The following is a 120,000-nucleotide window of genomic DNA, read 5'->3' as shown; positions in this document are numbered from 1 at the left end:
TTCTTTTTGAACAGTGTTGAGAGGCTTACACCTCTTATTATGTGCCCATTACTCAGCTTCTCCAGTTTGGGAAAGATCCTGGTGTCAAAAGCAGTTTCTTTTTCATCATTGTGTGAAATTTTTGTTAAGTAGAGTTAATTTCACGCATTTACATGTTTTATTATTATAATTTTTAGCTGAGTACTTTGTTATAATTGGGTAAAAGTATCTTACGGGCGGGAAAAGTTAATTGAATTTGAGTTTCTTTCTGAATATATGTAGGATTTACATATTTATAACTCGCAAATATTTGAAAATGGTTGCACGTTAACAATTTCCAGTATATTATTCATTTGAACTAGAAAAATATAATAATAAAAGTAATATAAATTGATAATTTATGATAAATTGTTAAAAGGTTAACGTGATAAACAGATACACTATAAAAGATAAAAGACAAAATAAATAACCTAAGTGTAAGTAAAAAAAAAAGATAAGAGAGACAACTGATAAATTAAATATGACATAACTTCTTCAGTGCCTTGAAGAAAACAAACTCAGAATGGTCATAAAGACAACTCAGTTCTTCCATAATATAGAATCTCCTTTACCTGTTGATTGTAACGAGTGAGATTGTGAGTCTTTACCTGTTGATTGCAATGAGTGAGATTGTGAGTCTTTACCAGTTGATTGCAACGAGTGAGATTGTGAGTCTTTACCTGTTGATTGCAACGAGTGAGATTGTGAGTCTTTACCTGTTGATTGCAACGAGTGAAATTGCGAGTCTTTACCTGTTGATTTGTGAGTCTCAGCCTGCCACTGAAGCAATATATATTGCATACACAGTGAGTAATGATACTATCGAGACTGCATCAATGTAAAAATCCGTAGTAGGGCTTGATAAGGATTCGAACCTATGCGAATTCGAACCTGAGAGCAACCTGGAATTCTACTGTACCTTTGATTGTCTGTGGCGTATGTGTGTAGGACTATTCACTTCACTAAGTCAGGAGACAGTGGTATGTTGGCCAGACCACACACTAGAAGGTGAAGGGACGACGACGTTTCGGTCCGTCCTGGCCCATTCTCAAGTCTACTTGAGAATGATCCAGGACGGACCGAAACGTCGTCGTCCCTTTACTTTCTAGTGTGTAGTTTAGTCAATATACTTCAGCCACGTTATTGTGACTCCTCGCCTGGAGACAGTGATGGTCTGAGACTACCACTGTCTATATATTGTATTTACAGAGTCCACCAGATATAGAACTTCAAGTTCTATAGCTGAGCAGAAGGACCAGAGGAAGTGATCGCTTCATAGCCTAACTACAACCAATTTGTTGTGTATCAATCCTTCTGAGAGTCACTAGGAAATATACAGTGCCAGGCACCGTGCCTGGAATGTTGAAACCTTCCCCTTCCTTAAGAGATGGAAACAATTTTTTGGGTCATTAAACGTTTCATATATTTAACTCCTTCTCTGACTACTTGCTTGACAACCTGAGCTGAATAAATTACAGATGTTTAACATTCACTGTGAGGGAACAAACTAAATATTCATGTTAGTGTGTGAGTGTGGGCGAGGCTGCAGGAGTGTTAAGTCATGCACTGACGTAAGTCATAAGCAGAGGCAGATTTCTGACTTGTGTTTTAAGAGCAGCAGACGACGAGACTCGTGGGGGGTGACAGAGTCCTTCCCACGGTGACGCTGAGTTAAAAGCCGGTGTCAGAGTGTGATTTGGGAAGACAGGGTGATTAGACGGCAGGACAGGGTGATTAGAGGTCAGGATGGGGTGATTAGAGGTCAGGGAAGGATGATTATGAGTCAGGATGTGGTGATTAGAGGGCAGGTAGCCACCTCCTCACAGATAGTTTGATTAAAAGTCTCAGTAGTTGCGTTTTGAGTCTAATTTGTGACGAGAACATTAGGTGCGAAAGAGCTAGCACTCCGACAACTACAGTAGAGGTGATTGGTTCCTGTTTCGACGAGTGAAGAGCGACGTACGGAATGGGAGCAGTAGATTGAATGATTGATGAAGATTCAGCGACCACAAGAGATGGCACGGGCATGACTAACCCGTAAGTGGTAAAATGTTTAGAGTGAATAAGGTCTTTGGTGGTACAGCATCTTGAAGTATCTCCTTCAAGATGTTGCTAGTGTCTACAGATTCTGTTCCTTCAAAATACTCAGGAGGAGACAATAGTGGGAGCCTAAAGCAGGGTGAGAATAGGGTTGTGCCTCTATTGTATCTTGCATAGGACGTTTGTTTGTGATAATAGAGTACTCTATTAGGGTACTCAGCTCTAGTGCCAGTTCAGGCTTAGATCTAAACATTTCAAGAAAGTTCTTATTTTGGACTATGCATACTTCCTCGTCATTTTCTGAGTATGCATACTTCCTTGTCGTTTTCTGAGTACGCATACTTCCTTGTCGTTTTCTGAGTACGCATACTTCCTTGTCGTTTTCTGAGTACGCATACTTCCTTGTCGTTTTCTGAGTACGCATACTTCCTTGTCGCTTTCTGAGTACGCATACTTCCTTGTCATTTTCTGAGTACGCATACTTTCTTGTCGTTTTCTGAGTACGCATACTTCCTTGTCGCTTTCTGAGTACGCATACTTCCTTGTCATTTTCTGAGTACGCATACTTCCTTGCCGTTTTCTGAGTACGCATACTTCCTTGTCATTTCTGAGTACGCATACTTCCTTGTCATTTTCTGAGCACGCATACTTCTTTGTCCTTTTCAGAGTATTCTTTGCTTTGGAGTAACCCCATTAGCTGGTCGCTCACGCGCACCTTCCTCCTGACGTGGCTACGGAGGAGCTAAGGCTCGTCTTTGCCTTTGGAACAGAGTTTGGATGCTGTTATTCTCATGTTGATTCTCCACCACAGAAATATTAATTTTCGAACCTTGCAATGTCAACTAAAAGTCTGTCACCTTTACTGTTGTAGGGAGCTGTCTCCTCCCCTTTATTTTGCACCTCTAAGTGGATGTTTATCTTACTATTCCTATCCTTAAACTTTGCATAGAGTTCTACTCTATTGCAAGTTATTTTTAGGGTCACTTACGAAGTGTGTTAATATTAAGAATGATGAATTAGATCAGTTTGAAGACGATGAGCCACAATAACGTGGCTGAAGATATGATGATCAAATTACACGTCAGAAGATGAGGAGACGACGACGACGTTTCGGTCCGTCCTGGACCATTATCAAGTCCACTTGATATTGGTCTTCTCTGTAATGATTCGTCGCGTAAGTTTAACATCGTCTGAAAATATTGATATCAAGGAGACAATTTTCTATGTCAGGTTCTGTGTGCAATTGTGTGTGTTTGTGTCTTTGAGTGTGTGGCAAAGTGTGTGAGAGACATTGAATTGGGAGACAGTGGGAGAGTGTATGGAAGAGAGTGCAAGGGGTGTATGTGTGTAGGTGAGTGTGTGTGTGTGTGTGTGAATGTTTCTGGGAGACAGTGTGTGGGAGAGAATGTGTATGTATTCATCGAATTAACCCATGTGTGTGTGTGTATATATATATGACTGCGTTCTGAGGAGCAGTATAAATACTGACTATCCAGCCTGTCCTATCATCAAGTGGATGCTGATGACACAATGCGCTGAAATAAACAGTTTGGCGACAATGTTATACAGTTCTTGAACAAAAGGTTTTAGATGGCGCCAGACTGGTGTAAGGATGGCGCCAGACTGGTGTAAGGATGGCGCCAGACTGGTGTAAGGATGGCACCAGACTGGTGTAAGGATGGCACCAGACTGGTGCCAGAGGTATTAGACTGGTGCCAGAGGTATTAGACTGGTGCCAGAGGTATTAGACTGGTGCCAGAGGTATTAGACTGGTGCCAGAGGTATTAGACTGGTGCCAGAGGTATTAGACTGGTGTGATGGTGGTGTTAAACAGGAACTATGAAGATATGTGGCAATTGAAGGCGAGTAGTTACATAGATGGAGTTAGAACATTTAATCAAAGGCATTATGAGCAAGATTTTGGGAGATTAGAACAGAATAATTACATAGACAAACTCAGGGAGTTAACTAAACAAGGATCCAGCATGCAGTTAGGATGATGTATAAACGGTGCCTAGAGTCATTAGGGAACAAACGCAGCAAGTAGTTAAGGCAAATTCAAGGATACATTTACAACCATTGATCTTCTTCTTGAGGCTATCTTGAGAGGATTTCGGGGCTTTTTAGTGTCCCCTCGGCCAGGTCCTCGACCAGGCCTCCACCCCCAGGAAGCAGCCCGTGACAGCTGACTAACACCCAGGTACCTATTTTACTGCTAGGTAACAGGAGCATAGGGTGAAAGAAACTCTGCCCATTGTTTCTCGCCGGCGCCTGGGATCGAACCCAGGACCACAGGATCACAAGCCCAGCGTGCTGTCCGTTCGGCCGACCGGCTCCCAGAGAGCTGATGGCCAAAGAGCAGGTAGAAAATTGGTTCCGAAACGAAACTTGACATCATCTTGTGCGGAGAAATATGGAAATGGGTGCTGGATATAATGGGAGGAAAAATATACACAATTATAATAGGATTTTCAAAAGACTCGGAAGGTATTGAGTGCGAGGAGAGTCAATACTCTCATCTGGGAAGACCTGAACCAGGGAGAGTGGTCGCCGGCACCCTCTTCCTAATTACGGGAAGGAAGCTACTGTCTCACTCCTTGCTCCTTCCTCTTCCACCTCTGACTGTGGCCCCTTAGTTCCCCTCCATCCCTCCCTCCCTCCCATCCACCCTCTCTCTCTCTCTCTTCCTCCCTCCTTCCCTCCCACACAGAGGCCCTTCACCCCTCCGTGCCTGTTCCTCCTCCCCCAACACTGCTTCTCTCCCATGACCTCTACATGCCGGCTCGACGGAAGAGAAAGGAAGGGAGAGAACATAATATATTCAAGTTGTTCTAATGTTTGGACCTTAACCTCGGGTTTGGAACCCTTAACTGGAATTTATTTGGCGGATTGTGGTATGAGGCGAGGAGGAGGTGGCGAAGAAAAGCGTGTGTCAGAGATAAGATAAAAACAGTCACAAAGTAATAATCAAAGATAATCACTTAGTCACGCCATGAACTCCGCTCCTGGGCCCCACCACCAGCCTGGCCTCCTAAGGTTCCCCAACGTCAAGAAACTATCATACTAAAGTGCCCCCTTATCATAATCTACCAGAGGACCTAAAACAGAAAACGGGACAGTATGTCAATTTCGTGAGCCGCTGCCATTTTCTAGTACGATGGTTTTTGACCATAGGTAGAGTATACGTCAAAATACAAGGTTCCATTAGGTGGAAGCACCTTAGGTGTTTACCTAATTACGAACTCACCTGAGGAGTCTTTTATCCCGCTCTTCACATTTTCTAAACATCTATTTACTACTCAATACAATCCTCTAATCCTACTATTTACTACTCTATTTACTAACATTTCACATGATCAATTAGATTGTGTAGCAGGTATGTTACCCCACACCAAGAGGCAGCACCTACACCAAGAGGCAGCACCTACACCAAGAGGCAGCACCCACACCAAGAGGCAGCACCCACACCAAGAGGCAGCACCCACAACAAGAGGCAGCACCCACAACAAGAGGCAGCACCCACAACAAGAGGCAGCACACACAACAAGAGGCAGCACCCACAACAAGAGGCAGCACCCACAACAAGAGGCAGCACCCACAACAAGAGGCAGCACCCACAACAAGAGGCAGCACCCACAACAAGAGGCAGCACCCACAACAAGAGGCAGCACCCACACCAAGAGGCAGCACCCACAACAAGAGGCAGCACCCACACCAAGAGGCAGCACCCACAACAAGAGGCAGCACCCACAACAAGAGGCAGCACCCACAACAAGAGGCAGCACCCACAACAAGAGGCAGCACCTACAACAAGAGGCAGCACCCACAACAAGAGGCAGCACCTACAACAAGAGGCAGCACCCACAACAAGAGGCAGCACCCACAACAAGAGGCAGCACCCACAACAAGAGGCAGCACCCACAACAAGAGGCAGCACCCACAACAAGAGGCAGCACCCACAACAAGAGGCAGCACCTACAACAAGAGGCAGCACCCACAACAAGAGGCAGCACCCACAACAAGAGGCAGCACCCACAACAAGAGGCAGCACCCACAACAAGAGGCAGCACCCACAACAAGAGGCAGCACCTACAACAAGAGGCAGCACCCACAACAAGAGGCAGCACCCACAACAAGAGGCAGCACCCACAACAAGAGGCAGCACCCACAACAAGAGTTCCAGTGAACGTTATCCAGTCTCCTAACCATTCGACCCCACGAAAGAAGGGTCGAATGAGTCGAAGTCAAAGTCGAATCAACCTTGACTTCAGTGGAAGGGAAATCAATTTAGATCAACAATCTCTTAAACTAGTTAAAAATGGTAAACAAGAATTAAGATAAAAGAAACCATTAAATAACTTGCTAAACAATTAGTAAGTTGTTAAAAATGTTTAATAAACTTAAATCACACACATGTCCTAAGAGCCATACGAGGTATTTCCCAGGGTGCTTAAAGAATGAATAGAAGAGCTTAGTGAACCCCTGTCTTGCATTTTAATAAATCGTTAGAGTCCTGGAGGGTTTCATATGTGGTGCCACTTTTAAAGATAAAAATATAGAACAACAATAAATCATGAGATCTTGAGACCTGCCAAAAGAAGCGAAGAGTTAAGGGTAAATGAGAAGAATGTTAAAATATTTATAAATATATCTAAAATGTTGTTGAAAATGTTGACAAATACTATGTTAACGCACAGGAAGAAGAAACAAGACCAATCCATTGGACTTGAGACAATCATCTTCTGTGATTGAGAGGTCTTAACACACTACAACATATGATGACTAACAGATCTCTAACCCTGTCCATGCAGGACAGAAGACAATGTATTCATGTTGGTTAGCATTGTAAATCTATGGCTACATCCGTGACAAAAAACAAATTTAACAAACTTACTGTAACTTGAGATTAACTAATCATAGATACTAATAGAACCTGGTGAGAACCCTCACAAATCATTTCAATACACAATATCACATATATTCAATACATAATATCACATATATTCAATACATAATATCACATATATTCAATACATAATATCACATATATTCAATACATAATATCACATATATTCAATACTTACTATCACATATATTCAATACACAATAAGATCACACAGTAATCTTCAATACACAACTGGGGACAGAGGTTTATGCCGGATAGCTGGAATGAAAGATACGATATGTCAATATATCAATAAAAGGAGGGGATATAGAGACATCCCCAGAGATATATAAAAGGTGGGAATATAGAATAAAACATCCCCCCATACAACCCACTGCCACTTGAAAGCATAACATAGTGCAAGAGTGAAACACCCACAGAATACTCGAAACAAACCCTCAACACGGGTTCAAAGAAGGAAAATGTTACTTGACAAACGTGGACTTTGCTAAACAGCATTTGACATTCCTTTCTTACTGTAAGCTGACGATGCCCGAGTGACGAGGAGATATTAGACGGGTGAGGACTGCAAGAGGCCCCAGTAAGGCTTACATATGTATCAAAAGCGTACTGGGCTTCAGCCCCAAAATACAATGTCATTATGATGGGGAACAGATGTAAGAATAGCCAGAAAGAAGAAGGTCAGGAGGTAAACATCATTGAACTTTACACAGGATTCACCATAAATACTCACACCAGCAGCGCTCACTAAGCCGACAGGACTCAGAACAGCGCTCAGGGTAAGGCTTTCAGAGCGCCTCTCACAGCTTAAGCCCGACCAGTGCTGGATCGCGCGCTACCAGCATCAATACACACGAAATGGAAAAGTATTAAGACTGCAGAGGATTGCTTCAAGATTTCTCTGGTAGTGAGAGAAGCGATCTGTTGTGATCTATACTGAGGTAGCGGAAGGTAATGTCACTTGAAGGAAAGATGAGGGGGGTACATGATCCAGGCTTACAAAGTACTCAAAGACAGCGATATGGGAAAGGACCTATCAGGGGAAAGAGCCAAGCCATTACGACTATATAGCCCTTGGATCAGGGGTCAGGATAAGGATTTGGGATGGAACGAGGGGGAAGGAATAGTGCCTAACAACTTCGATGGTCGGGGGATTGAACGCCGACCTGCATGAAGCCAGACCGTCGCTCTACCCTCCACCCCCAAGTGGCAATGGAAATATAGAAAGAATGTTTAGGTTGAGTAACCGAAACATTATTCCAGCTTCCAAGAGTAGACTTCTAGTACTTACTAGATCCAGGTCCTTAGGTCCAGGTACTTAGGTCCAGGTCCTGGACCAGGTACTTAGGTCCAGGTCCTGGACCAGGTACTTAGGTCCAGGTCCTTAGGTCCAGGTCCTGGACCAGGTACTTAGGTCCAGGTCCTTAGGTCCAGGTCCTGGGCCAGGTACTTAGGTCCAGGTCCTTAGGTCCAGGTCCTGGACAAGGTACTTAGGTCCAGGTCCTTAGGTCCAGGTCCTGGACCAGGTACTTAGGTCCAGGTCCTTAGGTCCAGGTCCTGGACCAGGTACTTAGGTCCAGGTCCTGGACCAGGTACTTAGGTCCAGGTCCTGGACCAGGTACTTAGGTCCAGGTACTTAGGTCCAGGTACTTAGGTCCAGGTCCTGGACCAAGTACTGAACCAGATTAGACTGCTGGTAAAACAACTCTGTGAGTAAATGATCTCTGGAAATAAATAAAGAGACGAACAGAAAACGCATAAATAAAGGACAGATAAAACTGTTAAAGAACTGTTTCGTACGTTTAAGAACTTCCCTGTTCCCTTTCTTTTCTTTTCAAATTAGTCTGTAGCCCCCCCCCCCCTCCCCCCCCCCCGTCCCATCCCAAACCCTTATCCTGACCCCTTCCAAGCTCTATATAGTCGTAATGGCTTGGTGCTTCCCCCATAATAGTTCCCTTCTCTTCTTTTTGTTTAATTCCAGCACATAATTTTCATTAAAATTTAAATTGCAACTCTTACGGATTATCCATATTTGTTTGTGTTTGTTCCATAGTCAAACCCATCACTAGAGTTATGAAAATAACAGTTTGTTCAACTTTGAACCAAAGTTTCATGATTCATGAAATTTTGGTTCATGATTCAGATAGTTATCAAAGGATTAGGAACCCATATGCAGACGAGGAGTCACAATAACGTGGCTGAAAAATGTTGACCAAACCACACACTAGAAAGTGAAGAGACGACGACGTTTCGGTCCGTCGTGGACCATTCTCAAGTCGAATTTGATAATGAATCTACTTGAGAATGGTCCTGGACAGACCGAAACGTCGTCGTCTATTCACTTTCTATTGTGATTTTGTCAACAAAGGATTAGGAATATGTTTACATTTAAAAGACATAAACAAAAATAACTAAGATTCGCTGTGTTAAATAATTGAATGTCATAATACCCCCTAGAACACGATCCTGCAACGGTTTTACACCCATCTCCCTAACCACTGCTGCATGTTACACATCGTAGTGAAGCAATGATGCCCAACTCTCCCACCTTGCCCGGGATTCGAACTAAGGTCCTTTTGCTTACGAGAGACGTGTAGAAATACACAAACGCCCTCATGAGAACTCTTCTCGAACCAGACATTAAGTCAACAGCAACTTGCTCAACTTTTCATTCAACTTCTTCTTGTCCAACAAATATATTTTCTCGAGCCCAAACTGACGGAAATTGAATGAACCTTTTTTTGTGTGTCATTCGTATGACATTATCACGCATAAGACCTTGCTGGTTCCTCTGTTGGTACCTTGCTTTCTCTTCTCCTATGTTGATGTTGGCATGCTTTCTCTTCTTCTATGTTGATGTTGGCATGCTTTCTCTTCTCCTATGTTGATGTTGGCAAGGTTTCTCTTCTCCTATGTTGATGTTGGCAAGGTTTCTCGTCTTCTATGTTAATGTTAGGCATGCTTTCTCTTCTCCTATGTTGATGTTGGCAAGGTTTCTCTTCTCCTATGTTGATGTTGGCATGCTTTCTCTTCTCCTATGTTGATGTTGGCAAGGTTTCTCTTCTCCTATGTTGATGTTGGCAAGGTTTCTCTTCTCCTATGTTGATGTTGGCATGCTTTCTCTTCTTCTATGTTGATGTTGGCATGCTTTCTCTTCTTCTATGTTGATGTTGGCATGCTTTCTCTTCTTCTATGTTGATGTTGGCATGCTTTCTCTTCTTCTATGTTGATGTTAGCATGCTTTCTCTTCCCCCATGTTGATGTTAGCATGCTTTCTCTTCCCCCATGTTGATGTTAGCATGCTTTCTCTTGTCTCATGTTACTAATGGGAGAAGAGAAGTCTCTGCCCTTCACTGGTCAATAGTAACACGCTCTAAGGGTCAATGTAAACATTAGCTCTATTCTCACTGATCAATACTAGCGTGTCGTCTGCCATATATATAGGTTCCCGCGACAATATTTCTTCCCATTCTTAATTCCATTTGTTCGTTCCTTCCCCATTCAGCCTGAAACAATGTGCACAACAGCTTTGTCTATGGACAAAACTGACCATAGACAAAACTCTCCTTCATAGAGTTTGGTCTATGGACAAAACTGACTGGAAAAAATATAATTTTCTTTTTGTTATTGCCACAGAAAAATATATTTAATTTTGGAAGAGAGTTTGTGTGTTCAGAGGGGGGGGGAGGAGGGATAGAGGTGGGGGTTGGTAGGGATGGGGGATTGGTGGGAGTTGAGATGGGGATGGGTAGGGATGGGGAGGGGGGGCAGGTGAAGGGGAGTTAAGAGCAAGATAAAGGGAAGGGGGTGAAGTAACATATAAGAATATCAATCTTCCATTGATGCTACTTGACCCCCTTACCTCTTCTGTTTATTACCATTCTTTCCTCTTCTCGTTCTCTCTATGTCTATAAACTTGGCTTTATAAAACCAATTTATATCTGTCAGTCTCTATCTTCCTGGTTATTTCATTACTCAATCTCTATTTCTTCTTTTCTCGCTAATTTTCACTGTTAATCATTTATGTTAAAGGCTTTACTACAGAAGGATATCAAGCAAGATAGCTGGAGTGTGGCGAATGACTGGGAAGCTAAGAAGGGACCTAATTGTGGATCCTGAGACCCTCCCATGAATGTCGGAAAGCAGAATATTACAATAAAGATGAAAAGGGAAGATATTTGTTGTAAGGGTTAGCAAGTGAGCTATGTGGATAGTCCTTTCTGCTACAGGCCCGCAAGAAGTAGTAGTTAGAAATATGTTTTCTGGGGCCAAGGTGGGCAGATATGGTGGATAGAATGAGCAATATTCTGTCAGGTGATGAGATTGAACCCATCGTCTGCCTCTCAATAGGTAGAAACAATATTTGCCAAGGTAGAAGTGAGTTGCTGGATCACTATACAGCAACACTGAGGGAAGGCCAGGCTCACGTCCCGTGTTCAACAAGGACTTATAACTGGCTGTGAGTGCATGTCGGAAGATATCGTTGCAAAACAACAACTTGAAAAAGTTACTGTTTTTGAATAAAAGTAACAAAATAAAATACCAAATAATAGTTATTTTTAACGACTAAACCAATAAATAAAAAATACAACCTGAAACTCATATAAAACTGACACACATCAGAGTAGACTTCATACGAACCTACACAAACTAGCCTTCAGATCCTAATACAAAACTAACCTAGCGATCAGTCCTTCAATTGGAGTCTAATTACTATAACTATAACTAAACTAATTACTATAACCATTAACTAAACAACACCAAGGACATGACGAGTGCCAGAGCAACAAAGAGCAACAACATACCTACAACAACAAAGATAGAGAGAAGAAAATAAGACGAAGGAGAATAGGCAAAACAGCCGAGATCACACCGAAGAAGACATCAAGAGGAAACCAATAAGGAACTCAAAAGGATAAACAGGAAGACCAGAGAACACAAGAGGAAGCAGGAAACGCATCAACCATCACATACTCAGGGAACACACTCAGGCAACACTCTCAGGCAACACACTCAGGCAACACTCTCAGGCAACACTCTCAGGTAACACACTCAGACAACACACACTCTAAGGCAACACTCTCAGGCAACACTCTCAGGCAACACACTCAGACAACACACTCAGACAACACACTCAGACAACACACTCAGACAACACACTCAGACAACACTCTCAGGCAACACTCTCAGGTAACACACTCAGACAACACACACTCTAAGGCAACACACTCAGACAACACACTCAGACAACACACTCAGACAACACACTCAGGCAACACACTCAGACAACACACTCAGACAACACACTCAGACAACACACTCAGGCAACACACTCAGACAACACACAACACACTCAGTCAACACACAACACACTCAGACAACACACACACAACACACTCAGACAACACACTCAGACAGCACACTCAGTCAACACACACAACACACTCAGACAACACACTCAGACAACACACTCAACACACTCAGACAACACACTCAGACAACACACACACAACACACTCAGACAACACACTCAGGCAACACACTCAACACACTCAGACAACACACACACAACACACTCAGACAACACACTCAGGCAACACACTCAACACACTCAGACAACACACTCAGACAACACACTCAGGCAACACACTCAGACAACACACTCAGACAACACACTCAGACAACACACTCAGTGTTACGGACCCGGATTCAGCGTCCGAGCCTGGAGCAGTGACAAACACGCCATCTGTGGGTCAGCTCCCGAAACCCCCGCCAAACGAACGACGACACCTAGTGAGGACAGCGTGTACTGGCCTCGAGGACCAGTTTCCAGTCTGGTTCAGCGCTCAACACCGCCGCTCCTGACCTCTGGTGAGGTGGTGCTCCGACGCCAGCGCCATCTATGGAGTGGATATGTCGGGCGTTTGTATCTGAGCCTGTGAGTGTGGTGTATTAGTGTCCCAGTTATTGATGACGTGTCTGTTTACAGAGTCGACCTGGGACCACTGTGTTGAAGGTGGAGTCAGTCTACCCGAGGCAGCCAGTCTCCATACCTTGAACTTTGCTGCAGCTGTTGTGACGTCGTCCCCCCGGAAGAACACTGTGGTGTGTTAAGCCTGCCAGTGGAGTGGCAGTGGAAGGATTTACCCGGGACCGACGGTCGGAGACGATAATCCACTGGGGTATTGAGGACAGGAGGGTGATTGGTGATATCACACGAGACTCCTGTCTAGGGCGTACCCCTTATATCGTTCGTGGAGTGGCCGTACCAGCCTTGGTGGCTCAGTACCTGCCAGCAGACCTGCTGGACGTGTGGTTGACGGCCTCCACGACGGTGCCCCCAGTGGACCTGTGTTGTGGCTGACCTGTGGCCAGGGTAGGCTCGGCGTTCTCCGAGGACACGTCTTGAGGCCACGAAGAAAGCACCGCGGACTCAGCACCTAGCTTCACAATCAAGAGTCTTCAGCAGAAGACTAGATTGTGCACGATCCCCTTGTTAAGTGTTAATACCCCTCCCCCTTGTGTACTCTTTTATTCTACATATTTAAACGGTGATGGTGAACATTATATTATATTAAGTTTCTTAGCTGTCTTTCCCTACTCCCTTTAAGTTACTTGCGTCACGGATCTCATCCCTTGATAGCCACTACTGGCTTGGGAACGGATACCTATATCTTTCTCTAACAACATCAGAGTGAGAACCCCGTTGCGTCCCGAGAGGGCCGTAACACTCAGACAACACACTCAGACAACACACTCAGACAACACACACACACAACACACTCAGACAACACACTCAGACAACACACACACAACATACTCAGACAACACACTCAGGCAACACACTCAGAGAAACACAGATAAAAACGGCACAACAACTTCATGAGCTGCACCAGTGAAATGGTTAGTGCATAAAACACTCACCCAAAAAACCGCTTTTAATGGCCTAACAGGAAAAGTTGCAATATTAACTGTACCTGTGGCGGCATCATTTTCCCCAGCTCTACACCACCACAACTGAAGTCCAAAGAACACTGTCAAATACAGCACTATGGCCAACATTTCAGGAACCAAAACTGTCCGGAACGACTGTAAAATAAAATGACCAACAATTCTGCTCTATCACTGAAGTCAGCGATATCCTAAAGAGCTCTGCACTATCACTGAAGTCAGGAACATCACCAACAGTGTTTTGTACCATCACTGAAGTCAGGAACATCACCAACAGTGTTTTGTATCATCACTGAAGTCAGGAACATCACCAACAGTGTTTTGTATCATCACTGAAGTCAGGAACATCACCGACAGTGTTTTGTATCATCACTGAAGTCAGGAACATCACCAACAGTGTTTTGTACCATCACTGAAGTCAGGAACATCACCAACAGTGTTTTGTACCATCACTGAAGTCAGGAACATCACCAACAGTGTTTTGTACCATCACTGAAGTCAGGAACATCACCAACAGTTATGCACCATCACTGAAGTCAGGAACATCACCAACAGTTATGCGCCATCACTGAAGTCAGCAACATCACCAACAGTTATATACCATCACTGAAGTCAGCAACATCACCAACAGTTATGCGCCATCACTGAAGTCAGCAACAATCATATATTGGACTTACATATAAATTACACAGAAAATAGCTTTCTCCATTTGCTTGTCATATATATTTTACAGTGTAAATTGTTATATAATAATAGGTATTTACATAGCCATACCAAGTACCACATGACTTGATAATGGACCGAAACGTCTCAAATTCTTTGATTTTCTGATGTGTAGGATAAACGTCTACTTCTCAACCCTTTTTTATGTTTCATTTACAACATTATTATAACTCAGACCATTCGTCAGACCAATTTACAAATGTATTTAACTCGGCTTGTAGATTTTTGGGTCTATATTGGTGCCCCTATGTTGCTTCTCAGTTTAGTAGCATTGAAACGGTATTAACTTAAAAAATAAACTGGACCCAAAACTAACCCCTGAGGCACTCCACTGCAAATTGGCCAGGAGGAGGTAATTTTAGAAATTTAAAGGGAGACAATGAATGTTTTAGTTGATATGTTGAATATTATGTATTTTGAATAACGTATGCAAGTTATGTTATAGGCATATATGCAAATGTATTTGCATATATGCAAACCAACACCAGACACCAACACTGCCTCAGCAGACACCAACACTGCCAGCACCAACACTGCCAACACCAGACCAACGCTGCCAACACCAGACACCAACACTGCCAACACCAACACTGCCAACACCAGACCAACACTACCAACACCAGACACCAACACTGCCTCAGCAGACACCAACACTGCCAGCACCAACACTGCCAACACCAGACCAACACTGCCAACACCAGACACCAACACTGCCAACACCAGACCAACACTGCCAACACCAGACCAACACTACCAACACCAGACACCAACACTGCCAACACCAACACTGCCAACACCAACACTGCCATCACCAGACACCAACAATGCCAACACCAGACACCAACACTCCCAACACCAGACACCAACACTGCCAACACCAACACTGCCAACACTACCTTCACCACCACCAACACAGCCAACACCAACACTGCCAACACCAGACACCAACACTCCCAACACCAGACACCAACACTCCCAACACCAGACCAACACTACCAACACCAGACACCAACACTGCCAACACCAACACTGCCAACACCAGACACCAACACTCCCAACACCAGACACCAACACTCCCAACACCAGACACCAACACTCCCAACACCAGACACCAACACTGCCAACACCAACACTGCCAACACCAGACACCAACACCACCAACACTACCACCACCACCACCAACACAGCCAAGAGCACACGGAGCAGCAGTTCAGGAGACTGCCTCTCACCAGGGTAATAGATGTATGTCAGTGAATATGTAATTTAGCCAACAACAAAGACAGCTGATGCCAGTCTTGCTCCTCTTTGGTCGCTACAAAGTGGAAATTAATTATTAAAACTAAAGCAACAAGGACTATATATATATATATATATATATATATATATATATATATATATATATATATATATATATATATATATATATATATATATATATATATATATATATATATATATATATATATATATATATATATATTATATATAATATATATATCAACAATTTTATATTAATAAAACTATCCATACCACAATAGTTTTAGTTTGAACACGACCAGCCAATTGGGTAGCAACTAGGTCCCAAATTACTGCCTGTTAAACAGGGGCGGGGAGAGTCAAAGATTTGTACCCAGTCAATCCTTCTTGGGTTAGGATCCTATACGTTCTTAATTGCACCTTTTTTTTTGTTAATTGTGGTAGTTTGTGTTCTTGAACCAGGGGAAGTTAGAGGTATGCAAACTATGCGCGGACGACGACGACAAGATATTTAGATAGAGCCTACAGGAGAGAGCCTAAATATTGAATAGAGCCTACAAGGATAGATCCTATATATTGTATAGCACCTACAGGATAGATCCTATATATTGTATAGAGCCTACAAGGATAGATCTTATATATTGTATAGAGCCTACAGGATAGATCCTGTATATTGTATCGAGCCTACAGGATAGATCCTATATAATGTATAGAGCCTACAGGATAGATCCTATATATTGTATAGTGCCTACAGGATAGATCCTATATATTGTATCGAACCTACAGGATAGATCCTATATATTGTATCGAGCCTATAGGATAGATCCTATATATCATATAGCGCCTACAGGATAGAGCCCATATATCGTATAGAGCCTACAGGATTTAAACCGGTAAATTGATGTTATTATTGGATTGATCGAGGCCAAACAGGAGAACAATACAGGAATAACAATGTTCTCAAACACAATACACAAACCTAATTGATAAATTGAATTACTCAACTACAAAGCGTACAAGATAAAATAACATATAAGCAATGAACAAGTAAACAGTCCTGAACAGGTGATGAACAGCTGATGAACAGCTGATGAACAGCTGGAAGATTACGTGATGTTTACAATACAAAATGTAAGTCTGCCACTATAAATATAGTGGCAGACAAAATAGAGCTGCCACTGTAAATGCATAGTGGCAGCTCTATTGTAAACAACAATAGAGCTGCCACTATAGGTAGGCTTCAATGGCCCTATTTACACGGGGAATTATGAGCCGCCTCTACGATGGTTCACGCATATAACTTTACGAATTACGCATGCGGCATGCGTGCTACGCAGTCTGAATAATATCCACCTAGTTAGCGAGAGGGAGAGAGAGAGAGCAGGGTAATGATGATTGTATAAACTAGCGAGAGGGAGAGAGAGAGCAGAGCGAGGAAAATTATATTAAGGGTGTCTTAAAGTACTTCTATCTTCTATCTTTATTAAGATAAAGTGCCCGAACCTAACCTAACCGAGGAGCCACGACTAGAAAACGGGACATCACGTCCATTTTTTCGAGACTCTGTGGTTTGTAGTACAGAGTTGTTTTACGTTAAGGGGATTTGTACGTCAAAATACGTCGTGCTATTCTAGGGGACAGGTTGCATGGTCACCTATAATGTAATGACGTCAAGTATTATTAAGTGTGGTGATGTCAAGTCAGGTGTAGTGAGGAGCAGTTGTGTGAAGAGCTGTAGTGCTAAGTATGGTAGTGTAAAGTGCAGTTGTGAGTCATAAAAGTTACCAAAACGGGATTCCAATCACCTGGGGCCAGATTCACGAAAGCACTTAAGCAAGCACTTACGAACCTGTACATCTTTTCTCAATCTTTGGCGGCTTTGTTTACAATTATTAAACAGTTAATGAGCTCCGAAGCACCAGGAGGCTGTTTACAACAATAACAACAGTTGAATGGGAAGTTTTCATGACTTGTAAACAGTTTAATAAATGTAACCAAAGCCGTCAAAGATTGAGGAAACATGTACACGTTCGTAAGTGCTTGCGTAACTGCTTCGTGAATCTGGCTCCTGGGTTCTAGGAGGCTCGAACCGGGTACCCCACACGAGTGAGGCTGACTCTATATCGACAGACCTATTGGTCGATAGAGCAAATAAATTAGTACATTAATAGAGTACAAATAGTATAACTAGTACAAATAGAGTTAAGTACATCCTGCAGGTTATCTTAACTACCACGCTCAGGCGTCTCAGTAATCTCCCGAAGAACAATATAAAACAGGTACTAATTGCTGTCTAAATCAAAAATAATTCTGTGTTAGGCAGAGACGAATTGATACATACTTGAGCACGTCAGACAGCGTCCATACCTGTCTCTCTACACTTAAGAATCTGTTAGAGTAAATAGGTACTCACGAATTTATATATATATATATATATATATATATATATATATATATATATATATACATATATATATATATATATATATATATATATATATATATATATATATATATACATATATATGCAATTGACGATCACAAAACACTGATCATTTTATGCGGAAAATCCACAGAGAAATATGAAAGAAAGTGAACGTTTCGGCCTGTTAAAGCCTTAGTCTGGTGTTGACAAGGCTTTAACAGGCCGAAACGTTCACTTTCTTACATATTTCTAAGTGGATTTTCCGCATATATATATATATATATATATATATATATATATATATATATATATATATATATATATATATATATATATGAGAAAATTATCATCATTAACACCCCAATTTCTGGCTCTTAAGAGTTCCATGTCTTATCAATTGTCCTGAATTGAACAAAATGATGAACACTGGTAGTCCTTCTGTACACTCTCATTGAGCATTCACACTAGATAAACAGATAAGAACTAACGACAACTTGTAATAGCGTCATGTCAACTGTGCTATCTCAACCGACATTCCACCACTGTAGCATCAGTTGTGGATTGCAAGAATAGCAAGAATAGCTTGATCATAGCAAGAATGTCCTCTCATCTTTGCCATCTCGCTTTACATTACATAATAACATGGACAAATAGGCAATAATGTTCTGGGATAATTATATTGACCATTTTTCGCGCCTTCGAAGCTTTCTCTAACTCTCTCCATCACCCATGGTTCCTTCTAGCTCTCTCCGTCAACCATGGTTCCTTCTAGCTCTCTCCATCAACCATGGTTCCCTCTCTCTCCATCAACCATGGTTCCCTCTCTCTCCATCAACCATGGTTCCCTCTCTCTCCATCAACCATGGTTCCCTCTAACTCTCTCCATCAACCATGGTTCCCTCTAACTCTCTCCATCAACCATGGTTCCCTCTAACTCTCTCCATCAACCATGGCTCCATCTAACTCTCTCTGGTAACTCCGGAAACTTTCCCCAAATTCTGAACTTCTCCGAGCTGGGTCCCCCTGTTGCACCCTCTTGTCAGCTCTCAAGAGAATTTAATATTTTCAGATTCAATATTTTCTAATATTCACCGGAGTAGTGAATGGTGTCGACATTCCCTCGCCTTCGTGGGCATTTTCTAAGCACTCTTCCAGGGCTGCCTACATCGTGGCAATTGATTAAGACGAAGAAACTCATTAATCCATTACAGAATGAAGAATTTTTGAAGAGTATTCGTGTATCATCGGCACGGCTTCCACGTTCGGTAAAAATCGATTCGTAAAGAATATTTACCTGTACCATAGACTTTATCCAAGGCTGTTTGTGACATAAGGGAAAGTCATGGTGATACACACAGGTTCAAACTTCACCCTATTACAGTTTTCAGGATAACTTTTAACTCGAAAATATAACTATGGTCTTGACGAGCTCGGTGCAACAGTAACTTTTCACTCCTCAAACACCGGATCAGCAGAAGTGATGTTGGATTCTTCCTGTCTTCGTTTCTTGAGGGAATCTAAACACAAGTTAATCGGATTCCTGGAGGTTTGTGTTATCCAATTCGGTTAAGATAGGATACTGGAGGCTTAGTGTCGGAAGCGCATTCTCGTCATGGGGAAACAGGATTCTGCCTGGAGCTACACACATGCATAAGCTGGAGTCAGCATTGAAGCATAAAGCATTGTATTGAACCATTTAAATTACAGGTGTTTATTGAATGCTTAATCGCGAATTGCTTGCATCACTCCTATCGTACTTTTACAAAATCCTGTTGTTCTGGGGATTTTTTCTGTCTCAGCGACGCTATGGTCGCTAAGGCCTCCAGTGAAGGCCACACACTCGATTTCAATTTTCATTATCAGTTCTAACTTGCGTCTTAATCTGCTTCGTCGATCTCATGGCTTACGACACCTCCAAGTTACAATTAGACTCCTACACCTTGGTCACCGTGCGATCCTCATGGGTCCTGGCATCAATTCAACCATAACACAAATCAACTTGGGAATTGTCATCTTGCTTCGGCATTGAGTCAATGAATTTTACACAGTTGTGTCTCTCGTTGTTATCGCTTCCTTGTCTCTCCTGTGGAGCATAGCCGATTAAAGATCAGAGTATCCATAAGATCAATTCTCAAAATCTTCTAGACACACAGGAGGGGACAGTCAGGATACAGTCATACTACTTCCTCTCCTGTCAAGTACGATGGCACAAAGTTGCACAATGGCAGGTCAATTCTGGAAGTGTTGTTGTGGACCCCCAACAAATTTGCCAGTATATGATCTTCCTCTTCTTGGGACCAGCTTCTGTAGGAACCAGCTTTAGTCTGTCCTCTTGTCACGTAAGACGGGGTACCTGGTCCTTCCGCTGGCTACAAATACTGTATCATCAGTGCTGTAAGCTGCACAGCCTGTGTTTAAATGAGTGTAGTCTTCATTGGCACTTCAGCCTCCTACTCGATAAGTTTTCCAGCTTCAGCCACTGCCAAGTTTACCTCCCACTTCGGTGTTTTGCAATCCCGGCAATACTGCAAACGTTTCTAGTCTAACGAAGCAAAACATTTGTTGAGAAAATCTTTGGAGTGCAGTTCCTCTCAGGACGGCTGAATTAAACTCTCGTCTGGACCCGGATTCACGATGCCATTACGCAAGCACTTACGAACCTGTACGTCTGTTCTCAATCTTTGGCGGCTTTGTTTACAATTATTAAACAGTTAATGTTCATCTGTCGTGAACTGCATCAAAAACAAAAGAGTTACTGGGATCATTATGCTGGGGCCAGATTCACGAAGCAGTTACGCAAGTACTTACGAACGTGTACATATTTTCTCAATCATTGACGGCTTTGGTTACATTTATCAAACAGTTTAGTTACAAGCATGAAAACTTGCCAATCAACTGTTGTCATTGTTATAAACAGCCTCCTGGTGCTTCGGAGCTCATTAACTGTTTAATAATTGTAAACAAAGCCGCCAAAGATTGAGAACAGACGTACAGATTCGTAAGTGCTTGCGTAACTGTTTCGTGAATCTGATCCCTGGCTATTAGTATCACACACACACACACACTTCACCTGTCCCGGGAGTGTGCTTGTGAGACATCTGCGTGACAGGTGTCAATCCCACCTGTCTCCCTGGAGGATTACAAACACCCACCTGTGAAGGAGTGCAGGTCCACGAATACCGGAATGCACTCATTACATAATCACGGCGTCCTATTACACAACTCTAATCAAATCAATCCCTCACCGACCTAATCCCCCACCCCTCAGATGCTAAACGCAATTGAGTGATGACAGAGAGCTAATTGATTATACAACACACACACTCATTACCACGTGAACTTGATCGCTCATTGCCCACCAAACTCACAACTCTCGAACTCGTCAGAATTCATTGAGATGAATGATGACTAAGTCATCATTAGGTAGATGAGCACTAGTACATATGAACAGGTTTTTATGGATTACTGTGAAAGATCCAACAATGGGAGAAATAGCAGTAGATGTCATGGAGGAGTTGGATGAAATAGAGGATGTTAAAGAGGAGTGAATGGACTTGACCGGCAGCTAGAAGCAACAGTCTCTTTGATCAAGTTATCACAAGTCATGCCACGCCGTACAGGTTCACTCAGTCTTCATCATTCACTCAAAATGTATGAGGATTTACTCTTGAACTCTAGCCAGGTGTGCTGTGAGATCCCCACTGGTTCTAAATGTACTGTGACATCACCACTGGTTCTAAATGTACTGTGACATCACCACTGGTTCTAACTGTACTGTGACATCACCACTGGTTCTAACTGTGCTGTGACATCACCACTGGTTCTAAATGTACTGTGACATCACCACTGGTTCTAACTGTGCTGTGACATCACCACTGGTTCTAACTGTACTGTGACATCACCACTGGTTCTAACTGTGCTGTGACATCACCACTGGTTCTAAATGTACTGTGACATCACCACTGGTTCTAACTCTGCTGTGACATCACCACTGGTTCTAACTGTAATGTGACATCACCACTGGTTCTAACTGTACTGTGACATCTCCACTGGTTCTAACTGTACTGTGACATCTCCACTGGTTCTAACTGTACTGTGACATCTCCACTGGTTCTAAATGTACTGTGACATCACCACTGGTTCTAAATGTACTGTGACATCTCCACTGGTTCTAAATGTACTGTGACATCACCACTGGTTCTAAATGTACTGTGACATCTCCACTGGTTCTAAATGTACTGTGACATCACCACTGGTTCTAACTGTACTGTGACATCACCACTGGTTCTAACCGTGCTGTGACATCACCACTGGTTCTAAATGTACTGTGACATCTCCACTGGTTCTAAATGTACTGTGACATCTCCACTGGTTCTAAATGTACTGTGACATCACCACTGGTTCTAAATGTACTGTAACATCACCACTGGTTCTAAATGTACTGTAACATCACCACTGGTTCTAACCGTGCTGTGACATCACCACTGGTTCTAACCGTGCTGTGACATCACCACTGGTTCTAACCGTACTGTAACATCACCACTGGTTCTAACCGTGCTGTGACATCACCACTGGTTCTAACTGTACTGTAACATCACCACTGGTTCTAACCGTGCTGTGACATCACCACTGGTTCTAACTGTACTGTAACATCACCACTGGTTCTAACCGTGCTGTGACATCACCACTGGTTCTAACTGTACTGTAACATCACCACTGGTTCTAACCGTGCTGTGACATCACCACTGGTTCTAACCGTGCTGTGACATCACCACTGGTTCTAACTGTACTGTAACATCACCACTGGTTCTAACCGTGCTGTGACATCACCACTGGTTCTAACCGTGCTGTGACATCACCACTGGTTCTAACTGTACTGTAACATCACCACTGGTTCTAACCGTGCTGTGACATCACCACTGGTTCTAACCGTGCTGTGACATCACCACTGGTTCTAACTGTACTGTAACATCCCCACTGGTTCTAACCGTGCTGTGACATCACCACTGGTTCTAACTGTACTGTGACATCCCCACTGGTTCTAACCGTGCTGTGACATCACCACTGTCAACACTTGACTGCCAACACACAACTGACGTCCTTGACAACAATGAGATGGTTGTCAGTGAGAGTATTCTTGAAAGTCATCAAGTGTGATCTCATTATTATCTCACGGCAGCTTCATCTCAGTGTCTGTTTGTCACTAAGATAAGGAGATAATGGTAATACTTGTCTCTCTTCCGTTCCCTAACACTATGCTGCCTTCTTCTTGAGGTTATCTTGAGATGATTTCGGGGTTTAGCGTCTTCGCGGCCCGGTCCTCGACCAGGCCTCCTTTTTGTTAAACCCCCCTCCCCCTAGGAAGCAGCCCGTAGCAGCTGTCTAACTCCCAGGTACCTATTTACTGCTAGGTGAATAGGGGCATCATGGGTGAAAGAAACTCTGTCCATTTGTTTCCGCCTCCACCGGGGATCGAACCCGGAACCTTAGGACTACGAAACCGATGCGCTGTCCACTCAGCCGTCAGGCTCCAGGCCACAAATATGTAAACATTGACAGGCATCTACTACATCATGAATGAAGACTGGAGGAATAACTCCACCAAAAGTTTACCTACACAATATTTCATGCTGACGAGTCAACAATTCGAGTCTGTACTACTGCCCAACATACAGATAACGGAGAGAACTATCAGGGGAAAAGGGTTGTTGTTGTTATAGATTCAGCTCCTCGGAACACGTTCCAAGTAGCACGGGTTATGGTGATCCCGTAGTGGACTTACCTGGCACAGGAGCGGTGCCGGGGAAAGCGCCAAGCCATTACGACTATATAGCACTGGGAAGGGGTCAGGATAAGGATTTGGGATGGGACAGGGGGGGATGGAATAGTGCCCAACCACTTGAACGGTTGGGGATACTAACATAGTTTTTTCTTTTCCTGACTCATCAATATACAATGTTTTGAGGAATGGGAGAAAAAATGAATGATCAGAGGATGCTGGAACACGGTGCAGCTGCATCCACTAACACCCATAACAATAATCCACAAACCACAAACTTAAAACAACACTTCTAGGAAGGAAGTCCAACCACTTGGACTGGACGGTAGAGCGACGGTCTCCCTTCATGCAGGTCGGCGTTTAATCCCCGACCGTCCACAAGTGGTTGGGTACCATTCCTTCCCTCCGTCCCATCCCAAACCCTTATCCTGACCCCTTCCAAGTGCTATATAGTCGTAATGGCTTGGTGCTTTCCCCTTGATAGTTCCCTTCCCTTCTAGGAAGGAAAATCACCTCAAACACCAACAACACACTCACTAAGCGGAAGTAATCAACTGATTCGTAATCACGCAAATTCCCATTGAGTTATTTATACAATAACGAATATCTGTATAAATTTTGAGCGATAACGCAAATGTTATCCTTCACAATGTGCCCGCCGGCCGCCCAAGCCAAGACATCAGGCTCCTGGAATACTCCACTCTGGTTAAAAATATTGGTCTACACAGGTGGGCTGTTATTTTCATGGAGAAAGATTGCTTCGGCCGGAGTATCCCTGCCGAGGAAGACACACTCGTATGAGTATAAACTACCACTAAAAACAGCTACTTAATGCAGACGAGGAGTCACAATAACGTGGCTGAAATATGTTGACCAAACCACACACTAGAAGGTGAAGGGACGACGACGTTTCGATCCGTCCTGGACCATTCTCAAGTCGATTGTGAGAATGGTCTAATCACAGTCGACTTGAGAATGGTCCAGGACAGACCGAAACGTCGTCGTCCGTTCACTTTCTAGTGTGTGGTCTGGTCAACAGCTACTTTATCATCTCCAGTGCTACTTGTCGCGAGGTTAAATCACTCGTCTTTTTTCCCTCTAAATATAATAATAAGCAAAAAATATCTTCCAAAAGAGCTGGAGATTTTGCGCCTGCCTCTAGGAAGTCTTTTTTACTCGCGGCAAGTCGACGTAAAACACAAGGTGAGGCATATTTATATCCTCTTGAGAACCAGGAATCAAACGCTTCAAGGTGCCTCACTTCAGGTAATATATATCGCGGAATTACAAGGGAACCCCAAACGTAGTACCAACAGAAACTGTGGTGTTCCACCGTACAGTTACTAAAGGCATTAATGTTAGCCCTGACCACATATACCAGTAATCATTCAGTTGTAAACATCTCTCAACCTGATCATAATTCTCTGGATCCAAACATTCCAACATTTTGTCATGACTCTCGGCCATTCCAATGACTTGTTAACACTGAATATCAACTAATTCCAGTACCAGTAGATGGTACAACTGATCCTTTATATGGCTATACTTGTATGTATGTATGTATGAAAACTCTTGACCCCCGAAGGATTCGAACCCAGACAGCCAGGCCTCCATGCCTCTTGGCGTGGACAGTTCCATAACCAGTCGGTCACACTGACTGTACAACCACATTGACAGTAAGTACAACTGACTGTCTTAACCCTACACTTCGGGGGATCAAGAGATTTCTGATGCATGTTGGCTTGGGGACCATTCAAGCCTCCCTCCCTCCCTGCCTCTTTTTCCCTACCTGTCTACCTGCCTTTCCCTATCTCCCTGCCTCTCCTTATCTCCCTGCCTCCCTCCCCCCCCCTCGCTACCTATCCCCTCCCTATCCCTCGCGTCCCTCCCCATGTGTCTAACCCCAGATTGTTCCCTGTTTTATGAAATTATTAAAAACGCATCGGGCGGAATTTTGGGCAACAGAAACAAAGGTTTCCCGCTTTTGCAGTTATTGGAGAAATGTTTCCCAATATTTAAAGTCTAAACGATTCCAAAATGTGTTCAGACGTGAAGTTCAAAAGTTCTATCCTGGGCTCTGTAATTACACCTATACCTCGAAAAAGGCTTAAAGTATATCTATATATATACACAAGCTTCCTGTGGTGAGTATATCCCACAAAGTATATACACACCTGGAAAGTTATGAGTTGCATGAGTGGTTTGTTCGGTGTTAATTTATGAGTAGGACTTAATTATATTCGCAGCTGAAGTTTTGAGTGATACTTGACAATTATTTAATCATGGGAAGTTGGGAGTAGCACTTGACAAGGAGAAAATTATTTTTTTGCGTGACAAATGCCTGACGAAAATTTTAATTTACCACACTCTCTAATGTATTCCGGTGAACACTGATGTATTCTGGTGAACACTGATGTATTCCGGTGAACACTGATGTATTCCGGTGAACACTGATGTATTCCGGTGAACACTGATGTATTCTGGTGAACACTGATGTATTCCGGTGAACACTGATGTATTCTGGTGAACACTGATGTATTCCGGTGAACACTGATGTATTCTGGGTTTTATATAAGAATGTTTTTTTGTTGAAAAATAATGTTTAAGGCCTTAGCGCCGACAAAAGCCATTAACATTATCTGGAAGTCATTATATAACCAAGATGTTATTAATAGCCAGGAGATCATTAGCAAAGTCCCGAGACCACTAACGAAGTCACGAGACCACTAACGAAGTCACGAGACCACTAACGAAGTCACGAGACCACTAACGAAGTCACGAGACCACTAACGAAGTCACGAGACCACTAACGAAGTCACGAGACCACTAACGAAGTCACGAGACCACTAACGAAGTCACGAGACCACTAACGAAGTCACGAGACCACTATCGAAGTCACGAGACCACTAACGAAGTCACGAGACCACTAACGAAGTCACGAGACCACTAACGAAGTCACGAGACCACTAACGAAGTCACGAGACCGCTAACGAACTCACGAGACCGCTAACGAAGTCACGAGACCACTAACGAAGTCACGAGACCACTAACGAAGTCACGAGACCACTAACGAAGTCACGAGACCGCTAACGAAGTCACGAGACCACTAACGAAGTCACGAGACCACTAACGAAGTCACGAGACCACTAACGAAGTCACGAGACCACTAACGAAGTCACGAGACCACTAACGAAGTCACGAGACCACTGACGAAGTCACGAGACCACTAACGAAGTCACGAGACCACTGACGAAGTCACGAGACCACTAACGAAGTCACGAGACCGCTAACGAAGTCACGAGACCACTAACGAAGTCACGAGACCGCTAACGAAGTCACGAGACCACTAACGAAGTCACGAGACCACTAACGAAGTCACGAGACCACTAACGAAGTCACGAGACCACTAACGAAGTCACGAGACCACTAACGAAGTCACGAGACCACTGACGAAGTCACGAGACCACTAACGAAGTCGCGAGACCTTTCTCAGTTATAACTTTCATATTCCACCATAGTGTTAAGACGCTGAGGGATATTCCGGAAGAGTAGGGAAAAAGCGCCAAGCCATTACGACTACATAGCACTGGAAAGGGGTCAGGATAAGGATTTGGGATGGGACGGGGGGGGGAAAGGAATGGTGCCAAACCACTTGTGGACGGTCGGGGGATTGAACGCCGACCTGCATGAAGCGAGACGGGACGCTCCGGAAGCAGCAAGACATTAACATATCGTGATTCACCGCCCAATACGTTATTGTTATTGCTCGTGGTTATTGAGCTGTTATTTCCAGGTGGTGATGACAGAACGACCTGATTGTTTGCACCCCCTTTGAGCGTCTGTCCACACGTCTGTCTGTTTGTGGCTCTGTCTATCTGTGGCTCTGTCTGTCTGTGGCTCTGTGTATCTGTGGCTCTGTCTATCTGTGGCTCTGGCTATCTGTGGCTCTGTCTATCTGTGGCTCTGTCTATCTGTGGCTCTGTCTATCTGTGGCTCTGTCTATCTGTGGCTCTGTCTATCTGTGGCTCTGTCTATCTGTGGCTCTGGCTATCTGTGGCTCTGGCTATCTGTGGCTCTGGCTATCTGTGGCTCTGTCTATCTGTGGCTCTGTCTGTCTGTGGCTCTGTCTATCTGTGGCTCTGGCTATCTATGGCTCTGGCTATCTGTGGCTCTGGCTATCTGTGGCTCTGGCTATCTGTGGCTCTGTGTATCTTTGGCTCTGGCTATCTGTGGCTCTGTCTATCTGTGGCTCTGTCTATCTGTGGCTCTGTCTATCTGTGGCTCTGTCTATCTGTGGCTCTGTCTATCTGTGGCTCTGTCTATCTGTGGCTCTGGCTATCTGTGGCTCTGTCTATCTGTGGCTCTGTCTATCTGTGGCTCTGTCTATCTGTGGCTCTGTCTATCTGTGGCTCTGTGTATCTGTGGCTCTGGCTATCTGTGGCTCTGGCTATCTGTGGCTCTGGCTATCTGTGGCTCTGTCTATCTGTGGCTCTGGCTATCTGTGGCTCTGGCTATCTGTGGCTCTGTCTATCTGTGGCTCTGTCTATCTGTGGCTCTGTCTATCTGTGGCTCTGGCTATCTGTGGCTCTGGCTATCTATGGCTCTGTCTATCTGTGGCTCTGTCTATCTGTGGCTCTGGCTATCTGTGGCTCTGGCTATCTGTGGCTCTGGCTATCTGTGGCTCTGGCTATCTGTGGCTCTGTCTATCTGTGGCTCTGGCTATCTGTGGCTCTGGCTATCTGTGGCTCTGGCTATCTGTGGCTCTGGCTATCTGTGGCTCTGGCTATCTATGGCTCTGGCTATCTGTGGCTCTGTCTATCTGTGGCTCTGGCTATCTGTGGCTCTGGCTATCTGTGGCTCTGGCTATCTGTGGCTCTGGCTATCTGTGGCTCTGGCTATCTATGGCTCTGGCTATCTGTGGCTCTGTCTATCTGTGGCTCTGGCTATCTGTGGCTCTGTCTATCTGTGGCTCTGTCTATCTATGGCTCTGGCTATCTGTGGCTCTGTCTGTCTGTGGCTCTGGCTATCTGTGGCTCTGTCTATCTGTGGCTCTGTCTATCTGTGGCTCTGGCTATCTATGGCTCTGGCTATCTGTGGCTCTGGCTATCTGTGGCTCTGGCTATCTGTGGCTCTGGCTATCTGTGGCTCTGGCTATCTGTGGCTCTGGCTATCTGTGGCACTGGCTATCTGTGGCTCTGGCTATCTGTGGCTCTGGCTATCTGTGGCTCTGTCTATCTGTGGCTCTGTCTATCTGTGGCTCTGGCTATCTATGGCTCTGGCTATCTATGGCTCTGGCTATCTGTGGCTCTGGCTATCTGTGGCTCTGGCTATCTGTGGCTCTGGCTATCTGTGGCTCTGGCTATCTGTGGCTCTGGCTATCTGTGGCTCTGGCTATCTGTGGCTCTGTCTATCTGTGGCTCTGGCTATCTGTGGCTCTGGCTATCTGTGGCTCTGGCTATCTGTGGCTCTGGCTATCTGTGGCTCTGGCTATCTGTGGCTCTGGCTATCTGTGGCACTGTCTGCTTCTCTCTTTGTAGAACATTTTCCGGTAGTGGAGAAAGGTCAATAGTCTCGTCTCCTAACAGAAATGTTTCACTTTGATGTGAAACAAGTACACATTGGGTACGTTCGTGTTACTGTACGAATCAGAGGTGAAGATGGAGTGTTTCCGTTTCTAGATGTTTGAGAGGGAGTGATGGTCGTATGGTAGGAACACCCCTGTTCTCGCACTTGCTTATAGTCAATATTGGCTTATTTAATAAGTGCATATGTGACATACTAATTGATTCTCGCACTTGCTTATAGTCAAAATTGGCTTATTTAATAAGTGCATATGTGACATACTAATTGTGAATATTTTAGTTTACCTTGAAAAGCTTCATAGAAAACACCGACCTCACCTAACCTTCTTAGTATGCTAAGATAAGTATCTTATTGCTTTTTAATTACTATTATTACTTAACCTATACCGTTGAAACCTTTGTTGTTCTAAAGGGGAAACACCTTTTATGTACACATAATGACGCGAAATTCTGTGTATTAGCGGTGCATATGTGTTCTGTGTGCTAGTAGAGGTATAGTGTTCAGTGTGTTAGTAGAGGTATAGTGTCCTGTGTGTTAGTAGAGGTACAGTGTTCTGTGTGCTAATAGAGGTGTAGTGTTCTGTGTGCTAGTAGAGGTACAGTGTTCTGTGTGCTAGTAGAGGTATAGTGTTCTGTGTGTTAGTAGAGGTATAGTGTTCTGTGTGCTAGTAGAGGTATAGTGTTCTGTGTGTTAGTAGAGGTATAGTGTTCTGTGTGTTAGTAGAGGTATAGTGTTCTGTGTGCTAGTAGAGGTACAGTGTTCTGTGTGCTAATAGAGGTGTAGTGTTCTGTGTGCTAGTAGAGGTATAGTGTTCTGTGTGCTAGTTGATGTATAGTGTTCTGTGTGCTAGTAGAGGTACAGTGTTCTGTGTGCTAGTAGAGGTATAGTGTTCTGTGTGCTAGTAGAGGTGTAGTGTTCTGTGTGCTAGTAGAGGTATAGTGTTCTGTGTGCTAGTTGATGTATAGTGTTCTGTGTGCTAGTTGAGGTGTAGTGTTCTGTGTGCTAGTAGAGGTATAGTGTTCTGTGTGCTAGTAGAGGTATAGTGTTCTGTGTGCTAGTAGAGGTACAGTGTTCTGTGTGCTAATAGAGGTATAGTGTTCTGTGTGCTAATAGAGGTATAGTGTTCTGTGTGCTAGTAGAGTTGTAGTGTTCTGTGTACTAGTAGAAGCAACTACTAGTACCTAGTGCTACTAGTACCCTGTACTAGTAGCCCGTTGGTGATGTCTCCTGAAACTTCGAGCGAGACCATGCAGGGCACTTCAGCTGCCATGTTGATGTCACCTGATACTTCTACGAAGACTTTCCGTATATGTTTCATCTGACATCACCAAAGGGACGTATAGTGACCAACAACATACGTCTACGAAGACTTTCTGTATGTGTTTCATCTATCACCAAAGGGACGTATAGTGACCAACAACATCACTATAGGTCACAACATTCCCGATGGTGATAGCCATCCCCCCAAAAAAATATCCCGTCAAGAATGATGACATGAATTTCAACTAGATCTGTCTCTATTTGGTAAATTTACACTTAGCGTGATGAATTCCTCGGTCTGGCATAGCCCCACCTGGGCCATACTCATCATGAAGATGAATATGAACTTCACAACAGACACGGAAAATACATTCTGCCGATGATAAACGGAGGAAATTATCGCGGGCGACCTGGATATTTTGTTTTTTTCTCTCGTGCAGTGAGCAGAGACGAGATCAGACGTCACAGAATTCAGCTTTAAGCTCTGAGAGAGAGAGAGGGAGGAGGGAGAGAGAGAGAGGTGTGTGTCAGAGACCCACTGGAACCCAGGTAAAGCTGATGTTCTGGAGCTTTTTTGTACGTATATATGTGTGTATATATGTATTATGTATATGTTGTGATCGTGTGTAAGGTATATGGCCTCTGACATAACAGTATAGCTACCGTATACGGTTATACGGGAGATATCCAAGTATCTAATTTACTTGACTTGAGTTGATGTGCTCATCTCAGTTGACCTGTTGACCTCAGTTGACCTGTCGACGTCAGTTGACCTGTTGACCTCAGCTGACCTGTCGAGGTCAGTTGGCCTATTGACCTCAGTTGACCTGTCGACGTCAGTTGACCTATTGACCTCAGTTGACCTGTCGACCTCAGTTGACCTGTCGACCTCAGTTGACCTGTCGACCTCAGTTGACCTGTCGACCTCAGTTGACCTGTCGACCTCAGTTGACCTGTCGACCTCAGTTGACCTGTCGACCTCAGTTGGCCTGTCGACCTCAGTTGACCTGTCGACCTCAGTTGACCTGTCGACCTCAGTTGACCTGTCGACCTCAGTTGACCTGTTGACCTCAGTTCATCTGTTGGCCTAAGTTGACCTCAGTTGACCTATAGTGACCTCTACCAAGACGTCTACACTCAGCCTGATGTTCCGTGATGTGTTGTCGAGCGTGAAGATCAAAGCGGCTTTCAAACTCGGCCATATTTTGAAGGCTCAATGTGGATACAACGCTCTCTTTGGACTCTTTCTCTTCCCTCTTTCCTTCCTGCTATTCTCACCCGCTACATTTCTATCCTTGTTATCTTCGTCCGTCTTGGTTTTTTCTTGTGTTTCGCTTATCATCACATTTTATCTTCTTCTCGTCATTATGTAGTTATAGTTCATCTTCCTTTTGGTGGATTGGCGAAAGTGTTGATCTGTGGTGACCTGTGGTCATCTGTGGTGATCCTGTGTTGATCTGTTGTGACCCTGTGGTGACCTGTGGTGATCTGTGGTGATCTGTGGTGACCTGTGGTGATCCTGTGGTGACCTGTAGTGACCTGTGTTGATCTGTGGTGATCTGTAGTGACCTGTGTTGATCTGTGGTGATCCTGTGTTGATCTGTTGTGACCCTGTGGTGACCTGTGGTGATCTGTGGTGATCTGTGGTGACCTGTGGTGACCTGTGTGCTTAACACGACAGCCCAGAAGCTAGGTCCAGGTTAATCTTCTGATTACTTGCCTTGTTGTACCTGTGGTGGATCTTTTACCTCCTGGTTCTCTGCCTCTTTCCTCCTGCCTGCCTCTTCCTCCTCCTCCTCGTGACCTTTGTGTTGACCTCTTGCCCTCATCCCCTGCCTTCGTCCACCTTCCCTCAACCTCATCCTTCACTTCCTGTGTACTTGTATATCCTGCCCTTCTACTATAGATCCTCCTTCTGCTCATCCCCCTGACCTCTTTCTGTTCTCTTCTCCTGATCTCCTCTTCTGCTTTCATTCTCTTATTCTGTCCTCTTGCTTTCTTCCTGTCTTCTCTGCTCTTCTCCTACGTTCCTCCTACTCTCCAACTTTATCTCTGCGACCCCTGTCTCGTGAATTTGTACCATACCTGTACCATACCTGTATCATACCTGTACCGCAGAGGTCGACCTCTGACACTCAATTAAGTAACCATAGGAACCAATCCTCCAAAAATTATAGTACTTATGTACCAACTACTGGTACAATATGCACAAATGTGCATGTTGTACCAAAGAAAGAGTTCCCGTTTTGTACTGTTGGAACACAAAGAGGTCATAATGAACATTGGAACAGTAACTGTACTGCTAACCCTAACAGTTTCCTACTCCGGTTATGATAACTCTTCCTTTCCATTGGTTTAATCATGCCCAAATCCAACTTAAAATATCACCCCCCATTACCGTGTGCATCTATTATTTTAATCTTTCATGTGGCACTGAATCAAAAGCTTCGCTAAGGTCAAGGTACACAACGTCACAATCCCTTTCCACTTTCAACTGCCTCAATTATGCTGGAATTAGAATGATAACAAATTTGTTGAACATGAACCGCCCTTAGTAAAACCCTGTTATTTGTTCAGTGTTAATCGACTTGTCAGCCGTGTATGTATCTGCTGTACTCCAGGACTCGACCTGTCACCCATGAAGGTACAGCTGTACCCCAGGACTCAACCTGTCACCCATGTATGTACCGCTGTACTCCAGGACTCGACCTATCACCCATGAAGGTACAGCTGTACCCCAGGACTCAACCTGTCACCCATGTAGGTACAGCTGTACTCCAGGACTCGACCTATCACCCATGAAGGTACAGCTGTACCCCAGGACTCGACCTATCACCCATGACGGTACAGCTGTACCCCAGGACTCGACCTATCACCCATGAAGGTACAGCTGTACCCCAGGACTCGACCTATCACCCATGTAGGTACAGCTGTACCCCAGGACTCGACCTATCACCCATGTAGGTACAGCTGTACCCCAGGACCCCTCCTGCGATTCCATCTCTTTTTCAACACATAAAATAAACATTGTCTAATACCAATCAATTTGATGACTCAATTCCTGTCACAGGAAAATCCCATAATATGTAAATGCAGAAGTTTAACATTTTCCTCAATAGTTTGGAGCCAATTAAGTTTCCTACAACCCGGGACAACATATTCTGCTCGATAGTGCATGTAGAAGAGTTGACATGAGCGAGAAACTCTCAAGTGAGGAATGCAAGGAGGATGATTGGTTCAAATGCAGTGCTCTAAATGATGAAAAAAATAGAGTATTGGGCCAATCTGAATTTGCAACGTTTTAAAATTGTGTAAATGTACAAACTTAAGATAAATTCAAATGTATGAGATGGAAATTTGCAAAATAACTTTACATGAGTTAACGTTTTTATAAATAAATATATTAAGGCATGTATATATATTATGTATAAAAAATATAATAAGGCATTAAATATATTATTTCTTAATGAAATACACACAATATACATGATACATACAAAGACGTGTGCAACACATTGATTGCTTCTTACAGAAACATCTTCTTAATGTTATCTTGAAGACACAGTGAATATGCTCTCAATTTTTAGTATATAAAAAAGCAAAGTAATGGGATATATATAATTGTTGTTTATCGTCTTAAATCGTCAAACTGACGATGCTCAAGATGGTTCTTGTCAGAGGTTGTCTCGCCACCTGGACAACCCACCGGCATCTTGTCCCGAGGCATCTCGTAGGAAAATATCCCATTGGTCTTCACTGTAAACACAACACTTCTTAATTTTCCCCAGTGCTATATAGTCGTAACGGCTTGGCGCTTTCCCCCCTGATAATTCCCTTCTACTGTTAATTTTCACTGGCGTACTTGCAATGTTTTGGCCGTTAATTAATACAGTGCAACATTGCAAGGTAATGGAACACAACTCCGTCTCTCAGCATCTGGAAAATGACAGCAGAGCACAAGAGGAAATCACAATAGCATAATATATGATCAAATCTTTGGATCAGAACGATTCCATCGGCCTCTCATACATAAATATATCACGCTATTGTGTATTTGACAGAAGCGTTTGGTGAAGAACTTCATTTTTCAGCACCACAGTGCAAGCGGGTTATAGGGAAAAATACTGGGTTGGGTATCAGCCAACTTTATCTTTATCCGGTATCTTTAAACTCCTTGTATTTTCGGTCGGACTTCAGATTGGGTTGCTTTTTAAGGACATCGTGGTCCAGTGGGTAATGCGTGAGTCTGGAGTGACCCCAAGAACGCTGGTTCGATTCCACTGTCGTACACCAAATATTTTCTTCTGAAAGAACTCTTTATTCCGGGGAAGGTGACTGTATGTCGCGCTCTGAAGGATTGTTACTCCTCCTGAGAATTAGATTCTGCATCACATCCATTTAATGTGTGAATAACGTCTGTGACTTGGTCTTATCAACATGTCATGAACAGCTTTGTATGCAACTTTAGGCAACGTTGACCAGACCACACACTAGAAGGTGAAGGGACGACGACGTTTCGGTCCGTCCTGGACCATTCTCGATTCACAATCGACTTGAGAATGATCCAGGACGGACCGAAACGTCGTCGTCCCTTCACCTTCTAGTGTGTGGTCTGGTCAACATTCTTCAGCCACGTTATTGTGACTCATCGCCTGCAACCTTTGTTTGCACCCTTAAAGACACAACGAACACAGATGATCAACAAGAGTGTGATGAAACAAGGGAAATGATGTTGATAAAGTAACTAAACAGCTCATAACAGAGTGATAAAGAAAATGTAATCTTATTTTTATTTATTGGCAATAAAGAGAAAAATAACTGTAAAAGGCAGTGAACATTTTGTAAAATGCCGAAATGGGAAAAGGTGAGCAAATTCAGGTTTGGCTGTATTGATCCCTGGCGCAGGATTTCACGAGATCTTCTGTGCGAGAACAACAACATTGTGTCTGTTGACCAGACCACACACTAGAAAGTGAAGGGACGACGACGTTTCGGTCCGTCCTGGACCATTCTCAAGTCGTGTGTGAAAGATGCAACTTGATAAACGTCCAGGATGGACCGAAACGTCGTCGTCATCTCCTCATCATCTAGTGTATGGTTTAGTCATCATATCTTCAGCCATGTTATTGTGACTCATCATCTTCAACATTGGTTCTCAATCGTGATTAAATACTGAGCTGCATTGGGTGTTATTTTAGGTATGACAATTATCACAGATCACGACAAAGTTCAACAGAGTTGGCAAATGCTTATCTTTAAGGCTTCCAACAGTTGCCCTACTTCAAGTGGAGAGAGTTTCTCAAAAGTGATGTTGGAAGTGCCAAACATAACTAAGGCGTCATCACACTTTGTCCTCAGTGTGCTGAGTAGCTGAGCTGGAAGCCACATTAAAATTTACAGTGTTGTCTGGTCCATGTGAAAGCTAAATATATACCATTCCTACCATTAATAACTGATGGAGAGTATTTTAGTTCACTTAATAAACTGGTTATGAAAGAGGTTTCATTTAATTATAAAATTTTGTACTTTAGAGGTGGAAAAAGCAAGAGCTCAACAAACCCTTGACATTACTTGTAACATTTTATCGCGTGATGTGTGCTAGCCAAAGAAAGGTAAACAACGAAGCTTGTTTTGATTGGTCGAGGGCTGAATGATCCACCAATCAGCCACACGTCTAATGACTGATAAGAGACTATCTGTCTAGCTGCGGAGTGAGGAGCTCACTCGATGTCCAGCTCTCTCAAGGAGAAGACATCGAAGTCAGTGTCCTTCATCCTCAGGCTCTGATTAGCTCATCACCTGAACCTATCAGACGACGGGTTCTTTAAGATCCACTTACAACCAACAGACTCGTCGTGGGGATTTAAATATAGAATCATTTTTTTTCATTCTAGCGCTTGAAATTATGCATCTTCAGTCCTCCTCAATACGTAATTACTGTGTGAAAATAGACCATGTATTACATCTTTCGACAGGAATAATTAAGAAAATAGTAAATCATTAAACAGCATTTAAGTAGAATTATTGTGATTCGTTAAAGTATCACATTTAGTATCATAAATATAAATTAAAGTATCATATATATATATATATATATATATATATATATATATATATATATATATATATATATATATATATATATATATATATATATACACACTAGGGATGTAGCACTGTAGTAGCAACTACTACTACAGTTACTTTAGTAGTAGCAACAATTACTACGACTATTTACTACCTCCTACTACTAGTAACAGTACCACAATATACTAGTTAGCTTGTTGTTTAATGAGCTAACTAGTATATCGTGCTACTGTTACTAAAAGTAGGTAGTAAATTGTAGTAATTGTTGTAGCAATGCAGTAGCAGTTGTTCTAGTAATTATATAGTTGTAGTTTTAGTAGTTGAACTTGTAGTAGTTGTAGAATAAGTGGTTGTTGTAACTGTAGCAATGACTGTAGGAGGAAAAACTCAAGCTGCAGGTTACAGGCTGCGGCCTGTCCAAGCCTGCAGGACCCCACATGTATTAATATTAGTCAAATAGCTCCAGCTTTCAGTTGAGTAGGAATGTTGCACAAACTCTTCTACTGCCAAATCTACTGCAACACTTACAAAACGGTTGATTAATCTACATCACCTACCGGTAAATGTTGGGTTTTCCTGCTTGATAATCGGGGGGTTATTGAGACATTTCCAAACTCCAATCAATATGTAATTGGGCAATTAAATTACAGATAGGAAAGGAATCAATTGGTGGTTCCAGGAGAGGGTGTCTTGGGGGCGGGGTAGACAATGGTCTGGGCTATATAGGATCATCACGCGGTGTTTACAGAAGTCAAAGTGTATGTGGTGGTGAAGTCAAGGTTTCAGTGACGACGCAGACTGTGACGTCGCAGGAAGGGACGACGCCGGCTGTGACGTCGTAGGAAGGGACGACGCAGACTGTGACGTCGTAGGAAGGGACGATGCAGGCTGTGACGTCGTAGGAAGGGACGACGCAAGCTGTGACGACGTAGGAAGGGACGACGCAGGCTGTGACGTCGTAGGAAGGGACGACGCCGGCTGTGACGTCGTAGGAAGGGACGACGCAGGCTGTGACGTCGTAGGAAGAGACGACGCAGGCTGTGACGTCGTAGGAAGGGATGACGCAGGCTGTGAAGACGTAGGAAGGGACGACGCAGGCTGTGACGACGTAGGAAGGGACGACGCAGGCTGTGACGTCGTAGGAATGGACGACGCAGGCTGTGACGACGCCGGCTGTGACGTCGTAGAAAGGGACGACGCAGGCTGTGACGTCGTAGGAAGGGACGACGCAGGCTGTGACGTCGTAGGAAGGGACGACGCAGGCTGTGACGACGTAAGCTGTGACGTCGTAGGAAGGGACGACGCAGGCTGTGACGTCGTAGGAAGGGACGACGCAGGCTGTGACGTCGTAGGAAGGGAAGACGCAGGCTGTGACGTCGTAGGAAGGGACGACGCAGGCTGTGACGACGTAGGAAGGGACGACGCAGGCTGTGACGTCGTAGGAAGGGACGACGCAGGCTGTGACGTCGTAGGAAGGGACGACGCAGGCTGTGACGTCGTAGGAAGAGACGACGCAGGCTCTGACGTCGTAGGAAGGGACGGCGCAGGCTGTGACGTCGTAGGAATGGACGACGCAGGCTGTGACGACGCAGGCTGTGACGACGTAGGAAGGGACGACGCAGGCTGTGACGTCGTAGGAATGGACGACGCAGGCTGTGACGACGTAGGAAGGGACGACGCAGGCTGTGACGTCGTAGGAAGGGACGGCGCAGGCTGTGACGTCGTAGGAAGGGACGATGCAGGTAGTAACGACGTAGGAATACGTGCGTCGGACGACCCGTGGCTACACCAGTGACTTGAGTCGAATCCCCACTACGAATATTCTTCAACGACTAGTAAACGACTAGTTAACCACTAATCCAACGACGCGTTCCCGACTAACGACCCTTAGCGGGTCTCCATTCACTACTGACGAATGATTATTGATCCAAAGCGGGTCTATACTATCCCTATGAATTATTGACCCTTGGCAGGGGTCGTACGACCACTGATGAATAACGTCTGACTACTGGCAGTTCTCAGTCATTAACGAATGACTGACCCTTGAAAGGGATTGAACTATCATTCTCCGGTGACATATGGTGTCTCATTTAATTGTTAAATGTCATCACAATTTACATTTATCATTCCAATTTATATTTTAAACCCATTTTTTTGGTGCTTTTCGGAGTAAAATATATAATAACGAAGTCGTTACGCTAACTTACGAGATGCGAAACTCTATCTTTGTCCAGTTGCCAGTTAGTAAATATTAGGATTTACCGCCATCTATTGGTGGGATTAGTAACTCGCTGTTCCCGGAAGATAACTTTCCCCACGGGAGTTTCATTAGTAGTGGTTATAGTAGGTGTTGTAGTAGTAGTTGTTGTATTAATTGTTGTAGTAGTAGTTGTTGTATTAATTGTTGTAGTTATAGTAGTAGTTATAGCAGTAGTTGTTGTAGTTGTAGCAAATGTATATGAGCTAGGATTCAAGGGCTGGATGTGAGCTGGGATAATATCCCTTTGTAGTGTAACGTCTGCCAGGCTTCCAGCTGCAGTTTACAGCTCCTGTAAAGTTGCTCTAGCTCTTGGACTTCTAAACTCAGGCATAAAGCGACACCGATTTCAGATGAGATGTTGTTAGTTTTCGATAACAAAGATGTCACCATAGTCCGAAGCCACAAACAGGGACGCAAGTGGAGAGGAAAGACAGATAGGGACGCAAGTGAGGAGGAACGACAGGGACGCAAGGAAGCAGAAAAGAAAGAGTGCACATGTCTAAGACGCAGCTGATAACTCCGTGAGATCGAGTGCTGGTGACTGGAAGAATCGGCAGCTCGAGCAGAATACCCAACAGAGTTTAAAGCTGCCGAGAGAGTAAGAGGACAGAGATGAGGAGCAAGACTTGGAGAGAGAGAGAAAAAGCAGTTCAGCTTGCTTTCTGCTCAGATATATAAGCCAATGTTGTTCCAGAGCGCCACAGCTCCCTAGAGCAGTGAACTCCGGACCATATAATACCGAACCATTAATAACGGTTGATCAGACCACACACTAAAAGGTGAAGGGACGACGACGTTTCGGTCCGTCCTGGACCATTCTCAAGTCGATTGTGACATTCTCACAATCGACTTGAGAATGGTCCAGGACGGACCGAAACGTCGTCGTCCCTTCACCTTCTAGTGTGTGGTCTGATCAACATACTTTAGCCACGTTATTGTGACTCATCGCCAGCATTAATAACGGCTTCACTAAGTGCAAACTTTTCCTACAAACCAATATAATGCAACGAGTTTCATCACTTGGCAGGCAGAGGTCCAAACTCTTATGGAATCCCACGTTATTGTCTCTTGTAGTCCCCCTTTAGCTTGGGTTCGATCCCGGGCGCCGGCGAGAAACAATGGGCGTTTCTTTCACGTTTCAATGAGTTTCAATGGCGTTTCAATGAGTTTCTTTCACCCTGATGCACCTGTTACCTAGCAGTAAATAGGTACCTGGGTGTTAGTCAGCTGTCACAGGCTGCTTCCTGGGGTGGAGGTCTGGTCGAGGACCGGACTAAGAGCCTAGCTCGATCCTGCAAGCCCAGGTAGGCGAGTATATCTAGGGGAGTGTATCTAGGCGAGCACACACACACACACACACACATACACACACGTGATCAGAACCACTAAATACCATCCCACACAGTAATGACCAGAGGAAATAAACCAACACAAATCAGCTGACAAACCCCACCAAAACACAATATTTGTGTAAACACGCGCTGCTGGCGGTCCTTGTAAGCCGACTTACCGAAATCGGCTTACTCAACACTTCTTTCCAGTCGTCTGTTTAAGACCTACGCTGTGTGTTCTCGGCCACAGCTGAATGCTGCGGCTGGAGGATTCCTGGCTGTCTTTCTGGGGGATTGTAAGTACGAGGATTGTAAGTGTTGGTGGTGCATGTGTGTGGGGGTCTGATGCTGTTCTGATCTAAGAATGATCTGGTCTGATGGTGGTAGACACTCGCTCGGCACTTCGCGAGCAATTTGGCCTGGGTTCGTATCCTGTCCGGGGTGGATTGACTTGGCACCAATCCTTAATTGTACGCCTGGGTTCACCCAGCAGTGAATAGGTACCAAGCTGTTAAACAACTGGCTGGTCGAATTACAGGAAATCCAGTGGGTTAGGCTTACTATAAGCTATGGTATGAGAAAACTCTCAGCCTTCTAACAAGAATCAGCCGTCGACTGTTCCTGTACCCACCTGCGTAAATAACAGTACGAGAGTAATTTCCATTACTCTTTTGTTCTGACAAGCCACATGATCAATCCCGCTGTGATTTATACGTCAGGCTGCAAGCTGCTGCGTCTAACAACCTGGTTGACCAGACCACCAACCAAGAGGCCTGCTGCCAGATTCACGAAGCCGTTACGCAAGCACTTACGAACCTGAACATCTTTTCTCAATCTTTGGCGGCTTTGTTTGCAATTATTAAACAGTTAATGAGCTCCGAAGCACCAGGTGGCTGTTTATAACAATAACAACAGTTGATTGGCAAGTTTTCATGCTTGTAAACTGTTTAATAAATGTAACCAAAGCCGTCAAAAATTGAGGAAAGATGTACACATTGGTAAGTACTTGCGTAACTGCTTCGTGAATCTGGTCCTGGACAGAGGCCAGACCACTACTACTCTGCTCATCAAGGGAACCACCACTAGGTAACCACCTCAGGAAAATTGCCCACTACCAGCTCCTCCAAGGAGCCCGTCTGATCGACTCCCTGTCGACCACTCCACCGAGGACGCCTTTGGGACTGTCAGCAGGGTCGAGGCGTCATGTCGATGGCCATCGACACAGTTCACAGAAATCGTTCTAATAAGGAAATATTTGCACTGAATGGCAAGTCGATTCAGAGCGCCGGAACGTTTCACCTGTTGGGGAGTGAACGACTAAGGTAACATAGGTAAGATTACCCCCTAGTCACAATAGCATAGAGAAGGGCAGAGGGAGAGACGGAGGAAGGGAGAACGGATGGGAGAGAGGGAGAGAAGAAGGGAGAATGGTAGAAAGAGGGAAAAGGAATTTTTAGGGGTAGGCGCCAAGCCATTATGACTATATAGCACTGGGAAGGGTCAGGATAAGGATTTGGGATGGGACGGGAGGGGAAAGGAATGGTGGCCCAACCACTTGAATGGTCGGGGATTGAACGCCGACCTGCATGAAGCGAGACCTGTTGCTCTACCGTCCAGCCCAAGTGGTTGGACGGGAAAGAGGGAGAGAGAATGGGAGTGATGGAGGGAGAGAGACAGATGGGAAGGAGGAAGGGACAGAAGGAGGGAAAATTGAAGGGAGGGGAAATCGGTGTGAGGGAGAATGGGTGAGAGGGGAAATGGAAGGAGGGAAAATAGGTTGTAGGGAAATTGGATGAAGGGAAGGAAATGGAAGAGAGGGAAGGAAAGAGGGAGAATGAGAGAACGGGAAGAACTGAGAGACAAACAAAATCATGCTGGGAAACAAACAGAAACAGAGAGAGTCATGCTGAGAAACAAACAAACAAACAGAACCATGGTGGTCGGGATGGGCCCCTCTGATCCCCCTTGAAGGTCAATGGGGGGTCTGCACCCCTTTCATGAAGTCCAAGGTAATGAAATGCACATCCTAAAGTCCGTAGAGTTTATTGGGCGTTTATAAATATCAGTGTCTTCAGATCGGGATTTTTTAGCACCACGTAGCTAGATTTTTTGACACACTGGACACCCCTTCATATAGTCTAGGGCAGCTGAACAAAGGCAGATGTACCGAATGTATTAATAAAAAAAGTGTCTAATAGTTATAGTTATAGTATAGTTAACACCCTATTAACTGGTGCCGACATACCAACTCACTCCTTTTATGATCAATGGCTGATCAAAAATGCCTACAATCTCATCAAACTCAACATTCCTTTTTAAGTGCAATCTACCTGTCTCCAATATTCCTCTTTATCTGTGCCCCTCAATTCAAGTATCATACACACCTGTCACCAAGAAAGGAAATGAGAATCTTGCTCTTCTCAAAGCTGTCACACTTGAAACAATTCCCTCCTCCATCGAGAATTTAAGATCTCACGAGCACTGTGTCTACACCGATGGCTCAGTCCAATCTTCTACTGGACGGACTGCAGCAGCATGTAGGTTTTATAGAAATAATATTTGCACAAAGACTGTCAGTAACATTGGAGGAGGAATAATATTTTGTGATTCAAAGTCTGCTCTTCAAGCAATCGAAAACTTCTCCTAGAAGATCGACAGCAAGAACCTCACACTACCAATTATAAATGACTTAATCGCTGCACAGAGTAAAGGGTCTCGAATCTCCTTTGTATAGATACCTTCACACATAAATATAACCCATCATAATGAGACAGACAGTGCAGCCAAATTAGCGTGTAACAAAGATTAAGTTGAATTAGATCTAGGTATCCCATCTCTGCTGTCAAAACTATATTGTTCCAAAGACTCGGGTCTGATAGGAAATAAATTACTGACTCCCAACGACCTGAAAGCACCAGTATATAAAGCTATAATTTATTTAGATATAAAACCTATATCTATGGGCAGCACAAAACGTCCACCAGACTGTGTGACACAGTGGTTGCAAGGATCAGGTTGGGTTACCGTTACCTGTGGCAGGTGGCTGCAGGTGACGGATCTCCCAATCCTGAGCACTCCAGTTGCAAACTATGTGAGCAGGAACTGCGGCAGGATCTCCCACATCACCGAATTCCCAGTTATCAGACCATTCAGACCCGTTGGCATGAGGTACCTGGAGCTTTGCAATTACTTTATTTACTCGCGTGTTCTTGAAGATATCCTCATAATGTACCCAAAATTTGCCAGTGCAGCTACTGAACATATGGCCTGTATGACTAACCATCCTGCGAGATGGGGACTCAGTATCACTGCTATCTTATTCACTCTTGTGTTGATGATATCCTCATAATGCGCCCAGAGTCTGCCAGTGCAGACTACTTATCACATGCCTCTGTATGACTAACCATCCTGTGTGATGGGGAATTTTAGCACCACGTAGCTAGCTTTTGACACACTGTATTCCCCTTCATATATATATATATATATATATATATATATATATATATATATATATATATATATATATATATATGCGAACAAGCCTGAATGGTCCCCAGGACATATGCAACTGAAAACTCACACCCCAGAAGTGACTCGAACCCATACTCCCAGAAGCAACGCATCTGGTATGTACAAGACGCCTTAATCCACTTGACCATCACGACCGGACATAATGAGGTGATAGCCGAGGCTATTTGAACCACCCCACCGCCGGCAAGATAACTATGCCCAAGATAACTATCCGAGTGCCGGCGGTGGGGTGGTTCAAATAGCCTCGGCTATCACCTCATTATGTCCGGTCGTGATGGTCAAGTGGATTAAGGCGTCTTGTACATACCAGATGCGTTGCTTCTGGGAGTATGGGTTCGAGTCACTTCTGGGGTGTGAGTTTTCAGTTATATATATATATATATATATATATATATATATATATATATATATATATATATATATATATATATATATATATATATATATATATATATATATATATATATATATATATATATAAACCCTTTAGGTCATATTCAATAACACACTAACTTCCCACGCAGGCCGCCTCTGGGTCGCAGTATTCCTGAAAACTGTGTAAAGCCAGGCCCGTGCAAAACAATCCTCAATCTATATAGTGAAAATACAGTTTACATTTCAGACTTAACAAAACTATATTTTCAGCCTTTTCTTATAAATCATCAATTTGACACTGGAATACTTTCATTTAATACCTCCATTTGTCACCCAGAGAGTTTACACTGTTGGAAGGTGTGTGGTGGAGTCAGGTATATGCGTGACCACGTGTGTGGTGGAGTCAGGTATATGGGTGACCACGTGTGTGGTGGAGTCAGGTATATGGGTGGCCACGTGTGTGGTGGAGTCAGGTATATGGGTGACCTCGTGGTGTGTGGTGGAGTCAGGTATATGGGTGACCACGTGTGTGGTGGAGTCAGGTATATGGGTGGCCACGTGTGTGGTGGAGTCAGGTATATGGGTGACCTCGTGGTGTGTGGTGGAGTCAGGTATATGGGTGGTCACGTGGTGTGGTGGAGTCAGGTATATGCGTGGCCACGTGGTGTGGTGGAGTCAGGTATATGGGTGACCAGGTGGTGTGGTGGAGTCAGGTATATGGGTAACCATGTGGTGTGTGGTGGAGTCAGGTATATGGGTGACCTCGTGGTGTGGTGGAGTCAGGTATACGGGTGAGCACGTGGTGTGGTGGAGTCAGGTATATGGGTGACCACCTGGTGTGTGGTGGAGTCAGGTATATGGGTGACCACCTGGTGTGTGGTGGAGTCAGGTATATGGGTGACCTCGTGGTGTGTGGTGGAGTCAGGTATATGGGTGGCCACGTGGTGTGGTGGAGTCAGGTATATGCGTGGCCACGTGGTGTGGTGGAGTCAGGTATATGGGTGACCAGGTGGTGTGGTGGAGTCAGGTATATGGGTAACCATGTGGTGTGTGGTGGAGTCAGGTATATGGGTGACCTCGTGGTGTGGTGGAGTCAGGTATACGGGTGAGCACGTGGTGTGGTGGAGTCAGGTATATGGGTGACCACCTGGTGTGTGGTGGAGTCAGGTATATGGGTGACCACCTGGTGTGTGGTGGAGTCAGGTATATGGGTGACCACCTGGTGTGTGGTGGAGTCAGGTATATGGGTGACCTCGTGGTGTGGTGGAGTCAGGTATACGGGTGAGCACGTGGTGTGGTGGAGTCAGGTATATGGGTGACCACCTGGTGTGTGGTGGAGTCAGGTATATGGGTGACCACCTGGTGTGTGGTGGAGTCAGGTATATGGGTGACCTCATGGTGTGGTGGAGTCAGGTATACGGGTGAGCACGTGGTGTGGTGGAGTCAGGTATATGGGTGACCACCTGGTGTGTGGTGGAGTCAGGTATATGGGTGACCACCTGGTGTGTGGTGGAGTCAGGTATATGGGTGACCACCTGGTGTGTGGTGGAGTCAGGTATATGGGTGACCACCTGGTGTGTGGTGGAGTCAGGTATATGGGTGACCACCTGGTGTGTGGTGGAGTCAGGTATATGGGTGACCACCTGGTGTGTGGTGGAGTCAGGTATATGGGTGACCACCTGGTGTGTGGTGGAGTCAGGTATATGGGTGACCACCTGGTGTGTGGTGGAGTCAGGTATATGGATGATCACGTGGCCAAAGTTCAGTCTTTGTTTCACAATTGTTTCCTTTAAAAAAAAGTGATTTTTCCTTTATTCCCTTTTCTCTTTCCCTCTTTTCTTTCTATATTTTCCCCTTCGTTATTCTTCCCTTCTTCCCTCTTTGTGGTATACTTCTATACTTTCTGCGTAAAAGAAATTATTAGAAACTCTAATACTTTCTTGTTCGCATTCTGTGTGTGTTTGGTGTGAAGTTATTTATCTAACTATCATTTTGTTCCTTTCACTTGACCTGACCTCCCATGTCGACCCTCACACCTGACCTGACCTCCTATGTCGACCCCCAACACCTGACCTGACCTCCTATGTCGACCCTCAACACCTGACCTGACCTCCTATGTCGACCCTCACACCTGACCTGACCTCCTATGTCGACCCTCACACCTGACCTGACCTCCTATGTCGACCCTCACACCTGACCTGACCTGCTATGTCGACCCTCACACCTGACCTGACCTCCTATGTCGACCCTCAACACCTGACCTGACCTCCTATGTCGACCCTCAACACCTGACCTGACCTCCTATGTCGACCCTCACACCTGACCTGACCTCCTATGTTGACCCTCACACCTGACCTGACCTCCTATGTCGACCCTCAACACCTGACCTGACCTCCTATGTCGACCCTCAACACCTGACCTGACCTCCTATGTCGACCCTCAACACCTGACCTGACCTCCTATGTTGACCCTCACACCTGACCTGACCTCCTATGTCGACCCTCAACACCTGACCTGACCTCCTATGTCGACCCTCAACACCTGACCTGACCTCCTATGTCGACCCTCACACCTGACCTGACCTCCTATGTTGACCCTCACACCTGACCTGACCTCCTATGTCGACCCTCACACCTGACCTGACCTCCTATGTCGACCCTCAACACCTGACCTGACCTCCTATGTCGACCCTCACACCTGACCTTCCCTTCCTTCCTATCATCTTACAATGTTTCTTATCCTTTGTAACTTATTAAAAAAGCTCGTCATCCGTTATTTTAGTTCCAAGCAAAACAATAAAATATTTATAAACAACAAATTACATATATTTAGAAACAGTAATGGAAAGGGTGAAGGAAAATGACCATAAAGAGGAGGTTACATATACATATACACAGTCCCCTCCCCCAATACACATACACACACTCACATTCGTGTCTATGTAGCATTTATATAAGTGGAACAACCCATAATCAACACGACCAGGACCGTCACCATTAATCATTGGTTCCCGATTCCCCCATCTATCATGACCTGAGGCTTGCTTATTCCAGCTCCCAGTCAGTACCCAGTCAGGGTACTCCCAGTCAGGGTACTCCCAGTCAGGGTACTCCCAGTCAGAGTACTCTCAGTCAGGGTACTCCCAGTTAGTACCCACCTGTGACACCAGAGGTAAACTGGTTTGTACATCTTTTTTTTTAATTTTGACCTTTCCTCTTTAACTTCCACTCCTGAGGACCAAACTACTCATCAGAAAGTGAAGAAATGACGTTTCAGACCATCCTGGACCATTGTCAAGTCGTGTGAGAGAAGAGAGGAAGCTACGGGCAATAAATAAGAAAAGAGTGTGACATGAGGAGCAGGTAAGAGAAAAAGTTAAGAAAAGTAAAAGGTAAGAATTGGATGAAGATTAAGAATGATATGAGATAAGAAAAAGAATGAGATGAGATAAGAAAAAGAGGAAGGTGAGAGGAAAGTAAAGAGAAAAAAAAAGTTAGAAAAAATATGAAAGAAAAACGACCTCTGACTTTTTGTCTTACCCTTTTCTTTCCTTACATTTCCCTTTACCTTTCTCTTACCTCTTCCCATTCTTATCTTTCATCTTATCGTACCATGAGAGTACCACTACTCATTAAGACAGTAAACGTATATATATATATATATATATATATATATATATATATATATATATATATATATATATATATATATATATATATATATATATATATATATATAGTGTATTACACTTATTTGTATAATTTGCACGACGATTCGAACCTCCATGGTTCATTCTCAAGTGAACAGATCTTACAATACTAGTTGATTTTATACCCGCATTAGGTCAGGTGATAATACAATGAAGGTGAAAAACATGGGGGGATACATAAGGGATAAACATAGGGGCTGCAGAAGGCTTATTGGCCCATACGAGGCATCTCCTATCTAAACACAAAGATTAATCCAGTGTAATTGGCCTGTTATGTTGGACATTGTCTTCTGTGTTGGCATCGATATGTTCTTGTCTTGTCCTTACTCTCATGGTGGGCAGAGTAAATAGTACCGTGATTTGGGTGTTCATGGTAGGTCGCTCTATTCTTATGTGAATTGCCTCAAGAATTTGTAATCTTCTTGAATCTTGGGTTTTGTCTATTATGCAAGTATTCTTGTTCAACATTTCTCTTGTTAGAGTAATGTCATGGGCTTGTCTCATGTGATTCCTAGGGGCACCAGATTGAAGATGGCATGTCAAACGCCTCGTCAGCTTGGTCGACGTCATACCTATGTACTTACATTGAAGGTTACATCCTTCGTGGGGGCAAGTGTACATGTATACAACGCTTGACTGCTGTAGAGGGTTCTCCGTCGGCTTCGGGCTGTTTTTGATAAGGAGTTCGGAAGTCTTCTTGGTTTTGTAGAATATTATCAGGTTTATGTTTTGGTTAGGAGTAGTGCTTTTTACTCCTTTACGGATTATTTCTTTCATTATTCTTTCCTCTTTTATATGTTCACTGTGCATGGTTGATTTGTAATATAATTTTATTGGGGGTGTTGTGGTTTCTGTTCTAGGTTCTGAATTATACCAACGGTCCAAGTGTCTTCTTATAGCAGCGTTTATTTCCGCGTTGCTATATCCGTTGTTCACCAATACCTGAGTTACTCTTTCAAACTCTCTACTCACGTTGCTCCATTCAGAGCAGTGGGTAAGCGCTCGACGAATATAAGCATTGAGAACACTGGCTTTGTATCTTTGGGGGCACTCACTTCTACCGTTAAGGCATAATCCTATGTTGGTGGGCTTGGTATATACGTTGGTGCTTAAAGAGGTTCCTGTTTTTGTTATTAGTACATCCAAGAATGGCAGACTGTTATTTTCACTATTTTCATGTGTAAATCGGAGTATTGACTCTCTCTCTAGGTGTCTTTTTAGGTCAATTAGTTCATCTGAGTCTTTTACTATTACGAATATGTCATCTACATAACGGCAGTATACAGTTGGTTTTTGTCTGCTACTGAAGACCCTATCTTCGATGGTTCCCATATAAAAATTAGCAAATAAAACTCCTAAGGGGGAGCCCATTGCTACTCCGTCTATTTGTAAATACATGTCTCCTTGTGGACTGATGAAAGGGGCTTCCTTTGTACATGCTTCGAGAAGACTTTTCAAGTGTGGCTCAGGTATGTCTAATTTGGGGGTGCTCTCGTCTCTGTATACTCTGTTCAGTATCATTCCTATGGTTGTGTCGACTGGGACGTTGGTAAAAAGGGATTCAACGTCCAGGGAAGCGATGATTCCATCGGGCTGGGTAGATTTGATCAATTCTAGGAAATCTGCTGATGATTGTAGACTAAACTTACTTGGAGTGTATGGAGTTAGGAGTTCATTGAGTTTCTTTGCCAGGTGATAAGTTGGGGTTGGTATTTGGCTGATTATAGGGCGTAGTGGGTTATATATATATATATATATATATATATATATATATATATATATATATATATATATATATATATATATATATATATATAATATCCAACAACAAATTTATAAATAATATAATTTACTTAATAATCTCCTAAATAAATCAATTTAACAGAAAACGCAAGTAAAACAAGATGTTTGCAGGTTAGAAACACAGACAAGTAAAGTTTCTGAACCCAAGCACAGTGACTATGCTTGTCTATGCGTGTAGCGAGGTGCGATGCCTCCCAAAAAATCTATGCTATTCTGCAAGAGTTCTTCAATTCAGGTGTCCAGTTCCAATGGCGCTCAATCAACGCCTCTGTGGTAAACTGGGTATGGGCGCGTGGGTATGAAGTGCTGAGTCAGTTTACATCATGAGTTTACAGGTCAATGTTGATTGATGTCACATAAAAGCGTACTCTATGGATACTTCTCTCAGGCTTTGTAACTGCTTTTGAATAGATTCGTAGAATAGATTCGAAAAATAGATTCTTAGCCTTGATGATGGCTGTCCCCCCTGGCACCTTAGAATTCGAGTTTCTCACTAAATAACGCTGCCTCTATCACCACTTTGTGGTCTTGTAGTGACGAGTAAATACACTCAATATTTACCAATTTCAATACAATTTCCTTCCATTTAAATCAGTTTCTCCGCTGTCTGTTTACTGCAGCCGACACGGGAACATCTATATACATTTGTTTACATTGAATAATCGTTATATATAAGGGCGTGTGTAGTGTAGAGGGTTACAGTGACAAAGGTACATGGTTACAGGTGACGAAACTAGTTTACATAGATTAAAAGAGCCGCAGGACAGTAGAAAGTCATACATTGTTGTATAACATATATATCATATATAACATATATAAACTGTTCATTAGTTACACAGGGATTCGAGCAGAATTCACTAGTCTGGAGTCATTAGTGCAGACTGATAATTGTGAGAATTCGCCTGATAATTGTCAGGGGTGTCAGTATCTAGGGTCATGTTTCTTCAGCGCGTTCAATCCCCAACCGTCCAAGTGATTGGGCACCATTCCTTACCCCCCCCCCAGTCCCATCCCCAATCCTTATCCTGACCCCTTCCCAGTGCTATACAGTCGTGTTAGCTTGGCGCTTTCCCCAAAAAATTCCTTTCCTTTCTTCAGCGACAAACTCGACAGAGTTGGTCGGTAGACAGGAGAGGAAAAACTTGAGAAAAAGATGACAGTCATAGAGGGGCATAAGAAAGATGAGGTTAGAAAGAGTGGTGAGGGAGAGGAAGAAGAGAGAGAGCAGGAAATAGGAATGAGCAAGAGGGAAGAACGGAGACACGAGTGTAATGAGAGAAGATGTTGTGAAAGGGGACGGTAACAAAGGGAAGCAGAAAAATTAGCAAACGAGGAAAATATTTGAGGGACTAAAAGGAAAGAGAAAGAGAGAGAGAGAGAGAGAGAGAGAGAGAGAGAGAGAGAGAGAGAGAGAGAGAGAGAGAGAGAGAGAGAGAGAGAGAGAGAGAGAGAGAGAGAGAGAGAGAGAAGAGAGAGAGAGAGAGAGAGAGAGAGAGAGAGAGAGAGAGAGAGAGAGAGAGAGAGAGAGAGAGAGAGAGAGAGAGAGAGAGAGAGAGAGAGAGAGAGAGAGAGAGAGAGAGAGAAAAAAGAGAATCCAGCACACGAATGAGACTCAAGAAAAACCAATGAAAGGAGGAGAGAGAGAGAGATGAGAATCACTCCAAGATCTCGTCATTATATACTGAAGTCACATTAATCTCCCTACACTGAGAGGTTCTCTCTAATGTCCCTGGACACTGGCGGGGTGAGAGGAAATATTCAACGTTCCAGGCAGGAACACGGATCCTGCCTCACAAGACCACTGGAATTTAATGAGGATCCATCACAGATATTGCTTTCTCCTCTGAGGGTTTTTTTTTAAACAGGAATAAAATGACGAGAGAGAGGACGACATCTGAAAACCCAGCTAAGCTATAAATAATTGATTTATTTGTTAATGTATTGTTTGATTTAGCATTCATATTTGAGTAATTGAATATTATTATAAGGTTTAACATTTTAACATAAGTGTTCTAGTGACATATAGATTGGTCTACTTAATGCAACAGGTAAACTAACATGTGTATTTATGAATCTACATTTTCCACCCAAGGCTCCTTTGGGCCAAGTGAATGAAATGTTTAAAAGTGAATGAAAGGGAGTGAATGAAACCACAATATCCACGTTTATTGTGGTTAGGAATTTATGCTGGCAGGCAGCAGTCAAATTTGACCTCCAAAGGTAAGAGAGGGAAAGGCGTGGGTTTCCCCAATGGTTTACCCCAAGAGGTAAGGAAGGAAGGCACAAGAGCGTGGAGAACCCACCACCACATAAGGGCAGTAAATAACAAGGTTAAGAACCATGTAACCTGGAACTATTATTGAAGTCGAAAACCAGTTAGAAAATACCATTACCAGGTATCTTGAGATGATTTCGGGGCTTAGTGTCCCCGCGGCCCGGTCCTCGACCAGGCCTCCACCCCCCAGGAAGCGGCCCGTCCCAGCTGACTAACTCCCAGGTACCTATTTACTGCTAGGTAACAGGGGCATAGGGTGAAAGAAATGCTGCCCATTGTTTCTCGCCGGCGCCTGGGATCGAACCCGGGACCACAGGATCACGCGTCCAGTGTTCTGTCCGCTCAGCCACCGGCTCCGCTAAGCAAAGCAAAGCAAAGACCCGACCCAAGCTGCCTCACATCTACAGTTATGTGCCAAAACTGAGGAAAGAGGAGGACATGCACTGAAACTAGACACGACCAACATTTGCCAAAGCGGGGGCCCAGGAACTCAAGCAACCGTCTTTCAAATATATTTACCACCATTAGGTAAATACACGAGACTCGCCACAGGCGGCGGCCATCACAACAGACCCACGGCAAGTCAAGGACCGTATGACATGAAACGGGATTTAGGAGGGCGGGAACATGTCCCACCGGCAGAGTGGCAGCTAACCAGCCGCGACGGAATGGGTCTGCGGCGTGATCTACAGCCCGAAATGGGCCGTGTTAGGACCATGGGTTGGAGAGGTCAAGATACAGGGGGCTGTATCTTCACCTCTATAGTCACCTATAGTTAGGGCACCTATAGGGGCACCTATAGGGGCACCTATAGTTAGGTGCCCCGTGCTAGGTGCTGTGAGGGGACACTGCTAGGTGCAGTGAGGGGTTACTGTTAGGTGCAGTGAGGGGTCACTGTTAGGTGCAGTGAGGGGTTACTGTTAGGTGCAGTGAGGGGTCACTGTTAGGTGCAGTGAGGGGTTACTGTTAGGTGCAGTGAGGGGTCACTGTTAGGTGCAGTGAGGGGTCACTGTTAGGTGCAGTGAAGGGTCACTGTTAGGTGCAGTGAGGGGTTACTGTTAGGTGCAGTGAGGGGTTACTGTTAGGTGCAGTGAGACACTGTTAGGTGCAGTGAGGGGTTACTGTTAGGTGCAGTGAGGGGTCACTGTTAGGTGCAGTGAGGGGTTACTGTTAGGTGCAGTGAGGGACACTGCTAGGTACAGTGAGGGGTCACTGTTAGGTGCAGTGAGAGACACTGCTAGGTGCAGTGTGTTGTGAGTCAGTTCATCTCATTAAGACTTTCAGCAGAGATAATGATTCAGACCCTTGAACTTAAAGCCCATCTTCCTCAGACTTCAGGTCTTACCATACCAGTTTAACCTGAGAGCCAGCTTACCTAAGCTTTCAACAGTGGCTCAGACTTCCTGAAACAGTTACCACGAAGCTTCTGCTGAAAGTCTACTTGCCTGAGTCAGAGGTTTACAGCTAGTCTCCTTTACCCATTGTTGTTAGCGATTTATTTCACCACAATTGAGAGTGAGTCTACTTCTACCATTGAAGCGAGCTTTACCTTAGATGTAAACCATCTTATTTGAGCCCCAAGAGTGATAGTTTAAGGGCAAAATTCCTTACGTCTGAGGCGGTAATGAAAGCGTGAGAATCCATCGGTATCTTCCTTCTTATGCAGATAAAATAATGTTAATATTTCACCTCCTGTCATTCTCGAAGATAATGACTCCTAAGGGGCAGGACTCGGCCAGGGTTGAAGGCTCATATATCACTGCAATTTGATTTACAATGTTCGTCTAAGGACTATAATGTGATGAATGTGTTCGTTTTTGTCATTATATTTATTGTAGTCATGTTTTGAAAAATTATGCTGTCGCTTTTTGCCTAGAGAATCACTGTGAGATTAAAAAGACTTAACCACACACGAGAAGATGAGACGTCGACGTTTCGACCTGATAATGATCCAAGACGGACCGAAACGTCGTCGTCGTCGTCTCCTCATCTTCTGATGTGTGGTTTGGTCATCATATTTGACCAGACCACACACTAGAAGCTGAAGGGACGACGACGTTTCGGTCGATCCTGGACCATTCTCAAGTCTCACAATCGACTTGAGAATGGTCCAGGACGGACCGAAACGTCGTCGTCCCTTCACCTTCTAGTGTGTGGTCTGGTCAACATACTTCAGCCACGTTATTGTGACTCCTCGTCGCCAGTGTGAGACCTATATTGCTTGTCTGTCACTTCGCCCTCTAGTGGCTCTATTGCAATGAGGTTAATCTTGGACCATTTGATGATACTGATAATTATTTTTGAGTGATGACAATAGGGGTTTCCATGATGGGACTTTTGCACGAGTGTATAGTGCAGAAAAAGGTGTAAATGGCGATGGTGTTGTGAGGGAGACAGAGGAGGAGGTTACGACCCCCAGTCGTGTAAGGTCACGACCCCCCAGTCGTGTAAGGTCACGACCCCCAGTCGTGTAAGGTCACGACCCCCCAGTCGTGTAAGGTCACGACCCCCCTGTCGTGTAAGGTCACGACCCCCAGTCGTGTAAGGTCACGACCCCCAGTCGTGTAAGGTCACGACCCCCCAGTCGTGTAAGGTCACGACCCCCCAGTCGTGTAAGTTCACGACCCCCCAGTCGTGGAAGGTCACGACCCCCAGTCGTGTAAGGTCACGACCCCAGGCGAGTGAGGTCACGACCCCCAGTCGTGTAAGGTCACGACCCCAGGCGTGTGAGGTCACGACCCCAGGCGTGTGAGGTCACGACCCCCCAGTCGTGGAAGGTCACGACCCCCAGGCGTGTAAGGTCACGACCCCCAGTCGTGTAAGGTCACGACCCCCCAGTCGTGTAAGGTCACGACCCCCAGTCGTGTAAGGTCACGACCCCCCAGTCGTGTAAGGTCACGACCCCCAGTCGTGTAAGGTCACGACCCCAGGCGTGACTCACCTTGCAACTTGCAACAATTCTGGGGTTCCAGGTGCCAAATCATGCCTTATACAACCTGCCTCAAGTTATGGGATCAAGAATTATATATACCACGACCCTGCAATATCGAAATTCTTATATATAACGTTATATATGAACAACATATATTTTTGGGGGATTGTCTAAACTTTATTTTGTTTTAAGTGGTCAACTGGGAATAAATCACCTTCTCTCTAAGGTTATTATGACCACAATCGACTTGAGAATGGTCCAGGACGGACCGAAACGTCGTCGTCCCTTCACCTTCTAGTGTGTGGTCTGGTCAACATACTTCAGCCACGTTATTGTGACTCATCGCCTGCTTATTATGACCAAATTATACCACTTAAATTTTTGTTTTTTTATTTTTTCCGAACATTTATAATTTACTATAACATTTTAAGAGAACTAACCAATTTTTCAATTTAAAAAAATTGCTTATTTGAGAGTGAATCCCTTGGAAATAATCTACAGTGGAAGGAATAACATCGATTTTTTTTGTTACGAAATTACCCATTTGTTACCATCTTAATTCTGATTATTACCCAGTAGAACTGTCAAGAGTTTAAACTTAACTTTCAGATGAGGAACACTGCAAGAAATTCCATCCACTAAGTTGTTTTCCTTCAGGAAAATCAAAAGACGAAAATGGCAAAATTCACGTTAAATAATAAACTTTTATGAACGTCAGAGGACTGAAACTTAACAATGTTAAACAAATAAAAAATATATATAAACTGTAGTGTGTCGTTGTGTCTTAAATTCGGGGTTAAAAGGAGCAATTATAGGGAGAAAGAGCTAGGCCAGTATGACTATGTAACATTAAATTGCTTTGGTATATTATGTACTTAATTTGTGTTTCTATTGTAAGTAACTTCCGTGGATGGGATTAATGTTTCACCCCAGCTGGACCATTATCTATAGTCTAGCTCTATAGCTCTGTGTACACACACACAAATATAGGGGCTCTGTAGCTCTCTGTACACACACACACACACACATAGGGGTTCTGTAGCTCTCTGTACACACACACTTAGGGCTCTATACCTCTGCGTACACACACACACATAGGGCTCTATAGCTCTCTGTACACACACACTTAGGGCTCTATACCTCTGCGTACAAACACACACATAGGGCCTCTGTAGCTCTCTGTACACACACACGTAGGGCTCTATAGCTCTGCGTACACACATACACACATAGGGGCTCTGTAGCTCTGTGTACACACACACACATAGGGGCTCTGTAGCTCTCTGTACACACACACATAGGGCTCTATAGCTCTGCGTTCACACTCATAAGACTTTATAACTCTGAGTACACACACACACACACACATAGGGCTCTATAGCTCTGTGCACACTCTCACGTAGGCTGTGCCACAATGTTTCTGTGTCTCTGAACGTCAGAAATCTCTGCAAACTCTATTTTCAATAGTCAAATGAGCTAAATAATGCCTTACACCAATAGCAATCACTAATAACTTACTAGAATTAACTGACTAGAACATCAATTTCCCTCACACTAACTTACATATTACCTTTTCCATGTAAAGCATTTACACTCAGTCGCTATGAATAATAGGGTGTTTCAGTGTTAAATATCACAGGGTAAATTAATAGCCAACAATTAAAGTTGGTAATTAATAGCCAACTTATTATTTAATTAATAACAAATTAAATTAATGACCGGTATTGATATGCCATGATCTAGTATTATATATTAGAGAAAAATCAAGTAAGACAAAAGAAATAGAATAACAAAAAAAGCAATTGTTAAAACAAAAGTATTATTGAGAACTGGAAAATATTTCCTGTTCAGTTGATGCTATGTGTATGACATACTATAATTATATATCATTGTAATAATACCACACTATAAGAATGTTGTATGATGATAATGACACATTATAGTAATGTTATGTTGTAATAATATTACGCCATGATAATGTTACACCATAATAATGTCATATCATAATAATATAAATATATATATATATATATATATATATATATATATATATATATATATATATATATACATTTATATATATTTATATATATTTATATATAACTGAAAACTCACACCCCAGAAGTGACTCGAACCCATACTCCCACAACTGGTATGTACAGGGACGCCTTAATCCGCTTGACCATCACGACCGGACATAAGGAAGTGATAGCCGAGGCTATATGAACCACTTCCCCGCCGGCACTCGGATGGTAATCTTGGGCATAGCATTTTATCAAATCACCTCATTCTTTGGGGCACACGTGAGGAACACAAATGCAAACAAGCCTGAATGGTCCCCAGGACTATATACAACTGAAAACTCACACCCCAGAAGTGACTCGAACCCATACTCCCACAACTGGTATGTACAGGGACGCCTTAATCCGCTTGACCATCACGACCGGACATAAGGAAGTGATAGCCGAGGCTATATGAACCACTTCCCCGCCGGCACTCGGATGGTAATCTTGGGCATAGCATTTTATCAAATCACCTCATTCTTTGGGGCACACGTGAGGAACACAAATGCAAACAAGCCTGAATGGTCCCCAGGACTATATACAACTGAAAACTCACACCCCAGAAGTGACTCGAACCCATACTCCCACAACTGGTATGTACAGGGACGCCTTAATCCGCTTGACCATCACGACCGGACATAAGGAAGTGATAGCCGAGGCTATATGAACCACTTCCCCGCCGGCACTCGGATGGTAATCTTGGGCATAGCATTTTATCAAATCACCTCATTCTTTGGGGCACACGTGAGGAACACAAATGCAAACAAGCCTGAATGGTCCCCAGGACTATATACAACTGAAAACTCACACCCCAGAAGTGACTCGAACCCATACTCCCACAACTGGTATGTACAGGGACGCCTTAATCCGCTTGACCATCACGACCGGACATAAGGAAGTGATAGCCGAGGCTATATGAACCACTTCCCCGCCGGCACTCGGATGGTAATCTTGGGCATAGCATTTTATCAAATCACCTCATTCTTTGGGGCACACGTGAGGAACACAAATGCAAACAAGCCTGAATGGTCCCCAGGACTATATACAACTGAAAACTCACACCCCAGAAGTGACTCGAACCCATACTCCCACAACTGGTATGTACAGGGACGCCTTAATCCGCTTGACCATCACGACCGGACATAAGGAAGTGATAGCCGAGGCTATATGAACCACTTCCCCGCCGGCACTCGGATGGTAATCTTGGGCATAGCATTTTATCAAATCACCTCATACCAGTTGTGGGAGTATGGGTTCGAGTCACTTCTGGGGTGTGAGTTTTCAGTTGTATATAGTCCTGGGGACCATTCAGGCTTGTTTGCATTTGTGTTCCTCACGTGTGCCCCAAAGAATGAGGTGATTTGATAAAATGCTATGCCCAAGATTACCATCCGAGTGCCGGCGGGGAAGTGGTTCATATAGCCTCGGCTATCACTTCCTTATGTCCGGTCGTGATGGTCAAGCGGATTAAGGCGTCCCTGTACATACCAGTTGTGGGAGTATGGGTTCGAGTCACTTCTGGGGTGTGAGTTTTCAGTTGTATATAGTCCTGGGGACCATTCAGGCTTGTTTGCATTTGTGTTCCTCACGTGTGCCCCAAAGAATGAGGTGATTTGATAAAATGCTATGCCCAAGATTACCATCCGAGTGCCGGCGGGGAAGTGGTTCATATAGCCTCGGCTATCACTTCCTTATGTCCGGTCGTGATGGTCAAGCGGATTAAGGCGTCCCTGTACATACCAGTTGTGGGAGTATGGGTTCGAGTCACTTCTGGGGTGTGAGTTTTCAGTTGTATATAGTCCTGGGGACCATTCAGGCTTGTTTGCATTTGTGTTCCTCACGTGTGCCCCAAAGAATGAGGTGATTTGATAAAATGCTATGCCCAAGATTACCATCCGAGTGCCGGCGGGGAAGTGGTTCATATAGCCTCGGCTATCACTTCCTTATGTCCGGTCGTGATGGTCAAGCGGATTAAGGCGTCCCTGTACATACCAGTTGTGGGAGTATGGGTTCGAGTCACTTCTGGGGTGTGAGTTTTCAGTTGTATATAGTCCTGGGGACCATTCAGGCTTGTTTGCATTTGTGTTCCTCACGTGTGCCCCAAAGAATGAGGTGATTTGATAAAATGCTATGCCCAAGATTACCATCCGAGTGCCGGCGGGGAAGTGGTTCATATAGCCTCGGCTATCACTTCCTTATGTCCGGTCGTGATGGTCAAGCGGATTAAGGCGTCCCTGTACATACCAGTTGTGGGAGTATGGGTTCGAGTCACTTCTGGGGTGTGAGTTTTCAGTTGTATATAGTCCTGGGGACCATTCAGGCTTGTTTGCATATATTTATATATATTAATGTATATATACAGTATATAATGCTATTATCAATGTAATAGCTGGAAAGTTACTTTACATATATATATAATGCTGCTCTAACATTTGTCTATATATTTATATACAAACTTTCAATATCACTGGAACATTTTACTCCATCATAATGGGTTGTTAATATCGTATATATAATTTTTTAACCACAGTAACAATTGCAATGTGCTATATTATATCGCTATCATATTATATACGATATCTATATAGTATGAAATACCATTTATCTATGCTGATGCTGAATATATTTGGGTTAATTATGAGAATGACATATTATTAAAATCATTTTCATCGTGACATATATCTGGTCAGTGTGAACATTTTGTATAACCCCAAAATGGACACAGTGGAATGTGAAGTCGTAAATCGCTCACATGATGCAAATAAATTGAAATAAATATATGTATTATCTGTGAAAGTGATCCAGTGGAAAGCTAATTGATCTTGCAGATATATCTGTTTGTAATATGGATGTCCACGCCCTCAGATACACACACACACACATATTATATATATATATATATATATATATATATATATATATATATATATATATATATATATATATATATATATATATATATATATATATATATATATATATATATATAAACTGTTTAACACGGGTGGTACGCGAACAAGGGGACACAGGTGGAAACTGAGTACCCAAATGAGCCACAGGGACGTTAGAAAGAACTTTTTCAGTGTCAGAGTAGTTAACAGGTGGAATGCATTAGGCAGTGATGTGGTGGAGGCTAACTCCATACACAGTTTCAAATGTAGATATGATAGAGCCCAGTAGGCTCAGGAACCTGTACACCAGTTGATTGAGGGTTGAGAGGCGGGACCAAAGAGCCAGAGCTCAACCCCCGCAAGCACAAATAGGTGAGTACATACACACACACGCCTGAGATATAAAGGAACCAAGATACAATAGTTGATAGTGTGACCGACAATGCTTAAGAGGTGAACGTGCTCTCTCTCTCTCTCTTTCTCTCTCTCTTTCTCTCTCTCTCTCTCACTCATTCTTCTCTCACAATCTTCTCCCTCTCTGCCTTCTCCCTCACAACCTACTCAGGAATCGAGGATGCCGTGGACATTTCCCCTCTGGATCACATCACTGAGGAACTGTAAAAAAAATTCTTATAATCTGGTAACATTAATCCGGGTATTTGACGTTATTCTGCTCTTAATGATTTCTATAATAATCAAAAATCAAAATAAATTATCTTGTTTATTGTTCATTTATTTTAATTAAATCAGAGCCCATATTAAAGGAGAATCTCAGAGATACCTAACTGGTATTCAATCGAGACTTCAGGCCTCTTATCGTGTGCTACTTGAGCACTGAGGTATTAGGTTGATTGATTGCTTGATTGATAAAGATTAAGCCACCCAAAATGTGGCACGGGCATGAATAGCCCGTAAGTGGTGGCCCTTTGCAGCCATTAGCAGTATCAATAGATGATACTGGAGATCTGTGGAGGTGCGACTGCACCCTGCGTGACTAGGTAATCCACGTCCCGGTCCTATATATATGGCTAACCACAACACACGTGGATTGATTGATGAAGATTATGCAACCCAAGAGGTGGCACGGGCATGAATAGCCCCTAAGTGAAAGATTTTTAGGAGTGGATGTGATCTTTGATCGTGGTGGATCAATCACTCATTTTTAAGTACACTATCAAAGTAATCTGATCACATTTGTAATCTGTAGCGCATGTGCGCAGAATTTAAAGAAAGTTGTTATCTTATTAAATGCAGGAGATTTTGCTTATATTACAGTGAAAATAATTGAGAAATTGTACCCAATATTAATATTTTAAAGTAGACCATTAATTATTTCCTGATGTAATTTTAATATTTTTAATGTACTTTACATTGAATATATTTTGGCTTGAAAATACCTGGAGGCTTATCCCATAAACACGTTTAACTATGAAGATCTATTATGCTCTCTCAGCCCTCGCGCCTCTAAGGTAATTTCACACCCAAATAATTTGAACACATTTTTTTGTGCTTAATATTTCATATTATGTCATATTTTTATGTTATTCGTCAACCTAACATTAACAATGCACATTTGTTATTAATGAATTTGCTGGAATTTAATGAACACAATAAATCATCAATAAATCAAAATCATCATAAATCATCAATAAATCATAAATCATCATAAATCACGTTTTGGGATCGAGTTCAAACCGTTGTTCACTACCTAAGTTATACCACATATAAGATGTCCATATGTACACTAAGAGGACCAAACCACACATCAGAAAGTAGGGGAGACGACGACGTTTCGGTCCATCCTGGACCATTATCAAGTCCTGTGGAGAAACGACATCTTTTTCCTGTCGTCTAGTTGGGACATCAAGCCAAGCTACACGACAGAATGTCGTTTGATCAGCTAAATCACTGATGTGATGTGTGATGTATGTGTGTGTTTGTTTACAAAAAAAAACTGATGTGTAGTTTAAACATCATATCTTCATATTGTGACTCATCACCTGGCTACATAAACTAACCTGACAAGCCATTCAGATCATAGACTTTCCACTAATAAATAACACCATTTTGACAAAGCTACTCTATTTTTTAAAAGAGAGCTAGAATAGTGAAGATTCTATATAACTTAGCTGATCAAACAACTTCTAAACATAGCCTAATTGATCAACAAGAATACAGAATTTAATTAGACTGCTGCTTGGTCTCACTATAAGCACTCCAACATAATGTTTGTAACTCATCTTGTATGTACTTTTACCTGAATATATATTTTATAAGACTATGATTTGGGAGCCGGTCGGCCGAGCGGACAGCACGCTGGACTTGTGATCCTGTGGTCCTGGGTTCGATCCCAGGCGCCGGCGAGAAACAATGGGCAGAGTTTCTTTCACCCTATGCCCCTGTTACCTAGCAGTAAAATAGGTACCTGGGTGTTAGTCAGCTGTCACGGGCTGCTTCCTGGGGGTGGAGGCCTGGTCGAGGACCGGGCCGCGGGGACACTAAAAAACCCCGAAATCATCTCAAGATAACCTCAAGATGGTACAGTAGAATTCATCACTTCTAAATATACAAATTTTCAACAAAGAATTATTCAGGACATGAGAGGCGTGATCGGATATATACCAGTAACTAAATTTGTTGACAAAGCAATATCTCAAGAAAAATAAGTTAAATTTACTTCACTATATATTTTAAACTATTTTTTTCGTGGACGCCAATTTAAGTTAGTTCTAATCAATGAAGTGTCAAACCCGTGAAAGCTAATTTTCAGTCATTATGCCCTTGAAAAATCTGTAATTCCATTCTGATCGTCTAATATATATTAATACCAAAAAATTATATATCACGGTATTGGGATTTCCTTGGGGGAATATTATTAAATTTTTCATAGCCACCAACCACATGAAAAATTGTCTAATTAATGGTCTACCTTACACACACACAGAGTGCCCATCAAAGTCTCGAACCCTGGTAATAATCACCCGTATATCACTCACTACCACCCACCCACCGACACATTAATATACAAGCGTTATTATATATCATTTTGGTATCAAATCCAACGAAGCCCTTTCAGCATTTCTTGGGACATAAACAACTATTACTAACCTGAGGGGCTTTAAAAGGTGTATTTTCTTGTATTGATGTTCCGATTTTTAAATTGATGCCGTGATGTTGATGCTAGATTTTAAATGAATTCTAGTATAAAAAAAAATTTAGTATTTGTATAAAAAACAATGTTTTTTTAATGTATTTCTTTTAATGTATTTATTTAAATGTATTTATTTTAATGTATTTATTTTTATGTACTATTAATGTATTCACTTAAACATATTTTTAATGTTTATTTAAATGTATTTTTAATATTTAAATGAATTTGTAATATTTATATGTATATTTATAATATTTATTTAAATGTATTTTTAGTATTTAAATGTATTTTAATGTATTTTCTTTGCATACACTGAAGCGCTCAATGGAGCTCTAACATAGAGCTGAAGATAGTATATGGAGTGAAGATAGTGGGTACTGAGGTAAGGGGAGAGGGAAAGATAAATGGAGAGAGGACACCAGGGTATGATGAAAGACTAAGAGAATGGTGAGTGGGAAAGAGAGGGGGATTAAATGGAAGGGAAGAGGTAGAAGGGAGGGAGAGAAGGGCCACAGGAAAGAAGAGGGCAAGGGGTGAAAGTGGGAAGAGGTGGGGGAGATGAAAGGAAAGAGATCGGAAGAGATATATTGAGAGCCCCGGGCACCGCCGGTTAGCCTTCAGTGTAAAGATTTGTAAATACGAAATGTCAGTTTCCCCTAAAGCCAAAGGGGATGTTCAAAATGTTCAAAATATTTTGAACAGCGTGCTCGTGAGACAAGTTTGCGAGCACATTCGGGTCTCGTTATTTGACGAAATGTACAGTAATTACAAATGCAACATTGTATGGTGGAAAAGTTTATTAAATGAGATCAAGATAGTCGACAACATCATAACAGCAAAACTAGATGAGTTTGTAATTGTTCTCATTTTATATTACATATACATATGTATGCGAACAAGCCTGAATGGTCCCCAGGACTATATGCAACTGGGGTGTGCGTTTTCAGATACGTATGTATATGTATATTACAATATATACATGATCAGTGATACCACAAACATGGTGTGGGCAAGCATAACACTCTGGTTTATTTAAAAGCAGTTGTATTTACTATTCTAAATAGATGGGGAGAGAGTGGGAGACCTGCTGCATGGGTAACAGCTTCTCCCCCTATATCAACCTACCCAGACTTTGCACCCTGGAGAGGCCACTCCAGACCGATAACCAGAGCGCAACTCCATAGTCTCCTAAGATTACAGGATGTTTACTATTTACTAAATAATACATATTATATATCTTAACATTACATTCGTGCAATCACCATATCACCGGCACTATGTTGCATCACAGAGCAACACGCATCACCTCATTACAGTGAATCATGCAATATTGCACGTTAATCATACCATTAGGAATATGTTACAGATCAATAATATAATGGTGAACACGTTGCAAAGTTCCAACATATCAGTATAGTCCCTGTTACCTAGCAGTAAAAATAGGTACCTGGGTGTTAGCCAGCTGTCAGGGGCTGCTTCCTGGGGGTGGAGGCCTGGTCGAGGACCGGGCCGCGGGGACACTAAAAAGCCCCGAAATCATCTCAAGATAACCTCAAGATAACCTCAAGTCTATAATATGCATTCCTGCACACGGCAAATCCTCACTGCAATGCAATGAATGCCACTAGTTCCCTCACACAATTGTGTTGTCATTAAACTGTTATTTTGTCCTACTGAAACGAATAGTTTTCGTACAAACCTTGTTGTATTCACCTAGTTGTAGTTGGTAAGAAGGAAACTCAGCTCTTTATAGTTCCGCCTCTGATTTCTTATCTTGTTATCTTATACTGTAAATGGGTTTATAAGATAACAAGATAACTGGACATAGTTGAATCTGTGTGCAGCTTGGCTCTATCTCACCACCTAACTCTTAATTTTTTTTCAGTCCTGCATAATTTCTTTATAATAATACAAATAATTTCCTTTTCTCTGTGTCTCATTCGCAAGGGTGGGAATTATGAAGGGGAAAGCGCCAAGACATTACGACTATATAGCACTTGGAATATAAATTATAAATTAGATTCGATTTTTGAGAGAGATAAATCCCTAGAGTAGAACTATCGTACAATTACCTTGACGGCTATTGTAGGAAAACCGCATCAATCTATAATCCCAAAAGGCATTTATTTTGAAAATCTTAAATCATTAAAGGTTTCAATAAAGGGTTTTTATTAAGGGTATTTCGTGTTTAACACATTTACTCACATTTTCCCCAGTATATTTTAAGTAGATGTTATAGGTAAGGATTACGACGATGTATATCGTTACTTGATATATATCGTTACTTGATATATATCATGACAAAGACGTTCATATTGTACCTCATAAGGGACTCATTAAAACTGGACAGTGTATGGTACAGTGGATGGTACACTAGATGGTACAGTGCATGCTACACACACTTCGATTGGCTTTGAAGATCTATGATACATTGCCTTGTTGTGAGAATCCTGGAGATTGGAGGCCCTTCCCACTACCAATCTCTTCAAGACTGAGAAAGACGAAGTATTCCTGTGGTGAAAAAGACAAACGAACAGAATGGATTTACACTCACAATACAGATAAAATGTTGACCTATCACATTCGAGGGAGTGGAAAGACAAATTGGATGCGCCGTTCTGATTGGAAAGCAATTGTTGAAAACCTGTGTTTACCTAACTGTATTTGCACATTTTGTGAGCTTCAGCTCTTGGGTCCGCCTCTCGGTCTTCAATCAACTAGAGTATCGGTTTCAATTGATTTTGGGATATATTAGATCTGCATTTGAAGGTGTGTGTATAGAGTTTGGTTCCAGTAATTCAAGAGTAGACCTGTGATCATAGACCACAGTACATACATCAAGGAAGGGAGATACAGGGAGGAGTGAATTTTTATGGGCACAAGATGGGCACAAGATGTGCACAAGATGTGCACAAGATGGGCACAAGATGTGCACAAGATGGGCATCAGGAGTGGTCTGATACCCATCTTGTGCCTGAATGAAACTAGACTGAGGATCTACGTAATTCCTTTGTCGATACTAAGAAGAGTGAGATGAAGGATAAGAGAGAAGAGAGAGATAAAGGGAAGAGGAGGTCACTCTTACTGGAAGACCCTGGCGAAGCAAGGATGGTTCGACTTGAGAATGGTCCAGGACGGACCGAAACGTCGTCGTCCCTTCACTTTCTAGTGTGTGGTCTGGTCAGCAAGGGTGGTTACACTGATGGTTGACAGTGTCTCTGGGCTGTGATAGATCTGGGGCCACATTCACGAAGCAGTTACGCAAACACTTACGAACCCGTACATCTTTTCTCAATCTTTGGCGGCTTTGTTTACAATTATTAAACAGTTAATGAGCTCCGAAGCACCAAGAGGCTGTTTATAACAAGAACAACAGTTGATTGGCAAGTTTTCATGCTTGTAAAATGTTTAATAAATGTAACCAAAGCCGTCAAAGATTGAGAAATGATGTACACGTTCGTAAGTACTTGCGTAACTGCTTCGTGAATCTGGCCCCCAGGTTTGTAAGTGCTTGCGTAACTGTTTCGTGAGTCTGGCCCCCTGGAGAAGCCTTCAACATAAAGTGAAGAACGAGGGCCTCACGTATATGTGTCGAGGTGTAGTGAAGAGATCAAAGGGAGGGAGAGCAGTGAGGGTGTATGAGTTTATTTGCACAGTAAGGACTTAGAAGGGATTAAATGCGTACATGGAGATGAAGAACGAGTATACTGGAGAAGGGACTTAACGAGATGGAAGGCAGTAAAGGAGAAGGAGAATTATTTAGATACATTCTCAGAAATATGATAAAGCGAACTAACAATTTTTGCTACGAAGAAACATATATTAACTGGCCAGGAATATTGAAATACTCGCGGTACGCAATATTATAGAACTAAATCCATTTGTTCACCAAAAAATCCATAATACAAATGACATTTAATAAAAATAAAATTACATATTAGGAAAGGAATTTAGCCAGTTGCAAAATATCAGTGTAATATGGAGTACCATTATTGGGTGAAAATTACATTGATTTTCAATATTTCACTCCACCATTCCGCTGCTAATCGACGGAATAAGGCTAACAGAACACAACAAACTCAACATGCAACAAAAAATATCACAAAAACACATAAATAACAAAAATATATTTAAAAATAGCATCTGTATATAATACTAAATAATTCGAAAATTCGATAAAATACATATAATTACGGGTGATTTTGCAATAATATCCAATTAAAAAATATGAAAATAATTGATTAATAGCTTGCAAATTTAATCAAGTATATCCTGGATGTACGTAAAAAAAATTGAATAGTGTACGATGACTATTGATTGAGATGAATCCTGTTTGTAAATTATTTACAGCGAACGATGGCATTCGTTAAAATCAGCGAACGATGGCATTCGTTAAAATCAGCGAACGATGGCATTCGTTAAAAGCAGCGAACGATGGCATTCGTTAAAATCAGCGAACGATGGCATTCGTTAAACCCCACACAGAGGTGTACGTCCCTATGGATGCTGCAAAGTTAAAGCGTTAGCCAAATGATTCACCTAAAAATGTGAGCAATTTCTAAACATGTTGAAAATTTGAAGTAAAAATTGCATTCAGGCACTAGGGGATTCCCGGCCAATATAGCATAGTGTCGAGGTTACTTTTTGCAGAATAACACTTTTCAGGGCTGCAGCTGTGGTTTAAAGACAGGTGTGTGTGAGAGCAGGTATGTACATGTGTGTGTGTGGGAGCAGGTATGTACAGGTGTGTGTGCGTGCTTGATGACGTACGTGAAGGTACGTAGAGAAAGATGTACTGACCTAGTTGTGCTTGCGGGGGTTGAGCTCTGGCTCTTTGGTCCCGCCTCTCAACTTTCTACAGATTCCTGAGCCTACTGGGCTCTATCATATCTACATTATAAACTGTGTATGGAGTCAGCCTCCACCACATCACTGCCTAATGCATTCCACCTGTTAACTACTCTGACACTGAAAAAGTTCCTTCTAACGTCCCTGTAGCTCATGTGGGTAATCAGTTTCCACCTGTGTTCCCTTGTTTGTGTCCCACCCGTGCTAAACAGTTTATTTTTATCTAACCTGTCAATTTCTCTATTTTATAGGTAGTGATCAAGTCTCCCCTAACTCTTCTGTCTTCCAGTGTCGTGAGGTTCAGTTCCAGTAATCTTTCCTCATAGCTCATACCTCTCAGCTCGGGGACTAGCCTAGTGACATACCTCTGAACCTTTACTAACTTCGTTTTGTGTCTGACTAGATGTGTACAAGATGGTGTGTATATTAAGGTGTGTAGAGGAAGATGTGTACAGAAGGGAGTATACAGGAAAGCGAGTGTACATGGACTCACCTAGTTGAGCTTGCGGGGGTTGAGCTCTGGCTCCTTGGTCCCGCCAAAAGGATACGAGTTAAAGCACCGGTGTTATTGAGGGTGAACTCAACTAACTCTACCCGGCCAGCTTCCCCCAACCTCCTCTCACCTGAGTTTGTGGGGAATGAACTCTAGCTTCTGGGCCCCTGCCTCTGTATCTAATAAAGTTTGGTGAGTCATCTCCACGACCGCCATGAGTCTGGTGAGTAATAAAAGCTACCACCCAAATATCTTGTGCAGCATCGATGACAGAACGTAGCAATTCTTGTCTCCGGAGAAGAAAGCATTATTTTATATTTCCTCGTGTCCCTAAAGTTTACAAAATGGCTTTTATATCACTCAAGTTTACTTTGACCTTTGGCAGCTTTGGGACGATATCTTGAAATGCCAGAGGTCTGCCCACTCCTTATCTCGAGGTGTGTCAATGTGTCAATATGTCAATGTGTCAATATGTCATTGTTTCAATATGTCATTGTGTCAATATGTCATTGTGTCAATATGTCATTGTTTCAATGTGTCATTGTGTCAATGTGTCATTGTGTCAATATGTCATTGTGTCAATATGTCATTGTGTCAATATGTCATTGTGTCAATGTGTCATTGTGTCAATATGTCATTGTGTCAATATGTCATTGTGTCAATGTGTCATTGTGTCAATGTGTCATTGTGTCAATATGTCATTGTGTCAATATGTCATTGTGTCAATGTGTCATTGTGTCAATGTGTCATTGTGTCAATATGTCATTGTGTCAATGTGTCATTGTTTCAATGTGTCATTGTGTCAATATGTCATTGTGTCAATGTGTCATTGTGTCAATATGTCATTGTGTCAATATGTCATTGTGTCAATGTGTCATTGTGTCAATGTGTCATTGTGTCAATGTGTCATTGTTTCAATGTGTCATTGTGTCAATGTGTCATTGTGTCAATGTGTCATTGTGTCAATATGTCATTGTGTCAATGTGTCATTGTTTCAATGTGTCATTGTGTCAATATGTCATTGTGTCAATGTGTCATTGTGTCAATATGTCATTGTGTCAATATGTCATTGTGTCAATGTGTCATTGTGTCAATGTGTCATTGTGTCAATGTGTCATTGTTTCAATGTGTCATTGTGTCAATGTGTCATTGTGTCAATGTGTCATTGTGTCAATATGTCATTGTGTCAATATGTCATTGTGTCAATATGTCATTGTGTCAATGTGTCATTGTGTCAATATGTCATTGTGTCAATATGTCATTGTGTCAATGTGTCATTGTGTCAATGTGTCATTGTGTCAATATGTCATTGTGTCAATATGTCATTGTGTCAATGTGTCATTGTGTCAATGTGCCATTGTGTCAATATGTCATTGTGTCAATGTGTCATTGTTTCAATGTGTCATTGTGTCAATATGTCATTGTGTCAATGTGTCATTGTGTCAATATGTCATTGTGTCAATATGTCATTGTGTCAATGTGTCATTGTGTCAATGTGTCATTGTGTCAATGTGTCATTGTTTCAATGTGTCATTGTGTCAATGTGTCATTGTGTCAATATGTCATTGTGTCAATGTGTCATTGTGTCAATGTGTCATTGTGTCAATGTGTCATTGTGTCAATGTGTCATTGTGTCAATGTGTCATTGTGTCAATGTGTCATTGTGTCAATGTGTCATTGTGTCAATGTGTCATTGTGTCAATATGTCATTGTGTCAATGTGTCATTGTGTCAATGTGTCATTGTGTCAATGTGTCATTGTGTCAATGTGTCATTGTGTCAATGTGTCATTGTGTCAATGTGTCATTGTGTCAATGTGTCATTGTGTCAATGTGTCATTGTGTCAATGTGTCAATATATTAATATGTCAATGTGTCTGTGTCAATCGAGAAGGAGAATTATATAAATTGCAAAAAAAATGAATATACGAACTATTAACAAATCTAATTAATTAAAAAATCAATAAATCATTCCATTAAAACCATTCCTGATCAAGTTATTATTAAAATCTATCCAAGAAAATATTCTAGAAGAAGTAATACAAATGAATCGTCGAAAAAAATTGATCCAAGAGAATGATCCAATAAAAAATAATAATAATAAAAATAATATTAATACAGATTTATATAAAATGTAATTTGCAACAGAAAAAAACATCCGAGGCCTCGCCTTGCAACATTTGTGAACATTCAACGTGAAAATCATTAAAGTTAGAAGGAATGTACCTCGTTTATCTGAGTTTAATTAATTTAGTGAACTGAATTCTAAAATGTTCCATTCTAAACAGGTAGCATACATTGGTGTACACTCTGCCTGCATTCACCCAAACATGTTTTACTTCCGCATGAATGAAAATTGAATGCAAATATATATGCTATAGAATATATTTCACTCAGCTAAACATATATATATACATCAGATGTTTGGGCTCATATTTGACGTCAACAAGAATATTGGGCTGAAGGAGATGAGGTGAGGATGTTGTAGGTACGGTACAGGGAGCAGGGGTACAGGAACTTGGGGTACGATAAGTGGGTACAGGGTGCGGGGTACAGGAAGGGACAGAGGAAGTAGGGTACAGGAAGTACCCCACCAAAACTGTACAATTCTGTAATTCTACCCCACTGACAAGAGAGGAAGGGGAGGATACAGAAAGTGACAGAGAAAGTGGGGGGGGTACAGGAACTTTTGAGGCCGCTCTAAGAAGGAAATGAAATAGCTAAACGATTTGCAGATTGATATAAGCGATGGCACAGAACTAGGGCATTCTGTTTTGTTTGGTCTGTCCTCAAGTCTCTGTGATTGTTTAGATCTAGCTTCAATTCGTATTGCTATTTCATCTCGTTCACCACCTAATCCTCTACCCTCTACCCTCTCTCTCTCTCTCTCTCTCTCTCTCTCTCTCTCTCTCTCTCTCTCTCTCTCTCTCTCTCTCTCTCTCTCTCTCTCTCTCTCTCTCTCTCTTGCCTTGCTCCGTACCGGGTTGCTCCTGTAGCTACGTTACGTAGCTGTTCCTGCTCCTTATTGTACAAACTGCGTTGTCCCACTTACAGTCGTAAGTGTAGAATGTCCCGATTTTCAATATGGTTGCATGTCCTACTTTCTTAATGTCCATTGAAGTCATTTGTCTCTTGACAGAATCCTTGGGGAATCCGATACCTTTGATTTCGCTCCCTTGATGTGCATTTGTTCTGGTATTGGCATTCAGTATCGTGTTTAACGCCTTTTGATCCAGCGACACTGATGGTGGTACACAGGCCTTGGCGCCTTTTTATACAGCTACTTAGAGTGGCTTCAGAATACATATGTTTGAATTTGTTCAAATAGCTCTGAATGAACTTTCTCTGTAGCCGAAAAAAGGAGATTTTTTGCATTCGGGAATTTGGGTGGAGGTAGTTTTATGCTCTCTGCTCCCTTGGGCTGGACGGTAGACCGACGGTCTCGCTTCATGCAGGTCAGCGTTCAATCCCCGACCGTCCACAAGTGGTTGGGCACCATTCCTTCCCCCCGTCCCATCCCAAATTCTTATCCTGACCCCTTGCAAGTGCTATATAGTCGTAATGACTTGGCGCTTTCCCTTGATAATTCATTCATTCATTCCCTCCCTCTCCTAGTGCCTCTTCCACCTCTCTTTCCCGCTCCATCTCTCAAGCTACGACAAACCTTCCCCTTCTCCTATCCCAGCACCTCGCCACGGACTCTCCCGACTCCCCCAATCCTACCAGAAGGCTGCAAAGTTAAGGAGAATCAGGCCCCCGTTGCACTTGGCTAATGTCTTTAGTTTAACCCAAATTCAATAGGAGATTCTCCCAAGTGTATCAGTGTGGCGAGGTGTGCAGGTGGCAGGAACGCAGCCATAACTGCAAGCGGTGGGGGATGATAGCGGGAACTCTCACCACCTTCACTACAACACCGCTGTTACCACTGGTTATCTTGATATGATATGATTTCTTGATCACGTGGTGTGAGTGAGGCAAGGTTACAGGCGCCTGCAGAGAGCATCCAAGTCACACAACACTGTAACTAACGACTCATGCAGACGAGGGAGTCATAATAACGTGGTTGAAGTATGTTGACCAGACCACACACTAGGAAGGTGAAGGGACGACGACGTTTCGGTCCGTCCTGGACCATTTTCAAGTCGACTTGAAAATGGTCCAGGACGGACCGAAACGTCGTCGTCCATTCACCTTGTAGTGTGTGGTCTGGTCAACAATCAACTTCGAACCGGAACCTCAGGACTACGAATCCCGAATTCTGTCCACTCAGCCGTCATTCCCCTGTCTTTCTTTATAAAATTGGTGTCATACATAGCTAATCGGAACAGAGAGACAGACGATAGTTCAACTTGAAGAATATATTTGGTCCAGAGAGAACCGCTTCATTTGACGGTCTAATGACCACCAAGTTAATCAATACTGCTAATCAATACAATACTGCTAATCAATACTCCTAATCACTGCAGTAATTACAAAGGGGGACACGTTGTCAATACAAAGCAATGTCAACTGCGTATCTACATTGAAGAATGAACTTTCCTACTGTATATGTGTAATTACATATATATGTAGTTTGGGTAATTACATATATATGTAATCAGTGCTATAACGACGAGGATGTCCTCGTGGCTGTAGCACTGAAGGCTAATTACATATACATAATAATATTTTATGTATATATATATATATATATATATATATATATATATATATATATATATATATATATATATATATATATATATATGTCGTACCTAATAGCCAGAACGCACTTCTCTGCCTACTATGCAAGGCCCGATTTGCCTAATAAGCCAAGTTTTCATAAATTAATTGTTTTTCGACTACCTAACCTACCTAACCAAACCTAACCTAACTTTTTCGGCTACCTAACCTAACCTAACCTAAAAAGATAGGTTAGGTTAGGTTAGGTAGGGTTGGTTAGGTTTGGTCATATATCTACGTTAATTTTAACTCCAATAAAAAAATATTGACCTCATACATAATGAAATCGGTAGCTTTATCATCTCATAAGAAAAAAAAATTAGAAAATATAATAATTCAGGAAAACTTGGCTTATTAGGCAAATCGGGCCTTGCATAGTAGGCCGAGAAGTGCGTTCTGGCTACTAGGTACGACATATATATATATATATATGTGTGTGTGTGTGTGTGTGTGTGTGTGTGTGTGTGTGTAATTACTTCCACACCTGTCACTACATCTGTGACAGAAAGTCAGGTGTGTCAGCGTATCAAATCAAGAAAAGTCCCATATCTTACCTGCTGGTCCTTGGCCTTCTAGTCCCAACCTGTTACGGGGGAACCATGAAGGTCCAGAACCGGTCTCCACAGTATTGTGCAGACCGGTTCATTCACACACTCAACCCTCATCCTGTGTGAGGGGTGGCTGTGGGACCCAACGCACTCACACTCACACACCCGTCGTGAACAAGGCAGTTTGAGTGCTGTTACTCGCTCTCATCCCGAATTGGCCAATTCAGGTGAAGCATTTTCAGCCGGCGTCACTCTGATTGGTGGGTCAAACTGCCTTGGTTCAGCTGTGCAGCCGCCACCAAAGGTGCGGCCAGTTCTCCTGGGACTCATTTTCACACGATTTCCATTCCGGGTTATGTGGGGTTGTTCCATGAGGTCCACCCGCCTTGTGGCTCTCCTTATAGGACGTTGTCAGACTCTGGTAGTTCTGGGGGTGGTGGTGGTAGTTCAGGTAGTGGTGGTTGTATTCTGTTGATCCTTGTGGTAGCTCTGGTGCTTTTGGGGAAGTTATGGTACTGGAATGGTAGTTCTTGTGTTGCTGGTGGCAATTCTTATGCTGCTAGTGGTAGTTATGGTGTTGGTGGTGGTAGATATGATGCTTCTGGTGGTAGTTAAGGTGCTGGTGCTTGTAGTTCTTGTGATGTAGCCCCAGAGACTGTCCTCGTGACTGTAGCCCCAGAGGTTGTCCTCGTGACTGTAGCCCCAGAGGTTGTCCTCGTGACTGTAACCCCAGAGGTTGTCCTCGTGGCTGTAGCCCCAGAGACTGTCCTCGTGGTTGTAGCCCCAGAGACTGTCCTCGTGGCTGTAGCCCCAGAGACTGTCCTCGTGACTGTAGCCCCAGAGACTGTCCTCGTGGCTGTAGCCCCAGAGGTTGTCCTCGTGACTGTAGCCCCAGAGACTGTCCTCGTGGCTGTAGCCCCAGAGACTGTCCTCGTGGTTGTAGCCCCAGAGACTGTCCTCGTGGCTGTAGCCCCAGAGACTGTCCTCGTGGATGTAGCCCCAGAGACTGTCCTCGTAACTGTAGCCCCAGAGACTGTCCTCGTGGCTGTAGCCGCAGAGACTGTCCTCGTGGATGTAGCCCCAGAGACTGTCCTCGTGGATGTAGCCCCAAAGGCCGTCCTCTTGGCTGCAGCCTTGGACGTTACACAGATTAACAATGTTCTGGTGACTGTTGCCCCTGAAAAAAGAGAGAACGTCCCTCTGGAAAGACTAATTTGAGGCAAGTCTTCGTGTCCTTGTCTCCCATGACACTACTGGAGGAGCGGTGTATCTGAAGGCTGCAAGTTGGTCAGAGTTGTGGACGCGTCTCTCACTCGCTCCAACTTTGATGACGATGTTTGTCCTTGGTCCCCGGCGGTGAAGCTTGCTGAGGAAATTATGTGGTGCAGGTCCTTGGTTCAGGGGATAGGCGGTAATGGCAGGGAAGGAGAGGTGAGGATAGAGGAATAGACGGTGAGAGAAAAGGGGGAGGGAATGAAGATGAGAGGGGGGAATTATCTGGGGGGAATCGCCAAGCCATTGCGACTATTTAGCACTTGGATGGGATGAGGATAATGATTTGGGATGGGATGGAGGGAAGGAATGGTGGTCTAACCCCTTGTGGACGGTTGGGGATTGAACGTCGACCTGCATGAAGCGAGACCATCGCTCTACTGTCCAGCCCAAGTGCTTGGAAATGAAGAAGAATGAAAGGAAAAGCGAGAGGGATTTTGAGAGAGACAGATATGAATAACAGGGAAGAAAGTAAGTAGGAAGTAGAAGTGAGAAAGGGAACATGAGAGGTAGGGAAGGAGATAAACAAATATATAAGGGAATCGTGAGGAATGTCAACAGTATGGGCCCACAAGCAACAGAGAGAAGGAGACAAAGTCCTGGAGAGAAAGAGACAATGTAAGACATTGTGTTCTACAGTGAGAACTTATCCACTACAAATATAATCCTCGAAAAATCAGATCAGAATCTAAACACAAGTGGACGAATTTGACTCTAGCTTCGAGTCAGAGAATTTGACTCTAGCTTCGAGTCAGAGAATTTGACTCTAGCTTCGAGTCAGAGAATTTGACTCTAGCTTCAAGTCAAAGAATTTGACTCTAGCTTCGAGACAGAGAATTTGACTCTAGCTTCGAGTCAGAGAATTTGACTCTAGCTTCGAGTCAGAGAATTTGACTCTAGCTTCGAGTCAGAGAATTTGACTCTAGCTTCGAGTCAGAGAATTTGACTCTAGCTTCGAGTCAAAGAATTTGACTCTAGCTTCGAGTCAAAGAATTTGACTCTAGCTTCGAGTCAGAGAATTTGACTCTAGCTTCGAGTCAGAGAATTTGACTCTAGCTTCGAGTCAGAGAATTTGACTCTAGCTTCGAGTCAGAGAATTTGACTCTAGCTTCGAGTCAGAGAATTTGACTCTAGCTTCGAGTCAGAGAATTTGACTCTAGCTTCGAGTCAGAGAATTTGACTCTGACTCTAGAAAGGTCTTTCTAGGTCTAGGTCTCTAGAAAGATCAACTCTTCTGTAGAGTTGCTCTCGTGTTTATTGGCTATTCTCCAGTGTTACCCCCCTCCTTTAGTGGCTCTTTTGTATAATTACTCGTTTGTTTATTTGCTCTTTTGTTTAATTACTCGTTTGTTTATTGCCTCTTTTGTATAATTACTCGTTTGTTTATTGGCTCTTTTGTATAATTACTCGTTTGTTTATTGCCTCTTTTGTATAATTACTCGTTTGTTTAGTGGCTCTTTTGTATAATTACTCGTTTGTTTAGTGGCTCTTTTGTTTAGTGGCTCTTTTGTTTAATTACTCGTTTGTTTAGTGGCTCTTTTGTTTAATTACTCGTTTGTTTATTGGCTCTTTTGTATAATAACTCGTTTGTTTATTGGTTCTTATATTGTTTTTCTCTTGTTTATTGTCTCTTCTGTTGTTTTACCCTTGTTTAGTGGTTCCACTCCACCCTTTCTTTTGTTTCGGCATTTCTCTCTTCCCAGAGTTAATTCTTGCCATTTGTGCGTCCTCTATAGGAATATCTTCAAACATAATTTTTTGTTTATCATCAACTTTACACATCCTCCTACCGTCTGTATTCTTTATATACGCATTGCCTGGGATTTCTTGGGTAGTATTATAATGGTAATCATTCCTGTCAATTTTGTCTCCATAATTTCTATCACATCGGGGGTTTGTGCAGTTCTTTAAATTCTCCCACTTTGTTTAATCGTCTATCAGCATTGGTGTACTAGATGATTATTACTTCACGTTATTTCGTTCTCAGGTTGGATATCTACCAGTCTCTGGGATGGGGTCTTGGTTGGATCTTGGTGAATGAATAGGTAGTTCGGAGAGGATGGGATGTGGAAGAGAGTATAGGGACATGGCGTAGAATGAAGAATCAGGGAGAGTTTGGGGGAGTGAGGAAGCGAGAGCAAGACTTGACAAATATAACAGAAAGAGGAGGTATTATGGATTGTTGGCCATCTGGGAAGGGGAATGTGTAGGGGAAAGGGTCAAGGGTGTTTTGATGGTTAGTGGGAGGCAGTTGTTAGGTTGCGGGGGAGATTTTCACTCTCTTTCTGGCGAGAGAGAGAGAGACACTGCTACACCATTTCGGTGTAGCAGTGACAGGTGGATGTTGGGTGCCTGGTAAGGTAGGTATGGTGAAGGTTCTGATGGTGAAGAATTATTTGATCAGGTTTGTCATTCCTGGATGTTAAGTGTACCTTGCCGGCTTCCGGGTACCTCTGTCCTGTGATGGTGTTCGCTTGTCTCCTTACTGTGTCGCTGCTTCATGGATGGTGTTCTTGCATTAGTGTTAATTGCTCCTGTCTCCCTCACTTCCCTCTTCCCCTCAGCGGCCCATTCTCCACTTCCTCTCCCTGTCTTTATTCATCCTCATTTCTTCCTTACTCATTTTCTCACACTAGAAAATCCTGCAATTCACTGAGCTCTCGTTAGGAAGTTTAGCAAAATTCTCATCTTCTTTAGAAAATGTCAGCTTCAGCAGCGAAACTTCTATATTTTCTCGTGCTGCTGAAGGTGACTTCAGCTTGTTCAGTTCCGCCAAGTTCTTCTCAACTACTTGTTAGACAGCAACACTCTCAAGAGGTCTACAGCAGAATCTCTCAAGACACACTCAGCAGATTTTTGTTTCTACTGTTATCTCAGTATATCCTTGAATAATTGGAGTTCACATCCATTATAACCAGGCTGATCTGGCACTTCCTGCAGGAAGTTCTCCATCTGTCTAAGACAGCCACTTCTCGTCTGATTATACTTCTTAGATGAAAGGAAGTTGATGAGCTATTGTCATACAGATGTTATTTGTGTCTTTAGCGACCTCTGCTCCTCATTAGTCTAATCTGCAGTTCCTTTTTATATCTTTGCCTCCAGTAGGCTATATTAGTGGGCATATCTGGGACCTGATCCCTCGAGTCTGTTCCGTGTATATGTCATACCTCTCTCGTCTACTTTCCAGAAGTGCTTTGAGATGGTGGTAGTAATGTAGGCGTTTTACTGTGTCTTCCCGTGCAGTATAGCTGCTCTGTATTCCATGTATTTCAGAAAGTGGAAGACACTATCATTCATGTTGTTGTGTCAGATTCAGGTACTCGGAACATAACGTTCTGTTTAACACGGGCTATTGTGAGCCCGTAGTGGACGTCTATCATTCATATAGTGCAAGAGTGCACTTAACTTCAAAAGAAGGAGCAATGTGGTGGACAATCGACTTGAGAATGGTCCAGGACGGACCGAAACGTCGTCGTCCCTTCACCTTCTAGTGTGTGGTCTGGTCAACATACTTCAGCCACGTTATTGTGACTCCTTGCCTACAGCTGGACTCTCTGCTCTTAAAGGTTCCTATAATTATTTTCCTGACTGGTGATAACTCTGCCATGTTAGTTAAAGGTCAGGTCGTCTTAAATTATTATTCCTAAATCTCTACTTTGTTTACCATTTCTTTGGACCTCCTTTGAACCTTTGAGAGCCGGTCGGCCGAGCGGACAGCACACTGGACTTGTGATCCTGTGATCCTGGGTTCTATCCCAGGCGCCGGCGAGAAACAATGGGCAAAGTTTCTTTCACTCTATACCCCTGTTACCTAGCAGTAAAATAGGTACCTGGGTGTTAGTCAGCTGTCACGGGCTGCTTCCTGGGGGTGGAGGCCTGGTCGAGGACCGGGCCGCAAGGACACTAAAGCCCCGAAATTATCTCAAGATAACCTCAAGATAACCTCATTTGATGTATTTTGATTCCGTTGTTACACTTATCTAACGCCTTTGTAAAATCCTTACATGGAGAATCTGTATTTTTGTGTGGTTAATAATGTCTTGTTGATATTGCCATAGTGGGTTATTGCGAATGATGTCTCTTCCTGCTGTATTGATCTAGGACGTGTACCCAAACATTTGCTTCCTCCGCTATCGTATCTTCATCTCTGGCCTCTCCTGACGTGCGGCGTCTCTCTGTGGGTTGTTATCTTGCCCCTGTAATGGCGTGATGAGAAACCTGCGACAACAAGGGATATATGAGTAGTGACAGGGGGGGGGGGGAGAATTGATGGGCGCAGTGCGTATAGGTTTTGTGTTAGTTTCTCCTGTTCTGTGTGATTGAGGAGCAGTGTCCTGTGTGTGTGTGTTTGTGTGTTTTGAATATGTGTGTGTGTGTGGGAGATAGGTGAGCGGAGGTTTGTGTATGTGCATGTGTTTATCTTGATGCTCATACGCACTCATATGCATACATACGCAAACACTGACACATACACACACAGGCGGGACCAAAGAGCCAGAGCTCAACCCCCCCCCCCCCAAGCACAACTAAGCGAGTACACATCTACAACAAACAAACATATAATTTTCCTATTGACCAAACCACACACTAGAAAGTGAAGGAACGACGACATTTCGACTTGAGAATGCTCCAGGACGGACCGAAACGTCGTCGTCCATTTACTTTCAAGTGTGTGGTCTGGTCAATATACTTCACCCACGTTATTGTGACTCCTCGTCTGTGGCGAGGAGTCACAAATGTGGCGAACGTCAGAGCTTGAAATATAAATTATCGTCCATAAAACAGCAGGAATAATTTATCCAACATGAGGAAACATACGTCCTTGTCTGCAACCTCAAAGGGAAACCTATTCCCTGGCATCATGGCATTGCACAACACGACCCATAAATTACATTATTGCCCTATTTTTCTCTGGTGTGAGGGGGAATCAAACGGAAGAGGAGCAAGGGAAGGTGTCTGCTAGATGTGGGATGGGTGGGAGAGGGAATAGCGAGTTAGTGGGGGGGGGGGTGAGCAGAAGTACCAACATCTGGACGCAAATTAATCCTCTGTTGGATTGGTATTTGCAGTGTTGCCACAACATGAGATGTGAGAGGACACACAGGATGTATTGAGAGGTGCTTTTGATGTCAATACTCACACACACACACACACACACACACACACACACACAGGAGTATGTGTATATATGGAGTATGCGGCCCAGGAAGGAGCCCGTACCTTGTCAAGCACAAGACGAAGCTGGAAAAAGTCCAAAGGTATGCCACTAGACTAGTTCCAGAACTAAGAGGCATGAGTTACGAGGAAAGGCTGCGGGAAATGCACCTTACGACACTGGAAGACAGAAGAGTAAGGGTAGACATGTTCACAACCTACAAAATCCTCAGAGGAATCGACCGGGTAAACAAGGATAAACTATTCAACACTGGTGGGGCGCGAACAAGGGGACACAGGTGGAAACTGAGTACCCACATGAGCCACAGAGACGTTAGAAGGAACTTTTTCAGTGTCAGAGTAGTTAACGGTTGGAATGCATTAGGCAGTGATGTGGTGGAGGCTGACTCCATACACAGTTTCAAATGTAGATATGATAGAGCCCAGTAGGCTCAGGAATCTGTACACCACTTGATTGACAGTTGAGAGGCGGGACCAAAGAGCCAAAGCTCAACCCCCGCAAGCACAAATAGGTGAGTACAAATAGGTGTAGTACACACACACACACACATTACAACCTTGGTGTGTGAGTGTGTATGATTTGCTGAAGCAATTACCTGGTTACATACTAATAGACGTGGAATTGATGGATTGTTTCAAGCGTAGGCTAGACATATATTTTATATATTTATGAATAAGTTCAGGTGGATATAAATAGGAGCGGCCCCATAAGGGCCAATAGGTAACTACAGTTTCTCATATTGTTAAGTAGATAATGTCAACCACCAAACAATTTACACTAACAAATATATCAAGAGTTACAACTCAAATCAGATTACAGAACCATTTAACAATACATAAATATGTTTAAAATATGTACTACATCAATCAGGAATCTACATCAACTGTAGTTGATGTAGATTGCTTTGTCGCTATTGCAAGGGAAGGGAACTATCAGGGGGAAAAGCGCCCAGCCATCTCGACTATGTAACACTGGGATGGAGTCAGGATAAGGATTTGGGATGGGACGGTGGGAAAGGAATAGTGCCCAACCACTTATGGACGGTCGGGAATTGAACGCCGACCTGCATGAAGCGAGACCATCGCCTTAAATATCAACAACGTGACATTTTGAGGAATATTCACACGTTATGGGAAACACCAAAACACTAAAATTAACATTTATTTCATTATATACACGAAGGTCTGCATTGTCTCTATCCACATGTATCTCCTGCCTACCTCACCAAGACGGGCGAGGCCCATACTAACTCCAGTCCCTAGTGAGGGGAGTGTTGCTACAAGGTTACTAGGGGCTCTTGTGTTGTGAGGGAGAGGGGAGAGGAATGAGCGGACAGGGAGAGTGGGACACAGCAGGAAGTGAGAGAGAGAGAGGCAAGTGAGGAGTGTGACAGGGAGTGTGACAGGAAAGTTAAGTAACGGAAGTGTGACAGGGTGGGAGACTTAAATAACGGGAAGTGTGACAGGGCAACAGAGTGACGGAAAGTGTGACACGGAGTGTGACAGGAAAGTTAAGTAACGGAAGTGTGACAGGGAGCGTGACACAGAGACAGACAGAGAGATGTGCAACAAGAGCAATGTTTCAAGTCATCAAAACAGAGTGAGAGTTCATCACGAGTCCAGTCCCGCCAGTGTACGACAAGCAACACGCTACCAGCTGCCATTAGAGTGCCCTTAACTACCCATCTAGAGCTAATGAGATGTAGTGAAGCCGGAGGCTGGGAGATGAGATGAGGGAAAGGAAGATAGAGAAAGAAGAGGAGGAGGAGGAAAAGGAGAGTCAAAAAAGGGGGGAATAAAGCAACTATCATAACCCATCCACTCTCCCATGTGTGTCTGGGGTGAGATCTCTCACTCTCCTCTCCCTGGTGAGAGGCCGGGAGAGCCGTTGAGTAAACCTAATATTCTTCTCTCGTTTCGCTCTTTTCCAGTTCCTGTTCTGGAAGGGGGAGATGGGATGGAAAGGGGGCAGCCGAGGCGAAGGAAGGGGGTAAATAGAGAAAGAAGAGAGGGTGTAGATGGTATGGGGGGGAGGGAGGTAAATAATCTAGGTAGAGAGGGGAAGGGAGAGGAGAGACTGGTTAGGAAGGAGGGAGAGAAGCAATGAGAAAAAGGAATTAGGAAGTTGAAAGGAGATAAGGAGAAGGGGAAATAAGTGTGTGAAACTTCTCACTATTTCCCTCCCTCTTTGCCACTATTCCTCTACCTCCTCCTCCTTCTCTCTCTTCTGTCACCTCTCTCTTCCGTCACCCGTCTCTTCTCTGTCTCCTCTACACTCACAGCCGAAGGCCAGGATGGCAGCCTTGGGGCCTGTCCATCCATTCCTCACTCAATCCTTTTCTCCTGTCACGCCTCTCTTCTATCCCTCTCTCTTTCCTTCCCTCTCTCCTCCTCTCTCCCCGCTCCATCACTCCCTCCCTCCCTCTCTTTCATTCCATCGCTTCCTCCCTCTCTCCTTTCCGCCAATATCTCTCACATATACGCAAAGAAACATTACTTCTGTAACCTCTCCCTCCGAGCAATTATTGGTTAGGTTACCAAGGACGAGGAGGAGGACGAGCAGAGGACGAGGAGGACGAGCAGAGGACGAGGAGGAGGACGAGGAGGAGGACGACAAGGAGACGAAAAAAGGAATAGGATGAGACGGGAAAGTACACACACACAAGGAGAGAAAAAAAGAGGAAGAAGGGAATTAGGGAAAAGGAGGAGGATTGAAGAAGAAAGACAAGCAAGACTCCGCACTAGTCAGCAGGACGACACAGTACGACACAGTGCGACACAGTGCGACACAGTACGACACAGTACGACACAGTACGATACAGCACGACACAGCACGACACAGTGCGACACAGCACGACACAGTGCGACACAGTACGACACAGTACGACACAGTGCGACACAGTACGACACAGTACGACACAGTACGATACTGCACGACACAGCACGACACAGTGCGACACAGCACGACACAGTGCGACACAGTACGACACAGTACGACACAGTACGACACAGTACGACACAGGACGACACAGGACGACACAGAACGACACAGTACGACACAGTACGACATAGTACGACACAGGACGACACAGGACGACACAGAACGACACAGAACGACATAGTACGACACAGTACGACACAGTACGACACAGGACGACACAGTACGACACAGGACGACACAGTACGACACAGGACGACATAGTGCGACACAGTGCGACACAGTGCGACACAGTACGACACAGTACGACACAGCACGACACAGGACGACATAGTACGACACAGTAGGAGACAGCACGACACAGCACGACACAGGACGACACAGTACGACACAGTACGACACAGGACGACACAGTACGACACAGTACGACACAATACGACACAGTACGACACAGTGCGACACAGGACGACACAATACGACACAGTACGACACAGTACGACACAGTACGACACAGTAGGAGACACAACAGGCGACATGGCCCGTTCCCTGGCTACTCTGTGCCTCTTCAACGACTGTGAAGGACGGCTGTTAACCTAATATTCTTCTCCCGCGTCACACAGGACGAGCTGTGGCAGGCTCGCTGGAACAGGGGATGGAAGGGAGGAATGGGGAGGATAGTAGAAAAGGGGGGAAGGAATAGAGAGGAGGAATTAAAGGGGATAGAAGGGTGGAGGGAGGGACGGATAGTAATTCATATATACAATGAAAGAATGAACAGTGAAGAGAGGAAATAGAGGAATGGTGTTGCAGAGTGGAAAGGGAGGAAAGGGGGAATGGTGGAAGGGGGAAAAATAAAAAACTTATTAACATTTAAGGTGTTTCTGTGGGAAACTCGAGTTGGGAAAGTGAGTGAAGCCATTGTTGTTGCTCCGCTCCGGCTAGCGACGGAAAGTTAAGATGGAAAATATGTATATTTTCTGGGGAGTGACCTTGAGAACAAGATAGCTACTGTGAACCTGCGAGTTGAGGAATGACTGTAGTGGGTAATGTGAGGAGTTAAATGGACGAACAATACGATAACCAAATGAATGTAAACAAATCCACAAGGGCCGTGATGAGGATTCGAACCTGCGTCTGGGAACATCCCAGACACTGCCTTAATCGATTGAGCTACGACAGGGTAAGAAAAAAATAGGGAGAACGGCCTATTGGCATAGCTCGGGTGCAGGGTGGTGCTACGGGATCCAGTAAGTTCAGTTGAACTTCGGTTTCAACCCTTTTACCCTGTCGTAGCTCAGTCGATTAAGGCAGTGTCTGGGATGTTCCCGGACGCAGGTTCGAATCCTCGTCACGGCCCTTGTGGGTTTGTTCATTTGATGCATCACGGTAGTGTGATCTCTGTGTGTAACCAAATGAATGTTATTGCCATGTGGGATTACCACAAAGTGATGACTGAAAATCTAGTATTGTAAACTGTATTATATACTGACGAGCGAGATTATCAATGGTATATTATACAATGTATTAATTTATTTTTACTGTTTTGATCAACATGTTTTTATTTTTCAGTGATGACGCTCCCTCAACCCCCCACGACCATCGCTCTGTCTATCTGTCAGTTGTCTGTCTCTGTCTCTCTGTCTCTCTATTTCTCTCTCTCTCTCTCTCTTTCCAACTACGGCAGGAACACTTTCCGTCGCGCCGGAAATGAGAGGATTATCACCTTCCCGGGGCCAGCAAGCAAGGCGTCTCAAGAAGCAAGGATTAGAGAAGCGAGGATGCATGGGGAGAAGTTGAGACGGGGAGAAACTCATCTAAGGAGGAGGAGGAGGAGGAGGAGGTGGACTCATTCGGAAAAGGGGAAGACTCACGTAGGAAGAGGGGTAAACTCACATGAAAAGGGTGAGGGGGGACTCGAATGGAAATGGGGGTGAACTCATAATATTCTCATCAAATAAATGAATAAATCTCTGTGGACAGACATCAGATGAATTGATGTCGGATAACATCAATTCATGACACTGATGAACAACCCAGCGGGTTTTCTTCCTATTGGGGAGTGTTGTACATGCTGCTATGGTGGTGTGTACACTCACAGGATGAGTGGTGCTGCCCATTACTGTCACTATGGCGGTGTGTCCACTCACAGGATGAGTGGCGCTGCCCAATACTGTCACTATGGTGGTGTGTCCACTCACAGGATGAGTGGTGCTGCCCAATACTGTCACTATGGTGGTGTGTCCACTCACAGGATGAGTGGCGCTGCCCAATACTGTCACTATGGCGGTGTGTCCACTCACAGGATGAGTGGTGCTGCCCAATACTGTCACTATGGCGGTGTGTCCACTCACAGGATGAGTGGTGCTGCCCAATACTGTCACTATGGTGGTGTGTCCACTCACAGGATGAGTGACGCTGCCCAATAAACTCGCCCATTGGGGCAAAATAAACAAAAAATAAATCAACTCATAATGTCACTGAACCGAATGAATAAATCGTATTGAAACCAATTAGCGATTGCACTTCATTATTCATTAAAAACAATTAAACCGAAACTAATATTCATCAAATAACAAATCAGACCAATTCAAAGAAAATAACTCGATAAAATGAACTTTTATATCCTAGGAAGCCTACTTAAAACAAGCATTACAGTAATTGAAGCCAAATATCGCATCAGAATTCGATGTGAACACAGCCCAAAATTCCTCTTTATATGCTAATACCAAACCACAGGCAATAGTCACTATGATAAAACCGACGGAGTCACCCATTCGACTGAAACTCAATGAGGATCTTTCAGTTTTTAAAAGTGAATGCGTTGTAAGCAGTATTTGTTATATTATACACTTTGCTTAAACTGCACATAATATACACTATCCTTAAACTGCACATATTATACATTATGTTTAAACTGCATTTATTATACACTATGTTTAAACTGCACATATTATACACTATGTTTAAACTGCATTTATTATACACTTTGCTTAAACTGCACATATTATACACTATCCTTAAACTGCACATATTATACACTATGTGTGTAAATCACGAAAATTAACAGACTAAAACAACAGAAATTAAAATTGTCAGACCACGGAGGAAGAATTGAAACAGAAATTTCCTTAAGTACTTTCGTATATTAATACATCTTCAGAAGGGATCGCATTAAACACCATGTTTAAACTGCATATATTATACACTATACTTAAACTTATACGCAAAATGATGGTGCATCAAATATACTTTATGAGGATATATTAACTTCCCTGAAGTTAATCATCTTTTGCAAAGTATTCATTAAGTTCCATTAAAGTCAACAAACTGCAATTTGGGACAGTAAACAGGTGGTGCATTTTAGCCCATAGGGTTATAGTTGATAACTGGTCCCATTGAGATGATAACAGATCCAAGAAGGGGGATTTAGGTAGGAACAGTGATAACCAATTGATCCAACGAGTCTGGCTGAATGCCTGTGATTAATAAGGGGTGACACCTGTAAATATGTGATAATCATAGGACCAGAGGTAAATATTGACCTCTTATCCAACATATTTTATCCATCAATGATTAAAATTTGGGTTATACCCCTATCAATAAATGTGATTTAGAAAAAGAGTATATTTTTTGATAACTTTCAAAATTATTAATAAATTCCACATTTATTCATTTTATTTACAGTAATAATGTTAACTCTTAAATTACTCACTGTATTCCTCAGTCACTAGATATATTTCTCAGATTAAAATTAACTATTGACACTGTAATTTAAAATACATTAAAAATGGATGTTATTTCTGGCTTAGCGAAGAGACTCCTCTCACAACCTACTGTATTCTCTTGTATAAGAATAAATTAATAATACATTCGTACTAATTATACAAGTCACCGTATCAGGAGTTTCTCTTTCCCTACTGTTGATTCTGGAGGTGTTTTGTGGAGTTCCAAAGTCTAACATTGTGTAATGACTCTGAGGGATAATGACTCTGGGGTGATAATGACTCTGGGGTGATAATGACTCTGGAGGATAATGACTCTGGGGATAATGACTCTCGGGTGATAATGACTCTGGGGTGATAATGACTCTGAGGGATAATGACTCTGGGGTGATAATGACTCTTGGGAATAATGACTGGGGGGGGGGGGATTTGTTTCTTTAGAGACAGAATAAATGATTCGAATATGAGATAAAGTTTGGCAGAAAGTGAAATGCAAGCTAGTTCATAATTCATTTTGGAAAATGAAAGAAAAAGGGAGGTTACAAGGCGGATGGTGAGAGGGAAGAGGTGAAGAGTGAGACGGGAGAAGTAGAGAAAGAGACAGAAGTAGTAGAGAAAGAGACAGAAGTAGTAGAGAAAGAGACAGAAGTAGTAGAGAAAGAGACAGAAGTAGTAAAGAGACAGAAGTAGTAGAGAAAGAGACAGAAGTACTAGAGAAAGAGACAGAAGTACTAGAGAAAGAGACAGAAGTACTAGAGAAAGAGACAGAAGTAGTAGAGAAAGAGACAGAAGTACTAGAGAAAGAGACAGAAGTACTAGAGAAAGAGACAGAAGTAGTAGAGAAAGAGACAGAAGTAGTAGAGAAAGAGACAGAAGAAGAGAACTTCCCTGTCACACCTATTCCCTATGCCCAACCCACCAAAGGTAGCCACTAAGGAACAGTCTTCTTAGTTGGGGGATGCAATTCCTTCCGAAATCATGAGTGCTTTATCCTCTATGTGAACAAAATCTATATTTTTAGTGCCGTAAATGATCAATGAAACTCTGATGACACTTGTTTTTAACATATCAAATCTAAGCTAACGGAGACAAGTGGTATTATCGCGAGTTGTGATTGGTCGAGAGGTGACAAGTCAACCAATTATCGATGAGGTCGAGAACGTGAAGTGAAAGTCCATGCGTCAGACGTAGCGTGAAAGCCCATGCGTCAGACGTAGCGTGAAAGGCCATGCGTCAGACGTAGTGTGAAAGGCCATGCGTCAGACGTAGTGTGAAAGGTCATGCGTCAGACGTAGCGTGAAAGGCCATGCGTCAGACGTAGTGTGAAAGGCCATGCGTCAGACGTAGTGTGAAAGGTCATGCGTCAGACGTAGCGTGAAAGGCCATGCGTCAGACGTAGCGTGAAAGTGCCATGCCTCAGCGTGAAAGCCCATGCGTCAGACGTAATGCTATCAGGCGCTCTCTTGAGGTCCAACTCCTGTGAGCACCGGCCAATGGCGCTCTCTGTGAGAACCTTTGCAACTGTTGGGTTATTGAGGGGTTCGCAACGGCCAGAACCTGAGAGAAAAGTATCAGAAAGGTTCTGAAGCTGCGCACAGCAGCGCTCTGAGGGTCCTGTATACCACATTTCCAGATTAAAATCGTGCGCGAGACCCTCAATCGTATATGTACGATATGCGCCATTCCGTGACATTTACTCCCTACGGATATGTATGTATTGCGCCATTTAAGGGTTAAAGGATTTGTGATTTCGTCTCGATATATAAAACACTGAGGAGGCTGTGACCGGGGTCAATACTGGCGGTGACAAATGTTGCTTCTTGGTGGACCAGGAGCTGCATGGTGACCTCTGACAAGTGAAAACTGCAGACGAAAACAGTGTATCATTTGCATCCCTGATATAGTACTGAGAACTCAAGGAAGACTGAATCTCTCTATTTTTGGTCAGGGCTATTCAAAGTTTACCACTGAAGTGGTGGTAACATATTTTTTATATATTCCTGCATGGGCCCCTAAGCCTCTGGCTGGCCCACTAAGTGTTACTTTCTGACAACACTGTCACCAGACAGCGATGGCAACACTAGCACGACTGTTTTTAACATGTTAAAACACCACATTTTCACTCAATCATTTAACCTCGTTAAATATTTCTAAATCTCACCTCCATTCAAACGAAGGTTTAATATCTTCGTTAAGGTGACAGAGACTGGCCCTCTGGTCATATACACATTATACACATAAAACTATGCTAATACCACACAGTGCATTATGTTAATGAACTCATAATGCAATGAGTAGTTCACGCTAATTGCTCTGAAAATCCATAAACCACATTCCTGAGCTAATTACTTTTGGAAACTATTGTTTCCAGTACCTTATGAACATTTGTATATCAGGCAATATATAAATGAAATTTGCATATTATTTACATATTTAATTACCTGTTTATGTTTATTTCTATGTCGGCTTTTGCTTGCGTCATCATGCTTTCAGATGATCGCTCTGTGCCCCGGGCCAGGTCAGCCCTCTGTGCCCCGGGCCAGGTCAGCCCTCTGTGGCCCGGGCCAGGTCAGGTCTCTGTGGCCCGGGCCAGGTCAGCCCTCTGTACCACAGGGCAGGTCAGCCCTCTGTACCACAGGGTAGGTCAGCCCTCTGTACCACAGGGCAGGTCAGCCCTCTGTACCACAGGGCAGGTCAGCCCTCTGTACCACAGGGCAGGTCAGCCCTCTGTACCACAGGGCAGGTCAGCCCTCTGTATATCAGGGACATATGAACAATCTGAATGCTGAAAATTGTCACGAATTTCAGTAATCAAATGGACTTCTCTCTGTGAATTCTGCCACACAGGAGAAACATAAAATCTCAAGGGCTAAATAATTCAATGGTAGTGAAACCATAAAGAAGTTTACAATAAAGCTGTACATAATGTGTAAAGTAAACAGGAAGGAAGAAAGCTATCAGCCACTACGACTTTATAGCACTTAGAAGGGGTCAGGATAAGGATTTGGGATGGGACGGAGGAAAGGAATGGAGACACCTCTAATGCCTTAGAGTAGGATATCTAAATCTTTAGCGTAAAGGGGAAAGAGGCTCTCCAGGTACAATGCAGGTAATGAAATGTTTGATGACTACTCAGGGCGAGGGAGTTGCTATGGGGGAATTGCTATCCTGTGGTATAACAATATGTAGTGAAAAGATTACGTTATGACTGCCATATGAGGCCGAATATATCTCGGAGCTTGACAATATTTGATCACAAGTTGGGGCTTGTTTCACCAGCATTAATGAGTATAGTATAGTATGGTATAGCATGATGTCTTACCTGAATTTTTTCAGTTTGGTAATTCATATCATGTTAATCATTTAATGGAAGAGGTGACATTTTAATGTTAATCTTATATGACAAAATCGCATTAGCTGATTTTCTTAAAACATAGGAACGAACTTTTCTTTTCATAGGAACTGAACGTTTATATGATCAAGCCATCGGCGATGAATTTCAATTTGACTTTATTTTTTTGTTATGGGGACTGGAGAGGAATGTCTCATTTTAACAATGTTCTCATCGATGAGGATTTAACCGAGCCAATTAGCAGTTAAATTATCCTCAGCGATAGTGACAGCTTGTCCGGGCACCTTCCTGTTATGACCGCCTTTAGTATGCCTCATTCTCAAGTTACTACAGCCGGGGACGACTCCTCCCCAGAGCGCACCCAAACTTCCAGAGAGCTTTTGTTGCTGACCTAAATAAGTTTAAGAGTTTTCTTAAAGGTGAACATGATAATATACAAATTCCCAATTGCCTGCACGAATGTTCGGTGAAATGAGCACGAGAACTGTCTCAGTGATAGTTTTATATCTGTTATGTCACTGCTAGCTGCGACTGGGGAATAGAGTAGCCTTAATAAAACAAATAAGAGGAGAGGTCTGCCTCGTTGGAACAATCACGATTGGGTATTCCAAAACAGTTGTATCAGTTTGGTAGATATTTACCCTGTCCTCTTGTAAATTACGTCCTCTTGTAAATTACGTCTAAATTTGGCCGTTTGTCCCTATTGCCGAAAATAGACGTAATTTGAAAATTAAATATAAATGAAACTATTTTTTTTTTCCAAAACAGCAAGTTAAGGATTCTCTGGTGGGTAAGGAGGAGCAAGAAGTTCTCCTAAGGTTTCAAAACGTCATGACAAACGTTAATTGAAGGTTTCCTCTCCCTTAACCTAACCGAGTAAGCCAGAGGACTCAAACAGAAAACGGGACAGCAAATGACTTTCGTGAGCCGATTTCATTTCAAATTACGTCAGTTTTTGGCCAAAGCGCGCATACGAGGGAAAAGTGACGTTATTTTAAGAGAAGGGGTTGCCCAGACATGGCTTGCTGCTCCAGATCATGCAGACCTCATGGCCACAATATCACCAAGTAAATACGAGGATTGATACAAAATTATATATAATGTGGTTCGATTCAGAGTTGCTGAAAATCGATCCAGAACAAAGTTTTATGAATTTTAGGGTGGCATGGTCATGAGAATGGCAATGACACCATGTGAGTGAGTTATGACACTGTGTGAGTGAGTTATGACACCATGTGAGTGAGTTATTGACACCATGTGAGTGAGTTATTGACACCATGTGAGTGAGTTATGACACTGTGTGAGTGAGTTATGACACCATGTGAGTGAGTTATGACATTGTGTGAGTGAGTTATGACACCATGTGAGTGAGTTATTGACACTGTGTGAGTGAGTTATTGACACCATGTGAGTGAGTTATGACACTGTGTGAGTGAGTTATGACACCATGTGAGTGAGTTATGACACTGTGTGAGTGGGTGATGACTCCAAGGCTCACCCTATGCAATACTGCCAATGTAATAGTAGTTCATCTTTTCACATTAGAAAACTACACCCCGAGATTGGTCGAATGTGGACCTATTCAAACCAGAGGGGATAAGGCTCTGCCATCTAGCAGGATCAGAAGGTCTAAGAAAAGGCCTGAGGGTCTATAGTGAGCCTCCACACGAGCCTCACGGGGAATAACAAGAGAACAAACTATTAAAGTAAATCCTTATTTCCGTATTTATTATTTAAAGGAAGGAAGGAAGGAAATAAGGACGTCCTTATTTCCCTGTGGGGAGCCGGTGGCTGAGCGGACAGAACACTGGACGCATGATCTTGCAGTCCCGGGTTCAATCCCAGGCGCCAGGCGAGAAACAATGGGCAGAGTTTCTTTAACCCTGATGGCCCTGTTACCTAGCAGTAAATAGGTACCTGAGAGTTAGTCAGCTGTCACGGGCTGCTTCCTGGGGGTGGAGGCCTGGTCGAGGACCGGGCCGCGGGGACACTAAAGCCTTGAAATCATCTCAAGATAAGATCCTGTCACTGAGTCCGGCTTGGGGAATATATCTACACATTTCAAATCCTACACATAACAGGAAATCCTACGCATAAAAACCCTAGCAGTAAGAAAACTTATGAAGAGAGATTATATTACATATATATATGTATATATATACATATATATATGTATATATATTACATATATATATATATTACATATATATATTACATATATTACGTATATATATTACATATATATATATATATATATATATATATATATATATATATATATATATATATATATATATATATATACATATATATATATATATATATATATATATATATATATATATATATATATATATATATATTGTGAGTAAAGCTTGTATTAAAGGCGAAGTGATATAATATGACATATGGACGTGAATGAAAGGGTATACAAATAAAGCTTTGAATAGTCAGCATAAAATAGAAATAAACACAATGGATACAAATTGGATAAGTTTAGATTAAGCAAAGACCTGGGTAAATACAGGTTTGGAAATGGGGTCAATGACTTGTGGAACCTTTAACCAGGGAACACGACAACCGGAGGATCGTTGGAGTCCTTCAAGCAAAGATTACACATATATATGAATGTAATAATGTATAAATAGGAGAAGTTTAGATAGGAACCTTCAGATACCTCTAAATAGGAGAACTCATCTATTCTTATGTTTTTAAGTTCTTATGTTATTACGTTCATGAAGGGAGACATCTCCCATCACGCAGGGTGCAGTCGCACCTCCACAGATCTCCAGTATCAGCTCTTGATACTGGTAATGGCTCAAAAGGGCCACCACTTACGGGCTATTCATGCCCGTGCCACCTTTTGGGTGGCTTCATCTTCATCAATCAATCAATATATTACGTTCTTTTGTTCTTATATTGAAACAAGAAAACGAAGTTTAGGAGCTGGCTCTCTAACCTACAAGCATTCGAAACACAATCATTCTCATCCACTACACCATGTGCAACAGAGTAGAACACCCCGAAAGCAATCACAACAAGCAAACGAGACAAAGAACAAATCAACAACACAGATACAAAAAAAAGAGAAACTGTAGAGAGAAAATATGAAGCGACAAAAAACGAAGCTTATCTTAATCAGTTTCTCAAGGCATTATTATCTTATTTATCAACTTAAAGACAGCCATCTTTCACTACATTATCCAGGGGGAGAGTAGAGCCAGTGGGCGGGAAAACTCGTAGCCTGCCACAAGTTATTAGAGCGATCACAGCCTCGTTTACCCGGTTAATGGCGGTGATTCAGTCACAGGCGCGACGCAAGAGGGAATTCCGGGTCTAAATAGATTTAATTTTGTTAATGGACGATGGGCTCAGTGACGCCCATTATTACCAGACTCAAGAGTCTGGTGCAGCAAGGGTAGATGTCCGTGGTTGTGGTGGACTGTGGTGCGTGTGTGGTTGGGTCATTGGTGTGTGGTTGGGTCATTAATGGTGCGTGTGTGGTTGGGTCATTAATGGTGTCGAGTGTTCTGCCCTAATGGGGTTGGGGATTTTGAGACTTAATACCTCCAAAAGAGAGCTCTGCTTGTTTCACCAGACTGTTACTTGCGTACAGGCGGACGTCCCCAACCACTCCCTGAAGAAACAATCAACCGACCTCGGCAGCCACACTTTCGCTACCGTCGGTCGACCAACAATGGATACTGGAGGGCTGGTAATTTACCTGAGAGATCATCCTGTACGCCTCATTATCTTGGAGAGGGGGTTCAGCATCACATATTTAGGGGTGCGGCTCCAACACTGGCCTCGTTGTCATGTGTATACACCCTACTCGAGCCGCCGTGACTCCCCACTCTCTCCTTGTTTGGAATGATCTCTTAAATCCCCCTTTCGTGAATTAGTATCTTCTGCCACTCTGTCCTCAGCCGTGACCCTCTCTCTCTCTCTCCTGCTTTCTGATAAACCTCGCTAGGACAAGAGCAAAAGCCAGCTAACATATATATTTAATATACAAAGAAAACATACATAATGACATAAAATAGAACATTATCATACAACACTCTAAACTGCTACAACCTGGTAGCATTCCAATATCATATCCTGGCTTCACCAACCGTTCATAGCAAGTGGCTGCTCAACTCTTGGCTTACCACTTACTACTCCCTAACTACATGGGGCTGAAATCCTGTCACAACAATACTGTATCCTCAGCCCTAAAAGTATATGAAACTCAGCTCGGGCTGAAACACCAGAAACATCAATATAATTATCCCCCCAACAAAAGAAGAAATCAATCTCTCACATTACACTGTGTCTTACATGCCAATAAACATTCAAACTCTCCCCTTATACAATCATGTGTGTCCACCATGAACCTCTGTTCTGTTCCTAGAGGTTCACTACCAATACATATCTCTAGGTCCTCCAAAATATCAGGAAAGGCTGATATTTATTGATATTGTCTGGGATGCTCCCGGACGCAGGTTCGAATCCTCATCACGGCCCTTGTGGATTTGTTCAGATAGGAGTCTAGTTCTTAGGCCCAGAGAGTTTAGAGTAATTTAGTTCTTAGAGAGTCTTAGAGTAACAGATTATCTATATTATAATATTAATAAAGCCAGCATTACTCTAACGTCACACTCTAGTTAACTACGTAATAAAGCCTCGTGTGAGGTATTTACAACTGAGCGGGAGAATATAATGACCTTATTAATATAACAGTTAACTGAGACACTCTTTATTGCCTATTAGTACTAATTATTCACCCAAGTAACACTTAATTAATTCTTAAATCATGAAAGCTCTCCCGTCTGCCACCCTGGCAGGAGCCTCACACACTGTGCTGGTGTTGAATGTGTTTCTGTAATGAGTTGAAGGAGCGAGTCTGCTGCAGATAACATTATAATGGCTGAGAGTCGGAGCTCTTACTCTGAGAGTCAGAGCTCTTACTCTGAGAGTCAGAGCTCTCAGTGGCTCCAAGATCTTAGTCCCTCGTTATCTGAGAGAGTCGTAAACACCTCGGCCCCCCTTTATCCTCTGACGTCCAGTTCCCGTTTATAATCATGTTGACAGCCAATTTGACGTACTGCAAATTCGGCGTTAGCCATCTCCTCGGGTATTTTTTACGCAGTGATCATGCATATATGCAACAAAATATTGTCAAAATAAGCTTTAATGATCATGCTATGGCTTGTATTTTATTTATGGAATTTTTCTCTCACTAAAAATTATTTATTAGCTGGCTATTTTAACTGTTTATTTCTCTATGTCCGAATAATTATGTGATAAATGTATGTTGAATTGTGTGTTGATTTATTTAGCCCCGGAGGATGAGTTTATTGGGCAGGGTCACTCATCCTGTGAGTGAACACACCACCATAGTGACGGTATTGGGCAGCGTTACTCATCTTGTGAGTGAACACGTCGCCATAGAAACGGTATTGGCCAGCGTCACTCACCCTATGAGTGAACACGTCGCCATAGTGAAAGTATTGGGCAGCGTCACTCATCCTATGAGTGAACAAGTCGCCATAGTGAGTGAGAACGCAAGTATTACAATGACAAAAGATCATGTAAATTTTAAATCAAAATCAAATGAGTTATACCAAAAAAAAAATCAATTCGTATATAACTGAGCTGTGAACACGAGGAAAATATACATGTAAATTTTCGTACACGTGTGTGTACGAAACGGACCCAAAACACACTTACCCAAATATTACGAAGCTCGTAACTGGCAATTACCTTACTGCAATTACTAGTTTGACCGGTGGCACCCTCGTTAAGCCTTCGTGCTCGCCTGATCTCCATTACAGTCAAGTTCCGTAACGAGCACTTAAACTGACCTCGTTACTACAGCTCGAAAACATATTAGATATGACGATTGCTACAGCGACATAACTTGCTATGACGGAGAGAGAGAGAGAGAGAGAGAGAGAGAGAGAGAGAGAGAGAGAGAGAGAGAGAGAGAGAGAGAGAGAGAGAGAGAGAGAGAGAGAGAGAGAGAGAGAGAGAGAGAGAGAGAGAGAGAACAATAACAAAACTAGCCACAGAAATAAAGGAACAAGACAGAGAGAGAGAGAGAGAGAGAGAGAGAGAGAGAGAGAGAGAGAGAGAGAGAGAGAGAGAGAGAGAGAGAGAGAGAGAGAGAGAGAGAGAGAGAGAGAGAGAGAGAGAGAGAGAGAGAGAGAGAGAGAGAGAGAGAGGAAAATAAGCTTCACAGAACAAAATAGCGAGTTAAAAAATAAAAAAAATAAATAGTGGTACAAAAAAACAGAGAAAAATAAAAAAGAATAAAGAAAAATCAGTGAGTTAAAAAAAATATGACAGAGAAAATGAATGTGAAAAAGAAAACAGAGATAAAAGATTACCGAGAAGCAAAAATAATTAAAGATGAAAGAATGCATTGTGTTGGAAAATATAGGATGCTCCCGGACGCAGGTTCGAATCCTCATCACGGCCCTTGTGGATTGCTCAGTGAGATGAAAAAGATGTTTCTGTGAGGGAGGCTGGGATCGTCATCTTCATATGCTGGAGAGGACAGCATCAAGTAAGCATCATGTCAGCATCTGCTGGAGTAGGTGATAACAGCTTTAGGTGATAACAGAGTTAACAGCCTCAATTGATAACCTTCTCACAATTACCCACCGTATCTCTCCATAGACATTGTTTACAAGTGGACTTTGATGCTGGTCCAAGTGAGGCAAATGTCTACCTTGTAGGTACACATCAGACCTGGGTGTCTCACGCTTACCTACAAGGTCTGATAAAGATACAGGGAAACAAAAGATCAACCTTGATACAAAGGGAATAATTAACAAGGCGCTGAAAAGATACTATTAAAATTACTTTCCAGTAGATAAAAGGTGTAATGCATCAGGGGCGGGAACAATAGGGAGTCTCGGGTAATCCGAAGGGTGAATGAAAATGGAGAAAAAGGTAGTTAGAGGGAAAACAAGGGGAATAGGGGACAACCAATGGGGAGCAGCGAAGCACAATGTGAATGACGGGGCGACGTCTGAACCCCATTAGGAAGGGTTTTTTTTCCACACTGAACTCTCCGTCGTGAGGTCCAGAAACCCTTCAATGGTATTATCAGCGTTCTTGTGGGTCTCACTCCCTTGTGATGGTGGGTGGCCATCACTCTGATTCCCGCCTGCTCCATCACTCTCCTCCTTCACTCACTCCCCTGCCCCATCACTTGCCACGGCCCCATCACTCTCCGCCAAAGGTGTCTCAGCTGACGACGTCAACACCACCCAGCTGAGGCTTCACACCAGCAGACTGCAGTCATGTTTGTCTTACATTTCCAGGTGTATGTGCTGCATATGTGACTCGTCCGAGAGGCAGGCTTGGACACACCTGAAAACTAAATAACCTATTTGGGGTCGTCTACCATCAATACAACCTTAATACAATGATTTGCAAGAACCTATTTATTCTATAATATGCTTCACAGTGGGTTAGATACAACAGGATTTAGATACAACAGATTTTGTCACCAGTTCCTCTAACAACAGCTCCCAGTTGGATAATTAGCTCCCCTCGTCCCGTCCCAAATCCTAATCCTGACCCTTTCCAAGTGCTCTATAGTCGTAATGGCTTGGCGCTTTCCCCTCATAATTCCCTAACCCCTCCCTCTCTCTCTCTGACGTCATCAGTAAACAAAGGTGACGCAGCATTATCAGAGAAAGGCTTGAAGCCTCAGAGGAAGGCATGAAGTATGGCTCAGTGAACTAATGCGTATAGAAAGTAGCCAACTGAGAGAAAGTGTCCACCTTGCGGTGATTCCCAGGATCAACGTCTCCGCGTTCCAAGAGAAAGTGACCTGACAGAAGAAAGTGATCAACTGCGAGACTACGAACACCCTGGAGAAAGTAACTGCGGGACCGAGCTCTATGCTCGTGAGCTAGTTCAGGTTTAGATATAATAACCTTGCCTCGGAAACGCAACTGAAAACAGAGGAATTCTTTGGGTTGAATTAAACATTCTTTCGCTCCCTCGTACCCTCAAAGCATTCCTTGACTCTGTATTCCTGCTCTAAAGCGACGCAAATTAAAAATACACAACTTTACAGCGGTTCAGAAAGAATGTCCAGGAGAAATTTACACCTGTAGTTAGTGTTATATATTTGGACATTTCAGAGGTGCCAAATGCTAACTTTTGTGAAGTCAGCCATGTTTCAACAGGAACAGACATTCCCCCTTAATGTTACATAGTATTAATTTTAATAAACATGTAAAAAACTAAGTTCCGTAATTAGGTAAAGGGTCTTGTAAGCCTACACAAGCTTCAAAGACCTACAGAAAGACTAGAGTATAATAATAAGAAAGATTTCGAAATTATTTTTTTTCAGCTGGGAGAATATGTCTTCTGTTCTTGTTAAGCAATGAAATATATATAAATATATAAGGCTCAATTTTTTTTTCAATCACCTGGGGTATTATGAGACTCGAACCACCTACCTCACGAGTAAGAGATAGAAGCTCTATCCACTTTGCTATGAGTAATATTAATAAGGAAAGATTCCCGAAACAACTAACCGCTACCCAACTGGGATTTTAGACTTTCCCCCCAATTGGTACAACAGCTCAGAGATATTAGTGACCCACGTCCGTGTCATGGACCGCGTATTGATCCGAGTAATTTAACAATTGGGTTATTCTGATGCACTTAAAACAGTTTAAATAAACCCGAAGTTACTGAATGAAACTTGTTTTAGTTCAATCATATTAACCCTTCCCTTCCATCCCCCTCCCATCCCCCTTCCTTCTCTCCCATCATCCCTCTCTTTCCCACCTTCCCTCCCTCCAATATTGCCCTTTCTGTTAAGTTTCCAAACATCAATTTGTCCTCGATATAATTATGTTTATGACATGATGTTAATATTTTCAGCTTTCCTCGTGTGAATAATTTGCACTGAGCTGTTATTCTGTGATTGTGAGTTGATTGTGAAGAGTGTTGAGTAGCAATATTGATTTTATTTTGTATGTTGTGTTTACAGGGTCTTTTATTGTGGTTTTATTTACTGTATTTGACTCTACAATGACTGCATGCGAATAATTAGAAATGTGTCAATGATATTGAGTAAACCAATGTGAACCTAATTTAATTCTCAGGGTGTTGAGGAGCTTGTGAAGGGTAGTGCTGCGAGGGGGGGAAGAGAGAGAGAGAGAGAGAGAGAGAGAGAGAGAGAGAGAGAGAGAGAGAGAGAGAGAGAGAGAGAGAGAGAGAGAGAGAGAGAGAGAGAGAGAGAGAGAGAGAGAGAGAGAGAGAGAGAGAGAGAGAGAGAGAGAGAGAGAGAGAGAGAGAGAGAGAGAGAGAGAGAGAGAGAGAGAGAGAGAGAGAGAGAGAGAGAGAGAGAGAGAGAGAGAGAGAGAGAGAGAGAGAGAGAGAGAGAGAGAGAGAGAGAGAGAGAGAGAGAGAGAGAGAGAGAGAGAGAGAGAGAGAGAGAGAGAGAGAGAGAGAGAGAGAGAGAGAGAGAGAGAGAGAGAGAGAGAGAGAGAGAGAAGGGGAGATCTGGGAGCCTCTGAGGACATCATCAGGACTTGATACTTCCTCCACATGGAAGATTTTGAAGGATGTTGATCTTCCAAGATGTCAATCATGACGTCTGACGTCCAGTAAGTCAGCAAAGGTCTTCCAGTATGCAAGATACGGTGTTCCAGGTTGTGAGACAAGATCTTTCAGGCTGCAGATCACGTCCCACAGTCTGACAGCCTGCTTATCGTACATCACGATCTTCCAGCATGCAGATTCTGGTCAGCCAGCATGCAAGCTATCAACATCTGACATCCAGCTATCATGTTTAATGTCATTGCTATCATGTTTAGAATTAAAACATTTAGCCAAACTGAATGATCAAGACGCAAGATATGATCACATTCATATTAGTAAGAGTTAAAGGAAGAAATCTCCACTTTCTTAAAATAATTGAGATAGAATTTTACCCTATATCTCATATACATTGAAAACTTGGTAATTAACAGTCAAATGTTCATTGCTACTCTAAGCACAGATATAATGTTATGAAATCAATAATTTTATTAAATTTGATCTTAAAGATCTGTGTATATTTAGTCCAAAATTTATGAATGGGGGTTTAAAATTGTTTATTCTAATGATTTCATGTTTTGTTGAATGTTAGTTTCATTGATGATTTGCAGTGACAAAACATGAATTGCTACACACTAGCAGTAGTGAAACTCATCAAATGTTCTTAGAGTTCTTTTAGTCAATTGAAATACAGCGTTTAGATAAGAGAATATTTACGATTTACTTTTTATTTAGGAAAAGGTGAGGATAGCCCTCAGAGCAATTGCTCTCCGAGAGAGAGCCCTCTGAATGATTGCCTTTCGAGTGATAGCTCTTCAAGTGATAGCTCTTCAAGTGATAGCTCTTCAAGTGATAGCTCTTCAAGTGATAGCTCTTCAAGTGATAGCTCTTCAAATGATAGCTCTTCAAGTGATAGCTCTTCAAGTGATAGCTCTTCATGTGATAGCTCTTCAAGTGATAGCTCTTCAAGTGATAGCTCTTCAAGTGATAGCTCTTCAAGTGATAGCTCTTCAAGTGATAGCCGTCCAAGGAAATAGCACTCCAAGCCTTTCGAGTGATAGTTCTTACCCTCTCAATGACAGCACCCACGAGAGATTGGTCAGTTATTTAAACAGTACCAAGTAAAGTTTGTCTTGTTGCTATATTAGATAAGCTTAAAAATATTATGAATTTAGAAATAAAAATATTCTGCTAGAAATTCAAAAGATTTAACTTTTGTCTGAAAATCCTCGTAAGAGATTTTAGAGTAGGAATATAATACAATCTGTAATATCACAATCAAAAGCTTTTAATTCTATGATATGAATAGTTCTAATGAATAGTTCTAATAGTAATATGAATAGTTCTAATGACTTGATATTACTGGAATACTTTTAATATGAATAGTTCTAATGACTTGATATTACTGAAATAGTTTCCGGATACAGTTTAAAATGATCCTGTTTATATAATTAAAAGTCAATTAGACTACAGGAAGCCACTGTACCTCATTACCAGGTGATCACATTACAGCGGACCAGGAACCTTTTATCGTCGCTGTACTTTTATAATGCATGTGTCAGCAGTTCAGTAGCTTTAACTTTCATTAGTTGTGTATATTATACAGTGTCTGCACCATTACAAATGGTAATGAGAATGTGTTAAATTATGCACGAAAGTGTTCAGGCTTTGAGAGAGAGAGAGAGAGAGAGACAGAGAGACAGAGAGACAGAGAGAGAGAGAGAGAGAGAGGAGAGAGAGAGAGAGAGAGAGAGAGAGAGAGAGAGAGAGAGAGAGAGAGAGAGAGAGAGAGAGAGAGAGAGAGAGAGAGAGAGAGAGAGAGAGAGAGAGAGAGAGACAGAGAGACAGAGAGAGAGACGAGAGAGAGAGAGAGAGAGACGAGAGAGAGAGAGAGAGAGAGAGAGAGAGAGAGAGAGAGAGAGACAGACAGACAGACAGATAGAGAGAGACAGAGAGACAGAGAGAGAGACAGAGAGAGAGAGAGACAGAGAGAGAGAGAGACAGAGAGAGAGAGAGAGAGAGAGAGAGAGAGAGAGAGAGAGAGAGAGAGAGAGAGAGAGAGAGAGAGAGAGAGAGAGAGAGAGAGAGAGAGAGAGAGAGAGAGAGAGAGAGAGAGAGAGAGAGAGAGAGAGACAGAGACAGAGAGAGACAGACAGAGAAAGAGAGACAGAGAGAGAGAGAGACAGAGAGAGACAGAGAGAGAGACAGAGAGACAGAGAGAGAAAGACAGAGAGAGATAGAGACACAGACAGAAAGACAGTGACAGAGACAGGGAGAGACAGACAGAGACAGTCAGACAGATAGACAAGCAAGAAGAGAGGTGTTTTACGTTCTCCATATATATATTTCTTGATCTCGTAGATTGTATTTTGATTCACGAAGGTCATTTTTTATGATTCTCAAGGAATGTTATGGTCCCCACAGGTGTTTTTTTATGAGCCTCACAGAGGATTAAAATTTCACAGAAGGAATTTTATGATCGCGAAGTTTTTTGATATGCGGAGTTTACTTTCTAGTTTCCAAAAAAATGTTCCATGATCCATAAAAACTTCTTATGCAGGTTCTCTGCAGGTTTTTAATGAACCCTTTCCAATATGGCTCTCAGATATGACCACCTGTTGTTTTAATGGTTCTTCAAGAGGTTTTAAAGTCTCCGGAGGTAGGTCTTATCTTCCCTGGATTCGTTTTATGATGTATGGAGATGTTTTTTTCGGTCTCTTGAGATTAAATAATCCAGCTTCCCTTATATCTGTTACGTTTCCTGCCAGAAAAGTTAGAAAATCTTGGTTAGAGGATTTGCAGGTTATGTATATGACTGGATTTCTGTCGTACCATTCTTTGTATTCTCAATATCATTCCACGTATTCTTCGTACTATCATTCTTTGTATTAAGTAATGGTAATATATTCTCACAGACATAATAACTTAGGATAAAATCCCACATTTCTGTATCTGTGAAATTTATGTAAGGAATTTACACCAAGATTTTCGCACTCTCCTGAGTGATTGTCAAGGTCTGATTGTCTGGTTAGGACAAGATTTACAAGTCAACGTCTAATCAGACGTTTGATTAGACATTGAGATGTAAGTTTCGTCTTAACCTCTCACTCAGATCTTGCTAAAGCACTCAGGAGAGAGTGAAAGTCTTGGTGTAAATTTCTTTACATAAATTTCACAAATATACATTAAGTGTGGGTTTTTTATTATCCTATCCCTTATATTCTCCATATCCTTCCCATTTTTCCCTTCACCTCTCATTTCTTCCCTTTCCATATTTCATGCATTCATCTCTTCACTTCATTTATAGTCAACTTTTGTTTTACTTTTATTTTTTGGCTGATCACTCTTACTTTCCCTTCCCTTCCTTTCCAATTACGTCTCTCTCTCTCTTCCTTCTGTCCTATTTTCACCATCTATCTTCCCTCCTCTCCCTTCTCCTCTTCCCTGTACGTAGAAAACGTGCTGAAAACAACACACTTGGACTTGTGATTCCGATTGACGATCAATTGAGCAACTCTCAACTACAAAATTGAAGAAGAATAGGAATGGTAAATTGACGCAATTTGTTTTATTAACATCTTTATTGACAAAATTAATTACAATTTTGCCTAATCTGAGGATTTTGATAGTCTTATTAAATTGAGGTTAATGCTAGTATTCACTGTCACGCAGGACAGAGGGTCATACATAAGACAATAGGCCTAAACTGTAGGCTGAAGCACATATATATCACGGTTACAATCAATGTTTAATGTGTGGATATGTGAAAACATCTTTCTATTGCGATTTGTGTGTTTGTCAGTTAAACAATATTTCTACAGAGAAATTGTCGATGTTTCATCTCCGTGAGTGTGTGTGTTTTCCTGCTTGTTTTACGGCCTGTTTGTTCGTCTATCTGATATTTCAGCTTTATTTTGATCGGAGTTTGCGGGTCGTTTGTTTCTTTCTATTGTTTTCTGTCTGAATCTGTCTCAGGTCTGCCTGTCTGTACGTGGTTACTGTCTGCCTGTCTGTACGCGGTTACTATCTGCCTGTCTCTCTACGTGGCTATAGTATCTGCTTGTCTCTTTACGTGGCTATAGTATCTGCTTGTCTCTCTACGTGGCTATAGTATCTGCCTGTCTCTCTACGTGGCTATAGTATCTGCCTGTCTCTCTACGTGGCTATAGTATCTGCCTGTCTCTCTACGTGGCTATAGTATCTGCCTGTCTCTCTACGTGGCTATAGTATCTGCCTGTCTCTCTACGTGGCTATAGTATCTGCCTGTCTCTCTACGTGGCTATAGTATCTGCCTGTCTCTCTACGTGGCTATAGTATCTGCCTGTCTCTCTACGTGGCTATAGTATCTGCCTGTCTCTCTACGTGGCTATAGTATCTGCCTGTCTCTGCTCGTGTCTGTCTAAATGTGTCAATTTGCCCGTCTCTCGTGAATCTTTTTGGTGGTACTTTTTCCCCTTTAACTTCCTTATTAATCAGTTAGGACAAGGGGATGCAGCTCCCATTGTAGCCATTCATATATTCATTCATGAATGTCTCTGTGTTAATGAATGTTTTCCATCAATTAGAGATGCAGCATCTTTGGGGGGGGGGGGTTCTAAGGTCCTCTCGGGGTATTAAAGACCCCTCTAACTTTCTGACCAGCCAGAAAGCATTTTTTACTCGTTAAGAAAGAGTAGTTGTAAAGTAAGCTCTGAGTATGTACCGAGATGGTTCACTAACTGCGTATATACTGCTGTGATTCTGGAGGTCGTTATTACACCATTTCGTTAAGGGAGCCGGTCGGCCGAGCGGACAGCACGCTGGACTCGTGATCCTGTGGTCCCGGGTTCGTTCCCGGGCGCCGGAGAGAAACAATGGGCAGAGTTTCTTTCATCCTATGCCCCCTGTTACCTAGCAGTAAAATAGGTACATGGGTGTTAGTCAGCTGTCACGGGCTGCTTCCTGGGGGTGGAGGCGTGGTCGAGGACCGGGCCGCTGGGACACTAAAGCCCAGAAATCATCTCACGATAACCTCAAGATAACCTCAAGATAACCTCAAGATAACCTCAAGATAGGGGTCGTACTCATCAATAAACAGCATGCAAGTTGACCAGATTACACACTAGAAGGTGAAGGGACGACGACGTTTCGGTCCGTCCTGGACCATTCTCAAGTCGATTTTGAGACCTTGAATCGACTTGAGAATGGTCCAGGACGGACTGAAACGCCGTCGTCCCTTCACCTTCTAGTGTGTGTGGTCTGGTCAACATACTTTAGCCACGTTATTGTGACTCATCGCCAGCAACAGCATGCAAGTTCATCTCTAATGGATAGAGAAGCTTAGGCTATTTCTTACTTACCATCATGTAGAACTTTCCAAAAAATATATATATTTTTTTTTAGGTTGGGATGACGAGAAATTCAGTTTTGTGAGACTTATTCTTTTGAGTTCCTCGTCAAGCTGCTTCCATCATGAGTAAGGTTGATGTAGGAATGGAATGGCATTGTCAGGGGAAAGCACAAAGCCATTACGACTATATAGCACTTGGAAGGAGTCAGGATAAGGATTTGGGATGGGACAGGTGGGAAAAGAGAAGGAATGGTGCCCAACCACTTGGACGGTCGGGGATTGAACGTCGACCTGCATGAAGTCGACCTCTTCAAACTGAAAAATACTTATCAGTTTTCTGGTAAACATTAAGGTAGGAATTACCTCCTCGCTCATGTATATGTCATAGAGTATACATATTCTCCTTTGTTTATTACATTCCAATGTACCAGATAGGGCAGCAACGTATACATATTCCGAGCAGGACAGAAACTATTGGGCACATTTTTTATCACCTAATGCCTCTGTCCACCTAGCAGTAAATAGGTCCCCAGTAGTTAAGTCAGCTTGTTGTGGGGCTGCATCATGGGAGAGGTCGACCTTAGGGGGGGGGGAGAGGGGAACCTCGCTATAAGCCTAGCACATAATGTATATATAAACTGGCTACCTGTCCCCAGACACAATGAATTATTAATATTCATTATAAAATCACAATTACCACGTGGACTTGTGCTGACGCCCAGGTGAAGGGGAACCAGTAGCAGCATGAAGGTAGAGAGTGAGGGAGGCAGGTAGAGAGAGTGAGAGAGACAGGTAGAGAGAGTGAGGGAGACAGATAGAGAGAGTGAGGGAGACAGGTAGAGAGACAGCATGTCCCTGAGCACCTCTTGAGAGGGAAGAGAGAGTGGCATACCTGCAGTTCAGTGCTACACACACATCATTCACCTCGAGAACACACAGGTGACAATCGCCGTCAGAACATTTATTGTTTCCTATCAACCCGTCACCAATGACGACACACTTCGACATGGCCGTCAGGCGCTCGCGTCGACGGCAACATTTTGGTAGTGGACGGGAGCCAGGGGCGTCACTGGCCAGGGGCGTCACTGGCCAGGGGTTAACAGCAGGAGAGTAATCACAGCGTCCATGGACACCAGCAGTAAACGCGAGTCACAGCCCTTCACCTCACCCATTCTGCGAACGTTGGGTCATTTCTCCGCTCGTTACTGCCAGCCATACCTTATCAAATCCTACTAAACCAGTCAGGTTGACCATGATCCGGAGAGCCAGCATTTGTAACTATCCACCTCGACCAGGAAAGCCAGCAGTTGCCCCTATCCACCTCGACCCGTAGAGCAGCACTTGCCACTATCCTCCTCGACCCATAGAACCAGCACTTGCAACTATCCACCTCGACCCGTAGAGCAGCACTTGCCACTATCCTCCTCGACCCATAGAACCAGCACTTGCAACTATCCACCTCGACCCATAGAACCAGCACGTGCAACTATCCACCTCGACCCATAGAACCAGTACATGCAACTATCCACCTCGACCCATAGAACCAGTACTTGCAACTATCCACCTCGACCCATAGAACCAGCACTTGCAACTATCCACCTCGACCCATAGAACCAGCACTTGCAACTATCCACCTCGACCCATAGAACCAGTACATGCCACTATCCACTACGCCAGTACCAGGGCCACAGTATCTATGGCTGCCAGTACCCACGTAAACATTGTAATGTTCGTACTGGTCTCCACCGCTGGGATATAATGCTAGTGAGCAGAGTAAGTTGACATGACCTGTGTTCACAACGCCATAACCCGTATGATAATGGCAGCACTAAACATAAACCATCCAATTAGCCTTACGATATGACTCTTCTCGCGCATATAATGCCAATTATGTGCGTGGGATTATTAGATTACCTGTCCCTAAAATATACCGCAGCTCTGTAAATATGTTCATAAACCGTATCAATAAACACTACGACAGCTTCACAAAAAAGCAACGTGGCAAGAGCGCGTATTCCCTGGGAATTGGGTCGTTAACTGGAGGCTTGTTACACACAACCAACCACGGTGCGCCGAAGAGTTTTATCGGGTCACTCGTCCACTCACCGCCCGTTAAGCGCCGGTTGTGGCGGTATTGACGTTGGAGTCAGCTTCTGTTTCTTTTTAGAAGTGATTCTGTTTTGTGAGCCGCGTTAATCCCGTTTTATCCCGGGGTATGACAGGGAAGCTCCATGTTCCGGTTATATTTGGGCCTCATTTTTGTTTTGAGTTGTACTCGAAAGATATCTTTTGTTTCATACGGCCCGCACTCTCTGTTCCTGATGGGTTTCTCCCTTCCCTTTACGCCGGCTTCCTTTCTCCTTTTTCTTTTCCATGCCCCACTTTCGCGTTTTCCTATTGGGGCCCTTCATTTTTTCTTCCATTTCGACCCGTTCATTTTTCCTTTCAACGGTCTCCTACTTCCTTGCGGACTCCTTCTGTTCATTTCTCCTGGCTTCCTTATTCCTTCATTATCGTTCTCCCTCTCATTACTTCTTCACAGTCCTCCTTCTCATTACTTCTTCACAGTCCTCCTTCTCATTACTTCTTCACAGCCCCAATTGTATCCTTCATCACAGCCCCCCTCCTCTTTATTTCCTTCTCCAAAACCCCAATTCCTTTCCCTCCTCACACCCCCTTCCCTTTCCTTCCTCACAGTTTCCTCCCATTGCTCGCTCCATCTTCTTTCCCATGACTTTTTTTTTCCCAAAGCCTCCGGGCCGCAGCTGTTGAGAATATTCAGCGCCGTTCCAGATTCTCAGTTAAGAGGTTCACGAAGACATATCCGTTTAGAGAAATTTGTTGTGAAATGCTATATGTTGTTCATTATCCATGATTTAGAGATGGGTTTGAGTTGTAATTCTTGTTTCAGTGGTCGTCTGGCACAGGGTTATGGGATGGGTAATAGTTAGGTTTATGCTCCATGTCACAGAGTGGAAGTGGGTCTTCAATTAGTTCTAATTGCTGCGTTCGATTGTTAAGCGGATCAGGATCCTTTGTACCTTCCATTTTGGCTGGAAAGATAGGATGGTTGCTTTAATTTTCAAATATCTACATTTAATCTCTTAGTTGCGAGTTTTGCAGCTTCGTCTGCAATGTCATTTCCTATTATTCCCACATGACTTGGCACCCCAGTTGATAAGTACGTATTGGTAGTTGATGATCAAAGGTCTTCTTACTTGTAAGATATTTTTATCTATATTGGTGTCTTGAGGTCTGTATTAGGGACTGATGTTGTGAAGATGATGGGTAAGGGTAGTGGTGTGTAAGGTCTCCCTGTTGGGCTCTTTATTGTCCCCAGGTCCTACGGGTCTAGGGATCCCACACACACCTGTACTCACCTAGTTGTGCTTGCGGGGGTTGAGCTTCGGCTCTTTGGTCCCCGCCTTTCAACCGACAATGTACTGGTGTACAGATTCCTGAGCTTCTCGAGCTCTATCATATCTACATTTGAAACTGTGTATGGAGTCAGCCTCCACCACATCACTGCCTTATGCATTCCATTTACACCTGTGAGGTGTTGTCGGTGTTGAGTTCTCACGCCAAAAGCGCGCTGTTTGGACTATAGGATACATTGGATAAAACGGTTTAAGGACAGTCAGGAATTTTTTGTCAAAAAATTAATGTGTTACTCAGGTTAATATTTTCTCTCTCGTCTACTTCCCCTACATCTTCAGCCTTCCTCTTTCTACTTACCTACCTACCTTTCTACTTCGTTTACCTACTAACCAATCTCTGTCTTACCCTCTCTTCAGAGGTCTTCTTCCCTTCCTCTCAGACTACAAATTTCTCTCCCTTTTCCTTTTCTGTTCCTCTCCTCGCCCCATTCTCTCTCTCCCCTTGTTGCTTCACTTCCTTGTTACAAGTAAACCTCTCCGCCTTCCTTGTGTCCATGCATCTCTTTCGCGCCAAAAACTGTATCAACAAACACGCTGTTTTTGTTGTTTGTTTTTTGTTATGTGGAGATGTGTATACACCCCCTCGGAGTTCCTGCAGCAGGAAAACATTTTTCAGTCGGTGGACAAGACTCAATCCGTCTTGAAATACATGTATTGTAATCTTACATAGTACCTCGAAGAGGGGAAAATATATACATTTTTCGGGCTGCCGAACTATTCGTCTGGGGAGGTCGTGTGTTTCAGTATTTTGTTTGATTTTGAGTATTCACAAAATATATATCAGATATGGCGGAGAAAATCTGTTGGTAGTCAATACAGCAGACAACCGACTGTTTCAAAGGCGGGGTCCAAGAGCTAACGAATAGATTCTATAGGTACCAATAGGTAAACACACACACAAATGAGCACTAAAACGAAGCAGATTATAGGGGGGGGGATAAACTGACGGTGGAGGCCGGTGGCTGAGCGGACAGAACACTGGACGCGTAATCCTGTGGTCCCGGGTTCGATCCCGGGCGCTGGCGAGAAACAATGGGCAGAGTTTCTTCCACGCTGATGCCCCTGTTACCTAGGAGTAAATAAGTACCTGGGAGTTAGTCAGCTGTCACGGGCTGCTTCCTGGGGGTGGAGGCCTGGTCGAGGACCGGGCCGCGGGGACACTAAAGCCCCGAAATCATCTCAAGATAACCCAGTTTGTAGGGAAAATGTTCTGTTATGAGTTCTGGCGAGAGGTAACATTGCGATAGAACAAACAAGACTTTGAAAACATTATAAAGAAACAAAATAATAATGTTATTAGTTGCATTGACAGTGAATCTTGTGGTGGGGAGGAGCCTGTGTCTGTAGTGAAGGAAGACCTACGAAGCACTTCCTTCACCTTACGAGGAAGTCTTACTTCCTCGTAATCACTAATAGGTAAATGAGTGCTGGAAAACACACTCACAATGGCACTCGCACTCAAATTGTCACGTAGTACTCCTCCACCTCCAAATTCTCAAAATCTCTATTACCATTTTTTTTTTACTATTAAAAAAACGGAAAACCTAAATAAAATAAACAGACTGACTATAGATGCTGAAGAACTCGAAGACATTCTACGCAAAAAAACGATAATAATTTGACGATAATAACTTTGCAGGGAAAAAAAATAATGGCTCCCAACTCTGGCTAATTCAGTACACTCAAGTCACAAATTTGCTGGAGTCTCAGAGTGGCTATGAACAATAGGTAGCGCTGGCGGGTGTGTTCACTCCGTACACCACTAATTACCCTCACACACAGAGCCGTACCTCGTGCCTGGGGCTCTTAAAGTGACTCACTTGGAAGAGCCTTCGAAGATGTGTGGGGTGACCCCCAGCACCGAGAGGAAACTGACCTAACAGTAATTGTCTGAAAAATAGTTTAAAACTTTGGATAGATGATTGACACCCTTGCTATTCCATCTCCTCTTTCATTCTGCTTGAGATATATTATTATATTATATTATATATAATATAATATATATATTATATATATATATATATATATATATATATATATATATATATATATATATATATATATAAAGAGGTATTGGTACGGCACGAAAAGCCTGTTAGAGAATGAATTTTCTATAACAATAATTCTGAGAATTTATATTCTAATAAAGTAATAAATAAATAGACGACTATAGATAAGAAATAATTATTATCATCATTCCATGCTATCACTTACATACAATATTTGTAAAGAACAAATATGTATAAATAAATCTTATAAACTACAAATTAAATATAAATTTCAGACTCAAAATAATTAAATATAAATTGGATTCAAAAAACACTCTTTCAGCTTTCAGCAAGGCTTTCAGAATTCTATTGTTTCCAAAATAAACATTATATTCAAATTAATCATTATACTCAAATTATCCCTTATATTCAAATGAATAATTACGCTACACGAAAGCACTTATTTTACCGAGGATATAAATTCTGGGAACGAAACTTTTTTCGAGTGACATAATTCACTTCTCTCGCTAGATAATTACACCCAGCAAATTCGCTAGTCCTCCCAAACTCAGAACAACACTTCAAAACATATTTAAAGCTGCATATCAACATTAGCTGCAACGTGACTTAAATTACACTGCGTTGGAATATAATGCTTTTGATTGAATAATTTTGGAGGGAAGCAGATGGGAGAATGTGTGTGTGTGTGTGTGTGTGATACAAACGGGTGTATTTGTGTGTGTGGACTCATCTAGTTGTGTTTGCTGGAGCTTTGGCTCTTTGGTCCCGACTCTCAACCGTCAATCAACTGGTGTACAGGTTCCTGAGCCTATTGGGCTCTATCATATCTACTCTTGAAACTGTGTTTGGAGTCACCTGTCCTCACACACGTGCACACGAACGCACGTACACACACACAGATTCCAACAGATGGAATGCATTAAGCAGTGATGTGGTGGAGGCTGACTCCATACACAGTTTCAGGTGTAGATATGACAGAGCCCAGTAGGCTCAGGAATCTGTACACCAGTTGATTGACAGTTGAGAGGCGGGACCAAAGAGCCAAAGCTCAACCCCGCTGCAAGCACAACTAGGTGAGTAAACACACACACACACACACACACACGCACACGCACGCGCACACACACACACGCACGCACTTGCCCTCCCACGGCCTAATAGTCTTATTTAAACTCAAGTTACCTGCATAATTTTCCATATTGATGAAGAGACCTCTTTGTCTCGAGGGGAAAATACTCACGTGGTTTTAGTAAATTGCAAAACATTACTAAACATGGAACCAGACGCTTTATTTGAACTTGAGAGCCGAGTCTTGAAGGTTCCCCCGCTACATATGCTTATGTGAACACAGGGGAATTAAGATACGCAAATGTTCTCTGTTTGGGGAACGTCAGTCAGTAGCACTATGAGAAAGAGTGATTTTGCTGTTTTTCCTGTTTTGTCTTTCCGTTTTCTTTGTCAATCTGTCATTCTAGTAGCCATTGATTTTCTGTTTTAAGTAGATGAAGCTTTTACCAGAATCACCTCAATCTGGGTAACTTTTTAATAGTGTCTCAATCTTTAGTTTTCTTGGGTTACAACATAGCAAAGGTTTGAAACCAGTTCATAACAAAGTCTAGTATTGCATATCTCTTATGTTACCAAAATGACATATCTTGGTATTATGTGATTTTCGAGTTGCTTCCCTGCTGCGTTCGTAATTTCTTTGCACTCCTTTTCTCATCCGTTCTAATACACTATGATTTCCTACTATTCTATTCGATTACCTCCATGCAGTTTAATTAATTACACAATTTCAGTAGAACTTCTGGTTTCAATTCTTTTGACCATGTCGTAGATCAGTTGATTAAGGCAGCGTCTGCGATGCTCTCAGACGTAGGTTCGAATCCTCGTCACGGCCCTTGTGGATTTGTTAATTTAGTTAATCTGCTTTGCCTATCCAACTACAAGTAAATGTTCATATTGGTTCCCTTATCCTTCAGTGTTGCTTTGAATCTTTTTAAAAGTATTTTTGTGTTCGCTCATAATGTTGTCTGTCAAATTTTGAGTTGATTTTCCTCTGAAATCTCTTTACTGTGGTATTATTTACAGGAATTTGTTGCCCCTGTTTTTCCCTTTCTGGTGTAACACCGTAAAGGTATTTGGTTTTTATTTAATACATAGATATAGTACATGAGTCAAGCCAGACAAGGATTTGAGAGGCGCCATTCTGACGGCCTGAAACTCACTCTACCCCTTTGTTCCGCTTTATATTACCTTCGTTGACACTGTTTATTGACTAAAATGTAGCGGGTCAGCCGCCCTTATTGATATTGTGTGGCTCATGGTCTTCATATCCATCTTCTGGGAAATGGTCAGATCTACTCTACTAGTTGATGCCTCTTCCGTTTCTCCCCAGAAGTGCTGCTTCAAAAGGTCGCATTCTGGCTCTTACCTAAACGTTCCTCTCTGTTGTCCTTCTTCCAGTTTCGAGCCAACTGTTGCTAAGTCGATTTAGACGTGAATGAAACTCTCCACTTAGCTTTTAGTCTGGTTCGTCTCACTCACCCCTTGAGGGGATATTTACACAAGCTGTGATTGAGTTTTCTTAACCCTGAATCGTTCATCTGTGGTTTTCTGAGGGTTACTGATCATCGCCGAAGTGTTTCACATCACAAAGTACTCGTAGCTGTCGCCTCCTACAATGAAATCTCTTCAAAAGTCCCGTTTATATGGACTATCAGTGTCACAGCTCATCATATTTTATTATCCTTCACATCATTGCATTATATTGCATTAGTAATTATTCCAGTTAAGTTGGTCTTCAAAACTGTCATCACATCAGGGTTTGTATCCAGTGACCTTAAGTTTATCTACTTTATCAGACAGTCCATCTGTATTGGTGCCGAGATCTTCAGACACTTCATTCCAGCCTCCGAAGGGGGTAGGCAGTTCGTGGGGGAGAACAAGGGTCCAGAATAATGGAAATGGAGCTTTCGAAAGAGCAAGAGAATGTATGCGAGTGAGGCATTGTGGTGTAGTGAGGTGTAACGGAGTAGATGGGAGGCTTGGGACCTGAGAGAGGGAGTAGGTGGTAAAGTGGGATGGTGTTCTGAGAGAGAATGTAGAATGGAAAGGGTCTGAGAGGGAAGGGGGGTGAGTGGGAAGGGTATCGGTGGCAAGTGATTGGTTGGGAGAAAAAGAACGGGTTTAGATATAATATGTTGCACCCAATTTGTGAGTGTATGTTGCAAAGTTCCAGATATATATATGTGTGTGTATGGTAGAGTGTATGCACGCGCGTGAGCGTACGGTGGACGTGGACGTACGTAAATACACTGTTCATCGGAACAGTGTATTCACCGATAATTTCCATGAAAAACCACATGACACCTAACCTAAGCTAACACAGTCCTTCCTCGTCGGCAATTTCCTGGACAGGTCCGCCTTGAGGAACCTCGGAGCAGACTAATTTGTCTCCCCCCAGAGAGACTTGTCCCCTGGGGCTGCTCGAGCTGAAGGAGACGTGAGAACTAATGCTTTTTCTGAGAGATGCAGCTTCCACCTTATGCCTCTCACACAGCCTATATCACCTTAACATATTCCAGCACTATCGCCGACGGCCCACACTACCCCCTACCCCCCACCGATAGCTTCCACAACAGCCACTATCAGTAGCACAGCCATCCCCCTCCCCCCCCCCCTATTTACCACACCTTTCATACAACTGATAGTCCTTCATACCACCACCTTTACTGACAGGTTACACTACCACAACCACCACCACCACCACCCAGCTTTACTGACAGGTTACACTACCACAACCACCACCACCACCACCACCCAGCTTTACTGACAGGTTACACTACCACAACCACCACCACCACCCACCTTTACTGACAGGTTACACTACCACAACCACCACCACCACCCAGCTTTACTGACAGGTTACACTACCACAACCACCACCACCACCACCCAGCTTTACTGACAGGTTACACTACCACAACCACCACCACCACCACCCAGCTTTACTGACAGGTTACACTACCACAACCACCACCACCACCACCACCCAGCTTTACTGACAGGTTACACTACCACAACCACCACCACCACCACCCACCTTTACTGACAGGTTACACTACCACAACCACCACCACCACCACCCAGCTTTACTGACAGGTTACACTACCACAACCACCACCACCACCACCACCCAGCTTTACTGACAGGTTACACTACCACAACCACCACCACCACCACCCACCTTTACTGACAGGTTACACTACCACAACCACCACCACCACCCACATTTACTGACAGGTTACACTACCACAACCACCACCACCCAGCTTTACTGACAGGTTACATTACCACAACCACCACCACCACCCAGCTTTACTGACAGGTTACACTACCACAACCACCACCACCACCACCACCCAGCTTTACTGACAGGTTACACTACCACAACCACCACCACCACCACCACCCACCTTTACTGACAGGTTACACTACCACAACCACCACCACCACCCACCTTTACTGACAGGTTACACTACCACAACCACCACCACCACCACCCACCTTTACTGACAGGTTACATTACCACAACCACCACCACCACCACCCACCTTTACTGACAGGTTACACTACCACAACCACCACCACCACCACCCACCTTTACTGACAGGTTACGCTACCACAACCACCACCACCACCACCACCCAGCTTTACTGACAGGTTACGCTACCACAACCACCACCACCACCACCACCCAGCTTTACTGACAGGTTACGCTACCACAACCACCACCACCACCACCACCCAGCTTTACTGACAGGTTACGCTACCACAACCACCACCACCACCACCACCCAGCTTTACTGACAGGTTACACTACCACAACCACCACCACCACCACCACCCACCTTTACTGACAGGTTACACTACCACAACCACCACCACCACCACCACCCAGCTTTACTGACAGGTTACACTACCACAACCACCACCACCACCACCACCCAGCTTTACTGACAGGTTACACTACCACAACCACCACCACCACCACCACCCACCTTTACTGACAGGTTACACTACCACAACCACAAAGTATGGATCACTTTAGATTGGTTTAAACAGTATAACTGTTATTCAGTCAAACAGTTATTTAGATCAGGAAGAAAATAAATTAAAAAAAAAGTATTAGAAACAATTCGTTACAACCTAAACACTAAAGTCACAACTACCCCCCCCCCCCCCAATCACAACCACCAAAAATCACACCTACTACCACACCCAACCACAATCCCCACAACAGCAGTGCCAATTACCGATATTGGAAGACTCAATTCCGAAACTATTGCAATCTCGCTCTCTTAATATATATATATATATATATATATATATATATATATATATATATATATATATATATATATATATATATATATATATATATATATATATATATGAGATACAGAGAGAGAGAGAGAGCTTTCTATTTCTCTCGCTCTGTTTCAGTCTCTTGTTCTCTCTCTCTCTCTGCTCCATACTCTTCATATCAATATACTGCCTAATTAATTCCTCTATAACTTTACAAATATAAGTATAACAGCAATCACGCGAATGAAATTAATTGCGTGTCCGGTGATCTAGGAAATAATTAGCTATTCCGGTTAATTATCAATTCACGTCTGGTCATCTAATTAGCATAACTCAATTATGATGGTAATTGGTCATATAAATTATTCTGGTGTATTCTTTTCAAAGTGCTCGTGTATATATATATATATATATATATATATATATATATATATATATATATATATATATATATATATATATATATATATATATATATATATATGTGTGTGTGTGTGTGTGTGTGTGTGTGTATTTAAGTATATTAGGTCACCTTTGTGTTTCAACTCCAGATGTAATGCTTCATTAGCACCAAGTGTGTTTTTGTTTCATATTTTTGTATGTGAAGTTGTGTTTGTTTTGCTTTGATTAGTTTGTTTTTGTTATTCTCTGAAAGCTTTCTTGAAATGTTTCATCTGGTCTTGTTTATTCTTGTGTTGTTTACATTGTAATGGCTTGGCAATTCACCCCTGATAGTTCCCTTCCCTTGTTTACATTCTGCTTCTTATTCTCGTCCCAATATGTGTGTGTGTGTGACCCCTATTGGTCACCACCCCTTGTGTGTGACCCGTTGTTCAAGTCCCCATCATTTATGTAGCACCCATATTTATTGCCCAAACTGACCACTAGCAGATTTCAGAATTCGATGCCTGTTGGAAATATGACTCTTGAGTGCTATTTTGGAGCGGAATTCAGGGGTGACTGTTGTACATCTTTGAGGTTATAAGGAGCGTTACATGCTTCTTAAACGGAACAGTGTTCCGTTTAAGAACACTTTTATGTGTTCTTTTCCCTTGTTCCTCACCCCTCGTCGTGTCCTGGTTAATCCCAGTGTTTTGTGTAGTGAAAGATGGGTCCTAGCAAATCCCTGTATAATGTATGAGGCAAGTTAGGTAATAGTTGGTGACCAGACGTGTTAAATCCCCTTGTATAAGGTATAAGGTGAATTAGGTCCTGGGTAATCCTCATATAACGTATAAGACTAATTAGGCTCCGAATAATCCCTGAACAATGCATAAGTCAAGTTGGGTCCTACATAACTTATCTCTAATGTAGAATGTGGGTATAATTGATAATTACAAATATAAAAACAATTAACACTATACATATATTTAGAAATAAACATGACAAAATATTATATTAATAAACGCAAGATTTTTAAAAATGTTGTATACAACATGAAATTATTTTTTTTAGAGAAGAATTAATTAAAGAAAAATGTTGGATAACAAAATTAAATTTGGAAGCTTTTATATAGAGTTTTGAAGGTTTTGCATTATAAATATTTTTCTGCTACAAAGGAATTCTTAAATGAAATACTTTGTATCAGATGCAGAATTATTGTAAGTTAATTATTGTTATCAGTGAAAGTTTTGATGTTCGTGTATATTGTATATATAATAATTGTTATAAACTGCATAACTATTATATACTGAATATAATGAATGACCGATAATTACATAAATGAACTCCTGGTTATATTATGAATTATGTATAAAGTTAATGCACTTTTTAAAAGGAAGTATAAGAATTATTCTATTAAGTATAAGAATTATTAAGTATAAGAATTATTCTTATATAAGAATTATTTTTTTGTTATAATGTCCTTTATTGCGTGACAAGTTATTAATCATAAATAGTCTAAATGGGGTAAAGAGGGCAATTACTGATACAGTGATTATCTTGGAGTATAAAAAGAGATATTAAACTATTACTTCTAGGAATAATAGGTGATATCTTTTTATTTAATGCTACTAGATATAAAAGCAAAAAATATATAATCCTTTAGGGTAGAATAGGCTTTAGGTATACAATTATTAACCATAATTACATAGGTGTTTATTATCAGTAAAGTTTCGAATGTTTGGTTTGCTTTTTGTGTTGAGTATTAGGCCTATCAACCTCACCTAGTATACTTTAGTCTTGAACATTGTCCGGAACTATAGTGAACTCTCAGTGGGTATACCCCGAGAAGCAGACTATGGGGTATAATAGGGTATACACCTCTCGGTACTAGTATATTTTGGTAGCAGTCTTTCTTGTAAACATATGTTGTTAAATATGACCGAAAAGGTAAGATTAATAATTCTAACACGAATTTTCTCAATATTCTTATTGACAATATTTACAATATTTTCTCAATTTTCTCAACCTCTCAGTACATATATGTCCATGAACTACTCTTGGAAATATATATATATATATGGAGGCATAATATTTATGTTAGTTTCTCCTGGTATAATTAAAATCATGATGTATTAAAATTATATAACTAAAATCATATTAATTAAAATCACATAACATCAATAACATGATGTTATTGTTCAAAACTAAACAAAAAATGCTACTGCACTGTGCTTGCAACAAACTAGCAAGAGATACAAAGAAAACTTATATCCCTTAAATTAAATTCAGTAAAAAATACAATTATATATACAACTGATAAACATTCTTAATTAACATCTATCTCATTTCCAGCTTAATCTAATGCAAACAAATACCATAGATCAAAACGACAGCTTAATTAGGAACAAAAGCTTAGCCACAACAGTCCACTATATCAGCCCCAGCTGGCACTGTATTAGTTCACGACGGTGCCAGATCACGTTGTTGGCACAGCTGCTGTTGCTTGTTAGCTGGGTGCTGCAAGCGTGGGAATACATTACTGCAGGCCTATTGCAGGCGTTCGTGCCGCTAACTAATGCCAGAGTCACGCTGCCTTCCCATCATTATCATTTTATTGCATTATCAGCGAAGCATTATCTTGCTTTACAGGTTTTGTGGAGTATCTCTGACGCTAGCGCGCGCGCGCGCCTTCATTACGAGCGCGTGTGCGCCATTACCCTAGTTCTGGGTATTGATTGCATTTGATATCAAAGGTTAATAATAATAATAAGATATTATTTAATAATAAGATATTATTCAATATTGATATAGACATCTGTGGAGTTTGTAATTCTCTGGAACTTCAATTTTATTTTTGAACTACGTAAGGTTATAATGTGGATTTTGTTTGAGTTAAGGAGACTTGAAACTGCTGGTTATAAGTTGCTTCAATGTAATATTATTCTGACAATATCCTCGTTAATAATGAGGTCCAACCGACGAGTTTGGGCAACTTCTAATCTTTTGTTTACCTTACGTTGCTGTGTTGGCAGGGCTGGGAGTTAGCTCTGGGACCCGGGTTTTATCTGTAACTAGATGAGAGACCCGGCGGTGCTCGGGTCTGCCCCTGTGTCCTGTCTCTCTCTGAAAATGCAATACAGAATTCCCGTTCATCGTTCCTAGTGAATAAATCTAGGGACTCGGCCAGCCACGTTTCACATACTATGCTGGGGGCAGAGGGGGGGGGGGTCGGAATCACTATTGGGGCCGACCCCCCTCGTAATAGGACCAATAGGACTGACAACGTCCAGCCTATGTCCGTCCCATACCACACACCACTCACCCTGTCAAATTGGGTGAGGCTGGTCCCAAGCATTAGGCTTCCAACCTTTTACAAGCAGATATTCTAAAATGTATTTATGTGCGTAACTATCCACTATGAAAATGAAACGAAAGTACCGAACGCTTTCCTGTTTCAACACATTATCAAGCAAATACATGTTAAAATACAGCTAATAC

The 120,000-nt window shown here is 42.8% G+C and overlaps 4 protein-coding genes across 4 annotated transcripts; 3 read left to right on the top strand and 1 right to left on the bottom strand.

The window, feature by feature from the left end:
* Positions 1–5,436: 5,436 nt before the first annotated feature.
* On the top strand, positions 5,437–6,399 carry LOC138370477 (myb-like protein Q). Its single transcript, XM_069334847.1, has one exon. It carries the CDS (start codon positions 5,437–5,439, stop codon positions 6,397–6,399), a length of 963 nt encoding a protein of 320 aa, XP_069190948.1.
* A 31,381-nt stretch (positions 6,400–37,780) lies between these two features.
* LOC138370469 (adhesive plaque matrix protein-like) lies at positions 37,781–39,094 on the bottom strand. The gene is made up of 2 exons (XM_069334841.1): positions 39,071–39,094; positions 37,781–38,812 (listed from the first exon to the last, which is right to left on the bottom strand). Exons 1-2 carry the CDS (start codon positions 39,092–39,094, stop codon positions 37,781–37,783), a joined length of 1,056 nt encoding a protein of 351 aa, XP_069190942.1.
* Positions 39,095–41,823: 2,729 nt separating this feature from the next.
* On the top strand, positions 41,824–75,177 carry LOC138370460 (calphotin-like). Its single transcript, XM_069334832.1, has 2 exons — positions 41,824–41,887; positions 74,606–75,177. Exons 1-2 carry the CDS (start codon positions 41,824–41,826, stop codon positions 75,175–75,177), a joined length of 636 nt encoding a protein of 211 aa, XP_069190933.1.
* A 7,867-nt stretch (positions 75,178–83,044) lies between these two features.
* Positions 83,045–101,010, top strand: LOC138370453 (TRIO and F-actin-binding protein-like). Its single transcript, XM_069334822.1, has 3 exons — positions 83,045–83,567; positions 87,751–87,990; positions 100,709–101,010. Exons 1-3 carry the CDS (start codon positions 83,045–83,047, stop codon positions 101,008–101,010), a joined length of 1,065 nt encoding a protein of 354 aa, XP_069190923.1.
* The last annotated feature ends 18,990 nt before the right edge of the window (positions 101,011–120,000 follow it).

The sequence above is a fragment of the Procambarus clarkii genome, chromosome 4, assembly GCF_040958095.1.
Source record: "Procambarus clarkii isolate CNS0578487 chromosome 4, FALCON_Pclarkii_2.0, whole genome shotgun sequence".
Taxonomy (NCBI): domain Eukaryota; kingdom Metazoa; phylum Arthropoda; class Malacostraca; order Decapoda; family Cambaridae; genus Procambarus; species Procambarus clarkii.
Note: the sequence above shows the minus strand (reverse complement) of the source record. Positions and strands in the feature narration are given on the sequence as shown.

Coding starts and splice junctions, on each gene's coding strand:
- LOC138370469 (XM_069334841.1), bottom strand. CDS start 39,094: ATGATAGTTCAATCCCTTTCAAGG. Junction 38,813..39,070: donor TAGTTCAATCCCTTTCAAGG/GTCAGTCATTCG, acceptor TCACTGGTGTAG/CCACGGGTCGTCCGACGCAC.
- LOC138370453 (XM_069334822.1), top strand. CDS start 83,045: ATGAGACGGGAAAGTACACACACACAAGGAGAGAAAAAAAGAGGAAGA. Junction 83,568..87,750: donor GTACGACACAGGACGACACA/GTACGACACAGG, acceptor GTAAAGAGACAG/AAGTAGTAGAGAAAGAGACA. Junction 87,991..100,708: donor CTATGCCCAACCCACCAAAG/GTAGCCACTAAG, acceptor CTTTTTATTTAG/GAAAAGGTGAGGATAGCCCT.
- LOC138370477 (XM_069334847.1), top strand. CDS start 5,437: ATGTTACCCCACACCAAGAGGCAGCACCTACACCAAGAGGCAGCACCT.
- LOC138370460 (XM_069334832.1), top strand. CDS start 41,824: ATGTCGATGGCCATCGACACAGTTCACAGAAATCGTTCTAATAAGGAA. Junction 41,888..74,605: donor GGAAATATTTGCACTGAATG/GCAAGTCGATTC, acceptor CTTGTGATGTAG/CCCCAGAGACTGTCCTCGTG.